Source organism: Astatotilapia calliptera, chromosome 2, assembly GCF_964374335.1.
Source record: "Astatotilapia calliptera chromosome 2, fAstCal68.1, whole genome shotgun sequence".
Classification (NCBI taxonomy): domain Eukaryota; kingdom Metazoa; phylum Chordata; class Actinopteri; order Cichliformes; family Cichlidae; genus Astatotilapia; species Astatotilapia calliptera.
Window position 1 is genome coordinate 26,238,358 of NC_137423.1, and position 107,564 is coordinate 26,345,921.

General features: G+C 40.4%; 8 protein-coding genes and 1 long non-coding RNA gene across 19 annotated transcripts; 4 read left to right on the plus strand and 5 right to left on the minus strand.

Annotated features, from left to right (window-relative positions):
- The first annotated feature begins 47,765 nt into the window (after positions 1-47,765).
- atoh1b (atonal bHLH transcription factor 1b) lies at positions 47,766-49,346 on the plus strand. The gene has a single exon (XM_026190208.2). The coding sequence runs from the start codon at positions 48,232-48,234 to the stop codon at positions 49,015-49,017; it is 786 nt and encodes a 261-aa protein (XP_026045993.1). The 5' UTR covers positions 47,766-48,231; the 3' UTR covers positions 49,018-49,346.
- Positions 48,979-55,947, minus strand: dok3 (docking protein 3). The gene is made up of 5 exons (XM_026190142.2): positions 55,759-55,947; positions 53,554-53,856; positions 53,169-53,259; positions 51,173-51,360; positions 48,979-50,780 (listed from the first exon to the last, which is right to left on the minus strand). Exons 1-5 carry the CDS (start codon positions 55,813-55,815, stop codon positions 49,908-49,910), a joined length of 1,512 nt encoding a protein of 503 aa, XP_026045927.1. The 5' UTR covers positions 55,816-55,947; the 3' UTR covers positions 48,979-49,907.
- A 228-nt stretch (positions 55,948-56,175) lies between these two features.
- ddx41 (DEAD (Asp-Glu-Ala-Asp) box polypeptide 41) lies at positions 56,176-64,666 on the minus strand. Of its 2 annotated transcripts, none has more exons than XM_026190130.2 (17): positions 64,475-64,666; positions 62,745-62,840; positions 62,375-62,525; positions 62,192-62,266; positions 62,008-62,068; positions 61,783-61,919; positions 61,615-61,687; positions 61,381-61,534; positions 59,815-59,951; positions 59,376-59,538; positions 58,759-58,890; positions 58,576-58,647; positions 58,390-58,486; positions 57,299-57,448; positions 57,130-57,201; positions 56,685-56,795; positions 56,176-56,540 (listed from the first exon to the last, which is right to left on the minus strand). In XM_026190130.2, the coding sequence occupies exons 1-17, from the start codon at positions 64,499-64,501 to the stop codon at positions 56,404-56,406; spliced, it is 1,845 nt and encodes a 614-aa protein (XP_026045915.1). In that variant the 5' UTR covers positions 64,502-64,666; the 3' UTR covers positions 56,176-56,403. The 2 variants fall into 2 exon arrangements, with proteins under 2 accessions (XP_026045915.1, XP_080163054.1); XM_080306928.1 differs by having other exon boundaries at positions 56,176-56,533; positions 56,678-56,795.
- Positions 64,667-64,743: 77 nt separating this feature from the next.
- fam193b (family with sequence similarity 193 member B) lies at positions 64,744-78,877 on the minus strand. Of its 2 annotated transcripts, none has more exons than XM_026190119.2 (10): positions 78,165-78,877; positions 75,966-76,244; positions 73,688-73,874; positions 70,944-71,162; positions 70,126-70,537; positions 69,845-70,028; positions 69,502-69,729; positions 66,713-67,772; positions 66,549-66,624; positions 64,744-66,418 (listed from the first exon to the last, which is right to left on the minus strand). In XM_026190119.2, exons 1-10 carry the CDS (start codon positions 78,321-78,323, stop codon positions 66,322-66,324), a joined length of 2,901 nt encoding a protein of 966 aa, XP_026045904.1. In that variant the 5' UTR covers positions 78,324-78,877; the 3' UTR covers positions 64,744-66,321. The 2 variants fall into 2 exon arrangements, with proteins under 2 accessions (XP_026045904.1, XP_080163070.1); XM_080306944.1 differs by having other exon boundaries at positions 65,974-66,418; positions 66,549-66,603.
- On the plus strand, positions 77,790-78,885 carry LOC145431337 (uncharacterized). The gene is made up of 2 exons (XR_013911629.1): positions 77,790-77,926; positions 78,433-78,885. It is a non-coding gene; the product is annotated as an uncharacterized LOC145431337 (long non-coding RNA).
- A 665-nt stretch (positions 78,886-79,550) lies between these two features.
- On the plus strand, positions 79,551-83,499 carry mxd3 (MAX dimerization protein 3). The gene is made up of 6 exons (XM_026190248.2): positions 79,551-79,739; positions 80,415-80,514; positions 80,686-80,715; positions 80,842-80,956; positions 81,467-81,632; positions 81,795-83,499. Exons 1-6 carry the CDS (start codon positions 79,670-79,672, stop codon positions 81,905-81,907), a joined length of 594 nt encoding a protein of 197 aa, XP_026046033.1. The 5' UTR covers positions 79,551-79,669; the 3' UTR covers positions 81,908-83,499.
- Positions 83,500-83,601: 102 nt separating this feature from the next.
- On the minus strand, positions 83,602-88,656 carry prelid1a (PRELI domain containing 1a). The gene is made up of 6 exons (XM_026190217.2): positions 88,508-88,656; positions 87,869-87,977; positions 86,150-86,375; positions 85,941-86,054; positions 85,577-85,655; positions 83,602-84,460 (listed from the first exon to the last, which is right to left on the minus strand). Exons 2-6 carry the CDS (start codon positions 87,958-87,960, stop codon positions 84,339-84,341), a joined length of 633 nt encoding a protein of 210 aa, XP_026046002.1. The 5' UTR covers positions 87,961-87,977; positions 88,508-88,656; the 3' UTR covers positions 83,602-84,338.
- A 696-nt stretch (positions 88,657-89,352) lies between these two features.
- npy7r (neuropeptide Y receptor Y7) lies at positions 89,353-94,221 on the minus strand. The gene is made up of 2 exons (XM_026190186.2): positions 94,095-94,221; positions 89,353-91,462 (listed from the first exon to the last, which is right to left on the minus strand). The coding sequence occupies exon 2, from the start codon at positions 91,426-91,428 to the stop codon at positions 90,313-90,315; it is 1,116 nt and encodes a 371-aa protein (XP_026045971.2). The 5' UTR covers positions 91,429-91,462; positions 94,095-94,221; the 3' UTR covers positions 89,353-90,312.
- Positions 94,222-97,707: 3,486 nt separating this feature from the next.
- On the plus strand, positions 97,708-103,888 carry trim105 (tripartite motif containing 105). 9 transcript variants are annotated; one of them, XM_080306960.1, is made up of 8 exons: positions 97,711-97,864; positions 97,952-98,195; positions 98,308-98,653; positions 101,320-101,415; positions 101,857-102,090; positions 102,228-102,241; positions 102,377-102,492; positions 102,717-103,888. In XM_080306960.1, exons 3-8 carry the CDS (start codon positions 98,363-98,365, stop codon positions 103,274-103,276), a joined length of 1,311 nt encoding a protein of 436 aa, XP_080163086.1. In that variant the 5' UTR covers positions 97,711-97,864; positions 97,952-98,195; positions 98,308-98,362; the 3' UTR covers positions 103,277-103,888. The 9 variants fall into 9 exon arrangements, with proteins under 9 accessions (XP_026045941.1, XP_080163086.1, XP_080163094.1 ...); XM_080306968.1 differs by having other exon boundaries at positions 98,334-98,653; XM_080306962.1 differs by having other exon boundaries at positions 97,952-98,102; positions 98,231-98,653.
- Positions 103,889-107,564: the final 3,676 nt, after the last annotated feature.

Genomic DNA, 107,564 nt, shown 5'->3' on the forward strand with positions numbered 1-107,564 from the left:
AGTCCAACTAAAAAGAGGCAAAAATGAAGGTTTTGAAGAGTCTTGGTCAAATTTCAGCCTAAAATCAGATTGAGATACTTTGGCTTAAATGATCTTAAGTAGATCATTGGTGATCAGAAATCTTCCATTGTGGCTGAATTAAAACAATTTTGCAAAAAAGAGTGGACCAAAATTTCTCCACAGCAATCTGGAGGACTCGTTACACTTGATTGCAGTTCTCGTTGCCAAGGGTGACACAACCAGTTATTAGGTTTAGGGCCAGATAGGTTTGTAGAGTTTTTCCTCCTTGAATAAATGAAATCATCCTTTCCTTTAAAAAATGAATTTTGTATTTACCCAGGTTATCTTTGTCAAATATTAAAATTTTCTTGATGATCTGAAACATGTAAGAATGACAAATATGCAAAAAAACTGAAAAATCAGGAAGGGGGCAATTTAATAAGAAAGCAAGATTTTTCTTTTTTTCTAATATTTAACTTAATGTGACACAGCATTTTATTAACAAGGCAAAGTTAGTGTTCTTAATCCTAACTATAAAGCAGCAGTAGTTGGTCTTTGGAATTCAAGTTGGAGTGAAACAATATGGTTGTTAGATCTATTGAAGTGAGTTCAAAGAGCCAAAATTCTGTTTGTTGTTAATAAAAAACACTTTTTGTACACCACAATTCTCCCTTAATAGCAATGTTGTTAATGCCGGTCGTTTTATCTCATATCTGCCTACAAATACAACAGGTTAACCCCTGACTTGATCCAGCTGCTGCATCTCTGCTGAATGTTACAAGCAGCTAAACTAATACAGCACAGCTCTGGTGCAGAAGCAGCTCCTGCTCTGTCACAGCAGGGTTGGCTGTGGCCTCTTCATAACCCTGCCGGGTGCAGAGAAGTCAAAGAAGAACCAGAGACCACGGCTTGTTCTCCAAGCAGCGTTTGAATTACATAATGTGGACAAAATCCAATTGTTTCCAATCATCTCAGGCTCCCATGTTATCCATCATTTTTATTAGTGCGGCAGTGAGATAAGACTTTGGTATGTTTCTCAGGGAATCCATCTTCACGTGATAGAGAATGCCGATTAACTATGTTTTACAGGGAGGCTGGCCAAATTGCAAAGCTGCTGGACCTCTGTCCAGGTTGGTGCTGCAGAAGAAGACGCCGAAATAAAACAGAAAAGAATATAATGCAGATTTTCTAAAGTTGGTGTATTAAAGTACCAAATCTCCTTGCAAAAGAGGAATTGTGATGACATAAAGTGAAAAGCAGTCCTGGCAAAGAGGCTGTTGTACTGCACAGGGATTTATGAAATTGAATTTCAATGGCACATTGAGCAGTTCATTGAGAGCGTGCCAAAAGTGAGAATCCTATGACGGATTGAGACAAATCACTGCCCAAATGAGCTGACAACAAGATGCCTGAGGCATTGCATTACTATTCAATTAGCATTTAAGAGGGCTTTGGGGAGAATTGTTTTGTTCTATTTTGCAGATAAAATATGAGCATCTCCCACAGATTTCTCATTAGGGCCACTTTGAGGGTAACTCTCACCCCATTTATCTTCTCCAATGTGGACCCCTGGGGAATTGAAAGCTTCAGATTAGGAAGAGAGGAGACACAGTATTGAGTTATGCTCATTGAACTGCAGTGTGATGAGTAGTTAACTACTCTCCTTTCAGTTCCTATCTGGATTTGTTGAAGTTGAAAGCGCTGCAGACGCCTGTAAACATGGAACTTCCTTCCATATTCAATTTGTTTAGGTTTTGATGAGTCTGTCTCTTATCTCTTAGTCTCCACTAAAACTCTGTCTCTGACATCCCCGGCTCCACTGTACCATCACTTTCAATTTAAAATGCTGCCTGTCATCTGTTATTGAATAACATCGTTTCCTCCTAGTACTGTGTGGCAATGAAAACAAGAAGTGCAAACTGCGAAAATATGCACTTTTACTTTATAAATCCTGGCTTACCTCAGCCATCAGCTCATGCCGTTTTAATTTTGTTTTTCATAAATCCATTATGAAGGCTAATATTCGTGAGAAACACTTTTCTTTTTTTCCTTTTTTTCAATCTTATGGCACATTAATCACAGGAGCTCCAATATGCTTTTGTTCTGGTTAAGGCAAAGGTTTGCCTAGAGCTGATAAACACCTACGAGGTCCAGTTAGTGGCCAAGAATCCAACCAACAAAAGAAAATCAACACAGAAAAGGCCAGGTAAAAACCCACAACAGAAACACGACTACAAGGACCACACAACCCTATTCAGACCGTACCTTTATGCACCTTTTTCCCCACAATCAATTTGATTTTCTCTTTTTAATTATGGCAGGATGATGATGTATGCTCCACTAATAAGACATGAATGGGAAATGAAAGGTCGGTGAGACCTAGATAAATGACTCCCATTATTTCACCAATCGGATTGAAGACCCTCTATATGTTCTAATTTGAATGATAATAAAATTCTGAATTGCTTTGTCCTAGCAGGCCACTTTTTCCACGATAAGCATCCTGGCAAGGTAACCTTGTCCTATAACCTGGTCTCACATAGCCTTCTCAGGCCTGTAAGTGCTTAAAATGTGGACAAAGAACACAAAGAACATAGCTGCGCATTGATTGTGTATCTCTGTAATGAACGGCAGCAAAATTATATTTTATGCAAAAATATGCATTTTCCCTCAAGCGATATAGAAAATAGAGCCACAGTTCTCAATCAGTGTTAATGAAGAGCAGGACCATATGTCAAAGCACGTAATGTCTAAGACGAAAATCTCAACGCTTCCATGATTTGTGCTTAGAAGTCCTAAATGAATTGTTTATTTTTAGTTTGCCTATTGGCAGAGAGGATAAGGTGGCTTTGGGACTATAAATAATAAATCACATTGCCCTTGTCTTGGAATACGTTTGAAAAGCAATGAAATATGATAAAGTGTCTCATCCGGGTTGTCTGATATTTGTAGCAGTCACTTGTGAGTTGACATGCAGCACTGTATAGGTTACTGATGGCACAGCACAGCAAGTCTCAGTGGGTCTATAGAACAGGAAAGGCAAAGGCAAAACAAGTCGATCTCTGTCTGTAACTGTGGAGCAGGGCTGTTGGAGCTGCAGCTGTCTGTGTTTAAAACACGGGGCACCAGGTTACACACTTCATTAGACAACAATGAATATAAGTGAGACCTGTATGCTGCCTTTTATTTAGGATAAAAAAGAAAGATCCCTTTCAGAATGAAACTTCTCAAAAGCAAGTATAGTCTTGAGTTAATTGTCTTATTAGTAGGTTGCTGTATATCTGAGCTATTATCCTTTGACAATAAATAAATTAACACTTTCTAATAACTTAAAGCATTCTATAGTGTTTTTATTAATTGCAGAAATGAATGCAAAGGTTTAAACCACGGTTTTTTTGTTTTCTTTTGAGATGTACATTCAATAAGGAGTAAGGAGTAAATGAACTTGAACGCCACTTAGTCAGCATGACTTTCCACTATGTGGCATAAAAAGTAAGGCAAAAGTGCAGCCAGACTTGCGTCATGCCTTTTTGACTTGCTGTAAGAGCAGCTAAGTATGGGACTAACGGGTCAGCCTGTGGATATTGGAATGCACAGTGCAAAACTGGAAGAAATGTGTTTTTGTAATAAATAGCAATGACATGGTTTTGTGGATTCATTTATTTAGATTAGGCCCAGTATTGTTCCACTTTATGAAACTAATTGAATTCCTTATGCGTTTGAGTAAACGGACAAACAAATTAATCAGGAATTGGCAAATGGGTCTCTATTCAGCTGTGTTTGTGTGTGTGTCTATGTGCATGCACTGCATAAAACATACTCTGTGTGTGTGTGTTTTGTGGGTGGCCGGAGCAGTTTATAATGATGTGCTTGGGTGCACGACCCTGTCTGCAAACTTGAAGAGCTGAAATGAGTTCCCTGACAGTAACATCAGAAAAATTATGGCACAGCAAAATGTCATTGTTTATTTCACACATACACTCTGTCCAAACGCTTCACACTCACCTTCAGGTGCTGACCACAGACAGTAAAAGTTACATAATTTCTGTCCAGCAGTAATATTCAGCAGTCGTTATTATCGACCAATATTCACTATTCCAAATCACGTTTATCGTGTTTTTGCTTTGGGGCTGGTATACAACGGAGGGATGGGGGTTCTGAAAGTGCAACCAAATGTATTTATTCAGCAATTTAACAGCACATGTAGGCAACGGAAAATACTAAAAAATAAAAATAAAAATCTCAATATTCGAGAGAAAGAAAGGAAACTAAGTTACAAAAAAGAAAAATGTTTCTGGAAGATGTTAAAATCTAATGAACACATCTGAGCATTGAGTTATTTGTGCTTCCTGGAATAATAAATACTCAGTGCTATGTTTAAGATTATATACTTGCTATTTTGAGTCCATAAGTGACTTCATATTGGGAAGTTTAGCAATCCAAAGTGCACTACAAGTACCCAGATAGTGTATTCGTAACAGTCGAATAAATGTGGAACAAGCTACGCCCCTCACACGCATGTTAGCTGTGGGTATTTTTAGACCTAACTCATTTGTACAGATGGTCTTGGTCTACCAGTGAACGTCTACCAGGTAACTACTAGTGAAGTTTGAAAGTTTGAGTTCAATGCCTTAAACACCTTGCAGGTTTGAATCTGAGACGTGGCCAAATATCACAAATGTGTAGAGTAAATGTGTAGCAACTAGCTTTAAATTTGATGGAAAGTTAGGGTAAATCCTCCATATTACCCACTGGTCCAGAAGCACTGTCATGATCCTGGGTCCTTTTGACCCAGCGTTTTGTTTTCTCTTCGTGATTGTGGTTCTGTTAATTCTCTGGTTAGTGTTTACTCTGTTCTGCCCGTGTGTTCCTGTATCTAGTCCGCGTTTCTTAGTTTGTGTCTTTTCTTGTGTAAGTTCCTGTTTTATTGTGAAGGTCTGTGTCTTATGTGAGTGTTTTCAGTTTGCCTCCCTAGTCTCGTCATGTTAATCACTCCCAGCTGTGTTCCCACCTGTATGTAATCTCCCTGTGTTCTCTGAGTGTATTTAAGTTGTGTCTTCTGTCATAGTAATTGCTGGTTCGTCTGTGTTATTTCCCTTCCACCCTTCTGTGTTGTTTCTCTGGTCATTCTCCCTGCAAATCACGTTCGTATTCCGGTTAGTGTTTTATTTAGTTTTCACCGTTCTGTTCCTCGCCACCCTGTCTGTTGTACCTTTTGGTTGCAAATAAACTCACCCTCCACTTCAGCAGCCTGCAGTTTGGATCCATTATTATTCACACGGCTTGCCCCGGCAAACCGTGACAGTACGAACCAGCCACAACATGGATCCAGCAGACTTGCCCGGGGAGAGGGATCTGATGCAAGTCCAACGCCTGGTCGACTGGATAACCCACACCTCGAATACGAGAGCAAGGATCGTTGGGATAAATGGTATTGAGGCGATCCTCAACAGAAATCCCTATCAGAGGATGTTTGGATTTATTGGCCAACTTGTATGAAGCCCGGGAGGCGGCGCAAGCTCGGGAACTGTCGGACTGGGTCCTGCAGCAACAAACTACAGCCACCCCGGAGCAGCCGCGTCTGCCTCACCTGTCGGATGCGGTTTTTCCAGGCCCATCGGAGCCGTCTGCGGGGAAGAAACGCCGATCGCGCCGCCTGCGCGCCACCCCACAGCCGGACGTTCGGACTTCTAATTCGCCGGCTGTGGTGAGTAAGGAACCTTCTTCCTGTATGTTGTTTTGTTGCGCCCGCCGCAGACACATCTGACCAATAAGCATACTGAACAGTCACGTGTGGCTTGGAGTGCCTAAATTTGGTTTGCTTGGAGTCCACTTTAAGTTTTCTCAATTTGCAAATAGGTGAATAGCTTAGAAACTGATTTGGACCAGATTAAACAAACTATGGGCATGAACTAGCCTGATGCAACAGTGGGGGAGGGACAAGCTAATATTCAACCGCTAGAAGAATTCAAATTGCTGCTGCCAGCGCCAGCTAGCAAGCTAATAGCGCAAGACTCCTGTCAGGCAACTATGATTTCTTGTGTATTCCTGTTAAATTCTCATCTTCCCTGTAGAAGATGACATGCTAATATTCAACCACTAGAAGCAATTCAAATTGCTGCTCCCAGTGCTAACTAGCTAGCTAACAGTGAAAGATTCCTGTTGGGCATTAAACTATAATTTCTTGTGTATTCCTGTTAAGTTGTCATCTTCACCGCAGAAGAACTTTGTATCATGTGTGGTCAGAGACCACCAAATGCAGGGGTTAGTGCAACAATGCTAGTTAGTTGTTGCAATAATTTCCACTAGAGGCCTTTAAAACACAACTGTAATTCATGCACTGAGCTATGTGTACACAGAGGAAGTTACATGGAAGTGTTTTAGCTACAGTATTTGAAAACAACCTGTATATTACTGTGTTAAAACTAAACATTCTGATTTTACTAATAGCAGATATGTGTAAAGAATGTGTATCCTTTAAAATATTTTATATATATATATATATATATATATATATATATATATATATATATATATATATATATATATATATATATATATATATATATATATATTTGTGTATCTGATTGGTGGTGCAACTGACATGTCATTCCTAGATTGCATCACAAATTTAGACGATGTGACACTCAAAGTATCTTAACTTACAATCTTTTTATACTATATTTGTTATTATTTTTAAATGTCAGATGTTATATGAATTTTATATTACTCTTTATTTATTTTGAGCATAGTGTATTGTGTAGTTATTGCAGACTGTCCTCTGTTTATTATTTGTTCTGCTACCGTTTGGCAATAAAGTGTGCTGTCATTACGTGTCACACTGTATGGTCATACTGTTTGCTGATCAGTTTGCTTGGTTTTCATTTTGAATTCTGCTTTCATCATTTGTAATGTCTCCAGCTTTAGCGATTTTGCTATGTCTTATCAAGGACCCAGGGCTTTCTTTAAAAAAGGAAAAAAAAAAAAAAGTAATAAAAACTGCAAAGGGACTTTGGGAGAAAATCAGACATTTGAACTGCCTGATTCGAAAGAAAAGAAGCAAAAATATCTGACAGACTCGTTTCATCTGAACTCTTAATATATTTATATGCATTTCTGTATTTGGTTGCACTGTCTGTGTTTGCCACCAACAAGACATTGTTAAGATGTTATCTGTGTTTCTTCATTTGCTTATGCTCTGTTTCTCTGTTACTGTGTCACAATGATTGTGAAACTATTTTTCAAGAGAAAATTCCTGAGAAACCAGACATAAACCTTTTTATTTCTTTCATGGTCAAAACCTCATAGAAATTATTAAATCTAATGCAGCCAATAACCTGTTGGGCTTTAAAGGTTTTTTTTTTTCTCTCCCCCAGCTTATTAATATCTGAGCGCAAATTCAATCTTTGAATTTGATGAAATTCACTGATACTAAACCAGACCTGATTTAGCATTCTCGGAGTATACTATCATTACAGAAGGAAGAAAAAAGGGAAAAGTGCTGTCAGAGACATCAATGGGTTTTTAGAACATATCAAAGCACAGTTGCTCTGAGGACATGATAGGGTGGTATACCTGTTTTTATCTCCGAATGCTGCCCTGATGTTTTCTGAAGCCTGCCTACCACTGACACAGCCTTCAAACTATTATCTCTCTGCTTCCTTCCACCTCGCCCCCACCGCCCTCCCCTCTCTCTCCCCGCCAAGAACATAAAAACACTCTCCGCGAGTCCCTGTCTCAGCAGAAAATATTGTGAGATATAATGATGATGCGTCACAGGGAGCAGAAAGTAGTAAAAAACAGCTTTGCTGTTCACATGCAATTTGGTTTTAGAAAAGACGATTTAAAGTAAGAGCGCTTTCAAAACACAAACATGTATATGAGACAGTGTTATGATCGCAGCTAAAGTGAAGAGGAAGAGAGGTGTGTTTTAATGGAGGTAAATTTAATCTGAGTAAAGAAGCGATTATGTAAATTCCTCCACACAACAATGGGATCATCAATAAGAGCGGGATGTTCATTAGGCTCAGAGAGCTTTAATATATGGATGTTTTGGCTAATACACAAAGCAGATTGGTAAGCAAGCTCACTCATGCATGATTTCTCTGTTAATCGCTTGACTCTGTATTCAAATGTGTCAGCCGCAATGGGATGCTACATCTTATGCTCTCCTTACAAATCATATTAGCGGTCCCAGCTTATACAACCAAATGCAGTCAATGCAAAATACATGGGACTTTTTTAAGTGTTATTTTTTTATGGATCAAATGAAGGACAGCTGCGCCTGTGGGGGAAACACGACACCTACTAAAGTGCAGTAGCACACAGTTTGTTAGACTAGACTAAAATGTTAGTCAGGTGAATACATAACGAGACAAAAGTGATTAAGGAATCAATGAAAATTCATATTGGGGGAGCTTTGATGAACGCTGTGTGTGGCTCAAGAAATTGCCTTAAGTGAAGTAACACATTTTTTGCAAGTAGGTAAAGTGATATAAATGAAGCTTCACTCAGATTCTCCTCACAATAAAAAAAAAAAGTATTTTGCTCAGCATAGCAAATAATATATCTTTATGAATTGCATTCATTTCAGTCATGAAAACATTCATCTTCACATGACTAGGAAAAATCTTTTCATAGGAATTAAAAGAGTAAGTAGCAGCCAGATGCTGATAATCAAAGGCATTTGATTAAATGACCATCAGCAAGTGAGTGCGAGCACCTCTATAAAAGCAGAGGTTTTGGCACCGTGCTGGTCTGAAGCATTCACGTGTGTCTTAAGAGAATGCCGAAGAGGAAAGACATCAGCAATCTTAGAGAAGCAATCTGGGCATTGTTATGAAGCCTTTTCTGCCTACTTGAAGTCCATCATTCTACTGTACAGTGAGAGGTTATTCACAAGTGCAAAACATTTAAGCCAGCAGTCCCCAACCCCCAGGCCACGGACCAGTACCGGTCCGTGAGTCGTTTGGTACCAGGCCGCGAGAGTTGAGGCTCAGGTGTGAAATTCATGGTTTTCAGGGTTTTTATTGGCTTTTAGCGTTATTTTTTAAAATTGTTTTTATTGTTAACTTGGTTTCCCTGGGTCTTTTCCCGTGTGTTATGAATAAATCTAATCTTTTTTTTGGTACCGGTGCTGGTTTTATTTTGTTTATTTATCCGCGACACCTTAAAGGCCGATCTGTGAAAATATTGTCAGACATAAACCAGTCGATGGCGCAAAAAAAGGTTGGGCACCGTTGATTTAAGCAATTAGCAATGTTCCAGAAAAACTACAAAAAACAAGAGCTACACACAAAACTCTACAGCCATAAGTTAGCCTGATAAATTTTAAAGTTCATGACAGCATGGTTCAAAACAGACTGAACAAGTATGGCTTATTTTAAGGGTTTTAGAGCAGGAAGTCTCTTCTATCTAAAACAAACATGCCATGCTGGCAACAAACCACAAGAAGTCATGAACAACATCTTTTGGAGAGGCAAGTCCAAAGAGGCACAGTGCCACATTTGGTGAAAAGCAAACATCGCCTCGTACCAGCTGTCATGCACGGCGGTGGAGGGGTGATGATTTACGCTTGTTTTGAAGCCACGTGCATCTGCGATCATTAAGCCAACCGTGAACTCCTCTGTATAACAAAGTACTATCGACCCAATGTGGACCTATCTGTGTGACAGCTAAACTGTTGCATGACCCAAAATTGGACTAGAGTCTGGCGAAAACGTTATTTTCCACGTTACTATGTCAGGAAACAGAACTGACTTCTAGTCAGTTGTAGTATCTCATCTATAGATAACATAATATCTTATATGTAATGTCTTATAGATAGATAACTTGTAATTCAAGACCTGAGGCAATCAAAGGCCCAACACATGCCCATTTTATTAAGGAAATCATAAATAAAAGTCAAATTAAATGAATAATTCACAAAATTCAACCTCTGCTTACAATCTCAATGAGTTCTAAGGTTGCAATCAATATCTAAGCTCAAATAAATGAAAGTATGAAAATGAAATATACAGGCAGGAATCCTCAGCTGTGATGATTTGACTCTGATTCTTGATGACAACAGTGATTCCCCTTCATAAATGAATAAAGTGGGGGAGGAAGCAGAGTGCTCCACCGCGTTAGCTATGGAGAAATTCTGTACTGTAGGGGCACTGATCATTTCAGTCAGAACAGATCACACAGACTAAGTTGTTTTCTTCACCACACCAGAGTTGACTGATGTTTAGAAAGCAGCAATGTCTGCTGGCCAATGGTCAGGCTCTCTCACACATTATTATTCTGAGGGAGGCGGAGTACAAATATTCACAAAAAACTTCACCTTCTGCTATTGACTTTGTGCTTGAATGTCTGCCCTTTTTAAAAAGAAAAAAAAAGACAGAATAACTCTATTTCATGTGGACTGCACTCCGTCAGTGTCGAGTGTGCCCTGTATAAATCGGGTTTTTCATGCCGTCTAAGTTGGTATTTCAAAACATTTTCACCCCTGAGTAGGTTACAGCATCTAAAAAGAAACAAGCAACTGACAAGATCTAAACGCATACAGGAAAAACTCAGATTCACCTGTGCTTTGTTGCAGCAGCAGATGTAGGAACACAAATCCAGCTGTGCACTAAAATCCTGGGGCCCTGCAGTTGCGCTGGCGCTTGACGCAACACGCAGGGATGTAGTGGCAAACTGCTGTTTTCTTCCCTAATTAACTGTTTTTTCTTGCTATTTCATTTGCGGACCTTTAAGATTAATCAGACAAGTGTTGCTTTAGCAGATTGTTAGATTAGGAATAAAAGAAACCCAGTGGGGAAAACGGCATTTTTAATTCTACTTAAACTATACTTCTGGCACTGTAGTGGGATTTAATGGCAGATGGTTGGAGATGCTTGTACAGCAAATAAACATGCATAGTAGCTCACCTATAATTCTTTACATCCTAGACAACAGTGTTTACCACTGAGAAAAACTCTCCACGGGATACAAGCAGTGTGTCGTGACGTGGAGATTCCTGTGATTCACCGTGATTATCACAGCCTCTGAGATACCCACTTATAACGCATGATAATGACTTGTACTTAATTCTACCTGCTTCCAAGTACACTGCAGGGCCACCAGGTGTGGCAGACCAGTGCATGCCCCCAGCCTACTGGCCCAAGTGTATTACCATGCCGCCAGGAACGCTGCAGGACTGCGTGGCCATTTTGGCGTAGCAGAAGAGCTCATTACTGCGACTTCCATATTCATCATTTGATGCACACTGTAACAAAAAGCAATTATCCCACACACATTCGCAGACAAAAGGAACACTGTGTGTCTCAGAGTGAAAGAATAGAAAATGTTTTTGGCATATTTGCCACTGGGCTGTGTGGAAGTTTTATTTATACATCCATGCACGTTATACTGGTTTACTGGTGTCACAAAACTACACCCAGCACGACTTCTAGGTATAATAATCCTACTGGATGACTCAAAAAACATAAAGATCGATGCTGCCAAAAGTATCCCCAAATTTAAAGAAAAAACAACTCTCAAATATAAAACATACCTTCCAAAATTATCACAAACTTTGTTGTGATTCATGTCCAGAAAGTTTGGATTTCCATTTATGTCAGGAGTGAAAAAAAGGTTTCAAAATGCAATTCTGAGATGTCTGAGACATTATGTGACCTTTTGTTCACTGTCCTTCAGGAACATTGGCTTCCCTGGACTTTATAGCGAGGAAAAGCTTGTTTACGGGAGTTTTATCATTATTATTTTTTATATTATCATCTTATCAATCGTAACAACAAAATCAAATACAGAGCTTGCACCATTGTCGTCACTGCAGCCGGATCAACGTAGGGTGTTTAAGACCGTTTCGTAACATTTGGTCAGTTAAAAATCTATTATTTAGCTAGATATTTTGCTTATTATGTATTGTTTTTAAAAAAGAATTAGTAGTCATAATATATCTTATGCTACTGTTGCAACAAGTCGTGGATTACTTATTTATGTTCTGCCCAAATCCTTTGTTGTTGTGCTTGCAGCGTTCCACATGCGCTACCTCTGATAGACAAACTATAAAACATCAACACTTAGAACATTCATGAAGGCATGTTTTTTTCTGTCACTGCTTTTTAAATTGTCATTCTGTTGTAGTTCTTCTGCTGTGCTTGGGATCATTGTCCTATGGCATGAGTGTTTACAGTCAAGCGTCAGCTGTGGGACAGATGGCCTCACATTTGATTCTGGAATCATTTGGTGTACAGAGGTCTTAATGATTGCAAGATGCCCAGGTCCTGTGGCAGCAAATCACCACCCCTCCACCAAAGTGCTTGAGAGCTGGTGTGCATTATGGCCATAACATGGCCAGACGTGGTCACCTTGGTCTCATCTGTCCAAAGGACATTGTTCCATGAGTCTTGAGGTATTTTACAGATGTAACTTTGCAAACCTAAGCCATGCTGGCAACAAGAACTTAACACTTGTTTGTTTTTTTCTAAATGTACTGATGAACTTTGACATACTGACTGAGGCCTGCAGAGTTGGGATGCAGCTTTTTTTTGGTTTTTTTGTAGTTTATCTGAGGATTGCAAATTCACCTTGTGCACCTCGAATTGCTCACACTTATGATCAACTAATCAGGTGCATTTGATTATTAGCACCTGGCCGCTACTTACCCTCCTAATTCCAATGTAAGCAGCTGGTGTATTTTAGTATATCGTAATAGGTAAAACCTCACCATGGCTGTATAACTAGTACAATATTTGCTAGTTTTTCAAAGAGGTTTGGGCGTGTTGTGTCCCCTCTTCAATGCTTAGCGCAAATGAAGAAGTGTGCACAACATATATAATCCAGATTTGAAAGTGCCATGACTTACGGTTTCGGTGTCTCCACTATTAGTCTTGTTGCTTCCTTTTCATTTCCTCGCAGCTGAAAATGCAGAAATCATTCTCACCATCAGAAGTCACCATAGAAGCAAAAGTAAATGAGGAAGACTCAAAGGAAGTGGTTGCACCGCAAAATGAAAGTATAGTACATGCAGCATTGAGAGTATTTCATGTGGCCTTGAACTCATATCAAGTCAAGAAATAATATTGAGTGATGATGACACGTCAACCAGCTTATTACATATATCATGTGTGCTCTTTCTGTCTTAACACTTTAGCAAGTCTACCTACAAAACTTGCCACCTGATGTGACCGATGACCCAGCTGGCTTGCCACAGTGTGACTCATCAGTGAACAGGCATTAATTCGGAGCTGAGACAGTAATTGGTTAACAGAGAAAAAAATCAATATAAACAATTTAGAGGGTCTTAAGAAACAAAAGTGTAAAAATACATGTTTTTGCCCTTTGAGTCCTGCTGAGTTTGATTGCAGTTTGCTGTGGGGGGCTGTTATATTTTTCTCTTGCAAAATGATCAGCAGTGTCACTGCACAATTACCCCACTGCACTGTCTCACACCCTAAGGCGTCTGACCTCTCTTTCTATTCTTAATGCTAGCTGGCAAGGGCATTGAGTCATTTATTTATTTATTGTCACAAGCAGCAGCAGACCCCACTCCAGCGGCATTTTAGATGCATCTCTGAAGGAAAAGGGGATAAAAGAGACAAGCGAATTCAACCAAAGGCCTGCAGCATCCGCCAGTGTTGCTGCTGCTGTCTCACTCCTGACCGGCATCTGACGGCTGTGTGTGCAAATAGGCAGCTAAGAAAATAGAAGTACAGCCAGGGGTTGTGAACTTTCTCCCTCTCTGTTTTTTGAGTGCCAGAATGTTCCCCCTCCCATGAATACCAAGGGCAACCTGCCTCCATTATTCATAACCCAGCTGTTCTAAGGTGCCCATATTTACACTTATATTGCAGAACCAGCAAGTGGCTTTTCCTTTTTAATATTGTGGCTGCCAGCCCTCTCTGACTTCTGCAGCTGAAGGATCAGCCGGAGTTGCTGTGGGGCAAAAAGTGCGCACTGATGGGTGGCAGGCTAGCGAATTTATAAACAAGATTTGGTAATATCATATTTGCCACGTGAATTATTGAACAGAGTTTTATGATGCTTTTGAGACTGCATGAGAATTTCATTATAATTTGATTATAAGGCAGCTATAGTTCCCGAGGATGTCGACTTGATTAGGTTATTCATATGGTTTAAATAGCGGCTCTGTGCCTGGCTTAGGGATGTCTGAGGAATAATGAACAGCAGATTTTACCAGGGCAAAAATCTCAATCCAGCATACAACTGCAGTGATCAACAGTCATTACATGGCCATCGGCCAGCAGCCAAGGCGAATGAATAACACATGAATCCCTGTTGATGAAACATTGGAGAGTAGTTACCAGTACCCAGCTGTCTCATTGAGATAGTATTCTTGGCCAAGTGGAGCAGAGCTGGTCGGAATACAAGCCAAGCAGGTGGTATGTAGGCCTCATGACACCACGGGGGCAACTGCTAACAGGTTTGAAAATGACCCGATCCAGCAAACACAGGCAGATTGTTCTAGTGCGGATGTTTGGAGAATAATCCCTCACAAGGACGGCAGCATTTTTCTGGTGTCTCTTACACAGACCGAGCTGGCCGATCACAGATATGAGTCTGATATGTTCTCACTAGACGGCTCTAGTAGATACTGTTGCAGAGCTGTCCCTGATGGCTGAAAAAATCTATGGCCTGGGACTGAAGTTTGAGCTGGTTGATCCTTCCGTACCAGTCAGCCTGTCCGTGACTCGGGCTATACTCCCCAATCCTGTTTAAACCCTTGTGGGATTCGAGATGAGAACACCATCAAGAGGGGGAGGCAGGATGAAGTTACGGAACGAGACACATATCTTATTTATTGTATGTGGTCAGACTGCACAGGAGGTTTGAGCTTAGCTGGAAATAGCCATGTGTTGCTGTTGTTTTTCATCATTTTCCAACCGAGACACCTTCGGCTGACATCATCTGAGACACTGCAAACACATTCTTAAATGAATTATACACCTATAAGACAGCGAAGGCTCTCTGAACCCCCTGTGCTCCTTGTTAAAGTGCGTCTATGTTATATAAAAGAAATCTTTTTGTAAGTTAAAGGTTTGCAATGCAGAGGTAATGTGCTAGCAGGCGAGGCGCTCTTTATAAATGGTTTCTAAGTTGCAACCAATAGCTTTATTTGCTTTTTAATTATTTCACCATACATTTTTTATAAGTACATTTCTATGGTTATATAACAGCTCTGCAGACCCTTCAGACTACCTATTTATTAATAAGCATTTGTATTACTTACTGTACTGCTGCACACTTGATGGGGTCATTAAAATTTTTACAATTCATTACATTTGTTATAATAACCAACATTATTTGTCACTGACCTGTGAAATCCACCGATCTCCAAAAGATGAGCTTTTTATGAGTTTTGCATTTTTCGTCTAATTCAGTCATTTCAGTCGTTATTTATTCACTTAGTTGGAGCGTAAGCCATAAATAAACGAATTTACCAGATATTTTTCCTGTTACTTTAACAATCTATCACCTAAAATTTTGATGCTGTTGCAGGTTTAAAAGCTTTATAAAATGACTTATTTAGCATTTAATTAATTGCTTAGTGTGTAATTAAAATCATATCCAACAATCCATTTCTTAAGCAGACGATGCCAAAAACCACCTTTTTTTAAAAGAGGGAATTGCTAATAGAGCTGCTGTGTGACGGCTGTGCATCAACATGTCAGCACAGGTAAAACCACGACATTGATAGATCAGAGGTAAATGGGTCACGGCTGCTCGCAGGGAGACGCAGAAGCAGACAAAAATTCCGAGGTGGGGAACAGAAGTGGCGCGTGGGGCGGGGATGTTCGAAAGGTGCGGGGCATCATTTGCATGGCTGTGCCTTAAGTTTTGTTGTTCTAAATGTTGTTGTCAGTGTTGTGAGTCACAGGAGAGCGGCAGAGGTGATGATGTCCCAGAGACTGTCTGGCATGTAGGGCAGCAGCTGCCTCATTTCTGACCCGTTCCACATTTTTGCGCATCGTTGTGAAGGAGATGTCATCTGAGCAGAAACCTATCTGACAGCTGAGAGTGAAATGAGGTGAGAAATCAAAGTCACATTCTATTTAGGAACGTCTCCGTGGTGCCTATCTGCAGGCTGAGATCACCAACAGGCTCCCTGTCTCCCTCCTCCCCTTCCCCTTGCCTCTGCTTCTCCTCCCATCCTCTCTCTGCCTTTTTCCCTGCGGTTCCACTCACGAACCACTCTCCATGCCATTCTTCAGTGCAAAAGAATCAATGCTCAACACAGATATTTACAGAAATTCATTTTTAAATTCTAAATATTGATGAAATACAACAACTCATGCATCTAAAAATATAATAAAAAAAGGCTTTGGGACACTGTACAGTAAATAGAGTTTCTTCTCCCTTAAGCTGCCGGTGATAGATGATAAATTCCATGTTTAACACAGGCTACAACCTTTTCCTATATTTAGGTGGCAAATATAGTTTAAAAAATCATTTTAGCCCAAGCTTGTTTACTTTTAACTTGACTTCCCCTTGAGAAGCTGGCATGTAAACACTTTATAGTTTTACCTCACAACCGAGAGGAAAGTATCCCGTTACTGGGCAGGGAAACAATGAGGATGGATGGCTCCTTTCACAGTCTGTCTATTAGTTTTCATTAGGCGGCCCAGGGAAACCTGGAGATTTATAGGGCACATTTGCTTTAAATTCAGCCCTGCAGGGTTTCACCTGATTGCTGCACGGGGCAGACAATGATCAGCTACCATCCGTCTCAACACTCTGCTTCCATTTCCATAAATTCTCCCTGTCTGCACAAGAACAGAAGCCTGTCATAGTCTACAATGTCACAGCGAAGACGTCCACCCCAGCTGGACTTCTAGTTGCTCCAATCCCGCTTATTCTGGCGGGAGGGCTTATTGTGGATCGCTGCTGACAGATCCGCACCTCGAGTTGTTCAGGTCTGAAGGCGTGCCAGTCATCGCTGTTCAGGGACGTTTTATAATGAAACAAATATGAGTATTTATTCTTTCTCCTTCCTTCAGTGGAGGCAGATTGTCTAGTGTGGATGTTGCAAGCCACTCATTTGCTAGATGACCCCGTGAAGCTGGCGGGTCAATCAAAGACGTTTGTCACAAAGAAAAAAGTGTGATTTTCACAGAATGAAAATAATCAAGCCGGTCAGCCCACTGATGTGGATTGCCCATCATTCACCAGACAAACAGTGAGGTCAAATACAGCCGAGAAACTTTTCGAATAGTTTGATTAGATTTTTCTTCTTTGAATTGACCGCTTAACTCATCTTCATTTATATTTGTTGCTCCTTTTTCTTTTCTGACTTTGAGTAATCATTCGCTGATTGCTATTCCAAACTCCTCTCACAGAGGGTGTGATCGTCGCCGTTATGCAAAAGCGTTGTCATACACTGGGTCCTATGATTAATCTGAACTGGCACAGTGGTATAGAATTTCCTCCCCACAGCGGGATCAATATCTTCTTCCTCAGCTGGGTAAAGTCTAGGATTTCATTAACCCATTTACAAAGACTTGACCATCCTCTGTGAGTTATTATGAAAAGGGAAGAAGGCCAAAAGCATTCTTTAGCCAGGATGACGTCCTCTGAGGCTGGCAGTTTTTCCTCATTCTGCTAGCCCACGGAATAGAAACGATGATGCCGATTATTCATATGCATTTCAGTCAGTGGTGGATAAATCCCCGTGTTTAGCCAATCAATAACGCCGCGATCCATCAATTGTATTTCAGCATTCCTGTCAGAGACGCTCTTCTCCTTTAAACAATATTTTGTATTCACCGCGCTGGTCGTGAATAAATGTTTAGCTTAGAAATTCCAAACCTCCCTCTTGGTGGGCAGCCATGTTACTTCAGACCTCGCCCATGTTTAATTCATTACTCTGCCCGTCCAGGCAGCCAAACTTAAAAGCAGCAGACCTGATGTATTTGATCCCTCTGTTGTTTTGATGAGATCACTCACACTCCGAAGCATGTTTTCCACCTCTCTGACTGCTGTTTCATTCAACCCTGATGACTGAGCTCCATCTGTTTCCACAACATTAGGCTACAATGCATTAGCATTACGATGGGGGGTGGGCGTGCGGGGAGGTATCTATCCATTCGAGCCCAGCAGCCTGGTGTGGTTGTGAAAGAGGCAGGTTGTGGCCATCATTGCTTGCATCTGAATGTGACTCTTTCCTTCCAGTGAGCTGCTTCTTGCTGCCTGTTCGCATGGCGGGCAGCTCTCCTTCTCTGCCTGATTGTTGCTCCCGCGGAGCTGAACCGCCTGCTGTTACGGGGCCTGAGGGACAGCCTGGCTCGTTCACAAAGAAAAAAGAAAAAGAATAGAAGAGGAGGAGTGAAAATCAATTCCTCATTAAACTAATTTGTAAAGGCTGCATCAAAAGGTGTTCAACATTTGCTCTGGCACAGCTGTCAGTTTGATGCGACCTTGAGTATGCGATGCATCGCCTGATAAATAGCGCGCGCGCCCGTTGACGAAGAAGGTGTTGCTTTTGTCTTACTCGTGATTGATAGTTGGGTCATGGCTCCCTTCACTTTCTAACGTGGAGAAACAACAGCCCGGCGACGCACGAATCAGAACCTAAATCGATACCAGGGTGTGTGTCCGCTCGTTGCTTTTGTGTGTGTGTGTGTGCGACGGCTTGTCCGACGCTAAAGTTTGGATATTTGTGACTGTGACAGAAAGTCAAAGAGCAAATAAGAAAGAAGAAGTTGGGGAAAAAGAAGCAGTCTGAACGAGAGTAGAAGAAACTCTGATGCCCTGTCACAGGCCAAAGGAGGGAATGTCATCTCCTCCACGTCCTCTCTTGGCAGAACAGCGGAATTACCCTTCTTTATGTGCTCATACATCTTTTTCTTTTACAGATGACCAGCTTTCCCCTTTGGAATTGACACCCACAATTTATACTCATTTCATTTCTCTCCACAGGCCGCACAAGGGCTCCTTGCTGAGGTGTACCTGCCACGGCTATCAATAGAGTGAGTCGTCATGGGCTAGCTAATGCAGCCCACTCCCACTGAGGTAATCCTTCAGAGGCATCCCACGGCCTGAGAGAAATGTCAGAGCGCTGCTGTGAGGATCAGTCTGAACTTGCATACAGAGATAGAGATATATCTTATTTAAGCCTGATTTAATTTGGGCTGCTTGGCAATGGCGAGAGAAAGTGTTGTGTGCAGAACAGAGGGTGGGAGCTGGGGATGCAAAAAGTCTGTCTTTATTTAGAGAAACTGGCTTTGGTACAACACAGGCCAGATGCACGGCAAAGTGAACTGACAGATGTAGTGGTCACAGATATTTCTCTGCTCAGATTACCACCTGCACTAGTTCGACCATATGAATATTTAGTGAATGCTGAAGTGCCTTCTTTAGTACGCCTTCCACAAACAACTGTATTCTGCCACACTGGATTTCTGGCACAATTTGAAAGCGTAACATTGATAATTCATTTCTCATACAGAGAGGGAGAAGCTCAAAACTTATTAATAAAACTTTGCGAAGCATGTGGTTTCACAGATGTGTTCGGCTCCCTGCTGGGACCACTCAGAGAGGTTCCACAGGATACCGTGGGTTTCTCTAAAGTCTTCAAACAAGTGCTACAATGGGCTAACAAAGGTGATAACACTAATCAGAACAAATTCTTCTCATGTATTTCTTATATTCTAATTGATTTGCAGTCAATCTGGAAATTAAATTGATGATTAAATTAAACTTACCGGTAAACTTGTGGTAGTTAATTTGTGAGCTCCTTGGTCATGGATTCAAGGAAGCACACAAATCGGTGACCATTTCCCAAAAGCTGACATGCTTCTGTATATTGTCAGCAAATCGAAACCACACAAACATTGGACATTGTAAATAGAAGCCCTAAAGATGCTGATGCTCAGCAGCTGGCTCTCTAATCTCAGATGATCTTAAATGCCCCAAGAGGAAAGCTAGCTCTGCTCACAATATGTATATAACTACTGTACATTGAATAGTGCATAAAACAAAACTTTGAACAGGGAAAAAGTCCTATAGATGAATATGAAACAGTTTTGTGTGTTAAAAAACAGCAACGATAACCAGTGAAACCAGTGCAAATCAGGCATACTTTGGTAAGATATTTTGGTAAACACTGTCTGTACTTGTTCACTGAATCATTTCTGTTTTGATCTCCAGTAGATTTGTTTCCTTTGTGGATGGACTTTGATCAGCTGACTTGCTGGTTGTGAAGGGTTTTTATTACTGTTTTTGAGTACCCCAACACTGATCACAACAAAGATGGTAAATGACTCCAGCATGTGCAACTTTTGACGATACAGCATGCAGTTAATTTGCACGAATGTAATGTCTTTGATATGTTGCTTAGAGACAGTGGTGACCCGATGAGAACTCAATAATAATCAATAAGGGAATCAAAAAGGAATCGAATTGATTAGTAATATCAATAATGTAAACGGAATCGCTAAATACTTATCGATTCCCATCCATAGATGTAATCAGCTTAAAGTTTAATTGACTTCTACCTGAAACCGCCTGGATGCAAGTCCTGTTACGTAGCAGCCACGGAGCGTGGAGTACCCCAACAAAGTCACCTTGGACCATTGTTTTATACTATCGTTAAAAATGGCATGCTACTCATCCTTAATAAGGCTACTATTTCTATGTATGCAGATGATTCAATAATATGTGTGGCAGCCAACACTGAAAAAAAAGTTAAATGTATTTCTAAATTCTGAGTTACAATCGGTGTAAAGAACAAAACATTAATTTCCTATGTGTCTTAGACAAATAGCATGACATTTGGTTCAAACCACGCTATTAGAAAAAATCGGATTTGCAAGGTTTCCATTAATGTGCCTGTCGATCAAGTCCATGAGACCAAGCTTCCAGGTGTAATTTTAGACCTGGACAGAACATACTAATGAAGTTGTTCTTAAAAGTTGCTAAAATGTGAAATGGTATCTCTGAAGGTAAAAGATATGCAAATGTTTTTGTCACCAAAATCAATCAAGCAATTAATCCAGGCATTGATCTTGTCTCAGCTTGATTATTGTCCAGTGGTACAATGGACCAGAACAAGTCTTGTAACAATGCATTCATGTCCTAAATGGTTAACAGCAAAACATTTCTGACTTTACCCTTTACTTGTATTTTTCAGAAATATTATTGTTATAAAAATTTGAATTATTTTTATAAAATTAGTATTTCAGTGTAGCTGGACATTTATATTCTACCAGACAGGGTATAATTTATATTATCCTCCTTAGCAAGAAGCAGTTTAGTTAAAAGAGCAGTTTTATACATTGGTTTGAAGGAATTTTATGTAAATTTTTTGTTATCAGTGAGCCTAAGCCTGATATGGGGCAAAATTTGTGTTGCAAGAAGCTGTTTTTGTTGCCTGCATGTGTGTTATTGTGTGATGATGTCGTGTGTGTTTTATAGTGCTCTGTCACGTTTTAAAGATTTGTGACCCCAGGAAGAATAGCTGTTGCATTACTGCATATTTGGGCTACATGTTCAATATCCAGTCAAATCTGAGAACTGAAATGTTTAAAAGTTTGCTGAGTTTGCCCACAAAAAAAGATTTGAAGCTTTTTCTCCTGGTTGTTTGTACTTCTACCACCATCTTTACTGTTGCAAAATGTTCCCAACTGTTTAAATATTTCCATCTGGACCGCACAACATCATAATGTCCGTTAAACACGCAACACGAAATATTGACTGATATCAAGCTTAACATAAACCAATATTCCTTCTGAATGGAATATTTAATTTGGAATATTTCTTGGCTTCTTTTTGATTAAATTTTGCCTCTCAGTTCCAGTACCATTGGGCACCGTGGCAATCATTAAATATGCATTACTAATATTGAAAATAGCCGCCTGTTGTATGTGATGCAAGCAGTTTTTGGAGCAGAATTGGGAGGTGTTGCTCTGTTTCTGAAGTTTTCCAGCTCACTTCTCTAATCCATACTGACAGAGGAAGCGCTACAGGAAGGCAGTACAACAGGGGCTCAGCTTCCACTTGTCTGTACTCTGCTGGGAGAGCAAGGTTCTTTCTTCATACGTGGGATGTATTTTAGCATGCCTAAATAAAGAACAGTTATTTCTTGCTGAATGAATAAATCAATGAAATTAATTCTGCTTTCAGTAGAAACACTTCCCTCAGTGATATCAAGGTCCTTGAGCCTTGCTTTGATTATTTCCATCCATTTTGGATGCTATATATTTTTTTTTTACGTCCTTGATAATGTAGTGTTAATGCTCCGAGGCCACAAATAGCTTGATCCGTCTAGGTTCCCTGTCCTCTTAATGAAAGTGCAAAGACACTCGCCCTCTATACTGATGCCTCTTCCTGGCAGATGGCTTGATAGGCTCGCGCACAAGTCTGCCAAGATGAAACGATGCCTCAATGCAAACAATACTCACAATAAGCCCTTTAATAGCATTTCCCCCCACTGCCATAGTAACAGTCCTGTGTAATAACTACTGATACAGTAGAGTGAGCAGGAGGAGATGAAGAAATTTTCAGCAAAACAAAGAGACCCTGTCGGCTGATGCAGTCATCTGCAGGAGAGAGGATGGGTCAATAACAGACGCAGGGATGAATTGTTGGCCCTGTTGAGTGGATCTGAGATAGGGATGTGCGTTCTCTGTGAAGGAAACATATTCCAGGGCATATCCAACAAAAAATACTATCTGCTTCACACAGAGAGTATTGTTTTGGCGATGAATCCAGCTGGCAAGCTCTGCCGCGTTTCTTTCCTTGGAAGGAATCGCAGTTAACAATTTGGAGCAAGCAGCGCCTTGACTAAACAGATAATCATATTATTGTATTGCATCTCCATACATTACACACCTGCCGTAGACTGCAAGCGTGTGTAATGTATGTACAGCTCAGTAAATAGATCAATCAGCGCACACGGCCGCGTAGCAGGAATAGAAAAAAACCACAACAACCTCTCCCCGTTTTTCTCACCTCACACACACTCTGGGATATTTGCAGTACTTTCAAACCTGTTGTCTGGGAGACCACTCCTTGTTTAGATGTGTTGTCAAGGAAACAAAGACGGAAAAAAATCTGCTCGGTGAAATTTTTAGAGAATCCATCTGCTAGGTTGGAACAAGGAATAAGTAACACTCAGCCTAGTTGAACGAATGCTTCCAATAAAACATATCTTCCAAAGGGAAAGAGGTTTTATTGATTCTGCTACACTGTTATTAATATAAAAATGGAGCCGGCTTGTTGTAAATAAGCCAGGTGGATTCCTTTTTATTGCAGTCCAGCGGAACCTTTTACCTATTGAATCGAAAATTGCGAGGGAGAAAATTCTACCATATAAGTCAGGTAGCCCTCTGCAGTGTAATTACTGCCGAGCCGGCCACCCGTCCCTGTAATGCTGAATAACAGGATGTCCAAATGCTCATAATCACCTATGATTACTGGTGAAAGGTTAAGCTGATTCAATCCCTCAGCCCAATTTGCTACAAAATCCAGGAAAATACTACAAAGACCATGGGATTTGCAAGCCTGCTGGTAAGGGATGCTGAATGATCAGATTGTTGCTTTGGGAGAATAATAGCATGTTCTGCATAAGGAGTCGCAGCATAATTTCATTGGAGTTGGGTTACCCGGGAGAAGAGCAGCAGCTGGACATCCAAAGTAGCAGACAAACTGCATATTGTGTAAGCAGTTTTAAAAAAAAAACAAAAAAAAAAACAGCATGGCCTAAATATCTCCTCACAGCCTGATTTCTACCCTTTTCACAAATCTCCTGATTCTGTCACATCTTTGCTGTTTTACTCAACCGCTTTCCCTCCTTTGCTCCATATCTTCCCTTTCTCACAAAGCATTCTCAGAAATGTGTGACGCAGTCGTTCGGTAATCATATCCTCACGCTGCTGTGAGGCTTGCGAGGCTTTATCAGCATGATAAACCTCACAAAACACATTTTTTTCCCTTCCTCAACCTCCTTTGACAATCACATGTTTTTAGAGGATGAATCATTCATTCAGCATGAGAATTGTTTTCAAACCGTACAGGCAGCAAGGTTCAATAGGCTGCATGTTTGGGATTTGGGCTCTGCCATGTCCCCCCGGTGTCACCTGGTGCTGATCTGTGGCGTTCAAGGCTGACAGCCTCAATCACAAGCAGCAGCAGCAGCAACTTCCACACTAAGGACCTCAGCCTTAATCCCAGCGCTGCAGCACAAACACAACATAACTCATCAGCTCTGCAACAACAATTGTTTGGCAACTCTTTGAGGAGCTTCCTCTTCTTTTCCTAATTTCCTCTTGCACATCAGGCTGCTCTGGTGATTTCTGTTAAGAGCAGAGGCTGAGGTGCCATCACATGCCGTGATGCTCCTGGGCGGCCTGGGACACATCAGCTTCCCTATGGCTGCATCCGAGTGAGAAAGCCCTGTCAACACGTCCAGCTCAAGGGGCTCGTCTTAAGAAGTAGAGGGAAGCAGAGCAGAGAGGTGGAGGATGACAGAGGCAAGGAGGAGGCGGGCGAGGGGAGGCAGGAAGCAGGAGAAGTCCAGGTCATTGTTGGATCTGACAGCGGAGGGCAATGCCAAGCCTCATTTAGAATTCACTCCCTGAGAAGCAGCTGTTACATCTTTTATTGGAGGAACAAAGGAATGGCGTGCTATTTTCATACGAGAGCAATTTTCTTAAGAGAAGCATCTAAAGGGACAAGAGGGAAACAGGAATGTGTGTGTGTGTGTGTGTGTGTGTGTGTGTGTGTGTGTGTGTGTGTGTGTGTGTGTGTGTGTGTGTGTGTGTGTGTGTGTGTGTGTGTGTGTGTGTGGGAAAAACAAAAACAAAATTCTTCTTCCAGGAACACAAACAGAGCGGCTCATTACTTGCTGCTCGGTGCTTGTTGTGTGCAGTGCTGGTTCGCACCCTGTCATAGTTTGGGTCAAAAGCCACCTCAGATAGATAGCCAGGAGAGTTGTCTCCAACACTTCTAGACAAATCAATACCTAAGATCCTTTTATATATATATATATATATATTTCTACAGCAGCCCTCGCCCCCTTTGAAAATACACTTTTGGCACATTTGTTCAGTTTGAGTTTCGTTTAATTAAAACAAGGAATCGCTCAAGCATAAAGTCTAATTACTGTAAAACAATATCTTAGATGCACACACACACACACACACACACACACACACACACACACACACACACACACTCACACAAATGACACAGTGCACATTGGCGTATAGCAAAGAAGGCATTTCTCTGAGTCTCTGAAAATGGAAATGGAAATTGCACTTGCAGCCTCCCACTTTTGGTTAGCGAGCACGATTCAAAAACTCATTATGATTTCCTTTGCTTGGCATTTTAATACACTGTGGGGGTAAATAACAAGATGGTCTGCGACTGTTTGGAAGGCTTGTGGGTAAATTCACGTTGTTCAAAGTCAGACAGATGCACGGAGAATGAAGTTTTCAAATGACAAAATGAGCTAAAGAAAGAAAATGAGGGGGCTGTCTGGGTTTTTAATCAAGGAAAAGCCTGTAATACATTTTTAAATTGACGTGAGTAATAATACTAGTCAGTCAGTACATTTGGTTGATTTAATTAAAACAAGTCAGTGTGTTGGCTGCATGAAGACCAGAAGCTGAAACAACTTGGTAGACGTTCTGTGAATGAGCCACTTAATGAAAGCTTTTTAATCTTGTTACTGAGTTTTTGCAATAGATGCTTTGCTTGGCCCACCTCTGCCAGTTAACTGTGGATGTTTTATGGTCTCACCAAAGAGCACTAGTGTGATTAGACACAGCAGTGCTTCACGCGTATGTTTTCATTATTAAAAAGTTTTTCAGGCCCATCTCCATTAATTTTACAAGCATCAGGTTGCATGAAAAGAAGGACAAGGTGTACGAGAGATGTGAAAAAGGGGTTGCACTCTCGCCCGGAAGTATTTTTACAGACTTCTCAAAGGAGAAGCATTAGAAAAATACTGAGAGCACAGAGTAAACAAATAAAATCAATGCAGCAGGACTAAATAAACCTCCTTTTTCCAAGTCCAGTGTGTTACAGATCACACAGCTCAGAGGCTGACTCTCAAATGGATGAGGTGTGATAGATTACATGTGGCTAATGAGGCCAACAAGGAGAGACGTAGTGCATGCTCTAGACTTCTTCCTAATTTCACCTCAAAGGGTTGTTTAATGTTTTTGTCCTTAGATCTCAGATCTGATGCTGAAACATGATGACTGACAATTTGTCAGGTTTTGTTGCAAAAGCCTGAAAATGTTCTCATGTACGATGTCAGGTTATTGGATTGTGCTCGGCTAATAGCAGAAGACTTAATTTGAAGAATTGTATAACACACTGAATTAAAACCATAATTCAAGCTGAGAATTTTACTTCATCCTGGGTGACCCAATGTTCACCCAAACTACCACATGGCTCATTTTGTAGGTTAACCCTAGTTGGTGCTGTAACCACTAAAGGCTACTTAGAAATTTAGCCACTGTAGCCTGTAATGTAACGATCCCTCAGAGGGGAGGCACACAGAACTGTTCCTTCTTTATATATAAAAAAGAATGAGTTATATAATTATCAGCATCTAAAGAAAGAAACTTGCATTTTTTAATTCTCTCCTTTCTTCTTCTTTTCTTCTGACATCTCATTTTGTTGGGTGACTTTTCTAAATGTTAATGATAAAGCAGGCAGACGTTGCTGTCTGCTGAGAGGCTGATGGGCGCGTGTGTGCATATACGCCTGTCTTTGGCGTGCTCTAAGACATGGGTCTCGAACCGGCGGCTCTGAAACTGCATGCAGCTCTTTTGCTCAACTCAAAGCATTATGGCTTTAATGAAATTTTATTATTTTAATTTCAATTCAAGATCAAGAGGCGACGCTTTGATTTTTGTCTGTTACCATCCCCTGTCGACCTCTGTGAATAAGGTAGCAGTTAAAATCTTAATAATGCTGTAAGTTAGTCTTTACGTTCTCAAATTGTAAAATTATGTATGGTAAATTTTAAAATGAATCATTTGACTCAGCTAACAGTATTTCATAATTAGAATTCTTTTAATTAAATCAGATAGCTACATACTTGTGTTAATCACATATTTCTGATAAATAAGCATGGGTATAATATGGCAAAAATGGTAAAACCGCCTCAGAAGCTGATTTTTTTTTTGTTCAAAATAAAGTTCTCACCGCTTTTAGCATTTTTTATTTGAGCTGTCACTAGCAGGAAACTTTGTTCGGCATCATCAATAACATGGGATACCTCTAATAACTATAACTATAAGAGAGTGAACTGTAAGCAGGGTGCTCTGAGTGAGGTAAAATTAAAAGCTGTGATACGCATATGCATCATATCCTGTGAATCCCACTGGGATAAGTAGGTTATTTAAATTATGCAGTAATACCCGCTACAGCAAAAAGCAACCTTGAGTTCAACCATCAATAAACTGTCCTCACTATTTTGTGGAATCCTGAAACTAAATCACCGGAAAGCCTCTTCGCTGCCAGTTTTGAAAGAGCAGCAACAGCGTCCTGCTGCACTCTCTGAGCAGTAGATTAAATCGAAACGAGGATTAAGTATTTCTTGTTTATTTGCTTTTTGACAGTAACAAGACTAACAGCACCTATCCCTGGCATGCTATGTAGCAAAACACATTTAATGAGGTGTTTTCTTGTCAGCGCTGTCTTTACTGAATGGCAAAGCCTGTGGTCCGCAGGTTCAAAGTCAAAGCTAGTTAGCCCTTTTCATCTGTCACTCGCAGTAGGATGGGCAAGATCAATCTGAAGTAATCTGAGAAATGCCAGCCGTCCTTTTCGCTTTACCCCAACAAAGGCCAACCAGAGGGGAGAGGAATCATCACTGTTAATTATAAAGCCCATTAAGTTTTGATCTGTGTGAAAGCTCTGTCAATAGAAAGGTGCTGTTATCACTCACCCATAGCCTGTTCCCTGGAATTAATTTCTCCAATCTGTTGTCAAATATCATAATACCTCGTGAATAACAACTCAAATTTTCATATTACAGGGTTGTCACAGAACATATGGCATAAAGATAAACAAATATTAAAGGAGACTGAGCGGACACTTTGGACCATTGTCACAGTTTGTGTTTTGCCTGATAATGGAATCAAAATAGCTGCTTGTCAAGCGGCGTGATTACAGCGGACTGTTGGTGAGAACATTTCCAAAGGGCACATTTCAGACATGTTTCCTGTTTAATTTCAACTATGAATCATAATTTAGTGGCAAAGCGGTGTCACAGGAAATATATAGTTTTCTTCATTTCAGATGAAGGATAAATTATGTTCCCCAAAACAGAACAGAAAAGAAATTATTCATGGAAAATGGAAATCAAGTGTTAATGTGATAATATTTCTCTGCCTCTCACAACTAAACGACACCGTGATGCATCATCTTCATCTGCTCGGCACCTTGAATCTTCTGCTAGGTCAGAAAAATAGAGACCAGAGTGATGATTGTCTTTGTTTGTGAGGCACGTTAGAAGGATTTACATTTGTCGCCTACCCGGCTAACAAGATTATGCTTTATGATTAGATTTTTCTCAAGTGGTGTCAACCGCTTCCATGATCGCGGTGAGGGATACGTGGATCAGATGATTCGGACTCTGGAGAGCTGGTGAGTTGGCAAAAAAAAGGTAAAGAGGCCAACTAATTACCAGTGTTGTCGCTATCTAGTTTGTGGAGGTTTGCTGGAGTGGCATGCCGTCGCTACAACACGTGGTGGCTGCAAGCTCCTTCGGCAAAACACCTTCGCTGAAGGAACTTCACAATGCCCTCTGAAGAAGTTAAAATGTTGCCTGGTAACTATGAATGCATATGAAAGATATAAATATAAGTGAACTGAAAGAATTCTGAGAACTATGCAGAGACTACCTTTGTGAACAGTTACTTAGCTACAAAATAAGTGTCAACACTGTCATTGTATGTTTCGACCCATTACACCAACCCTCGCTAAGAGGTCCTTGTAGATTTTCCTTTGTGTTTGAAAGGCCTTTACAAGTTTTCATCACAGATGTCAGTATAATTGGGTCAGCTGGAAGGAGAGTCTCTTGGTCTTTCTTTGTATTAGGTAGATGGATTACCATGGAGATATTCACATGCACATCTGGATGTACTGTCATCACTTGTTGGGATGCATTGCAATGATTTCCAAATCTTAGAAACCAACATTTTATTCATAACAGAAAATGGAAACATATCAAATGTTTAAACTGAGAATACTTATTTTTTTTTAAGAAAGAGGTCAAAAAGTTGGGACAGGCCCATGTTTACTGTATTTGTCATATTTTTCATTTTATTAAGGGCCAAATGTGTTCAGTTGGCAAAAGGTCTGAACTGTCACGATCAGATGTCTTCTTCTTTTCTTCTTTGATGGAGCTTTAACCTGCATTTGTGGATATCACAGTGAACTGTATACACAGATGAAGTATCTGGAAGTGTTCCTAAACCTGTGCAGTGATTTCCATGACAGCAACCGGCCTGTTTATTTAATGCAGTGCCACCTGAGAGTCTGATGATCACGGGCATCCAGTATTGATTTTTTGCCTTCTCTCTTGTACACAAGAGGATATTTCTCACAGATTTTCCAAATCTTTTGATGATATTGTGTGCTATGGATGATGAGTCTTCACAATTTTACACTGAGGAACATTATTTTGCAATTTCTCCACAACTTTGCTCCACAGTTTTGTTCTAAAAATCTATGCTGACCATGGCAGCACTGTGCTTAATTGGCCAGCCAGCTTCCCTGACCTGAACACCATAGAGAATCAGTGAAGTATTGTCAAGAGGAAGATGAGAAACACCTGACCCAAAATAAATTTGAAATGAAGGCTACAATAAAAGCAAAAAAAAAAAAAAAGGCTTCACCTCAGCTGTGCCACGAGCTGATCCCCTCCATACAACACCATACTGATGCAGTAGTTCATTGTGAAGAAGCCCCAGTTATGTGTTATAGTTTTTAAATGAACATGGTTGTCATTAGCTGGGAAACCCTGCATTTAAAGTCATTACTGATTATTTGTCTGTGTGGGTTCTCAGTCATCCAGGTCACGGTAATCTAAGGAGCTTGGAAAGCTAAGTAACTGGACTTTCTTAAGGTCCTTGATGTTGTTTTCAGCTCTCATCTGAGAAGCCTTTTCACATTGCTGATTATTATGACCAGACAGCAATGAATGGACTTAATTTCATCCTGAACCAATTTCTGCTGGAGGTTTCTTCCTGTTAAAGTGGAGTTTTTCCTTCCCACTGTTGCTAAAGTGCTTGCTCATAGGAGGTCATCTGATTGTTGATGATTGTTGGGTTTTTCTCTGTATGTATTATTGTAGGGTCTACCTTACAATATAAAGAATGCACAAATTAGGCACCCCATCGGTGCTCCCCAGGTATGCTTTATTTGTCAACCAATCACTTGCATTGCAGAGAGAGGTTATTATGATTACAAAATTGTGGTTTTACTTTTTGCCCTCTCATTGTGTTTTTATTTTCCATTGCTTTCCTATTACATTTATTTATAACATAAGCTGTATTCAAAACATGCAGCAGTCTATAATTCTCACTTAAGCCTCTGCAGCCTAGTAAGGTAGAAAATGAGCAGTGCACTGATTGTACGACACCTCCTAAATAGGTGTGAACACATATTTCATGTAGCAACACATGGCAGGGCTTTATTTGCGTTCAAACTCTGTTGTCGAGGATCTCTCTCACACCTGACTGCTCCGTCTTATCCCAAATGAGCAAACGACAACATCTGGAGGCTTACAGAAAGGAAAAGCTCTGAGGACAAAGAGAAAGACAGAACAAACCCTCCTCCACACACACACACACACGTGCATGTACAAATACATGGGTAAAACACGCCCGAGGCCATTAAATGATAAAGCCCTCCCAGTGTGAAATAACGCACACATCACAACACATCACCATCACAGTGCAAAAAGAAAGTTTTCAGTTGCTCCTATATTAAGCTCACGATCGTGCTCAGAGCAAAAGCGAAATCCTTTAGTAAGAATCACTTTCAGACAGACAAGATATTATACTGCATGACTACTCAGACAGCATTATGCAGAGACAGGGGGCCGCTATGACACCTCCTTTCATTCTGAGCAAACTGTTGAGAAACACAAACAATGTTTATGGTTCAAAGCCCAGGCAAATAGAAAGGCAGAGTGCTTTGTCTTTTAAGTGCACTGCAATTGGACTTCAAATCTGTTCAAATAAATAGGTCTTTAAAATATCATCTGCTCATGGTGCTGTATACAAAGAAGCAATATGTTATCTGTCTAGACTGTAGAGGTGGAAATTACAAATTACATTTCTGATTCAATTTATGCACCGCTTAAATCATGGTTCAAATGCACTTCCTTGCATACATCAGTCAGCGAACGCCTCGACGCTCACACAGCCTGACATTCAGAGCTGAGTCTGACTGGCTCCAGGTTAGTAGTACGATAGCCTGTTCAGTTCAGCTCACCTCAAAAACGAGTGCGTACCAGCTTGTTGTTTTTGACAGCATTTTCAGACTTTTGTTTATTTGGCTTTTGTGGTCTTTAAAACAGCTTTGAATGAGGCACCGACGTCACTGCTGAGCTGACAACAGCAATCACGCTCGTCAGCAAAGAGCTCCGCTGCTAAAAGCTACTAATTCAAGAGACAGTGGTGATTCAGTATACTCAGTTCACTTTTCAACTGAGATATTTTACATCTATGCATTTGAGAGCTCTGCTTTGTATCACCTATGAGTGATGAGATGGGATGGGATGTACCAGTGATGTGTCGACACATTGGGGCTACATTTCAGATAGTGGTCTTGTTAAAATTGATGAAATTATCAACACAGAAAAGTTCTATCAGATTTTGATCCACCATGCAATGCTATCTGTAAAGCATCTGATGGGCAAGGCTTCATTTTTCAGTATGACATTGATCTCAAACACATTGCCAGTGCAGTAAAAGTATAGCTGAATAGAAAAACACACAGTCGAACACTTTCATGCCATGGAACTCAATGATATTGAGTGTGGGATCATCTTGACAGAGAAAAAGAGGCAGTCAACATGCAAAGAAGTGCTTTGAATGTCCTTCAAGAAGCCTGCAGAACTATTTTTGACGACTACCTAAAGAAATTACAAAAAGGAGCTTGCCTAAGTGAGTGCAGGCTGTGTTGAAGAATAAAGGTAGTCATACTATAGAGTATTAATTTGTTTTTTCTGTTATATGCTGTATTGTATGTTTCAAGAAATCACTATATATGTCTTGATGCATGCTCAATCATCCAGGTAAGTAAATCTCCAAAAGTTGATTCTGTTCATCTGGATGTAGTGTTTTGTGGGTGAAACGTTTTGTCACTCATCCAAGTGACTTCTTCAGTCTCAGCTGACTGCAGGTTTCCCCAATCTTATAAACAGTACATTTGCATAATGACTGAAACCAGCCCACTGAAGGAACAATGGGCCGGGAGGTCAGTTCCTTAATCTTAATCTCTTTGGAGAAATCACTATATACATTTACCACTTTGCTAGCTAAATATAAAAAAATAAAAGGTGGCTAAAGATCTTTGCACATCTCTGGAAAATTTCAGTTTTTACCAAAATATAACAAATTGCAATGTGTTTAATTTAGGCTAAATAATGATGCAACTCTGGGTCTTTAGCAGCCAGGAGTAAACAGCTTGTGAAAATGCATGAATAGTTTTTTAGGTATAAGTGAAGTAAACTTTCCCACTAGTATTCATTCTGACAGGAGTCTGTAAGAAAGTAATGGTTTGGCAGGAAACACGAAAAAATGTTTGCTCAGTCCTTGGTGTCACGCACTCGGTGCCCCTGTAAGCATCATTGTGTTTGGTTGTCAGACAGACTTAACATTGTGAAAGGGTGGATTTTTAATCCAAAGCATGCACACTATTCTAAACCCAAACTGAAACTTTTGTTATATAAACTTTGCCAAACAGCAGCTAAAAATATAAAGTGAAAAGTAAAAAAAAAAGATAATGAAAGAAAAGAACTGAAAACTATCCCAAAGTCCTGTCCTCTGGGTGAAATTCACGTTGTGATTTTTATATATTTGTCAAGGGGAGCAGTAACCTGCAAACTGAAAAATGATGCTAACAAGCAGCCAGAGTATTAACTCCCAAGGTGTTTTGACCGAGTGTCAGTATGTAATGAGATGGAAATTTAACAGTTTCTTAGTGTGCTATGTCCAAAAGGACACTATGCAATTTTTTTTATATTTTATGTTGTATTTGAATAAAACAAACAAAATACTATGTGCCAATTGCTAGGCTAATGCTAATTCTGTTTTCCTGCTTCTTACTACTTCGTACTAAGCTAACAACTTTTCATAACCTGCTAACACCTTAATGGAAACGCACTGGGCTGCTGATGTTCTCATAAACTCTCAAGAAATTCACCAAAATATTGAAGTGTGGTTTTAAACTGTCACGTGACAGGCTAATTATTATTATGCTGTATGACTTGGATCGTAGGCCCCAAAGTTAGGGCCTGTCACTTACTGTAGCATAAATGTTTATGGTTGCCTTTCACCTAAATGCCATGTAGACTCAGTTTATTTATATCTTGATCATTCCATGCATGTTTGTGTGTGTGACAGAGAGAGAAAGAGAGAGTGAGAGCTAGCTAGCATGATGACAGCCAATTAATTCAGCTCTTGGGGACTCTGCGAGGAGAAACAGTGACTCGCGGGTTGCATTAGTCATGCAGCATGGCAGCGCTGGCATCAGGGAGCTCTCGTACACTTTAAAGGTGACTCTGTGTGTGCCCACATTTTTGTTTGCCTCTTGTGCTATCCTGTCATACCTCCCTCACCCATGGGGGCCCAGCATGAAACAGCTTCACGACTTAAGGATAGCGTCGGAGGCGCTGAGTGCATCCTGAGAAGCTGAGTGTCAAACCTCCAACAAAGCATTTAACAAGCACAACAGTGCACACTGCTAACAGCTCGTTCAAAGACTATGCCAGAGTTTACCCCCTACAAGCACACAAACAAACATCTTTATTATAGCTGATTTAAGCTTGAGTCCAAAGGGATGTAAGGGAAGTTTTTTTTTTGTTTTGTTTTTTTAAAAGAGGTGCAGTGCAGCTACAGTGAAGTGATGTACTGATCCATATGAAGTGAAGTGGCTCACAGAGTTCAATATGAGTGATTAAATACTCAAGTATATGCTCACTGTACACCGAACAGCAAGGACATTTATGAAAGAATTTACATTGAGAGTACATATTCTTAGATGTGAGAACATGAAGGACACACAAAGACACACACTTTACTATGCTCATTGAAGACATTTTTTACTCACTATTGATCAATGCTGACCATGAGCAGCCTGTGTAACAGCTTGAGATTTTGTATTTTAATGCCACAGCAGGTTATACTAGATTTATATCATTAACTTTGCAGATTTCAGTTTGCGTAGCACCTGAGCATCTGCTTTCTTTACTCAAAGGTTAAGAGAGACGTAGAATAGACAGCTTTGGTCTAAATGTAGGCGAGGAAACACTTCAGTATTAAGTTAGAGACTGTCAGGTTAGTTTACCTTAGTTTTTGTAATATTCAATTACACAAGATGTTATTGAAAATAAGATATCATTGAAATTTGATTGGAAGCCTGAGGGAATGAAGTTGGGTATGTTACTGTCTTGCCGTGATTATATTAATTAAAGTTTTAAGGCTGTTAAAAGAAATTGCACACTTATTAACTAGAACAACTTCAAACCACTCCCTATCAAGTATTGACAATATTTTTTTTTAAATGATTTCATAAATGTTTTATAAGTTTAAGCTAATTCCTTTATTAAAATTTCATGTGTGCAATAATCTGGGTACATATCCTGTATGTAAAAGATGGACGTAGCTTATACCTGCATTCTTTCCAATTGCCAGCAGGGGGTTACTTAAAAAAAGAGAGAGAGAGAAATCATACTTCTAAGCTGATTTGTAAGTTCAGTTCTGTTCCTGTGATTGAGTGTGTAGTCGAGATCAAGGTGTCAAACATAAGGCCCAGGGGCCAGAATTGGCCAGGCAAAGACTTTAATCCGGCCCAGTGAGTTTGGCATTCCTGTTCTAGATCCTAGGTAACCAATATTTTGACCGATCCAGACCCAGATGACATTTTTTATGGACCCGGAGCCATTACTAGATTTTGATGGACCCTTTCCATTATGCTCGGTGCAACTTGTCTCATAAGGTTAAGGCTACGGTGAGGTTATTTGAATTTCTTTGTCTTTCTGATAGCCAGTGTGCATACACAGACTAATGGCGTGCATGGTAACTCATGCTATGTGATTCAGAGCAAATTCAGTCTAACTGGTCCTCCATACATTTTAATTGAATACCCCTGGTCCAGAGTGTATGGTGTCAGTTTCTAGTTGTTAGCTGTGGTTAATAAATCATGATGCTCATTTAGTAAAGCATTAAGTAGGTTATGCTTTAGAGAGGACCTACTTTGCAACTTTGCTGTGACTGTCCAGGCATTAGACTTATTAACAACTTTTGCAATATTTACAACAGCATTACTGATACATGATTAGAACACGAGAATGCAATAGCTTTCTAACTGACTGACAGGCATACTAATATATAGGTGTTATACCTGTTAGAAACCCCATTCAGTGTTCTTGTATCACAGCCATTATCCATTCAGTTATAAATAGCGTTATCATTAATGCTATGTATATATACTCCTCTTTGTCAAATGACTGGTAAAATGGCAAGTTTGTAACCTCCTATAGTCCCAAACTATGTTAAACAACAGCAGGGCCACACAAAACAGCAACTCAAACAGTTGTCCTCTGCAATAACTGATCTTTAATGTTTAAAAACCCTTTGTTAATTTAGTTTCATCCCTCAGGTGATACCAAGCAGTTGTGAGTGCAAAGTAAAGTGTAATTTTGAGTATAGTGAAGCCTGCAGCTCGGTGATCACATTCTGGAGGTTGAAGACAGGATGTCTCCATGAGAAACAGATGATGACGAGAGCCGTAGGTGGTTGGTGTGCTGCCTCAGTCAGTGCTCTGCTTACAAAGGGCCATTAGCCAAGGTCTGTAGCTGACAGATGAAGGCCCCCCTACGGTGCAGGACCACGCTGTGATTTACAATCTTTATATTTAACCAGAGAGAGATTAATTATCACCAGCAAATTGACAGGACCAGGAAGACGAGGGAGGTTTTTGACTGACATTGCCATTCCTCACAGCACTTCATGCCAGAGGTCATTGCTCCTGACCTTGGGATGCCAGGCATATTGGGCACCCTGCCTCCTTTCAGCAGCACCTTCTTATGCATTTTTTTACTTTGACAACCATCATTTTTGCTTTGCAGGCACGCCGCTCACCCCCGGATGAGCTTATGGCCCCACAATGGTTGTCAAAATAAAGGGAAAATTAACTGTCGAGCAGAATTCTCTCATATTTTTCATCGTGGACACTTTTTTGTAGACTTGTAGTCAAGCATGTGTGGGGGAATGAGTGAGTGAGCGAGTGCGAGGGAAAACAAGCCTTGCCCAAAGCAAGAAAACAAAAGAGCCATGGTTCCACTCTGTGTTTCCACTCTCCTGGTTTACTGATGCCCTGCAGATGTCCTGAGCCACTTTTTATTTCCTTAAGTATTGAGTCCAGTGTGAGAGGGGGGTGGGAAAGTGGATTCTGGTGTGTTTTTGATGTGTTTGTGTTGCTATTTAGTGCATTATCCATTGTGGAAGGGATGGGCTTGGCTAGGTCATTTCTTTGTAGCATATACAACAGGGTGCTAAATCAATTTACCTCTCCAGGGACAATAAATATCATGTGTTTAAAAGTCTGTATCGATAAGATAAGATAAGATAAGATAAAATGAGATAAGATAAGATAAGATAAGATAACTCTTTATTGTCATTGTACAGTCATACATAGTACAGTAGTACAATGAAATTGGAAAACTGTGTTACGTCGGCACTACATATAACACAACACGACACGATATGACACATCACAACGCAACAAACAACACAACACAGTATATTAACTTAGTATAAAAAAGAAGAATAAGTGTATGTGTATTGCACACTATTGGGGGCTAAATGCATGCTAAGACCAAGCATCAAGCTCTAGGATGAATAAAATAGGTGTCTCAGGTGGCCAGTTGGCGTTGGCTTTAAAGTCCCCATATATTCCCTTGTTAAAACAGTACACTGTACAACTGTACAAAGGTGATTGTGATATTGGAGTCATGGAGCTGGATTTCTCAATCAGTGCGTCTTAAGCATACTAAATGCAATTATCTTTCTGATACAGACAATGCAAGCAGTTACTAGTTCTGATGAGCAAAATTTGAGTATTTTATTTAGTTACGTAGCAGTAATTACAATATATCTTTGTCTGTGTGATACAGCTACTAAGTCTACACTCTGCCAAACAGTTAGTTCATAACATTGTACTCCATCCTCCTGTCTAAATATGGTCGCTTCTCTTTCCAAGAAAACAGCGTGGCGGGAGCCAGTAACATTAACACTGAAGCTTTAAAACAGGGCAGCTGGTGGGGGCTATATCCACATTTTATATTCATGTTTCCCATGTGACATCATGTTCACATTGCTCAAGAGTATTCTGTGATGTAGGCTGTAACATAACGTATTGACACACCTTTTAATACTGTACTCACACATTGTATAGATAAAAGGCATTGCTGCTTTTCACAGTGCCTATATTGTGCTACGCTGATGGCTGCAGAAATCATCAAGGACAGAAAGAGAATCTTTCTTTTTATCACTTTTGTCCTGATTTGGATTGAAGATGTTGGTTTGCAGTAGATAATCAGTGAACATTTCATTGGAGGTAAGCATTTTGCAGAATATTAACCCGCTCCAGGATCCCTGGCTGCATCTATGACATCCTTGGTCATAGATTTTTGCTATTATATTCTTGTAATTGCTTTGGTCGCTAGCAGACTGCCAGTAGGTTGCATGTTGGATGTTAACTTGTCTGCAAACACTTGCTAACTGCTAACCCAGCTGTAACTTAAAAACTGAAAAACATTCACCTTCAAATTAAATTTTGTGTCCCAGCGCTGCAGCCAACATGTTTCAAAATGCACAGCAGAGGCAAATGGTCTCTGTTACCAGAAAGTTACTGACCTGTGTGACTGAGGCTTTAGCAATCGATTTCACAGCAACTGCAATCAATCTCTAGCCACTACTCACCAACCATGTTTTTCCCTTATGACCAATGGTTGCCGATTTAACCTGTATGTACACATGTACACGTGTATAATGCTGAACAGCTAGTGAGACATGAATGGTGCCAAATTCCTAAGAAGCAAAAAAAACCTCCTGTTTTTCCTTGCTTTTCCGATCTTCCTAGTGAAATTCCTACTGAACTTGGTAGTGATGTAACTCCCGTGTTATGGCTTCCAGGGTAACTGCAACATGGCATGCGTGCCTGGGGGCAGCATTACACATCCAAAACAGTGGATGGCCACATGACTAGAAAATGTGTGCGATCGTGGCTCAAGAGTTGGGAGTTCGACTTGTAATCGGAAGGTTGCCGGTTTGAGCCCTGGCTTGGACAGTCTCTGTCGTTGTGTCCTTGGGCAAGACACTTCACCCGTTGCCTACTGGTGGTGGTCAGACGGCCCGGTGGCACCAGTACGCCCCAGGGGGCTGTGGCTACAATGCAGCCACACCAGTGTGTGAATGGGTAAAGCGCTATACAAATACCATTTTGAAAAATTGAGACTTTTTCTTTTCATCTCACCCAGTAGACTGTTATAATTAATCACATTTTTTGTTTGATTTCATCACAGTATCAAGTGGGACAAATTTTGGGAAAATAAGTCAGAGTACTTGACACGTGGGGATTCACTCTTGTCTCGAGTTAGATGAGATGATTGATAGCCCTCTCAACTCTGTTCATAAGATACGAAGCAGATGGTTATCTTAGTCCAGCACTGCAATCGGGGAGAAGCAACACGCAAGGCTCTCTAAGAAAATTTACCTACCAGTACTTTAAAGACGCTCCATAATTTACAAGTTATATCCAAGAGGGTTTCCTAAATGCCAAACTGTTGCTTTAAAGGGCAACTCTAAAACAGGCAAAGCTCTGAAATGTGTTGAAGAAATATAATAGGCTTCAGAACAAGGCAAGAATTTGTGCATAAGGCACAGAGTGTGAGTTTACTGGTTTCTCGCTACATTTTCAGCATTTGGTTTGTTTTCAGCCACGCTGGCAGAGAGAAATATATTTAGAGAATCAAATTTCATTTCTGTTAGTGACTTCAGTCGACACAGAGGCATGTTAGTCAGCACTTAACACCAGTTTTCTCCCCCCGCCTATCAGTTTACCTTGTGCCTCCAGCTGAGTAAATCATACAAATGAAATCTGGCTTATTATCTATCACAAATGTGGATGCAGCAAGATTCTGACACATAAATCCCCCTTTGAAGGTTAATAAAAACACACACGCAACTTTGCAACCTCTCTGACGATAAATAAATAAATAAATAAAACTAAAAGCACAGTGCAGCACACCAGAAAACTGATTCACAGCTGATATCAGATGGTTATTCAGTCTTTGAGGGGTGGAGGGGGGAGAAAGTTGTTCATGCTTTCAAATGATTAAGCTATCAGAGGAATAACAGATGCTTTACACCTCTCATCCCCTATAACAGCTCTCACCTCCTCCCAGCTACAAACTCCAGCTCCTGCAAGTCTCCCTCTGTTTCTCTCTTGCTCACCCCTCACCTTTGCCTTGCCAGTCTCATCCATCTCTGCACTCACCTATGGCACTTCCTCATGTTGCATTCACTTGCACTTTTGCCGAATGAGAATCACAATGAAGGACAAGGTGCTAATGATTTCCACTCACTTTAAGCCTCTGGCATGCAGGAAATATATTCCCTGGGTAAATCCTGAGATTTATGACATCAACATTTTATCTTCTTTTAAGTGCGGGGATGACCAAGAAGAGGGCAGGGATGGACACTGAATGCCATGCAGGAACCATGACCACCTTTGCTAATCCTTTGGCACCCCCACCAGCTCGCATTACAGATGGAAGTCACAGGCGGATTATGACTGCAAATCAGCTCTACTCGCTTTAAGAAGCCGTACGCCCTCAGCCGTCTCATTTCTATCTCTCTCTCGCTCACTCTCTTTACCACCCTTAAATCACACCCACCCCCATCTGAAGTTAGTGCTCTAAAGGGAGAGATCTCACCAACCCCGAGTGTCAGCATGGGAACAATTAGCAGGCAGGTGCAGAAAATTGCTCTTTTCATAATGACGGATATTTATACATAACCCCTCGCAGAGGTGGACACGCTGCTTCTTTGTTACCCAGGCTGATTGTCCAAGGCTCCTTCTCTTTCCACCTCCTCTCACTTCCTTTCCTTTCCTTTTTTTCAGCCATTCATAAAATACAAGCACCCATAAGTCAAAGTGACAAACATCAACATAAAGGCAGCTGCTGCGAAATCTGACATCCGCTCAGATGTCAGTTAAGACTGAGACATCCGTGACTCTCGATCCAATTACGTTAATCAGCCGTGGAAAATCCATACTGAAAGTTGATGAACAATCTCGCGCGATTGTAAATGAAGTTGGTTGTGGCTGTCACTATCCGTCTAATGAAATAATCTCGTTGAACTGACCCCCTGACGGTGATCATGACAGACGTAATCATCAGTTTTGTGCCTTATTGTGCCTTACTCCTCACATCACGGGGACGGGGAAGATGCGATTTCCAAAACAGTGCATTGACGCCGAAGACACTAAAGGTCACCGTGCGCTCTTGAAGGATCACTCATTGAAAACAGCCTTGTTTGATTCTGCGATGATCAGATGACTTCATAACAGCTCCCACTTTGTGCCAGGAGTTTAATTCAGCCCGCAAGGTCAAAGGGGTCAGTGGACAAAGTGTTGCTCATCTTAACTGACTAGCAGCCTCGTGCTGCTGTGCTCTGCTCGGCTCTACACGCAGAGCGCTACTGCTCTCTACTGACAGCTGCACATCACTTGCCTGATGGAGTGATGCTTTCTTATTGAGATCTACCACGTCCCTGAAAAAAATAATAAAAAAGAAAAGAGTACTGGTAAACATGATTCTGTTTCTGTGTTTCACTCTGGAGAAAGGTTTGAAGGATCTTTTTTCCCCCCCAAGCTTTAGAGTAACATGTACTAAGGATATGATCGCATCCCTTCATAGCCTATATCATGATGGATGTAATCCCAAGTGAACTGAGTAGGGCTTTATTATTACACGATACACATCTCTATCCTCACAGTAAATAGCTTTCTGATTGCAAACCATCGCTGAAGCCTCCAGAGATATCCCCTTCTCAGACAACTGCCTATCTCTTACAGGATTTATGTCTGGCAGGCGGCTGGTAAATAACCCTATCAGCACTTAAAGGCTCATTTAGCTTGAGGAGTGTGTAATGGTGTTTATATAATCAGCATCTTTGTTTCTGAGACTGAACAATGAAAAGCCCTTATTTGATTTGAGTGCCATCGTGACTGCCTCTGGCATGTATATCGTGTTGTCTCCATCTGGTGGTAACTGGTGGAAACACACGAATGTGGGGTGTTTTTTCCACTCTCATAAATGTTTTATATTATTAACACATAGCGATTGCAACTATGTGTGTTGTTCACCTAAGATTTTTACATTAACTGTCAAATAACCCATCTGTTCATGTTTGCAATCCTAGAATTCAGTATAGCATGGCCAGAGGGTAGAAAAGAATCCCTCAAATCCCATAAAATAACCAAAACAAGCAGGGGAGACATTTTTGACACAGTACCATTAAATCTGACATATAATTCAAATGCTGCAAGAACTGCATGATGAAAAATTCAAGTTCATATGTGACCTGAAAAATAAAAATATCTGATGTAATGTAATGCAATACAATACACGAGCCACACAATAAATAATATTTTCCTTAAAACCTGTCACTTTTTTTAGACTGTGTGCATGTGTGTGTTTGTGTGTGTGTGTGTGTGAGTGTGTGTGCGTTTTCTGGTAGCTTTCAAATCTGAAGGTGGCATGAAAACCCTTTGCTAGGGTAAAAATTAAAAATTGTTATCATGAAAATGAAAACTAGGTTACTAATTCCTGGTTCCATTGGTTTTTTTAAATCCTAAATATGTTTTCAATGCACTAATTAAAATCAATAACTTTCATAAGGACCCAGTGCTACTTTTGGCAACCACCAAAGTCCTTAATGATAAAAAAATAAGTTGGGACAGTAGAGGTTTTAGTTCACTCGTGTGCTTGTCCGCCCATCAAAACATCATATAATGGTATTATTAAAAGCACAATAGCCTGAGCATCCATTACACACTATAAGTGTCTATCTACTGCTGACAGCTTTCAGAGTCCCTGATGCTCAAGTGTCTGGAAGCCTTTCTTCTTCTTTTGATGGACTGGGTCTTTACAGCCCACTCGGCGTTCGCCTATCTGCCATATGGCGTGCTGGTACATGAAAAGAGTGCACTCAAACACTGCATTTTCAACCCATCATACATGAAGCAAAACACTAACGAGAACCCATTAAAGCAACTCTCCCTTTTTTTTTAAAGATTTATTAAACAATGAAAGTTTTAAAGATGGATTCATCACTAATGAGAGCACACAGCATCACAAGGTGGCAAGAGTGGAAAAATAGGCCTGTGCAAACAGAAACCAAGGTTTTATTTAAATAATATATAGATTTACCAGTAAAATGTATTTATTTTAAATACTTTACTGCTTAAATGTCTCTCATTTTCTTTATTTTTGCTTCTTGGAAGCCAACGTTTCTTGTCATTTTTAATGTGGTCTGTGAGCAGTAGTTCGCCAAGCTTTCTGAAGGGCTTTTTTTAAAGCCACTTAACGCTGAATTGTATCATTCAAGTATATAAAAAAAAGCACATAAATCAGTGGATGACACATAACAGATAATTTAGCAAAGAACTCATTTTAAAATGTGTCTTTAGGCCTGTTGTGAAAACACATAATTTGTTCCTCCTTTAGCTGAATCTACAAAGAAATGCCAACAATAACTCAGTCTGACAGAAATAAAGTACTACTTTTGCACCAACAAGGTGATTTCCAGAGAAATCCTGATATAGCTCAGCACGGTGTGCAGTGTGTCCTTAACAAAGGTTGAGAAAACTAGACAAGCGGAGATCGAAGTGGTGGGCCTAAAAAACAAAACACCTACAGCAAATGAACAGGATCTAAAAGTCAAGTTTTTAAGAAATAGGAAGAAAAAAACAGCATTATCATTTTCAGTTATTGATTGGCTTCCCCAGAGGCTGGGCCTCAACTTCAGCATGACAGAAACCTAAAACACCAGTGTGCCAGTGAACTAAAACCTTTTCCTGAAGACAACCTAAAGAAAATACAAGAAAGCTTGATTAACATAATAATAATAAAGGAAGTCATACCAAATACTGACTTTAACGCTTGTTACAGTCACACACAGTCATATCTATCTATCTATATATATAGATAGAGAGATATAATCATAGGTTAGTAGGGTGGGTGTGATATAGAAATAGTCTTGTAATTTAGTCTTTTAGGTTTTTTTTGGTATTACTTTCAGTCACTGCTCTCATCTATTTCAGTGACAGTACCAAAGCAAATTAGAAACTAAAACTTTTAATGGTGTAAGAAGTAAATAAAACATTTTTTTACTGCTTCGGTGTGATCTACAGGATTACAGAATGAGAATAAGTGTGCAAATGAGTAATCAAAGTAGGCTAGAAAACACGTGACACGTGTCTTCAGGAAGGTATCCGGTAACACCTGTGATCAGTGGTGCAGGGCTGACTCCAAACCTCGTACTTAAACCGCACCCTGCAGTGACTTTGTCTCAGGTATCGCGACATTTTCTTCCAATTCAATAAGGAACAATTGAGGTCTTCTCGCGATGACAGGGGCGACCACTCAAGTATATTGTTCCTAAATTAGCAGGTATTAAACACAAAGCCCTAATAGTGCTACTGTACGGAGAAAAAGTCTTCTCTCATTATTACTGTCCTTCTCAGAGTTCATCAATTAGCCTTTTGCCACAGATAGCACTGACTTAATGAACCGTTACTTTAACTAGAATATTACTTCCATTTTCCCAAATTAATGAGGCCACTAATTGTCCTAATTTGCGCCTGAAACCCGGGCATTACGGTTTCTCTCTTTGCTCACTAGAACCACCTCCGTAGCTCGGGGTGTGAGAGGATAATTACAGACCAGACTCCGCCGAACATCAAGAGGTTCACTGTTCCTGGTGCACGAGAAAAAAAAAATGAAACAGTCTTTTGTTCAGAAATTAACAGGTCTTTAATTAAAACACAAGGCGAAACGACGGCACACTTTATAGAGCATTCATCCCCACTGAATGCTGGCGACGAGGAAGGAAATCCAACAGCTGAGCTACAGTTTACTAGTGTGGCTGTTTGCATGTTGCTAGGCAACCGTAAAGCACGCTCAACACAGGGTTAGATGCGATTCAGTGGGTGGAGCAAAACAAAGGGGACGCCTGGATAGTAAACAGGAATTCAAAGGCATGCATCAAAAGCACATTTATATGTGTTGATTGTTATTTATTTGTTTATTAAGAACATATTACAATCAGAACTGTGGTTATTATTTTATTATCTTTGTTGGGTCATAATTTCCGGATAATTGCTGGTATTCTGTAATACTAATTCTACTGTAATTTGGTGTGTTAGGCAAATAGTTGGGAGGTGAAGTGCACTTTGTCATTTTAGTAAATGGTTTGTTTATTTTTGCACAGAGAGAGAGAGAGACAGATCTAATTTCCTTTATTGTCACCTACCCAGGTATTATTGTATTTGTTTCCAGGAAACAAGAAAATGCATCGTTAAAGTAGAGAGTCATATTTATATGTGAACTTAGTTCACATATAAATATGGTTCACACCTCATTTAAAAAGCCTTAAAAATAGTTTTAAAGATCGGTCGGGGTCACAGTCACCCAACAGTAACAACTGAGAAGATGAGGGCATCCCCAGTGATATCACCATTAGTGTAAATAATTTTAACTATGGCATTTGACTTATTTGTCAGCATTATAAGAATAACCCACACATAAAAAAAAATCCCCAGTCTTTACAAAGTTCAGTTACCAGCAAACACGAACCGGTCAAAGGGCACTTGTACCTTCCACTTGCAATCACCTACAAGTGTAACAACTTAGGTGGTTAGTGCTAATTAAACAGCAGCTATGGGAAAGATGTGCTGACTCAAGTGGAATCTGCTGTTGGTTGGCTGGTTGAGTTTAGGTTGTGGATGATTCAAGGATAAGGAGTAATCGCTGGGATATGTACCAGGGCTACATCACCACCTAACTTTGTTTGTTATTCACTGTTTGCAAAGCAATAAGTGTGCGCAGATAGATCCAAATATCGATAGCGTCGATACCTGTTCCGCTATTGATGTTGGATAGCAACATGATCAATGTTTATTTCTGTCCTCTAAGTTCAATATGATGTCTTAAATGTGTTAAATATTTTTCTCGGAAATGATGACAACACCTGAAGCATGCCCTATAAAAAATGTGTGAAATTTTTCTTTATTGTCTTTCATGTCTATTTTAGTTGTAGTTTATAGCACATTTTAAATAGAAAAAGCTGACCAAAGGTGCTTTAAAGACAAACACATTTATGCCTCTTTTTCCCTAGTACCTACTTGGCTTGACTCAACTCAGTTTGTAGAGTTTTCCATTATGTGGTAGCACCTGGTACCAAGTACTTGTTTAGTACCTGCTCAGCCTGGGTTCCGAGAAAAGTGAGTCAATCTAAAAATGTGCCATCAACATATTGCATGCCACCTATTGAGCAGTCAACAGCATCACTTGACAAGTTAAGAGCAACCGCCTCAGAAAAAACAAAACCACCGTTTTTGAAACCCGGCAACGAGGGAAATGGCTACACAAAAAATGAACACCGTGATCCCCTTATTCTGACAAAAACCATAGACCAAGCAGCACCATCGCCTCCTCATTCTCCATTGTTGTTTTGTGTTTGTGTCACATAAAAATGACATTGTGGAACTTTCGGTCACATTGCACACTCAGTTGTAATGGAAAACAACCAAACCGAGTCAAGTGGATACTAGTAGAATAGAGATAGGTCTCCAAAAACCCCAGTATTAAAATCCACGAAAAGCTGAAAGGTGTGTTTTATCAAGTATTGTGGAAAGTAAAAATCACGATGAATTAGTGGTCATTAGAATGTGGTCAGATGTGTTTTAAAAATCACGATGGTCATCTCATAACACATGACACTGCTCTCCCCTACATACACTGGCTTTACAGGTTAAAAGTAATGGTGTTGGTATCGGTATGGGTAATACTGGCCCTGTGTTTACTTGATATGGGAACATAGCACTACAAAGCAGCAACAGCCACAATGGCCATGAACTGCATTGTGAAATTGCTGAGGAATTTTTTGCAAAACACTTTTGTGCAATTTGAGGTTCATGTTTTTTGCATTGTGCATTTTCAGCAGGAAACAGTTACAGAGTTGATTTGTTTAGTTTAGTCAGGGTCATTGCATCATTTAGTCACAGTGATGTACAGTGGCCTAACACCACTCAAGAAGAACGCATTCAAGTAAAGATAAAGTAAGCCCCCCCTCCCTTCATTCTCGCCTGTCTCCTACAGAAGGTCGCTGCAAGTTGACCTTAGAAATGTTCCTCACACCTCCTCGGCCTCCACTGCCACTCCCCCCCTCACGCCCCGCACCAGATGGGAAGTGTAGCTGCATTTTTTTTAAAGCCTGCACGCAGGGTTGCGGGCTGTTGCGCTGGCACTGGGGCTAAAGGAATGAAATATTCATGTAGCCCCCCCAGCCCTCTTTAAATAGAAGAAGAAAAAAGAATGGACATCCCGGGACGAAGAACGTGCCGATTTATTCAAGTAAGACCAGGCCTCATTAAACTGCTGGCGGCGGGGCAGGTCACGGTGATTTTCTTCACTACTACTCGACCCCGAAAGAGAGAGAGAGAGAGAGAGATCGCTGAATGCAAAATTTGTCCCAGTCACTCCTCACTACAACATCTCAGATCTCTCAGCGGACAGGTCCGTCACCGGTGCTGAAGTTGTTTCTCCGCCGTAATTGATGCCCTAATGAATGATTAGCTCTCATGTCAGAGTCAGAGCTCAGTGAGCGCCGTGGGCAGCATATGGGAGACGTGGGTGACACCGTCTCGGAGGTGCGTGGCTTGTGAGCGGTGCCAAGGGACACCAGCTGATAGGCACAGGCCAGGGGCCACGTGACCCTGAGCAAAAATTTGTAGCCTAATTTATCTTCTTCCTTCGAGGCTGGGTCTGAAAGGGGAAAAATCTTAATCTTGTAACGACAACAACGACAAAAAAATAACAGCAATAAATAATAAATGACGGAGTGTTTTTCTTTTCTTTCCAACTTTTCTTAATGGTTCATAAATCGCCTTCAGACAACTTATCAGTTATTGCGCCTCAGCTAGGTGTGTCTCGATCCTTGTCTCACACCTGTTAGTTTTATTATTCTTCTGCAAATAATGAATGATTGGGCGCCTTTTACTGTTTGTTTGAGAACAAACTTGGACGTTTGTTTTCCACAACCACAGCTCTCAGCGGGTCAGAACCAATCACGAGTCGGTTACTGCGCTCGTGAGAAAGAGGCCGAAATGCATTTTCCATGGAAAGGATGATGATGACTTTATAGAAAAACACATACTTACTATAGAAATATGACTAACACACTTGTGTAATTAAAAAGAAGACAAACTTTTTCCCATACAAGCTCGCGTTTATTAATATAGACACATAATATAGACTATAACTTAATTTATTACATAATCATTCATTCTCTATACATTTTCATTCATGAGTAGGGTGAGCTTCGTTAGGTAGAGCATAGGTCGGCTATTGCACGCTCTTAAATGATTAATACTCGTCTCCTTTTAGGGATAACAAGGTCGTGATTGAGTTACAATGCACAATAGGAGAAAAAGTCGAGCTTTGTCTAATTGTTCTTTGACAGACAGGGTCAGAGGGGATTGTGCGATTGGCTGCTGCCTCCTGAGGCTACAGTGCTGTCAGGGCTGTTTGCGGGCTGGGAGTGACACCAAGGTGACTACAGGGGAGGCTGTATAAATTGTAGGCGCAGCGCAAACCACTCCAGAGACTCTGGCACCGGCTGAAGCGAAAGTGCGACCTTTATATCCTGCCGTGCACGACCACATCAGGACACTGCAGTGATGGCTGCAAAAGCAGAACTTTCGAGCTGGTCGGAGTACCCAGAGGACTTCACTCTGCTGCAGCAGCATCACCAGCAGCAGCACAACCTGGCCCACATCAGCTCCAAAGCCTGGATTTCCTCCACTTCAATCCGTGCGCTCTCAATTAGGGACGCGCACGCGGCTGCAGAGGCAGCGGGCATCTCGCGGGAGAAACTTGTGCCAGTGACCGAATTCACTGACCGCGTTACCACCAAAGGCATGACAGAGACAGACCCTGCTAAGGCGCCAGATGGATGCAAGACGAGCCACTTCGGCCCTCAGAGACACAGGCGCGTGGCGGCCAACGCCAGGGAGAGGAGGAGGATGCACGGGTTGAACAAAGCGTTTGACGAGCTCAGGAGTGTCATCCCCTCCCTGGAAAACGAGAAAAAGTTATCCAAATACGACACCCTCCAGATGGCGCAGATTTACATCACAGAGCTGTCTGAGCTCCTGGCCGGCGTGGTTCACCCAGAGTGCAGGAGTCCTCGTCCAGGCTCTGGAGACAAGACCTCCAGGAGGAGCCTGATTCACTCTCTGCTGCCAGCAGCCGCTGCACAGTCCCCGAAACCTCTGACCGGAGAGCAGCGAGACCCCTCCGCATCTATCGGTCATCTGATTTTACTTGGACCTACATCTGACATGGAATCAAATAAATCAGGCACTTGTTCCAGCAGCAGCGATGGGGAATATTCACATCTCAGTGACGCAGAGGAGGGTCAAAGCGGGAAACAGTGGCAGAAAGTCAGTGCCACTGACTTTTAACTTGTTTGGAGCTCTTTACAAGGCAGAAGATATCAGCTGACCAGCAGAGACGCTCTCAAAGTCCTGTTTTTAATAATAGTTGAGATTCTGCACTACCTGTACAGGTAAAAGTACAGGTAAAACTCAGAAAAACCTGCTTGGATGTGATGGACTCTTGCAGGCCCTTTTTATGCACTTTATACTCTGAACCATTACTAGACACATTTCCAGTTTCATTAGTGACATTTGTCAAATAAAACAAACAAAAACAATAAACAAGTATTTTTCTATTTATGTATAGCGTATTTTATGATGGCTCTTTTGGTACAATAAAGATATACTTAACATAAGAGTGTGCTTTTTAAGTGGTTTTTATATGGATATTGTCAGCAAACACATGCAGTAATTACAGCAAAACACAATGTGGGTTATTGGTTTTTCCACTCTGTTTTACAGATACTGACAGTTGATGTGACAAATCCCTCCTCACTCTGCTTAAGAAACCAAACTGATTCCAGAGAGGATGATAATGAAGATGATGTGTAGCGCATCAAACATAACAAGGCGAGGTCGTTTGTTTTCTCTCCCAGCTTTCCCATTATGAAACGGTGCGGGCAAATGCTCGCCCACCTTCTCAGTTAATGTCACATTAAAGGTATTCGCCTAGCATTCCCGCAGAAGAAAACAAAATAAATCTCTCTTTTTGGCAACAGCATTTGCAGATTAAAAAGTATTCCAGATGCATCTTTCATATAACAAGCTGCAAAAACAATCAAACACTTGTGAGCCAGAATGCCTAACTGCATGTTCCCAGTGGAGGGGATTTTATAGAAGTAAAGAAACTAATTGTGTTTTATGACAATTTATCACAGATAAAATTGTCCTGTCTAGTCTGTCTGTTAACTGATAGTCTACTGAGAAAATGTGAGGCTGCTTGCTCCGTAGGGAAGAGGAGGCTGGAACTTTGCCAAGTCCTTAGAAATGATTTCTGCCAGCCTGTGTTTAAAACTGCCAGGCACCTCTGAGGGGGTAACTTGAGCAGAGGAGCTATTGGCCTCCTCAGTCTCATTCAAATCGTCTTCATCGTAGTCTGCTTGTGTATTGTATTCTGGCTGGAAGGAGTTATTCACAGGGAGCGCATGCTGGTTTTGGGGTTTGGCTAAGGAGTAAGCGGATGATAAGGGAGGAGGTGGGGGTACAGGCAATGGTAAGGGGGGATAGGAAGGCTCCTGCTGAAGATTTGTCAGAGAATTGACTTTTTTTATCCCTGAATAAATGCAATCTGAATTATCTGCCTCGGCTTTTCTCATCAAAGGAGGCGTGCCTCTCGGTAAGTTGCAGTAAATGCTGTCCTCAATATTGTTATCCAGATTTAGAGCCTCCAGGGAATAGCACCATTCCTGCTCATCCTCATCCTCAGATTCCTCTGCCACAGCCTCGTTGCTGCCCAAGAGAGGAGGCTTGAGTGATAGCTGTTTTATCTGCTGCACAGGGTCGTCATAAATGGGGTAATCGCCGGTAAACTTGTCCTCTGTGTCGGCTGAAACATCTGGAAAACTGTAGATGGAAGGGTCGACGAAAGAGTGAGCTGTGGCAGGCGGGGGAGCAGGAAACGGGTCAATTAGTGATCTTCTGTTGGCACTGGGAGGCTGCACTGCTGTATTCCTCTCCACTGTGCACTGCTTAGATATAGTCTGAAAGATCTGGGGACCATGCTGGGTCAGAAACATGAACACGCCTTGTCCCGACTTGCAGCGACGGCCTGCTTCGATGCTGAATCCCCCCTGCAATCACAGCCAAAGATCCTCATGTTAGGAAATACATTTGCCATTTTATAAAATATGCAATACTTCAGCTTTGAATTTAATTTTTTTTTTTTTGCAGCAGAATAAACAAACGAGTAGCAGCATGTTAATTAGTGAGCTTTAGAGATTTTGCTGCCTTTGAACAAAGCCAGAGTAGCTGTTTTCCTCCGTTTCTGGGCTAACAAGCTGCTGGCTGTCGCTTCATATTTAGAGTACAAACAGAGTGGTAGTAATTTTTTTCTTCCAACTCTTGGCACAAAAGTCAATGAGTGTGTTTTACAAAGCTTTTCCCTTTGAGAAATTCTAAATAAACCCACTGGAATACCTGGTTTATCATCAGCATAGGGACTGCACAACATCTAGTGCTTTACCTCAATCTGACCAAATTTGCGTAGGAGCTTGTATGGCCAGTCGAAGATGATGTAACGAGTTCTCATGTCCAGCAGCTCTATTGCCTCCCCTTCTATGGAGACCAGGTACTTCCCAGACAGCTTGCACCTCTTGGACGCCTCTGTGCTCTGGATGGTTACTTGGTACTGGTTTGGAGGAAGCGTCAGCTCTAAAGACAGGAACACATGACATCACACAAGGGTTAGTGTTTCGCAACTACACACAAAGGGTTGGGTTTTTTTTTTTTTCCCCACAAGAGGTCTGAGCAGCACAGGAAATAAATGCACACCAAATACTTTTTAATTTTGAAAAATCTGATTTAAAATTGCTTGCCTTCTACTAATCTCTCTGTGAGGCTGGCTTTTCTGGATTGTTGAGAAGTGTAATCCATTAGGAAATGAAGAGAAATGCATTTGTATAAGTCAGAGCTTGCTGACGCTGATACATTCTGGCTTTCATGTTTGAATAAATTAGCGGCTGTAGCGCCCGCTCCCATATATATAGGGGATTTCTGCTGATGTCTTGAATTTATGATGCTGTGAAATATTTCCATCCATTTTCTTCTCTGCTTATCCTACTGAAATATCTCTTTTTTATTATAATATACTCACAGGTTTAGGCTTATTAATGGGGAATTTACAAGTAATAATAATAAATCAAATTATCGCCCATTATATCCTTTGGTTGTGGAAGCACTTCAGTCACCAAGTTACCTGCTGACGTCAGCTGAGTAATTTTGCTACAGTGTTGGAAACCGGAAGAAACGTCACTGATCAGAGAGTCAGACAGACTGTTAAAGGATTTGTTTGAAGGTGATCTATCGTTAGTGCTTGTAAAATCTGTGGGAAGGCAAAAACACTGGGTAAAGCGGGCTGCCTTTGAAACAGGAAGTTGGTCTTAAGCTGTGGTTTTGCTTACGATGAACCCTTGTGGTGCATTTCTTAACCTGTCTGACGTATATTTGAGGGCTGTACAGTGATGCTGAGCTTGGTGGGGGGGACGCAAACGTATTCATCATTTTTAGAACATAACTGCCCTCGCAGGGGTTGTTTATCTTTTCATTTATATCACTTCCTGCTTAAAAATAAAACAAACAAAAAAAAAAACCCCAACCCTGCAAGTACCTTCCTCAAAACATGCGATAAAGTGGCACAGGTCGTTAAGTTTTGTAAGCTCATTAAAGCCTTTGATAGTTTAATGTGAGCTAGTACACCGCAATAAAACCCTGATAAAGAAACGGCTGGCCATATTTATAACTGGGGAGTAAGTCGAAGTATTTTTGTAATGTAACTTTTCAAATCTATTAGCAGTGTAGCAAAAATGGGCTAAAATGAAACACCAGTAAAATGCAAGCTGATTGCTGGAGGAGGTTGGCGTTGACGAAGGAGTCAAACACCATACTTTTAGCTCTATAGTTATGCTTATTATTGGGGAATTTGGAAGTAATAGCAACAAATGTAATTTTTAGCTATTATATCCTGACTTTGAAACTAGGTTTCTCAAAACATGTGATAAAGTGGCATAGGTGTGTTATTTTAATTAAAATAGACCCTTTCACAACAATAACCTTGAGTTAATATTACTTGTATCAGAAATTCTGGCAACGTGTTCCTGTGTGCAAATAACATTACTATGGACACCTGATTGCTTCTCTGTGCCATGCTCCTGGATGTAAATAGCCACACTGGCTCTTCCAACCTGGGTGTGAATAGTAAATTAGTAAAATAAAGAAAAGTCTAAAATAGTTCCTTGTATATTCGGGGGGGGGGGGGGGAAATTACACCAACCTTCCCCTTTTTCTTACCTCATCTTCTAAGACTAGTAGTTTTCACGCACTCTCTTATTAACCAGTACACAGAGTTCAACAGGTGTGTGTAGGACGAATAGACAAGCTACAGAAATAAGACCTGCACATTTTTATTTGTTTTCGATTTCTTGTGCCTGATCCCTAATCATGTGTAGACGTGCTTGCATTACCGCTTTTCCAAGATGCGTAAAGATCATTGTCCGCCATGGTCAAGCCATTATCTTGCTCAAAATCCCCTTTGTCTGATTCTCCAGGATCCTTCTGTAAACAGTGGCATGGTAAACATTACATGGCGTGTACAAGTACCTCTTATCACTGTTTTATGGCTTTAAAGTGGTAAGATGCAAGAAGGTACATAGCTTGTGCAAGCACAAGAATTAGAGAAGTAAAAGGGACAGAAGTTACAGATACTGCATTAACTTCCTTATTATGCTACTTGTCTCTGGATGTGGGCAGAGTCTGTCCTTACTGACCTTTCCCAAAAATTAAAACCTAACCAGTGACATAAAAGGAAAGGTCATATTTGTACTGTTCAGGATTGGAGATGTGTGATACCTGGAAGGCTAGATGACAGAGGGCATTCACCCAGTCCTGGCTTGATGTGGAGGCTAAGATGTAGGTTGACTGTGTGGTGTTTAGGTAGAAGGCTGTGCAGCCAGCCGGGCAAGACTCCTTTGGTGCAAACGTGACACTGAGACAGTCAATTAGACGCACGACTTTTCTTTCTGGTGTTTTCTGCCGGCACATCCTTTTCTGCTCGGTAACACAGCTGCTGTCAGCTAGAGCATAGAACTCCAATCGGCCAACCCCCTGAGAGCTGGGTTTATAAAGCACCATCCACATTTTCCGCCATGTTTTCTGATGAAATGATAAAAAGTGACTATTAATAAGTGGGAGGTAATAAGATATTAAGCAAGAATGGCATCTTTCCTTTGTGGCTACCAAGTGGCTACACACACACACACACACACACACATATATATACATATATATATATATATATATATACATATACATATATATATATATATATATACATATATATATATATATATATATACATATACATATATATATATATATACATATACATATATATATATATATATATACATATATATATATATATGTATATATATATATATACGTATATATATATATATATATATATATATATATATATATATATATATATATATATATATACTATATATATATATATATATATATATATACATATATATATATATATATATATATATATGTATACATATATATATATATATATATACATATATATATATATATATATATATGTATACATATATATATATATATATATACATATATATATATATATATATATATATATATATATATATATATATATATATATATATATATATATGTATATATATATATATACATATATATATATATATATATATATATATATATATATATATATGTATACATATATACATATATGTATACATATATACATATATATATACATATATACATATATATATACATATATACATATATATATATATATATATATATATATATATATATGTATACATATATACATATATATATATATATATATATGTATATATGTATGTATACATATATACGTATACATATATACATACATATATACATATATATATACATATATATATATATATATATATATACATATATGTATACATATATACATACATATATACATATATATATATATATATATATATATATATATATATATATACATATATATATATATATATATATATAGTATACATATATACATACATATATACATACATATATACATACATATATACATATATATATATATATATATATATATATATATATATGTATACATATATACATACATATATACATATACACATATATACATATGTATATATACATATACACATATATACATATGTATATATACATATACATATATACATATGTATATATACATATACATATATACATATGTATATATACATATACATATATACATATGTATACATACATATACATATATACATATGTATATATACATATACATATATACATATATATATATATATGTATGTGTGTATCATTATTTACTATCTGTAGGAGATCTTAAGTAGAAATGGTCCTCTGTCCATCACAGGTTACTTTCACAGAACAAATGAGCCGCTGTTCAGTGATGCCAGGATGTTCACAAACCACAGCCTGACATATACAAAACAGCTGTAAGACTTAAATACTATGATACACAGGTATAGTAAGTCTTGGTTATTGATATTTAACACTGTTTAGTATATAAAAGAACAAATATAAGATCTTTACTACTTTATCCACATATCCACGCATGACTTTTTAAACATTCAACAGATTTAGCTTCACACTTGCCTTTCTCTTACTTAATGTAGCGGAAGGATTATTCATTTTCATGTAGGTTAATGTTCCTGTGACTCTACTGCTGCCAAACTGGGTTAAAGGATGAAATACTCACACTGATCTGAGTGCATGAGCGTTCGGTTATACACTAAAGTTTTAGACTTTCATGAAATACTAAAAATTATTTTGAGATACAGCTATTGGTTATGTCAGCGTTTAACAAATTAAATGGGACTAAACATTTCCATTAGATTTACTACTAGAGTCACTAACGCCTTTTGATCAACTAGCAGGTAAGAAACAAGTCGATATATTCCACATGTGATGAATGCCTATAAAACTTACTTTTCCAAATTTGACAGCTTGAAGGTACAGCATTCCCTCTTTGAAGATGACCTCCATGCTTGTGAGCGCTGACTGTGAAAACCTGTAGTCTCTTACACCAGTCGCTGCTCTGTGGCCAAGATGAAACTGCCAACAAAGTTAAAATTAGGTTCCTTTGGCCACAAGAATAAATGTTTCCTTTACGTCACTAACAGCCTTTATTTTCTTGCATACTTTGGTGTGTGATAAAGTATCTCTCTGATCTGCGTTTTAGCTGTTGCAAAAGAAAGGACATGAGTTGTGTGCTGCTGTTGTCTTGTGTCAACTTCCCTTTGCATTTGTCTATATCTTGTAGCAACTTCCTCACCATACCACACTTAAGCCACACCTGTCACTTTTTCCAGAAGACACAGACAAAAGAAATGTACACAAAAGAAAAACAAGAACAAATATAGTGGTTTTATTTACAGAGCTGCAGAAATCTATGCTACAAAGTGAGAAAACTGACGGAAAGGCGAAGCAATCGGTCATCTCATCTACAATGTTGGGAGGGTTATAATATCCACTTCCTTTCTTCGGTGATGTGACACATTGCTGTACAGTTTCCTCAGAAATGCTTTCAAGTTTTGTTCAGCACTGGAGAATCTTGCCCCTAATGAAAGACTCTTAGAAGTCCATTGAGCTATGAGCCAGGTAGTCTTTCCTTCCAATGTTGGTGACCTGCTTGGTCTGCATGGCCTCCAGCTTGGGACAGTCTGTAATACGATGACCAAGACCACCACAGAATGTACATCCTCTCTCGCCTGAAGAAAGAAAGAAGAATCTGATGTAAGGAAAGGATTGTAAAGAATGCAACTGGCTTCAGTCATATCACACGAGGCAGTCAATATTCAAAAAGAAACCAAAAAACATGATTAAGGAGTAGCTATTGAGGTGGGACAACTCGCCTCCGATGTCCAGCATGGTCTCGTCTCCGGTCTGGAGTACCTGGAGGACTGGAGGAACTTTCTGCTTGGCTTCAACAAGCAGAGCTTTCAGATCCATCAGAACGGATTCATCTATAAACAAACACATAGACTGGTTAAATTTTAACTGTACTTAAACACTGATCCACCTAACTAAATTTATTACAATAAGTTATTTCCCATTAAAAAGCTGGCACCACTTCAGCTATGCCATGCCTGTATGAGTAAATTACCATGTTTAAAACCATACAGTGGTGTTTCAAAGACATCCAGTATCTGTAATTACTGGACAAACCTTAACGACGTTACTTTTTTACTTTGGTCAGCGACATAAATAGAGCATGGCTTACACTGGCTAGCATTCTCAGAGAGGTTACTCTCCCTCCTTAGTAATCAATCTAATTTTATCTTTAGGTTGTGTCCTTACCGCAGCCTTTATTGATGAAAGTTGTGGCAATTCCAGTTTTGCCCGATCGTCCAGTTCTTCCTATTCTATGGACTGAAACGGGAAAATTTTGTCAAATCAGCCTGAGAAATTTTAGAAGAACTAACAAATACGTGATGAAGGTAAAGCCATATGCATATTATTCTCTTACCATAGTTTTCTATCTCTTCTGGCATGTCATAGTTCACTACATGCTGAATAGCTGGGAAATCCAGACCCTTGGAGGCAACATCAGTGGCCACTAACACATCTTTTTTTCCTTCTTTGAATGCTTCAATGGCTTTTGTTCTTTCCTCTTGATCTGGAAAAATACAGAAATTTATCTCAATAAAAACAACATTTTCTAAGAAGCAGAAACAATTCTGCATCACCGGAACCCATGAAGCAGAAACCATGAAGGTGACATTTGCAAGAAAGATGGCATCTAGTGGTGATGATGAGCAACTACAAAACAACAAAGATATGGCTTTGCACATACTAAATACATTTACCAGCCACTTGATTAGGTACACCTGGCAGAATTTCAATGCAGTCAGGCATGCAGACATGGCCAAAATTACTTGCTGAATTTCAAACTGAGCATTATGTAAATGACTTTCCGCATGAGATACTTACTGGTACCGAAAGTGCTGACTTACTGGGATTTTCTCACACAACCATCTTTAGGGTTTACAGAGAATGCTGCCATCCTGCCTTATATCAACGATTCAGGCTAATGGTGGTTGCACATAGAGACACAATTTGGGCCCCTTAGTGCCAAGTGAACACTATTTAAACACCACAGCCTACCTAAATATTCCTGCTGACCAAGTCTTTCCCTTTAAGACCACAATATATCCACCTTCTACTTGCTGCTTCAAGCAGGATAAACCTCCAGGTTGCAAAGCTCAGATTATCTCAAGCTGGTTTCTTGAACATAACAGTGAGTTCACTGAACTCAAATGGCCCCCACAGTCACCAGATCGCAATCCAACAGAGCACCTTTGAGGTGTGGTAGTACAGGGGAGTCACATCATGGATGTGCAGCCGACATATCCGCAGTAATTGTGTGATGCTATTGCAATCACGTCAATATGGACCAGAGTCTTTGAGGGATGTTTCCAGTAGCTTGTTGAAGTTGCCATAAAGAATTAAGGCAGCTCTGAAGGAAAAAGGTTCCAAGGTTTCATGGTACTAGCAAGGTGCACATAATGAACTGGCACTCTGACAATGATTTAAATGAAATATTTAGACTCTGCATACCTTTTCCACCATGTATGGCCACTGCCTCTACTCCTTTAAGCAGCAGATACTCATGGATGGCATCTACATCCGCCTTTTTCTCAGCAAATATCAGCACCTGTCAGAATGAAAAAGGACTTGTGACGTGTTGCTTTAATTCTTTATAAGAACTCTTTATAAAAGTGTCAAACACGTGAAAGTACGAACTGGAGGAGACGTTTTCTGGAGACACTCTAAGAGGTACACCATCTTAGCCTCTTCTTTGACGTACTCCACTTCCTGCACACACATAAAAATATTTATTTCATTAATATTTTTACATATGCATTTGGAAGGCAAACCATATCTGTGACTGAGACAAACGACTATTTTAGTGAAAGATAAAGTCACCTGGATGACATCCAAGCTGGCAGCTCCTGCTCTGCCCACGTTAATAGTAATGGGTTTGACCAGTGCACTCTTGGCAAAGTTCTGGATTTTCTTGGGCATAGTGGCACTGAAAAGCAGGGTTTGTCTTTGACCCTAGATTAGGAAACAAACAGAAAGCAAATGTTTTCATGAAAAAATTGGCATGAAAATAAAAAATCCAGCATCAACTGGAAGAAATATTTCTTTGCAACTGCTAGTAGAGCTTATATTATGAAGAAATGTATTACCTCTGAAAGTACTATGACTACCTGGAAACTGATGTCTCAAAAGCAGTTAAAGTCAGACTGAATAGAGAACTTTAGTGAGTGCAGTAACAACAAAAAGCCTATTGTACTCTGCCAAGGTGTGGATTTGTGAAACAAGAAAAAAGGAATTTATTGTTATGTTTGAGAGAAGCAGAGGAATCTCAGTTCTCTAGTGTAATAAACATTATGCTGTCTGGCCTTGGTAGGCTGGCTTTGTAAAGCTACTTATCTGGTGAAGGATAGAGCAAGCACAACACAGAAAAATGGATGAGGAAAAACTACTGCAATAGTGCTGTAACATTTAAAAGCTAGAGCCATGAAGGACTGCCTCACCTTGAAGTAAGAGAAGATGGTTCGGATGTCTTCTTCAAAACCCATATCTATCATCCTGTCAGCTTCATCCAAAGCCAAGTAGCGACAGATGTCCAGACCCACCATCTTCTTCTGCAGCAAGTCCATCAATCTTCCAGGTGTAGCAACCATCATATGGACGCCGCTTTAACCAAGACAGAGTTGGAGAGAAAATTAGTCCACAACATCACATGACATTTTGGCTTTTTAAAGTGTAGTAGTGTAGTACTATCAGTGTTTAGGTAGTAATGCTTTTGAGCTTTATGCATGCTGTACGTTAAAGCACTGATTCAGGAACACGTCACTTTTTTTGTTCCTCGCTGAACGTTAGGGCTGAATCGTGCAATTTTCTGCTTGACACTGAAATGGGAATTCTGGTTGAAATCCAGATTTTTTTCACAACACCTTCAGCTGTACTTACTGTTTTACTACCTCCATCTGCTCCTTGACAGACATTCCTCCGATGCAGAGGGCTGTGCGCAGCTGAGGAGCTCCCTCCTCCTCCAGCAGCTTGCAGTAATACTCTATGATGCCATGTGTCTGCCTCGCCAGCTCTCGCTGCAATAACACACCGGGTTATAAAACACACATACAGGATTCAGGAGTCAGAGGGATGAGAAAAACAGAGGTTCTCAAAGCTAATGTCATCTTTTCCAAAGGGCACGAAAAATTCACAGTGCATGAATATTTGAAAAGGCTTTGTTTCCTCTATTTAGATCATAGTATGCTACAACTGCCCATAATTAACAGTATTGGTAATTACCTATATTATTTTTTTATGTTACATTTTATGTTACAGTGGAACCCCGACTTACGAATACCTCATTTAACGAAAAATTCAAGTTACAAAGGCACTTAACGGCAATATTTCTGCCCGTGTTACGGCAAAATGCCTGTGTAACAAAATCCGTTGGCTCTAATTGGCTGAGCCCAGAATACCCACAATGCCTTCCGAATCATGTGACAACCCCCTTGGCTTTCGTACTTGCGCTTCGCTGTTCCACTTGAACGATGTATTGTTGTTGCAGTTAGCAATTAGCCTATAGCCCATCGTTCACTCAAGAGGCGCGATGGGTGCTTCGACTTACGAAAATTTTTGACTTACGAAAGACCCTCGGGAACGAATTAATTTCGCAAGTCGGGGTTCCACTGTATCATTTATTAATTTGGCAGTATGCACAAGTTCATTAATCAAAATGATATTTATACAGCTAATATATAATTATTGTTAATGATCAATTTCCAAATTTTAAGTTTTACAAAAAAGCAGAAACATTAGTAAACTACTTGTTTTGTTTTTTTAAATTGAGATGCCAATTGTAGTGTTTTCTTACATTCCTGCACAGAAAAATTAATTTTGTGGTTCAATGTTTTTCTTCGTCCAGTTTCTCAAATTTTTCAAGGATGTATTTTACATCATGCCGAGATATGTCAGGTTTTTCGCTAATAGCTCTTTCGGAATCACCTCATTGGTGCAAAAATATAATTTTTATGAATGTCAAACTGTCATCTTTGGGAGTTATTTGCAGGCACTGTTTTATTTGTATTGAATTACACCTGCCTACGACAGTAAGCACTATCTTCAGCTATAGTTTAGCCAAGGTTTCTTTTTAGTAGCAAGGCCTCTGGAAAGAGACTTTAGTGCTGAAATATACACTTTGAGTATTTGATTTTGAGGAGATAGCACTCCTAGAGTACAAACATGAAAGTGGCCCCACATGAGGCCATTTTCTCTGAGATTTCACCCTGAAGCCCAGAACAGCACAATGAAGGTGAACATTTTTTAATGTCCATTAATCAACATCTTGAACTCTATTTTTAAAAATATATATTATTAGTAGGTAATTTTAGTAAAAGTAATAGTTTTGGTCTAAAAACCATGAATGTGCATCAGTGGTACATTTTAAGAAACGAAGGAATACATTTATCAGATATTTAAATTTATGTGAAATGACCGATATAAATGTGCTGATTATGTTTTTCTTACTGAAGGACAGATGATAAGTCCATACGGTCCCTCTCTCTTAAAGAAAGGCAGTCTTTTCTCTTGCTCCAGCGCGAACATGATGATCGGCAGAGTGAAGACCAAAGTCTTTCCTGATCCAGTGAAGGCGATTCCAATCATGTCTCTACCTGAAAGACTACAGACAAACAGGGTTCCTTTAAATGTACTTAAAAAATAGAATTTACATTACAGCCTTTGTATTCTATTTATACATACACTGTTGGGATTCCTTGTATTTGAATTGGTGTTGGGTGGATGATTCCCTTCTTTTTCAAACCTTTCAGAATTGCTGCAGGAAAAACAAACACAGATTTGTTGTCAGTTGATGATCACTGTGAACCATGAGTCAGTGTTTTTGATGTACTGGGCAGAGTCCGCTGTCACCTGGTGGAAGCTTCATCTCTCTGAAGCTTTTGATAGGAGCTGGAATGCCGTCGCCATCAACCAGGATGTGAAATTTCTTCCTGACGCGCTCATGTCTGGTGTCTGGCATATTCAGGATGTAGCGTGGTGCTTTCCAGCTATACAATATATTTGGGACGAAAGAATATTAAAAAAGAAACTACAAAGAGAAACTGACTACATGGAATTCTGTGATAAGGAGCTTACCTTGTTTTTATAGGATCATCATATATGATACCTTTGGCCATTTCCTTCACAGACATCAGAGCTGACAGAAGAAGAGAGATGAACGTTGCCAAAAGAACTTGTGCAAATTCAGATAGTTTACCACACTTTTCTCATGCCTACCAACATCTAATTCAAGAAGGCTAAACAGAAACCATTAGTTTACCTCTGCCCTCTGCAACACTCTCCAGGATCTTCTCCTCCTCTTTCAGCTGCTTCTCTTTGGCTGACTCCTTCCGAGCTGTAGGTATAAAAATAAAAACAAGTTAAGGTCATAAAAAACTTAAAAACTGAATAGTTAAACACAGAAGTATCAGACCACAGAATGGGTCTACTTTGAACTAGATACCTTCTGCCTTTTCCTTGAGGTGTTGATGCTGGTCGAGGAGACTAATATGGGAGCGTGGACCAAGAGCCTCATCTTCATCCCTCTGTTCCTCCCCACTGTCCTTCTGTTCTTCATCCACCGCTTTCCCTCGCAAGCGCAACATCTTTTGTAGCTATAAGTCAGAAAAGTTATAAATGTATTTAATTTTGATACATGTCACATTTTTAGAAGTTTCATTTATTAGAAAAAAAACTGCAGTCAATGTGGATCAACCAGATCTAGTCAATTTCTCCAATCTACTCAATAAGGTCAATGTTTTCCCACTATGAAAACAAGAGTTGGCAGTTACTACCTGCATAAAACTCAATCAGAACAATGTTCAGTAACTCACCATTTGCTGTTTTCTGATTTTGACTGGAACATATGGAACGTAGTCGTCATCCTCCGATCCTTCTGAGCCAGTCCTTTCATCCTCGTCATGGGATCTCTGTGAAAATATATATACATATGCTAATTTACATGTTATCAGCTACACAGCTGCCTTAGTGTGTCTCTGTTATTCTCTAAGAGATATTGGCTCTCCACAGATACAACCAGGACCTTTGAATAAAACTTCTGCCACACAGAACATTATGGAGCACAAACCTGATGATATAAAAGCAGTCTGATGATGGTAGACTATTGATAGCATCCAAATAACAACCACGCTCTTATTTCATAAAATTATATTTACTGAACATCAATAGACACTCAAATCATATGCTTGCGACTAGTACATGTATGTCAGCGGTGTTGGGTACAAGGCATTATTGTAAGCATATTGTATCACACTACTATACTAACCTACTAACAACTTTTTAAACAACAACAACACATTAATGTGCTTGTGTTTGCGTGTCTCTGTAAGCAGATGAGCGGCAGCATTCTGAGCCACTTGTAAACGTGACGGTGAAACCTGGTCGATAAAAACATAAAGTGCATTACTATAATCAAAGCAAGTGGTCACTAATCCATATTACACTCTCGTTAAGCCACAGAGATAAAAGTCAGGATGTGGGAACAATTTAACATCTTTTTCTTCCCTACAATAGACCGATTTCACTTCCCGTAGGGAGAAGGAAAAAGGTGTAGAAGTCTACAACTTTACAGAAGTGGAAATGTGAACATTGTTTTTATTTTATTTCACAAAAGGACAGGAGCACGATGGTAATCTTGCATCAACTGCATTATACTGCTATCACAACACTTGCAAACATCTGCACAGCTAGCATGCTAACATGAAGCTAGAAGAGAACCCAGAGTGATGTCTTGATGCATGCTAAGTCATCCAGGAATCCCAGAAAGATGATTCAGATGAACAGAATAAACTTTCTGGCAACTCAGAGTTATGTTAAAGTGGAGTGTCAGCTGATCCCAGCTCAGCAGCCAGAACCTGATCGTCAACAGGTAACAAAGGCAGTGATGAGCAGTCATGCTTTGTAGCATCCATTTCTACATGCATCTACAGTAGAAGTCTCTTTCTTATTGTTGAATCATGAAGACTGAACTTAACTGAAGCGAGGCCTACAGTTCAGCCACACCTAGGAAGGTTCTCCACCAAGCTTTCTCCGTTTCACTATAATGCCTCTCACTGCGGCTGGCTCTAGTAACCCTTTTCAGACTGTTGGACGTCAGTGACTTTCTCTACATCATAGCATGATGCATTTCTTGTTTTCTTGCCCCAAAAGCTCGTTACTAATCATAATTATTAAAGAATGAAATCTAATTTTTAAAAATATTTTCAAGTTTTATCCTAATTTTACATCCACAGGGCCACATTTATGCTGTCTCTTACTATAACCGCTTGATATCGCATACGTCAACTTTACGTCTTTATAGTAAATGTTTTAGCACTGCATCATGGCTAATGCTAATAGTAGCGATTTAATAAAAACGATTGTACAGAATTAATATGAACCGTCTGTTATTCAACCACTTTAATTTGCTTCTATTAAGGTTGCCAAGTGAGCTCGACTCCAACAGATAGCAAAACGACTCGAAGATTAGGTTAAAGCTAGCTAATGTTACCGTTAGCTAACCCTGGTTAGCGTAACATCTTTAAAGTATGGCTGTTTAACTTACCTTTTGAGGTCGGTTTTCGGTCTCCATTTTATTTAAGAATAACCTAACGTCCCTTTAAATGCCTTTGCTTCGAAGTTTTTCGGGAAAATACGAAAGCATACAATTTAACAAAAGTATCTAATCCGCATGTTTACACAGTACGCAGAGGAGAGGAAGCCTTGATACCGGACGGAGGGCTGGAAGGGTCAAAACTTAACGAGCAATTTCCCAATCACGAAGCGCTTCAAGTAAATGCAGTAAAAGAGAAATGTAAAAAGCAAACACCACACTTTTTGTCAAAACTGTATTGTTTTTAATCTTTCCGAACGAAAGATTTTTCACAGTATCAAAAGTGATTTTTTTTCTTAAAAAAAAGAAGAAACAAGCCAACATACACTTGGCTATTACTGGTATAGTATAAATCTACATTCGAAACATTAAGATAATCTTCTCTAATTGAATATAACCTGGAAAGCATCAGAGATATTATATTAAAACAAAATCTCAGCACAGATTCAGGAAAAAAACAAAACATCATTCATTTCAATGAAAGCCATCAGCTAAAACATTGATACTGATGTGAAACTCAAGGCCGGTGTCAAAACCAAAGGTCTCCTTTGTGATATTTGCCATTGTAACATAGATCAAGATTGGGGTCTCACTGGGTTAGCTGAGGTGGAGGGTGCCATCGAGGTCACAGTAAAGGGAAAGTGAGTAATATGGTTGGAAAATGCATCCCAGACAGAGCCCATGACTAGGGCTCAAGTGGGCAAAAATTATTCATTCAGTATGTACAACAAACAAGGTTTTTTGTTCCAGTGGCAGAATGAACATTTCACACTGGTGTACTGTTACTGCTGGGATTCAGAAGGGTAAAAAAGTGTTTGAGAAACCGTGTTCAAGGGTGTCCTTTTAAAGATATACACATACAGAATGTATACTGGATATCACTTATAAGAGATAATTGTTCAAGACTAACATCACAGGAGGACTGACACTGAAGCGACAGACACTGAATTTTGGGACAGTGTTTAGATTTTTCTTTCATGCACGTCATGCATGGGGATGTATCTGCAGGGATACTTAACTGGATTTGTTTTTTGGATGCATTCTGTTGGCCAAATAATACATTTAACAGAAATGTATTTTAAAACATTTTAGTGTTGCTGGTGTACCAACTGCCAAACATTCATTTCATAATAAAACAGGTTGGCAGAAAAATCATGCATTGTCACTTTTCGGTAATTGATTTTCTTTAAAATGAACATTAAACATTATTCCAATTCAAAACTGTGAGCAACCAGCAGAGGTACTGCGGCTTCTCTGCAAGTAATATAATGTAACTGTCTCCTCTGCTCCAAGAAGAGAAGACTGGTACGAGTGTTTATAAGACACATGGCCTCTAGTGTCTATTTCGACTGGTGGAGTGGATTGGAAAATAGAAATGTAGGACGTAATGGATGAGCACCAAATTCAATCAAGTGGAATTCAGACGTTTAACGACGTTAAAATGTCTCAGATTTGTGATAAAAAAACATTTATTTAATGTACGGTTGCTGATTACATACTACATACTTAAGCACATGGATGCAGTTGATTCAACAGACTTTTTTTTTTTCCACTTTTGCATCTCTTACTTAGTGAACATTGCAAATAGTAGCAGAGGGTAGAGTTGGCTTTGAGTATGATCCCTGGCTTTGTTAGCCACACGTTTCAGTCTTCTGAATGGAGAGTATGATTTTGAACCAGGGTCCCTTGGCTTAGTATGGAAGAGAAGAAAACTGGGAATGAGAGATGGCCTTGGGCCAAATAGGGCTCTACCGAAAGAGTTTGTGGTGGGAAGTTTTTTTTTCTGGCACTCGTTCAAGTTATTGAGCTGCATTGGAAGAAACCTTTTTGAGGCTAAAGTTGGACCAATTCACTGCGACCTTCTGGCGAGTTTGCTTTGCAGAATCCAGGCAAAACCTACAGGGAACAAAAGACAAACAAGAGAGGGGAAAAGGTCATGTAAATATAACAGCTGAGCTAAAATATATAAACCCCCCCCTCCCCCAAAAAACTCCACGTATCTGGACATTTATTGTGATGAGCTTACCGTTTGAAATATTCCACTTCCCGATCGATCTCATCCATTTCTGTTGGATCCACATCTTTAGGGAGAAATACATCATCTACAGTATAAACATAAAGAATTGAACATCAAGATAATTTAAAAAAACAGTAGTGATTAAGCATGCAATTACAGTTACTTTTCCATACCAATTGCACTGTTGGATTTTTCACCCTTGTTCTTGCTCTTCTTATTTTTCCCCTTGGACTGTTGCTGTTGTCCATTCGCTGGAATAGCGGGTTGTGTTTTGCTCTCTGAATCCTGCTCACACCGGCCTCCTCGTGTCTCTGGGTCGCTTTTCCCCCTTTGTGCACTCAAGGGGCCACCGTTTGCTCCATTTGTTGCATATTTGGATGGTCTGCCCTCTTCAGATTTCTTAGGCCCATTTTTCTGGTGGTCTGCGATAAGCTGGGGCTGTTTGTTTCCAGACTTTGAGCCACTAGATGCCGTTTCTTTAGACTCATTGGTTTTCTGTGCCTCGTTACCAGAGCCGGCTTTGGTTGGTTTGTTGGAATTTTGCTCTGACGCAGACTGTTCCTGTCTCTGCTTTTTATTCTTTTTTGACTTTGCACCATTGCTCCCAACAGTTGTGTTCTTAAGATCAGAGGCGTCCTCTTTTGATTTAGCTGTCGCTTGAGCTGGCACCTGTGGTAAATTGTCAGATCCAGTGGAAGTGCATCTTTCTGGTGAGCGAACTCTTATGAGCTTAGAGAGACTAGGGGTACTGTGCAACCGCTGGATGTCCTTTGTAGTTGCACTAACCCCTGATGCAGTGGTGGTGCTGGTGGTGCTATTAGAAGATGAGACAATGTTTGTGTCCTCCCATCCGTTAACCAGGTCCAGGTGGCTTTTAAAGGTTCCCAGCGAAAGAGGAGAGAGGTCAAGGTCTATCTGCTGCAAGTCAGAGGAACCATTCAGATGGGACAGTAAATGGTTTCCCTCCAACGTGGCTGCTTTCTTTGGGAAGTCATTGACATCCAGATTGAGGTCGTACATACTAAACGATGCCCGGATTGAGTCTTTGATGGTGTTTTTAATCTCTTCTAGCCGACTTGTGAGAAAACTATTAACGCGTTCAAGTTCCAGCTGAGGCCAGTCTAGCAACCGACTGGCTTCAGAACCATCAGGGATGGGCTCGTCGATAGGCTCAGATGGATTGGAGTGGGGGTCACTGCCTGCAGCGCCCGTGTTGCCCTGCTGAGCTTTTTCCTACAACAGACATGGTACAGGTAAGAAAGTGAAAACGGTACCCACATAGACACTAGGACTCTGTACTGAACACTTGCATAAAGTTAAAATATATACCCTAAAGGACTTTGTTGATACTGACCAAAATGTATCTAAAGGACTGAGTATTAGAAAATACCCAAGCCTGAAATCAAATATCTGTAATCTGTTATTATATTGTCACTTACAGTTGCAAGAATACTTAATTACTCAGAGGCGGTCTTATCTCACCCAAGTCACAACAACAGAAAAACATATTCTGACAAAACTAACCACACAAAAAGCAGTATGTCTTCATAGAAGACGCTGAGTAATTCTCAGTTCAGTCTGAAAAAAAGTCAATGGACCTTTGTGCTAATGAGTTCTTGAAAAGATAAGACTCAACGGTTCTAATTAAGGAGGGGAGATTGTAAGCATGGGTTGTACAAGTGCCACTAATGGTAAATAAAGGCATACAAAGTCTGGTTATCAACCACAGTGACCTTTTAACAAGACCTTAACCTCCTAGGACCTGGCGTCCACATATGTGGACATCACATTTTGGGTTATGTAGACCCAAATACTCAATTTTGCTCTACAAGGGCCTGATATCCACTTACGAGAACATTATACTGCCACTGTTCTATCGAAATTTTAAACAAATATCCTCATATGTGGCTCTCATTTTTCTTAGAAACAAAAATCAGGTTAAAAAAATCTGGTAATTCTTTGTTTTTACATTCATCAGGTCCCAATCAGCCCAAATATCAAAGAGAAATTAAAAATGCATGCTGTGGAAGAGTTCGGGCCTTAGGAGGGAAAAGGAAGAATTACAGTAATGTACAATGCTAGAAAAGGCTAAAAACTATATCTAGAGTTTTGCTGGAGTTACTCAATCAACAGTAAGGGCAACAAACAGAGGAAAAGCAGACCATTCTCTGACATTTAGGAGAGGTTAAGCAATACAACAAGACAATGAAACATTGTGCATATTTATATAAACCAACGAATGGTTGAAAAAGAAGACAGTTTTTTGGAAGAAATCAGAGTCCTCAAATGAACCCTGCTGAGATGGTGCATGTTCAATTAATATGTCCCAGAAATAATGAAAGTTTGGTAGCAAGGGACAGTCCAAAATCTACCTCATCATTCCCTGCTCCACAAAACAAGTACATTGTGTGGATTTAGTTTAATCAAACTGATTTTGTCTATTGACTGAGAGAAGGATCAGACCACATTTTATGAATATGCAAAGATCCTGGTCATTTCAAAATTTTTAGCTGCAGTGTCTCATCTAAATTTAAAATATTTTCAATAAATCAAACTGTCTTTGATGCTATCTAAGAGGAAATTTTCCATCATTTGCTTCTCCATCAATTTGCACTTACTTCTTTGCAATGCGCTTTTCATCACTTCTTCCTCCCACATATAATTAATGAGGCCCACCTACCCATGAGATTACACAGGATTAGCATGTAACTAATCCAGAGTAAGTGTTTGCAGATTTCTCCTGCTGTTTGCACTGAAATCTCATCTGAAGTCTATTATTGAACTGCTAGTGTCTAGTTAACCTTTCCTATTCAATAAGAGGAAATGTTATTGACATGGGTCTAATAGATTCCATGTTAAATATTAAAGTTCGCCAAATAATCTCAGCTTTAGACGTAAATAAACATGACTGAACTATAACTGAAAAACAGAAAACAACACACATTCAATAAAATTACCACACCTTTTTCTTTTGTTTGTGTCGAGCCCTTTTGGCAGCCTTGGCACTGTTGACAGGTTTGGGCTCAGAACTGTTTATAAAGTCTAGCAGCTCGTCTACGTCCCGGTTGTCGATGGCACCAGCCACTGTCAGTTCTGAATCTTGGCGCTGCTCCTCTTTACGCCGTGTCAGTCGTGAGCGAAGCTTCTCTCGGATCTCGGCGTAGTTTCGGCTGGTCGGTGCAGCTGGAGGCTGTGAGCAAATAATATTTCACAATACTGAGCTCTTCTCACAGAGTCACATTTGATGAATGAAAAAGCATACCTCTTTGTTAGTAAAACTTTTAAAGTGGTCGATCAAACCGTACCGCATTGTGTCCAAAGAACTCGCAGTAGCAGCAGTCGCAGTACTTCCCGTCTTTCTGATTTGTGGAAGAAGAGGCGCAGGAGCTCCTCTCAGAGCTGCTGTCTTCATCCTCACCCTCCTCCAGCTCAGACGAAGGGTGGCATAACGTCCCATTAGTCACCTTGTGCCCCTTACATGCTTGATCCCTACAAAAAAGAATGATAAACCCTTAGGATATAATTGTTCTCTGAATAAACACAGCTAAATAAGTGACAAAAAACAAGGCTGATTATTAAAACTCACCTGCATGCCCCAGGTGTTACATGACCTACATTGGAGGTGGCTACTGTTCCCGGATTGTGCCCATTACAGGAGTGGTTACAACCCACGACAGACGTGCCCAGTTTGCTGTGTTGTGCGTTCACAGCGGGAATGTGGGAGTTTTTGCACGGGCTGGGTTTATGGACAGATGTTGGGCTATCTGGGCTCAGAGAATTGATTTTGGCTGCGGGGCCGTGGAGGTTTGGTACCAGAGGGGAGAATGGCGCGTGCGCTGCGACGCCAGTGCCACAGGAGGAGGTCACGTGGCCGTGCTGCCCAGAGTTCGGCTTTGCGGGTAGGAGAGAGGAATGCTGGGAAGACAGGCCGGTGGGACTGTTGGGGGGTACCGATAAGTCTGTATGTTGATGGTGGTCACTGGGGTGGAAGGCTTCACCTGGACAATAACAAACCATGAATATGAATGAGTCACAGGTCACACATACAGAATCATCTCTTTCTAAAGTACATCAGTTAATTTTCAGGTCCACTAATCTTTTGACTGTAAGCTAAAGTATCCTATTAAAGTTCACTTCAAAGATGAGCTCAGAGCAAAATACAACTACAGGCTTGCAAAGTCTGAAAGAACAGTTACTGTGTTTTCTACAGTAATATATAATTAGGTGTTTCTATTAAAGGACAAAAATAAAGAAACAATTAAAATAAAAATATCTTGTTAAACCTAAATCATTCGCCTATTATACACTCTTAACTTTAATGCTGCACATTTTGATTTGAAACTTGAGTTTTCTTCTTTGCTGGCTTTAATAAAAGCTCCTGAACTCATTGAAGAATAAAATTACCTGGTGGCGTTGGTCGACGGCACATGGTCTTGAAGTGCTTGGGAGTGGTCTTACAAAGGTCTGCTGAGGTAGAGAGTGCGTTCCCAGCAGAGGATCCACTGGAATTCTGGGCTGATGGGTGACTGTAGGGACATACTTTGTTCCCTGACGTTTTAGCCGATTTCCCTGGCGCTTCATTAAGTCCTCTTTTCTCATGACAGGTTGAAACTCCTGTTATACCTGCAGACATTTAAAAAAGACCGTTACAAATAAAGGGGAACAGTGCTTTTAACTTTCACCATGGGTAAATATGAATTTACCGCCTATGAGCAGTTTGTGTTTTAAAAAAATAACTCTCTTTTCTTTGGAGACATGTTTTGACATTAAAAAGGAAAACAGCTATGTAAAACATTTTCAGTCCCGAAGCATAAATCCCTTTCTGCTAGCTAAAATAACATCAAGACAGCACTAAATTTTAATAATTTATTTAACATGCTTATTTCTGCTGTGCAAAACTGACTGCACCTATTACTGGTAATCACACACACTTGCCAGGAGAAGTTACAAATCCGCGTAACATAATGCCTGCCTAAACATTTTTTGCTATATACAGCGAAATATAATTGGGATGCCAATTAGGATGCGGGTAGTGTATTTCACAGCTAAACACCTACAGCTTCATTCTTTCTTAATTAATTTAAGAAAAACATACCAGTCTATTTTAGAAGGAAACAGCCGCCTTCACAAAGGGCATGGATCATTTAACTAGTCTTTCACTTACTCCTCTTTAAATGCCATTTGGTGCCATGAACCATCCAAATATTTAACTAGAAATTCAATCACATTTACGCAGCAGGGAAAGGGTTTTGAAGGGAGCAAAGAAAAGTGAGAAATCAGACAAAAACAAAGTCATCTTAGTTGTTTGTCAGGTCTAAGTAATAAATCACAGCCTAATGATCCATTCCCACTGAATGCATCATTCATCATGTGAAATGGGAACTTTAAAAACAGTTAATGAGACTTCCTGTGAATTGTGCATAACTCGCAGCGTTAGAACTTTAAAATTGAGGATTAATCCAGTTCGGAAGCGAGGCTGACTCTCAAAGTTTGTTAATGTCAATATAACTGAATAAACATTAAAGTCTGTGGCTTGTGTCACGTGCACAAGTCTCTGCACGTGCCTCCTTGGATTTTTATACATGGTTATACATGAGAAACTTGCTGTTCAGCGCTGTTCACTGTTGCATTACTGTGACGTTACACTTCACCAAGCTCTTGCGCAATGGGGAATTGTGGAGTTTCTGTCTGTTATTCTGAAGTCTTGCCCTTACTAAGGAATTAAAAATAAATAAATAAATAAACTGAAATGAATGAAATATTTGTTCCTGCTAATCATCATAAACCCAGTTCACAGTATGAAACTCTTTTATTTATCCTGCTGTTTAAACAATTTAGTTAACACACTTGTACTGTGTTTGAAAATTAGTATCATTAAACAGTTTCTTACAATTAAGTAAGATTTATCCAATCAAAAATCGCCATGCACCTTCCTCTCTTGATTTCTTATATTCAGATTTGGGGATTTTTTTGTGTAAAAATATAAATGCAATATTTCCTAACTAAATATTTTGCATTCTTCTCGGGAACAGAAATGTAAAAACTGTATAAAGCCTGATTAATAACTTGTGTTTCATTCTGTTTATACACTTGAGTTAAAATGCTATACAATGCATATTTCTACTTTGAAATAAAACAGGCAAGGTGCTTGCAAGTGTGTAAGTGCTAATGAAATGAAGTAAAAATGAGCTATGATGGATGTTTGCTTTCCATTAAAAGCAAAATAAAAAATGTTATGGGAGCCAAGCAGCGTGGTCTACCTGTCATGTTTCGCTGATGCGCGATGATGCATTAACCCATGACGACATGTTCCAGGATTAACACTTGAGTTTTGGACTGTGAGGTCTAATAATAAATGCTTCTTTCTGACTAATCAATATGATTAAACTGAACTCGAGTTTTGCCAGCATAACTCTTTCACTTTGGATTTGTGACTGATGCTGATATAACATTACTATAATATTACAACCAAAAGATGTAAGTAATTCCTTAAAAAGAAAACTATATACTTTGCACATAATAGATGAAATCCCTAAGAATGAGCCATTCCTCTGACATGTGGCCTGAATACCTGCACATGTATCGATGAAGTGTGTCTTCCAACTGCTTTTTTTACAAACGTATTTATAACTTTCTATTCATTTACTTTGCTTTAGCTGTTGTTAATCCCACCATCAGTCTTTCCTACTGCTGAGCCATCGAGCTGTATAACCCTGTTTTCATTCCGTACATCTTTCCTCTCTCTTGTTGTTACACAAACTAAATAGTACCCATGATTTCCTTCTCAACATTGTATAAATGATGACCTTCACAGGCAACTGTATTTTAAAAACAATTTCACAGTCTTTACATTTTTTAACATTAAAACATTACTGCACGTCCTATAATGCTGACTTTTAATGAGTGTAATCTTTTACATCGTGCATTTAAGTTCTTCTATGATCATTTCGATTAACAGCTGAACAAAGTGACCTAAAATGAACCTCACACACAGTACTGCTAAAACAGCCAAGGAACTAAATCTAACCAAAATTCTGTCCATTTGCCAAAACTGAAGCTTGCAACACAGCCTGAAATTCAGGATGGTGATGTTTTCAGCGTTTATTGTCAGTCGCTGCATGCTTTTCTTTTACTCTGTGACGACAGACCTTGTTGTGAGTGTGAAGAAGTGCTGTGGTTGCAGTGTTCCCCTCCGTTGGTGTGGGCAGAGTTCCAGAGACCCGACAGTTTGTGAGCCGACAGGAAAGAACTCGGGTCCCAGTCCACAGTACTTTGCTCTGGGTAACCGTTCCCACAGCTCTGGGACTTACAGGAGGAAGAGTGTGACAACGGTACCTAAATAAATAAACAAACAAAAAGAAAACACCCCAGTATAAATCATGTGGCTGCAAACAGTGTCTTGCAGTTTGGTAGCAGCTGCAACTAACTTGCAGATAAGCAATGAAAATCATTTTACTTGCGTGGTTTGCTTTAATACTTAAGAAAAAAAAAACACATATTAAAGAATGCTTTAAGTCACCATAAGTCACTTTTTTGCAACTCTGCCTGCTGTTCTCATTTTGAAACTTTTAACATTTAACCCACATGTCAGCAAAACGTCATGACCACGACACTCATCAGCAGTCCAGCTGAAGTATTGTGATATATTAAGTTTAAAAAAATGCTTTCCATGTAAATTATTTACAAAAATAACTAACAAAGAAAGCTTATTGGCTGCTTCTGTCTTACATATGCAGCAGAGATTACAGAAAAACCAAAGCAGACAATTACTTTCCTTCATTGCAGGCTTGTTTCTGTCACATTAGGAAAAAAACACCAGAAGAATCATTGACCTTGGTAGACCTTGTGCTCTCAAAGTGCCTTTCTGATCACAGTTATGGTTAGAGGTTCATATAAACTCATCCTAGACATGAATTACATGGTAATTCTGGGGTTTTTAATGACTTATTTGAACTGTTCTTTTGCCAGGATGTAATTGGGTGCATAAACAATAACTTCGTGCACAGCTTTAATTTATTTTGAAATTTTCTCTAATCCACACATGGTCAAATTATACATACAGTCACTTAAATCTTTTAAGGAGTGAATGCTGAAGCTTCTACAATGTGTTTTAGCTTGACAAGGCCATGGCTTATTAATTTCTCGTTAGTAATCACTAATCACAGTTGACTACAACTTTACCTTTGTCAGAATAAGAAGGATTTGTTCAACAAAACTCAGAACAATGGGAAAGTCCAAAGAACTCAATGAAAATCTAAAACAGACAATTTTAGATTTACACCTCATGCCCATGATGAGTGTACGTAAAATTCTAATCACAATTTATATATCTAGCAGATATGAACAAAAATTTTTTAAATATGAATGGGGGGGGGGGGGGGAGCACCCTTAGTATCTGTCTCCTGAACTGCAGAGTGCAAAGCTGGGTTTCCAGCAAAGAAGTTGTTAGACCAACTGCTGCTGCAGGGTTAACGGAGCATAATCCACCTGCAAAACTGCATATTGGTTGACAAAGCTGGAACAGCTGTGTGGTGTAGATGCGTGCTTCACACTGCTGCAGGTGCAAGAAAGGATAAAAGTGACTGGTTTAGCCTACATAATGAGGGAATATAAGTGGGTGGATATCAGCTAAATGGTCTCAAGCCATAAAAATTTCTTGTTTTTTTTTTTTTTTTTACTTGTTAAAGGTTGTTTAGTTCTACCTGGAGTTTCAGACTGTTTTATATGTGTACAAAACTGTTAACAGTAACAGCAGGCAAGTTAGGTTAGGTCTGTTTTGTTTTGGAACAGATCAACAGTAAGGATGCCATAAAGGTGACAACCAAACGCAAGTCAGAAAGATCGATTTAACACTTGGTGTCCCATTTGGGAATACTTGGGATTTTGGTCTGTAGAAGACCAAGACTGTGGAACCTTAACTGTCCTGACTGATTAACAAATAATCCAGAGATAAAAGCTTCACGTCATAGTTTCCTAATGGTTTTATTATCTTCACAACTCATTCTGAGGAAAAGATCCTTGTTGTTCCATGTTACTGAAAGCAGAGCTCTCTCAGAACCTCAAAGGTTCATTCAGTAAAACTTAATCTAATAATTATACTTGCTTATTTTGTCAGTTGTAGGTATTTAGATCTTTAGTAACAGGTTTATTTGTGGTATTGGTTTGCCCTCTTGTGGTCATGATGTAATATTTAAATAGTTCCAACCTGTGTGGCTCTTTTGAACAAATAAGTGACCTCTGGCACCTTTTGACAGCCCTAACAGCAAAGGTGAGATTTAGAGAGATTTATTTTGCAGAAACAGTGTTGATGACTAATAATGAGGTAACCTCAGTAGGATAAAGAAACATAGTTTAACTAAACATTAGTAAACAGAGGCTTTGAAAAGTACTCAGACATGTGACCCAGATCAGTCCTGTTTTATTTACCGGTGTTGGCTGCTCCTGTGTGCTCCGCTTCTCCTCCTCTTCTACACTCCTGCAGCAGCTCTGACAGATCCACAGAGGCACCTCTCCCAGCAGGGACTGAGATAGTGAGGGCACAGCATCAGCGAGCTTACGCCCTGGCGCCTCCCGCAATAAAGCTTGGGAGAGCGCAGGCACAGCGTTGGCCAGCTTCGTTCCATGGCCCCCGGGAAGCCCGTTCACAGAACTCGCTCCCCAGTCCTTAAATTCACGATGGCACAGGAGACAGCAGGTGTGCATAGGCTAGGCAGAAAAAGAGAGAAGAAAGCGTTCCATATATAAGATGTGTTGACTGATTGATGCATATAATCGCAACAGATATCACAGACTAAAACATATATTAATTAAGCTCATAATACTGTGCACGCAATACATACCAAAGTGCTAAAAAGCAATGACAAAGATCAAATTATTTCCTCGCTGGACCTTTTGCAAGCATTGTGTGACAGAACCATCATAAGAAAAAACAAAACAAACAAAAAGCAAAAAGTAACACCACAAAAACAAATAAAAATAACAATAACAAATAAATGTAATTTAACCATCATGTTAACTTTAACACATAGTAAAATTATGTAGTAGATTCACTCTCTGCAATGCTCCACGCTTAATCAATCAAGGTTTGTGCCCTAGATCAAAGCCTGAAAAGCAAACTGATTATGCTTGTAATTCATGGTTTAGGGGGAAACGATTCAAAACACATTCACAGTCAGCTCAAAATTAAACTGCATCCTTAACGATCAATGTCAAGAAACTTTGGTGTTTTGGTGATTTTTCTAGATAAATGTTTAAATGTTCAATGAGGGTGGATTACCTATCTTTAACCCTTGTGTATAACATTCACAACCATTCTCTCACCGTCACAGTAGGGGGATATTTCATTCAATACTCTTGCACCCACAGTCCCTAGACTTTGATTTAGATGAGGGAAAAGTTCTCCTTAACAGGAAAAAGCAGGTGAGAAAAAACTAAAGATCAATTGGAATAATATGTCTTTTGCAAAAGGGACAAACATCTAGAATACCAGATTACAAACATATTAGAAATATAAGCCAGAGCTAAGCAACTTTCAAGAGACATCAAAACATGTGCTTATATGACTGTAGAAGTGCTGTGTTGCCAGTTTGAAGGTACAGTTGGCTATATCCTATATAGTGTGGTACCTTAAGAAATCATGAATAGAGCTTCTCCATAACAGTTTACATAAAAATGAACATTCACTGTTATGCTAGGACTTAGTTCGATTATTTTTGGTACAGTACTAAAAAGCTCTATGGAAAAAAGCTGATCGATCCGTTTAGGGGCTTAAGTTTGCGTTATAAAAATGTAATTAACAGGTCCCAGCTGCAGCGGACAGGTTGCAGGTTATAAAGCTCAGGCCAGGTGTAATATCAGCTGGTTGTTAATAAGACAGTTTTCCAGCCTGCAGATGGATAAATTTTATTTATTTATTTTAAGCGGTTACCCTCAACATCAAAGACACTTCTGATTCAGCTAAGCATCATTAGCTCACAAGTTAACTGCTTATACTGAAACTTTTTTACATTAGCTCCTGTTACAGATTGATACTTGATTCTGGTACGACAAAAAACTAATAGGAACTAGTCTGACAGCTCCCCTAATTGATAACCCGTTATGTTTCAAGTTTTTAAGCTAATTAACTGGTTGATTAGCTAGTAGCTGGTTAGCCTCTGCTGGCTGAGTAGGTCCTGTGGAGGGGATCAAGTGCAGGCAGCAAGCACGTTTGCAGCACGCTAGCTGAAGATGATAGCTTGGCTAACGTTAGCTGGGCGGATGAAGTCTTGTAAGCGATGGAAATGGGACGACCCTGCCCGAGGTACAATGTCACCTGTCCGGTATAAGGGACTGGCTGCAATGGTGATCACAGTGCCTAAAAATGCGTCTGGTGGGAACTATTCTACTCGGTAAGTTGAGCTTAATATTTATTTAATTACAATTCACACGACATAAAGGTATACATACATCGCTGCTAAATTACAACTAAAATAGCTTCCCACCAAGAAGCGGGTGCATATAATTGCACCTCTCCATGATTGAGCTGATAGAATAGAAGCACAATGGAGGATGCTTGGATTAGCTGAGTAGTGCTAGCTAGGCTAGCTAGCCTATTTTAAAGGCAGCGTTTGGCTCGCAGCTAGCTACCTGGTTCGCCTTGGTAGTGGGAAGCCTATCCAGCCCAGCATCTCCGCCGCCACCGCCAGCTGCATCGCCGGGAGAGACGGGGCTCTTCGGAGCGGTCTGCTGTCCAGGCACAAGCTCCTTCTGGGCGACCCCTTGCTGCTTGCTTTTCTTCCTTGCCATTACGACCTTGTTTATAGTACGCTTTGACCAAGTTTGCACCAGTTTCGGTGATTTTAAGAGCACACTTTCGTTTCTTCTCGGACCTCAAAATGTTCTCTATCTCCTCCAGTCAAGACAACAGTCAATATGGCGGAGGACTCGCACACTCAGGAGTTCAAAGGTTAAACATACTGCTGGCAAAGAGGCTTCACTCCCGCATGGAGTATGCGGCTGCAAGCATATTCTCGCGGTGAAGCCAGGGGCCGCCATATTTAGTTAGGCAAACGTCTCCTCCCACTTTCCATTGGTATATATAATGTTTATTGAATTTTTTATTATTTATTGTCTTTATTGAGCAAACTGTAACACGTTTGAGTGTTTTCTATCCTTAAACATTTTGTTATCGAAATAAAATGTTTAGACTTGAGCTGTTTTTAGACGTTGAGGGAGACAGTGAAACTGAAATATATGAACTGAAATAAATGTGTAAGAGTTGGTTTGGTAACGGGAGCTACCTCACAAACAATCATCTTGTTGTGAAATGTTATCATTGACAATGTCGATAAACACAATTAGAAAAATAGTGCCGTGTGAAAGACTTTTTTTTCAATAAACTTTATGGAAGGACAGGGACCAATCAGTGTTAGGTGCTTTCAGTGCTTTCGGAAATATTTTGATGGAGGTATAACACAGATATTGTTTGTTATATATAAAGAGTACAATTATAGCATTATTTCTTGGTTTATCATTTGCATAGCATAGGATTTTACATAAATGCTAACATAACATTAGACATATGGCGCATTCTAGGTTGCAAACAACGATTGTACAGATTCCACCAAAACCCAGAATTCCCTGGATTAAATGAGCAAATTTGCCATAAACGACTTTTAGAAAAACAAACAGACAAAAACACCACTACTTAGCAATGCAAGTTGAACATGAAGGGAAATATGAAAAATAATTTGAACAGAACAAAAAGCGCTGACGCTATCCTGCTGACCATTATTTTTCTGAAGTTCAACTTTGACCCTAATAAAAAGACTTTTCAGAAGAAAAGCATATTGATTTGGATGAATCGATAGATAGTGTGGGGCATGTGGCGTGATAAGTTTAATGATAATATCCGAGTGGTTAGAGCATTTAGTCAAAATATTACGTAGAACGGTATAACCTGGAATGTTTATACACAATTTATTGAAAATTTCCGAGTTTGCGTGGGGCTCCTGAACGCACCACCGGTTTAGCGTTGTGTGGATTGAGGACGTAGCTCAGACACTGCTTCATCCACTTCGGGCTCTTGACGCTTGTACCACAGTAGCTTGTTTACCTGCTGCCGTTTCATTTGAGCAAAAAAAACCAAAACAATGGAAGGACAAGTGTGCAACATCCAGGTGCTTCTTCGGGCTGCCGAGTTTCTGGAGAGAAGAGAGCGGGGTAAGTGCTTTATGTCAACTGTCAGCCTAGAGAGGGGAGTTGATTGGTTATTGTTAAAACAACGATGAATCCACAATAAACCGGCGGCAAGTATGCACCTACACATAACGTAGAAACATCATACCGTGCAGCTGTTTAAGATTTAACCTGGATTCTAGGTGCAAGGTTATTTTTGGGCGGTGTTTTGCCATTTGACTCTGACCTACATATCGGTCGCATCTTTGTACTCAAAGGCGCCAATCTGGACCAGTTTGAAAATGAATCCGGGCGCCGCTGAGCGTTCGCTCCGGTGAATGAAAGGGGGGGGATGAGGAAAGCCTATAAAGTATAACTTTTATTCATTGCTTACTAGCTGTAGACGCTATCCCGACTCCTTTTTTACGCGTGAGGTTGTAAGGCTGGTTGGATAAAAGCGAACAGATAGTGGATGATGGCGCCAAAAGCAAAACGTCCAGCTGATGACAACGGTAGACTGCGTTCAGCCTCCTTTTCTCCCACCTCCCCTACAGCACGGATAGTATATCACACTTTAATTACGCCGTAATAAAAGTTGATTTGTCCCACCGGCATTCGCACATGTTAATATGAGGGCACCTTTAACGTCGCAGCCAGTGTGCACTGTGATTTTGCCGGCGATTGTTGTGTAACACAGCTGTGATGCGTCTCCCTGCGCAGAGGCAGAACATGGGTATGCTTCCGTCTTGCCTCTCAGTCCAGCTCAGTTCGACAGGAGAAGCAAGCAGAAGAGCAAGAAGATATCTGCTGGTGGCAATAGGTGAATGCATTACATAACAAATAACTGACGACAGGGTGTGGCTCGGTCTGACTTTCAGTTTTGATAAGGCACCCTTTCAACCTTGAATACCTCTCACGCAGTAGCTGCTGAGTAGGAGTGCACTGTTGTGAATGTTTGACCAAACTGTCTGTTTGTTTACTTTGTTTGCAGGTCTGTTCATAATGAGCTGGAGAAAAACAGGTAATGGGCTTTTCTTCGTAATGCTACAGTAAAAGTTCATGTGTGTCAGATCAAGAGATTAAAAAAACCCCAAAAAGAGGGAAGTGTGGATTTGCAGCTTCACTTCTTTCTCATTGTGCTTTGCAGACGGGCACAGCTGAGGCACTGCCTGGAGCAGCTGAAGAAGCAGGTCCCACTGTCATCGGACTCGATGAGGAACACCACTCTGAACCTGCTGAGACGAGCCCAGCTTCACATAAAGGTGCGAGATGTCTGAATTTGCATTGAATCTGACTCGAGTTTGGTTTACTTGTCATCCCAGCCATGTTTAAAATGTGGTGCTTTTCTCAGGGACACAATACGTGTTAAAGGGAGACCGCACAAGACAAAACAGAGAACAATGCTGAATCATGAAGTGGGGTAACACTGTGGTGTGGTGGTTAGCACTGCTGCCTCACAGCAAGAATATCCTGTGTTTAAATCCAGCCTCTCTGTGTGCAGTTTGCATGTTCTCCCTCTGTCTATGTGCTCTCTGCGGGTAGTTCGATTTACTCCCAAAGTCCAAAGACATGCATGTAATTGGTGTTTCTAAAGTTAAGCATTTAAATTAGTCAAGAACATTAAATATTCTGAATATATATGAATACTGTGTGTATAGAAAGTGGCTTGTTTTGTGCATTTTACAGAGCTTTTAGCAATCTCAATTTTTGCTTTTGCCTGTACTGTTTATCCTTTCTTCATTGCTCTGCTCCTGCACCTTTTTCCCGTTCAGAAGCTGCAGGAGCAGGATGAGCGTGCAGAGCAGCTGAAGGATCGTCTGCGCTGGGAGCAGCAAGAGCTGCGGGTTCGGCTGGAGCAGCTGCAGAGGGGCACGGAGAGGATGAGGAACGACAGCCAGGGGTCAACCATGTCCTCCGAGAGGTCGGACTCAGACAGAGGTAAGCCCCTCGGGTTTTTTTTATTTCACGTTCAAATTATTTCAGTCCTATTAGGAGCTGGCTGTCTCCTCAAAGGCAAATTGCAAGTTCAAGCTTAATGTGACGAGCGAAGTTTGCCATATTTCTGCTGACGGATCGGATCTGTGCTCGGGTTTGTTGCAGAGGACGTTGAGGTTGATGTGGAGAGCATTGTGTTTGTGGACTCTGATGGACTGAGCATTACGCACACCGGCGCGGACCACTGTTACTCCAGCCTGGAAAAGGCCTGGCTATGACGGCAGTACACGAGTGGTAACTGGTTTATTGTCACCGGACGGACAGGAAGAGGAGGAAAAACATTCCAAAAACAAAGGATGGGGGAGAATGGAAGAAGATGTTACTGTACAACTGAACATTTTTTTGGCATTCTCTTGTCAGCACACGTCGGACAAAAAGCTAAAAGCCAACCTTTGGTTATGAAAGAGAAGTGTCCATTTGCACTGAATAGCAGTAAAATTCACTGGGCCGTGTCGTCACCAAACACATACTCGTGTGTGTTCTAGCATCAGTCATTAATGCTATTTTCCCCCAAAGCCATGAGGTGTCAAACTTCGTATCATTCATGCAGCTCTAATAATTCATTTTTTTAAGGGCTTTTAAAATTCAGATAAGGGCTTTTATTCTAAACTTTTAACTTATTCTTTACTACAGAATGTCTGTACTGAATTCTGCCTTAAATCAGATCTGGTTTAGTATGCTATTCAGCTTTTACCTAGCACTAAGCTTATATCTCAGTATGCCACGTTTAGCATGCACTTAAACATTAATCTTGCTATGTCGGGGTTTTTTGTGTTTGTGTCCTATTGTATATCTAAGTGCAGTCATATACTTTGCTCCTTTTTATTCTATTGCACATAATTTCCAAATGTTGCACTTGTTTTGTCTCAAAAAGATTTGAAAGCAGCAAACAGAAGCAGGTCATATTTGCACATCGACATCAGGAAAATTCAGTAACATTGCCAAATATGAATTAGTTCACAATTTAAGAACTTAAAACTGTGAGAGGAGCACTTGGGAGCTGCTCACCGAGGCCTAATGGCAGTTTTATTCACTGCTAATGTTTCCTAGAAGTCTTTCCTACCTTCACTTGTGCATTTATCAATTAAATTGTTAATTATACACATAACAAATTCACCAGTCAGGTAGGCAGTTTGTACTTTTAATGATTATGTAGTTAATGCTGTATTACATATTCATTTCTGTGTATTCAATAGGGGTCGACCTATATTTTTTTAGTTTCAAAGACACCGATAACAGATATTTGAAACTTTTAGATAAACCTAACACTTTGCTGAAATGCCTCTGGGCAAGCTATGGCTACATAAACTGTTAATTTGTTTTAGTAAATTGCATCAATGTAAAAAAACAAAAAAAAAGGTGCATTGTTCGATTTTTCAGTGTAATTGGGAAAAATCGCCGTGCTTGTAGTCATAGAAACACATAACATCGCAGTGTTTATTGCAACTTCTGCCGCTTCAGCATGGAAACACAGCTTTGCAGCAGGTGCCGGGAGCTGCTCCAAGCTTGCAGCTGCACTACTGTATAACATTGGTGTTGATGGGCTGTTATTTATGAGCCGTGTTCAAACAGAAGACTGCATCAGAGCCGGCGCGGCTCATTTACAGTTTATCTTCAAAGGCCTTGAAACTCTGAACACTGGTCGACCCCTAGTATTTAATAACTTAAGGTGCTTTCTACCCCCTCAATTCACTTTTGTATATGCAAGAGGCCTTATTACTTTCTGTCTCTCCACCCAGTAATATTATGTAGCATTTTTTTACTGATGTAAGCTTCCTTTTTTTAAATGAATAAATATTTTCTGTATTTATTTGCTGTTGTGTTTGTTATTAGTCATTTTAGAGGTAAAAATCCATTCACCCCTAACTCGAGCAGGGCTGGCGCACAGACATACACTTGACAGACAGCAAAGTGATTAGAAAGACAAAGTCAATTTATTGACAAGCTGATAAAGGACACATTTTTGCATGGGTTGCATCACCAGAGCTTAGATGAATGTACAGTTCAAGGTAGCTTTTGTGCCTTTTTTTTTTTTTTTAAATGCACAATCACAATTCAAGTTTTCAGAGGTTTCTTCTTGAGCAATGACACCAACTGTACCAAACTCTTCAGTCCAACTTGAGGCAAGGAGATGATCAGCTGCAGTAATGCGATTTAAGTGTTGTAGAGCGAACTAAACCAGCAACTGTATGCAAGATTAAATAAAACCAATCATAAACGAGAATGCCTTAATCACAAATTCGGTGTGACCTTATCTACTGGAGCTTTAAAGACAACGTGACTTGCTTTAGACGAGGCATACTCAAAGGAACGGAGTTTAAAAAAAACAAACAAAAAACAAGACAATGGGCACGACTGGAGCAAAGGTCGAACAACAGCTTCAATCATTTTATGGCAGCGCCAGTAATAACCAACCATTCCTGTCTAAGACCTGCATCTCTGGTAAATACTGAGGTGATGTGGCGTAGATACGCTCGGCAATATATTTATAGTGCGGCATGTAGAGGGAGGCAGGAACAGGCTGTTTAACCCAGCTCAGGTCTTTTATGGTCCACCCACCATTTCAGTTGGATGCGCCCTCACAGAGGTGTCTAACCATGACTGGGATCGGTGAGTTCTGCTGCAGAATCACTTTATTTGTGTAGCTTGTCACACGTATTGCTTCTTCTGGGCATGCGAGGCGAGGTCTTTGGCTTTCTCTTTAGCAGCCAGCGCCGTCTCTCTCGCCCTCTCTGTAGCCGTCTCCGCTAAAGTTCTCGATGGAGTTTCACCTACACGGGGACAAAACACAGCTCTTCATTGGATTCATCCAGGTTTTCGTGCCTAAGCAGCTAACACTTCCAATTATTACTATAATCAGTTTTCCACATTCATGAAAAAAGCAACAGTCACCTTATTTTAGAAGAATATGCAGTTCCATGCACGAATTACTGATGTTATTATATTATGCTGCTCAGAAAAAAATGAATAAATAAAAAGGGAGACACTTGATCACCACAGTTTAACACAGAGTCAGTTAAACTTAAGAGATATCCATCTGTCCTATTAGGAAGCATCAACCACTGACTCCATTTAACCTGCTTTGGGATAAATAAAAGCGACAACAGGTAAAGTGGGAGGCAAAGAGAAGGCAACCATCAAAAAGAGAATACTTCTGCAAGACGATGACCACAGACCATTGTTCTCACCTTTCCCCCAACTGATTTTTCTCTAACTTTACGTTTTCTTTGTGTCACTAGTCACTACTGATACAATAGCTGCAATCCATTCAGCATATACAGGTAGTTCAGTTCCTCCAGTATTCCAGCCATACATGCCATTGCAAGAAGGGTTGCTGTGTCTCCCAGGGCCATCCACCCCAGTAGCAGCCCCACTATGTGACTCTGTGTGAGGGGGAACATGTGGAGGGCTGCCAGAGCCCTAAAGAATGAGCTCCAGAGGGCTACACGTGTTAACCTCGATGCTTCCATCAGAAACAGACTCCATGAAAATGGCATAAAGTCCCAGTGTCTTTAAGTGGGACCTGTGCCAGCAGAACAATGCTATACAGCCTCCGATAGTGCCAATTCTCTTCAAAGGACGCAAACTGACACGGAGTCCATGTGACAAGCATAAAGGTGTCTGGAGATGCTGGGAAGCACTATGTCGCCTGCCGCTCACAATTCTAGTGTTCTCCAGGAAATGCCACTCCAGCAGCACAGTGTTGGTGTGTGAGCACAAATCCTGCTAAAGGACGTTGGGCTCCAATCCTCATGTGTTACACTGAGGCGATCAAGTGTTCCCTTAATTTTTTTGAGCAGTTTGAACCGATTTGGAAAACCCATATTAGCATCAGCCACAAACTTACAATAGGAATAAAATGGGAATAAGAACCAAGAATAATTTACCTTGCATTTTGGCAAGCACATACTCGAAGCCTTTCATGGTTTTTGTCACACCGGTCTTGAATCTTGCGAGCCCAAATTCCTGGAAGGTGAAAAACAAAGTTATAAAAGATGCATGAGGCATAACAACACATGACTCACATCCTCATATATGGGCTGTCAACAACTACTGTAATTCTCTGTCATAAGTCATTTACTACTTCAGGTCCTGGCCGACAGCTTCAGCTGCTCAGCTGTTGCATCTTAACACTGTATTATGTTTCTAAATACAGAACAAATGCAAGGTGGGCGAGTGTTACTCTCGGTCACCCCCGGCTACTTTCCCTCAGCTGTTATGTAGCGCAGCACTCTGCTTTACTCCACTGACCTGAATAGCTCTAGAGAGCCCGTAGACATTGGAGGAGACCCAAGCTTCTCTCTTAATCTCGGTCCAGCTGCCATTCTCAGGGTTAATTCTGTAGTGACACCGCTCTTCTACAGACTGTCAGCGAGAAAAAACAAAAGCAAAATGAGCCAAAGGTGCCACTTTGTGCACTGCTGATGAATGCTGCTTAAGGCACACAAACGCCAATGTACCATTAGGCGAGCGTGGCTGATGTTCCACGTGAGCGTGGTCATGGTCCTTTTCTGAGGGTCCACGATGGAGTCCTCGATGATGTACGCCGAGCTGGCCATGTGCTTTGGAAGGTAGCGCTCCATCCAGCGAGGGGCACGGCTAGTTTTGGTCAAAAGACGCCTGGAAATGAGGCAGTTGGTTGGGGTAACCTCTCGGAAAATTATATCTTCAGTCAAGACATGGTTACTGTGAAAGAAGAAGAAGAAGAAGAAGGACGGATGGATTATGATGACGTGAAACCTGGATTATTTAGGTTTATGATCCTGAAAAATCTCTATTTTTGCTTCAGTTCAATAAGAATTTACCGTTTTTAATCCACACAACAGTTCAAAATCGAAATATATTACATTTAAACATTCTATGAAACAGTGACAAACACAGAAATACTAAAGTAGACACTGTATTTTTAGCTTGACAAGAACTATTAAGCTTCAATTAAATGGACAAACTGATGATTCAATTAAAAGCACAACTAACATTTGCTTTCACACTCATTGTGACTTGATTACGGTGATTTTTTTCCCCCTTTATTACCCGAATGGTAGTTCGGCTGGTAAAAATGGCAGAATGATGAAGAAACTGAGCTATTTAGAAACTGCTTGGTCCCCTAAAGTATTATTATTATTATTTTTATCTCCATTAAATTTTTTATGCGAACAATCTTCAGCAGAAAATTGGCAAAATAAAGTCAAAACTATGCGTTTCCTGAAAATGATTTTCCAGGATCTTCCACTTAACCATCTCAGTAGGTGAATGCTAAAATGTAATCTAATCATGTTGTTCTTGTAATGTAAAACTAAAAAGAGATGTAAAAAGAATCTTGTTCACTGAAGTAACAACAACAAAAATGTTCTTAATAATAAAAATAAATAGACTTTAGATAAAAACAAAAATGAACCAAGTGGAAAAAATGCCGTGGGAATACACAAACCGTCCTATGAATCAGCAGAACAAGCACGAGGAAGTGTTGGTGAATACTCTTACCGAGTCTGGGAGATATACCTGACTGTAAGTCACATGACTTCTCTGAGCGTTGCGTTTGTAAAACATAATGTCTCAAAAGTTGTCTCATAAGAAACTAAAGTGAAACAAAATTCATTGATCATCACACCATGACACAGTCTCATATTTATGCTAAAAAAAATGTTTAAACTGGAGTGTTTACTGAACATTTGGATACATAAAATGTGTTTTTAATTTTATCTTTTTTTTTTCTATATCGCTATATCGGTTTGTTTATCTTAAACAAAAACATATGAAGGGGAAGTTTAAAAAAAAAAAAAAAAAAAAAAATCACACTGATGATGTCGCATTCTCAAAACACTTGGCATTTAAGCGTAAAGATTAGGAAAACTATGATAATGCAGACTATATTCCATCCCTGTGTCTTTGTCTCCTTTTTTCTCCCTTCCCCCAACTAGCATGGCAGAGGAGTCTGGACCTGTTAGTCTCTTCCTGTTAAAATGGAGTTCTTCCACCCCACAGTCATCTAGTGCTTACAGAAAGAGGCGATCAGCTGGGTTTGGGACGTTGACTCTAAAATTGTAGGCTCTTCACATTGCAAGGTGACTTTTTGTTGCCTTATTGGGTGCAGTTTACAGTCCATTAAAAAAATATTACAGGCTATAAGAAAGATGTTTGATACGAATGCGTATCCACACATAAACCCCTCACCTCACCTGTAAGGGTTGGGATATCGTTGCCAGAAAGCAACACAGACTTGGTCCCAGGTGTTTTTTAGCAGACCTGCACAGCAGAAATATTTCACCATTGTTCCCTTGGTTTACCCTGCAAACACACAGAACAAACAGAGTGATAGTTAGCCAGATGTGTTCAGATAATTTTCAGATGCCACATCAGGACGAAGCCGTAAATAGCGGTGTCAATGTGATAAAACAACTCAGCGATGACAACCCTTATGTTCCAAAATAAATCCAAGCCATTGGTATTTTCAGCTACAACAACAGGTGTCAAGTTCAATAAACACCTGAAGGTAAACACTATAGCGTTACCTTTAACACCTTTTTACCTCACAACTCCAGCTGTGTCCAACTGTGTCTCGTCGCGTGACTGACAACAAACAATGTAAGCCTCATTAAGACCGCAGACTGTGACATATTTCAACAACGAGAGGCCTAACGTGAGATAAAACACTGCTATCCTGTTTTATCACGTCCGCACTCTTTAGCTTCCCCTTTAGCATAGCCTAGCATGAGGCAAGCCACATGAATGAATGGCACAGCGTACCCCAGAAAATTCTACTACTGACATTCAATAAACACATTTTTTAGGGTCAGCTCAGATGAAAAGGCGATTACCTGCACGGCGATACCATTTACAAAATGAGAATTTGCATTTTACGCTCCCATCGGGAAGAATTTCACCGCGGATAAAGTCCGAAAATCATGTCAAACGTAACTGGAGCAAAAAAGGAAGGTCAAACGAGACGCTATATCCGGTTAGGTGGGGCGTGTGCAACGCCTGCTTGGGACACTAGAGGGCAGCAGGTGACCGCGCAAGACACTACAGAAGAGTCTCAAAACTTTCTGTCTGAACTTTATAATGACGTGTGAGGGGGAATTTTAATGTAACCCTGTCAGCTCTCAACAACTGGAACTGGCATCTTTAGGACTCCCTGAACAAATATGCATCCCAGAATCCCAAATAATGTGTTCCTGTTTAAAACAGAAGTGTCCACACGTCCACCGTAATGGTGTGTGATGCAATGGATACAAGCTGAGTGCTGTTCTGCTGGTTGCACTGATAGCACTCACAGCTCTCATAATAATTTAGAGGACTAAAAAGGGATATAGGTCAAACAAGGGAATAAAACAGCAATGTGGGTGTCAGGAGCCAGTAATGCCAGAGCAATAGGCATTTTCTCTGCTGTATAATGAATCACAATGTGTAGGCCATATACAAATGCTTCACTGGAATCACTTGACCCACTTATTTTTTTTTCTTTTTTAAAATAAACAAAAAAATATGTGAAAGACGCATAAACGTGTGACTTGTACTAAAAAAGATCTCCTATTCACCTCTTTTAATTTTCACATGGATATTTCATCAGTCGGGCTTACCATACATGTGTGGAGTCCCTGCATGCTGCCAATGTTCAGTACATTTTCAAACTATGTCACAGAAGAATATAACAGCCATTTACTTGACTTACTTATATTTATCCAAACCTGGATCTCTTTATTTGACAAGGACATGCAAAACATAGTTTCTCCCCATAGTCAGATCAGGTCCAGGATTTGCATGTGTAATAGGGGCTCATTATGTCTACCAAGAGGTGCTGCGGTTGATTAATATTCCTGTTCATTAAACAGTCAACAAAGGGCACTTTATCAGCACTGCAATAAATGTAGAATCACACATTCTGACTTCTTCCAAAAGCGTTTCTTATTTCTAAGAAATCTGCGAAGCAGCTGGCTGCATTTTGTGCTAAAGACATCAATAATACGCTGCTCTCGCTCTCGCTCTACAGAGTCCCATTCCTCTGGAAACAGGGTCCTGCTGCTTCATCCAATCAGGAACAGCTGGTTGCCAGGTGAGGACAATTAACTTCCTGTTTGGACAGTAATATATCGATCGCCTCCTCTGGATTCCTTGAACTAGGGTTGAATGTTACGCTGCCAGAACACTTATAATTAATCCAGAATGTAGCAGTTGGATTAATTAGCTGAAAACCATCCAGATATTTTTTGAGCAGACATCAAGTAGAAAAAACAAAACAGGTGTGAAAAATGAAACTCTCACTGTCACAGTAATAACAGTCTTCCCTTAAGACTGTCATAAATTTGGACATGACAAACGAAAGAGAGCTCCTCATTTTACACGAGAACACATTATACACTGTACCTAGTTAAATAACACCTAAGTAAACACCTTAAACACATTTCTTAATAGTTGTTTTTACTAGTGCTGTTAGCAAAGGAAAAAGAACTTCACATGAAGCAATTTGCATGCAAAGCTTTGGGTCTTCTCCAGTGACACAGATACTCAAGATCAAACCATTAAAGTAAAAAAAAAGGCTACTTTTTGAAAGACAAACTCCAACGGAGCAGAGGGGCGCGCATACGTTCATATACTACAGATGCCTTGAAACGTGCAAATCAAGTCACACAGCAGTGGGAGGGTGTCCGCCGTTACGGCCGTTCAGAGTCATCCTCCTCAAGGAGCGAGTCCTGAATGAGCCTTCCAGGTGGAAAGTATCCGGCTTGTCTTCGCACCGGAACACCATGAGGAAGCCATTCCTGTAGTTTTTATTCATCCATCCGTACAGGAGAGGGTTGGTAAAAGTTGAACACATAGCCACAATGTGGAACACGGTGTATATTAGTTTATACTCCTCGAGCCTGAGCACCAGGTCCAGGTCGATGGCCAGCTGAAAGGCATGGAAGGGCAGCCAGCAGATGGCAAACACCACCACCACAAGCGCCAGCATCTTTGTGGTCTTTTTGCGGCGGTTGATGCTGTCATTGCGGCTTGATGGGCTGATGTGATTTCTCAGTTTGACCCAGATGCAGATGTAGGCGTAACTGATGATGGCTAGAGGAATGATATACTGCAGGAGGAGCATTGAGAGGCTGAAGATGAGCCCATCCCTGCTGGTCACTTGGGGCCACTTTTCAGTGCAGACGGGAAAGCGCTGGTTGATCGACGGGATCTCTTCGTAGCGGAACTCTCTGAAGATGGCGAGGGGTGCTGCCAGGACAGCAGACACAGTCCAGGTGAATGCCATGATGAGGAAGCTCGAGTGCCACGTGAGCCGCATTCCGAGGTGGAACACGATGCAGCGATAGCGCTCCAGAGCTATGACAGTCATGGTGAGGATGGATACGTGCACACTCAGAGCCTGGGCAAAGGGCACCATGTGGCACAACACAGCCCCAAATGTCCACTCTTCTAGAAGAGTGTAAACCAGCGTGAAGGGCAAACAGAAGGTGTTCACGAGAAGGTCTGCCAGGGCCAGGTTAGCTATGAAGAAGTTGGTGACTGTTCGCATGTTTCTGTAGCGAACTATCATGTAGATGACGAGAGCATTGCCCAGCAGCCCCAGCAGGATGATAAGCGAGTAAGCTGTGATCAGGCTGATCTGGACTCCAAGGTGCTTGATGATGTCAGTGTGGTATCCAGGCTGGTGCAAGCCCATGCTGTCGTTAAGCAGAAACAAGGGATCGGTTTCTCCAGCCTCGTCTTCTCCCGTGCTGTTGGATATGTCCGGTGGGCTCATTTTGGAAGATGCTAGATCAAGGCTGACTTTACACCTGAGCAGAGAAAATAGAAAATAACTGTTTAAGAGAATATCCCATCAGAGGTTTCTCATCACGCCTGATCAACATTTCTTGAACTCTTACCTCCAGGATGTACATCAATTAAGCCCTCACAGACTTCTCATGCACACTGGCGTTTACACACCACTCTGTATTTAAATATTAGTTATTATTCATCTCTGTCTCTCTTCCAAGGCATGTTTTTTGCCCTGTCTTTCTCCCCTCACCACAAAGCGGTAACGGCTCCCTGAGTCTGGTTCTGCTGAGATATTGTCCTCTTATAAGGGAGTTTTTCCTTCCCACTGTCAAAAAGTGCTTTCTCAGAAGGGGTTGTCTGGCTGCTGGGGTTTTTCTGTATTATTGTAGACTCTTTACCTTACAATGCTAAGAATTTTCTAAATAAAATAAGTCAAATTGAATTGGATACTGGCAGTACAACTATGGGAATCTGAACATTAGAGCTCTTTGATCAAGTGTCGAGGTGTGTTACTCTTCTATCCATTTGTTTCGTGTCTTTTATACGCTGTAATACCTTCTGTCACTCACAGAAGTGAACTGCAGACATTCCTGTCAGTGTATTAGGACAGACAAGTGGCATTATTAGTGATGCATTGTACTTCAAACCATGTTTTTTATTTTCAGGGTGTTTTCCATGCTCTGCACTGCAAGAGAGCTAAAATCCAACTTTCTTAAAAAACATGGCTCCACAGTTATTTCTTTGTTCCCTTTACATCACCTGCAAATACCACTCTGATATTAAAGAGATGTAGTGTTTAACCAAAAGATAATGAAACAATTTAGTAGATATGAGACGCCTCTAATTCGTACGGCCTCATTATTAGAACACTTGTCCACGACTGTGTTGAGGAGGTAGATGTTCTGAAAAAGTAAGAAAATTAAACATGAATTTTAATGAATAGATCGACAGTTAGAATCAACTGAAGAACAGCTTGCTTTGTAGCAGCTTCTTGAAAGCCCTATGCAAAAATAGAACCAGATATCACGAGCTATTTACTGTGGAATATTGTCTGGGCTGTGCAAAAGAAAACACAAAAAACCCCTCTAAGAGACATGAAAACCTGTACTATTAGAAAGAATAAAGAAAACATGATGGAGGAAGCAGTGAGATCAAGAGTGAGCCAGTTCAAAGCTGCATCATTAGAGTTGCAGGCAGGTTGCATGCATAGTCTGAATCTTATAAAGGGAACATTGTGTTTTTGTGCTTAACATTAAACAACCTTTCATAAGTAAAAATATTCTGTAGTTCATCATCTAGTCATTTATGGCAGTTTACCTGTGTACAGCCAAGAGCCGCTGCTGAGTGCAGACAGTGCATGTTGTAATGACATGTATAACTACAGCTGCAGCTTGGCTCTTAAAGGATAAAAGCCAAGTCTCATCCTTATTAGGCAAATGCATGTAAATTGCATTATGTTATGTTAACCACAGTAAGATGCTTTGAGGAAATCCATTTCCTAGGGATTCTCAATCATAAAACCTGGACCTGCCCTTATGGGCCTGATTAAGCTTTGCAATTTTTATTGATTTTTATTTTTATTTTTTTTTTTGTGGCCATCACTTAATGCTTAAAGTTTTCTGAGACAAACCAGGTCACCCTTTAGTGAGAGGTCATGTCTTTGGTGACAGACACTCCTTGATTTCTCGGGGGATCCAGCCTATTTCCTGAGAACCACTAGAAAGACTATCTTTCACTGACATCATCGCTTTTTCCACGATTTTACTAAAACAGTAAAACAGTGAAGCCAATGGCATTTGGAAGTATTGTGTTCTCGCCCATAATGTTACGGTTAAACTAAAGGTATTGCATTGCAGATGTGTCGTGTCTCCAAGCTCCTGCACAATTCCCTGATATTTGAAACCATTCATACGTGTCGGTTCCTTGAAATATTAGCGGTGAAGAGAAAACAGAGACTCTTAGGACATCGGACAAAATAATCTATAGTTGACTGATTTGTAAGATGCCTCGAAATCCATATGTAGGGATCACCGAAGATGTGATCATGGTGCTACAACAGGTGTTGCAGTGCCAGTAACCCGAGGAACATGAAAACCCTGCCTTAACCTGCCTGGTACACACCGCTGCACCAGGCAGGTTAAGCCATGCACTTTATAAACCATTATTTACCCTTTTTTGTTCAATGATAGGAACCTTGTGCCACTACACCTGCTCGATCAAACATCCTCAGCACAACCTGATTCAATTCAAGCTAACTCTACATATTACTACCAAATAATAACGAGGCGATTTATTTCTAATTGAGTGTGCATCGGTGCGTAATTTGTGCCAATTTGTTCAACTTACTCAGCAGTGCGCATTCAAACATCTCCAACTGAGCTCTGAGAGATTAGTTAACCGACTTGACAGGTGCAAAACGTCTCTCTCCAACGCAAAGAGTCTCAGGTACGCAGTCTGGACTCTTTTCATCCAGCACGTTTTCTTTTATCCAAATTACGCACATTTCATAGTTCTATCAGCTACAGGTTACGCTGTCACAAAAGAGCAGAGAAATCATGTCTTGCACCTCAAAGGGGGAGTCCATGTATGTCCCACAACTATAGCTTCGCAATATCCATTTTAAGTCTATCCACACATTAATCGACTCACCTGTCCCCCTATATCTCCTTTGTGCAAACGTGTCTTCACCGGAGAGTGTCATGAAACAAGTGGGAAAAAATCTCGAAGCTCCTCCCAGCGTGCAGCGCCTGGTGCGCATCTTGTGGCTCGACTGTTTTGTGTGTTCCTGTCAGGTTTACAGGGTGCAGTGTAAGCCTCCACATCTGTGCCAGCCTGCCAGAGACAGAGACTGGAGATCTGCGCAGGGTTTGCGCTTTGCAAATCACATCACACTTTTTTTTGTAATGTTTTCATTTATTTTATTTACTTTCACCAGGCAAAGAAATCAAATAAAACACCATAAAGCATCCTTTAAAGTGCCAAAGCACACTCAGTCTACGTCACTGGGTTTTCCAAATTCATCTCCATTTGTTATTTCATTTATTTCCTGCCAAGTATTCCGTTTTTCCCCTCCTCGAAGCTTTGCCCTTGTTCATGTGTACAATATTTGATGAACTTTGGAACAAAACATGGCTTTAAAGCAGATAATTTAAATGGCTGTATATTTGATTCTCGGGATCACTGTCTCAACTGATCTAATTTCTTTAATGAAAAACATTTAAAGTGCAGCTTAACGCAATTTTCGTGTTGCTTTGCAGAGAGCCATTGTTAAGCTAACTGTCATATTGAGTTGATTAGCCCGGAAAACAATACAAGACAACAAGGAGCCTCTCGTGGGCTTTTTTCCCCTGTGAGCTCCCACGATACCTAAAATAGATAAAAGTTCATGCTGATGGCACAGAAAGTCACTAAACTGTAGTCCCTTTGACCCTGCAGTGTCGTGGGAGATGTCAGTCAATATTTTAGTATTCAGAGTGTGTCATTTACCTGGATTATTTTCTATTGGGAGGGGCGCGGGGGGGGGGGGGGGGGGGGGGGGGGGATGGTGACTTTATTGTGCCTGGAGCAATTCCCTCTGTAACAAGATGACAGTAAATAGTCATCTGGGACAAAAATTACTTTTTGTTTTGATTTGGCCAGTTTTTGAGGAACTTCAAAAGCAAAGTGAAACGCAAAAAGCAACAAAGATCACAAGGTCCCTAGAAATAAATGGGATTAAAAGACTTTAAAAATGCCCTGAATTTATTTTTTTTACTGTACTTTCAACCTACATGATTGTTTGAAAGGAATTCACCTGATCAGAATCTTAATAGGATCCTTGAACCTCTTTGGTTTTAGTTTGTGGCAGAATAATTTGATGCACCAATTATCTCAGCACCGGAGATTATACTTGATTGGCTCTTTCTCTTTCTCTCTTCCACTTCTTTTGCTTCCAATTAAAAGAGCCATCCACCAGCCTCCCCATGCCTGGGTCACTCAGCCAGTGTTGAGAGTTTTCTCAGGCTGCTGTGTCATTGATTCACCTGGAAGGGCTCAAATTAATCTTCATAAAAGTGGTTAGTGAGCTATTTGGGACTGAGAATGGTTGAGATTCACTTCTTGTCTCTAGCTCACAAACTGTGGGTGTCCTCGCAACTTGTTTGTCTGTCTTTCTGTGTAATTAACCCAAGCTAAGAAATCCCTTTTGTGCTTTTTTCCCCCTTTTCCTTTTGTTATTTCCTACCGGGGATACACACTTGACAGATGGTAACCGTACAATGCGGATTAGACCATTTAGTCATTTGATTTTAGATATTGATTTTAAAGGATACTTTCCTTTTGAAGCTTGCAGATTGGATTCCTCAGAGAAATATTTGTGTGGGATGTTCCAGTCGTTCCTGCTGGTGAACTTTTCTTTTATAAAGGACTTGGTCAACATGTCCAAGAAGGCAGAAGTGGTCCTGTATCTCCCCTATTAAACTGAAATTTAATAGCCACATTCCTTGCAAGCACGCCTGGAGCTAACATTAATGACACCGAGGTCGTATCCTTGGTAATGTTTCAGAGAGTTTGGAGGTTTTTAGCAACTTGTGACAGACTGTAGATTTTTGCAATAGTGGATATCAAGCAAATTTCATTATAATTCCACAAACCATCCACTCATTTTACACACTGAGTTCAGTTCACTTATCGCAGCGAGTAATGTAAAATCTTTTGTATAACGTCTTTTGTGGCTCCGGAGGAACCTTTCAGAAATCTAAACAAATAGCTATCTACGGAATCTAAGGAGCTTGGAAAGAAAAGCGACCGGACTTCTATAACTTTCTTGAAGACGTTTCACCTCTCATGCAAGAAGCTTTTTCAGTTCTAACACCAACTGATGGAGAGTCCCAGGTGTTTAAGCCCTAGTGGAAGTTGTCTCTTAAGAGGACCCTCTTAAGGCACAACTCCCACTAGGGTGAAACGTGGGCAAAACTGTTATGGGGGCCTGACCTTTACATGAGACTAGAGTCCAATCCTATTTTATTAGATGTTTGCTTTACTACTATTCATGGAGATTTAATAGTCATTTATAAGGGATTTGTTCCATCAGAATTATATCTGATGGAGGATGAATGGACAGATATATCTGTGCAAATGACCTAGAAATAACACACTTTAATCTATTTTTTACAGTAAAAGTAAAAAGATGCAACTTGACTGTCTTTTCGGAATCAATATTAGATCCAGTATTCTTAGTCTTAGTCTTAGTCCTTCCCTGCGTTTGCAACAGACATTGGAGGAAGTGAAAAAGGTAGATTGAAAATAAATATTGGTCGACTGGCAAAGGTGCTGGAGACATTCCTCTGAGATTTTGGTCAATATTGACATGATAGCATCCCAATTGCTGCAGATTTGTCTGGTACACATCCATGACGTAAATCTCTCTTTCCACCCCAACCCAAAGGTGAGCTGTCGGACTGAGATGTGCTGAATGTGGAAGCCATTTGAATACAGAGACCCCATTCAAGAAACCACTTTGAGCTAATTTGAGAGTTTCACTGGAAACGGCTTTCAGAAGATGGGTACACTGTGATCATAAAATGATGGATATGGTTATCAACAACAATCAAGCAGGTGTGGTGTATAAATCATGATCTGGTACTTAAAGGGCCCAATGTTTGCCGAGAAAATATCACCAACAGTACCCTGAACATTTGATACAAGCAAGGATGGAGCCATGCTTTTATGTGGTTTTCCATATTCTAACCATGCTTGCCTAATGTACCAGCAAAATCAAGACTCATCAGAATCTTTCTGATCTTTTATTGCCCATTTCTGGGGCGTCTGTGTGAATTCTAGCCTGAATTTCCTGTTAAGTGGTCATTTGAGTTAATATTACTTTCCTATCAGCTTTATGCAGTGTGGTTATTCTTCTCCGACCTTTAGTATCGACAAAACCCAGAAAACTGCAACTCACTGCATATTTTCAGTTTTTCAGACCATTTTCTGTAAACCCTAGACATGGTTTTGTAGGAAATTCCCAGTCAATCAGCAGATCTGTCTGGCACCAATACCCATTTCTCAATGAAATCCCCTTTCTTCCCCATTCTGATGCTTACTTTGAACTTCAGCAGGTCGCCTTGACCTTGTCTGTATGCCTATAAATGCACTGAATTGCTGCCACGTGATTGGCTGATTAGATATTTGTATTAATGAGCAGTTGAACGTGTGTACCTAATAAAATGACCAGTTAGTGTATATCGAAAATTGCTGACAAAACTCGTTGCCATCTGCTGTTCACCGTCAAACACACTGACCAATCAAACGCAGGCTTGTGGCGCGCGCATGCGCAGAATATAAGACTATTTGTTCCCAAACAGCAGCAGCAGCAGGGAGTAGAGAGCAGAGGGGCGAACTTTGACGTATTCGGTTTTGAATTTCTCCGAACAACAGACCACGTAAGTTCATCAAAGTATTCATTATGTGACGATTATAGTCACTTTATTGAAGTTCCGAAATGTCTTTTGTTTCTTATTGTTTTGTAGAGGCTGCTACACGTAGCTAAACGCTAACTGGCTCCAGGCAGTTAAGAGCAAACACGCTACCTGAGTAAACACTGCCTTCACAATACAAATCACAAGCTAGCTCGCAAGCCCCGTGATATAGCACCTGATTTCTACTGCTGAGCACCATCAAGTAGGTGCTTAGTGCTAGTATTAAGATGTTTGCACTGCTTTGTTATCAGTGATGGACTTCAGACTGTAGCTGCACACTCTGCTGTGTTTGAAGGTGAACTATTTGTTTTTCCTTTCATTTGTTGGCAGCTGACAGAAAAATCGAAGCTATCTCCTTGTAAAGTATTTGCAGAAGTGGATTGGTAATCTTTTCTGTTTGCCTTCAGACGTTTTGCTTTCACTTCCTGTGAAGGGATCTCAAAGAGGACAGCACCCTTCATCATGGCTGCTGCTGCTGCTGCTGCTGTTCAGTCCACCAGAGGCAGTCTGAGAGAGGACCTGACATGTGCCATATGCTGTGATCTGTTCCGAGAGCCTGTCATGTTGGCCTGCATGCACCATTTCTGCAAATCTTGCATATCCAGGTACTGGAGAGGAACGCAGGGGCCTGTCACCTGCCCACAATGCCGCAAGGAGTTCAGCTCCAAGCAGTTTCAAACTAACTACCTTGTGGCAGCCATGGTGGAGAAGGTCCGTGCCACTACCTCGGATGCTTACACCAAGAACCTAGAGGTTTGTATTTCAGTCTCACTTCATGTTTAACTGTCGTGCTGGCGGTTTTCCAGACAGTTTCTTTGGGTCAGCAAGAAATAAAGTCTTCTGCGATGTTATACAAATAACCTTGTGCTCTTAAGTAGACCGATCAATAGTAATTGACCAGCAAGTAACATCTGGGTTCAATACAGTTATAATTCATGCTTCAGTCCGCGTCCACGTTTGTTTTATTGTTGTTCTGCCCTCAGCCTACCTTATTTGAATTTCTCAGACCAAAGTTCACTCTTCACTCACCCTTATGATACTTTGTATAACAGGTTATGCAACTTAAGCACAGCAGAGGCATTAATATACACTGACAGAATAATAAAAACACTTGTAAGGTTTTTTGTTTGTTTGTTTTGCTGGTTTTAGCACAGACAAAAAAATCCTTTTCCACTTTTCCTAAGAGAACAGATAAGAAATTGATCTGTCGAGCAAATATAAGGCTCGAGGCCTCAGCTGGTTTCTTTCACTTAACATAAAAAGTACAGGTACTTCTAAGGATTCCCGATTGACAAATTAACTTGTCAACTTGTCCCCTTTTTTTTTTTTTTTTTTTTTTTTTTTTTGTTGCTTTTGTTTTTTGGAAACCATACAAAACATAAAAAGCTAAAGTAACAAACCACAGACCACGGCAGCATCAGCCACTGGTTTGTAAAGTCACCTGAATTTTAGAATGTATTTATTTAATTATTTTTTTAGGCCAAAAGACACCACATGTGAACAAACTACTTGATTACTAAATTATCGGCTGTGTGCCTGTGTCGGCTGCGTAGGTCCATTGCGTGCGCATAGATGCGTGCAAATGGAGCGCAGGCCTCCCTTGAGCTGTTACACCAGCTAACAGCATAATAACCCATAATATTGGTAAGATAACATAACACAAACATGGTTGAGAACTCCAGCTCAGTGATTCCAATTAGGTAATGCGGCTCACACCCTTTATAATTCTGACTTTACATACCTTAACATGTGTTTCAGGCTATAAACATTTAAGCCAGTTTTTTTCCATAATAATGATCCCATTTCATATTAGTTTGAACTTCAGCTTAATCTAAGCTTTATCACTATTATTAGCCAATGTCAGCTATTTGCTGATTGATGACTATCAGCATTAATAACAGCTGATTTATCTGATTTTTAAATCACAAAATATCAGTATTGGTCTTAAAAACCTATATTGGGTTGGCTCTAATTAAGATGGCACAGTCATGTTTGCAGTAAAAATACCTGTATTTGTCAGTTCAGTCTGAAGCAGAGCAGTCAAAAAATTTATAATGTAGCTTATATTTAACAAAAAAGGACATTTTGGCTTCAGTGTATGTTGCTACTGTCTTCATCCTTGGCTGTACATTCTTTAGCTTTCCTGGAAGTCTAGTAGTCGGTACCAGTACCAGCATAATTACCTGATTCTTAAAACTCAATTCAATTCAAATTAAAAAAGAAAAACACAGACGTTACCCTAATCCTTTGACTCAGTGTCATTTCAGAATGACACGAAAATGTTACCAATATATTTGGTTACCAGAAGTGTTAGCATGGTTGCTAAGTATCCTGCTAACGTCACAAGCTCAAGCATTTAACTTTAGACACAGTTGATTTCACAACAGCAATGCTGTTGTGAAATATGAATGTAAGCATATGTAGATGTCTATCTTTTAGCCTCTTCTCTGAAGCATTTCCACACTTGGTGTGAAAGTCAAGATAGCATCGTTTGCATATCCATCCATCCATTCGCTTCCGCTTGTCCTTTTCAGGGTCGCGGGGGGCGCTGGAGCCTATCCCAGCTGTCATAGGGCGAAAGGCGGGGTACACCCTGGACAGGTCGCCAGTCTGTCGCAGGGCCAACACATAGGGACAGACAACCATTCACACTCACATTCACTCGCACATTCACACCTAGTGACAATTTAGATTAATCAATCAATTAACCTATCCCCACAAGCTGTGGGGGACGTTTGCATATCATCTTTTAAAAATGTAGTTCCAACCCTTGGTCATCTACCTCAAGTGCTTCCGTACTCGACTCTTACTACTTTTCTTCGCAAGTCGGGCTGGCACTATTACTGCAACTGCACTAGCCGCCATCTTTGGTGTTGTAGTTTGTAGTTATGCATCCCCATGTTGGTACATACTCTGCAAAAAATGAGTAGTATTCCAGATTTTGCTATTGGGGTTTTTTGTGTAAAGTTTTTTTTTCTTCTTCTGATGACATCACTAGTCCAAACTTTAGACAGGTGTATTTTCGCAGCTTTTATGTTACATATGCAAGTGGATTAAGAACATAATAAAACACAATCAAAATGCTTTTCCATAATGTGGGACCTTTTAAAATGTTGTGTTCTTCCTAGGCTGTGTTTTGTGCTGTAGTTGTACTAGATTCCGTTAGATTGTAATGTATTATGATGTTTCCTCCTCAATACATGCAGAATATAAGAAAAACCTCTGAATGTGATGCAGATCAACTCAACAACAGCACAAAAGCAAAGTTCTCAGATGGGCCTGTGTCTTGAATAGCGTTTACTTCTTGTCGTTAATTATTCCCCCCTTTACCGTTATCGAGTTCCTTCATTCTCTGCATAGTCTCTTTTCTTTAGTGTTCCTATCCCCCACGCTGATTAGATTTGCATACCACTTTGCAGAAACAACTGAAGGAGGCTTTGGAGAGCCACCGCCTGAGGAAGCAGGACTTCATCAACAGCATTCACAGAGACAAAGAAAAGATGAATATTATAAAGGTACGCTCATGTGGGAATCCAAAGGAATGGCAACACTTAAGAAATAAGAACAAGCACGGCCGTCTCTAATGGCTGTTTACAGCATGTTAATGTGCATATTTAGTGGTGCAGAACATGACAAACTGTGCAAAAGCAGGAGCGACGGAAACAAAATGACAAAGTAAGGCAGACAGATGTGGGATAAGAGCTTAAATTTTAGCCGCACACGCTGGGCTGAGATGATGAAAAGGAAATCGTTTCCTTCTTTATGCAGTACTTGTCAGACACATGGAGCTTTTATGCTAATTGTGACTTCATTCCCATCTGTTTGTATCTCTGGAGATGTGTGTTGTTCCGCAAGCTTTTTAGAGCTTTAAGCAAGCAAGCCACGTGTTCGGTAAACGCGTGGCACGACACGGAGAGTCCCGCTCTTATAACGTTAATCATCCCTCTCCCTCGTAGAGTGTCGCGGCAGATCTCCAGGCGCGTGTCAAAAGTGAGTTCCAAGCTCTCCATCAGATCCTGCACGATGAGGAAGCCTGTACGCTGGAGCAGCTGAGGAGGGAGCAGGAGGAGGAGCTGGTGAAAGTCCAGCACCACCTGGAGGTCACGGAGCAGGCAGCGAAGGAGCTGGAGGACAATATAAAAGCGCTGCAGGAGGCCAGCACTGCCACCCAGGACATCGTACTGACTGAGGTGGGAATTGAAAATGATGTGACCCTATTTATATTATTGTCTGATATTATAAAATCATCTAATTGGGAATTAATTATTTTTCACGAACCCGTTTCAAACAAGCTGTTAACGTGACTTTTTTTTTTCCTTCTCATTAGCTCCCAGCACTGAGGTGAGCGTGCATTTCCGTGTTGTGACCAATTAATTGCTCGTGACAGTTTTTGCGCACATTGTGCTCATGTGACATTTACAGTAATTTACGCTGAGAGCAAATGATCCGAACTCTGTGTTCTTTTTGTTTGCACAGACCATGTGCGCAGGTGGATATCGCCCCGGAGTTTGATATAAATGCTTTCAGTAACAAATACCTGGCTCCCTTACAATACATCACATGGAGGAGGATGTTCAAATCTTTGAAACCAGGTAATTTCCCCCCGATGCTTCATTACACACAAAATGACTGGAGCTGAAAACTGGTTCTGAGTCAATAATGGGAGTAATTAAGGGAAAATGAGTGTAGTGTTATGATAAGCTATTGAGGTGGAAACAGGAGTGGCACCATTATCATGCTGTAAAAGGGTTGTTTTGGAGTTTTGTGCGTTAAAAATCTGTCATTTTATCTCCCAATGAATTGTTTCACCCCATAGGTCCCTCCCTGTTAACGTTTGACGTCGATACAGCACACCCGAGCATTCAAGTCTCGAGAGACAAAACCGTAGCGGTCGAATCTAACGTCATGACCCACCACGTGAACCACAACAAGCGCTTCCTTCAGTGCGTCAACATTCTGGCTGCCCAGGGCTTCCAATCGGGTCGACACTACTGGGAGGTAGAAGTGGGCACCAGCCCTAAGTGGGACCTGGGAGTGGCCTTGGAGAATGTCAACAGGCACGCTCGGATCAAGCTGAGCCCGGAAAGCGGCTACTGGACCTTGCGGCTGCGCAACGGGAACGAGTACTCGGTGGGGAAGCAGCCGTGGGAGAGGCTGCGGGTCAGATCTTCCCCGCAGAGGCTCGGGGTTTTCTTGGACTGCGACGAGAGGAGGGTCTCCTTCTACAACGCCGACGACATGAGTCTGCTCTACTCGTTCGCCAACGGGCCGAGGGGCAAGGTGTTCCCCTTCTTTAGCCCGTGCATTACAGACAGCCGCCACAAACCTCAGCCCATAAAGCTCCTCCACTACCCTCCTGCCGCTCTGTCCGGCTGATATCGCTGCAATCAATCAATGCTTTCTCACACAACACGGTTATCAGCCATTATTTGAATGAGCGTGACGTAAACATTCTTTTCACAAATTCTGACTTGATTTTGCCAGATGCTGTTTTCTATCTTAAAAGCTTTAAAATGTTCAGAAAATTGTCTTACTCATCAAAGTAAAAAAAAAATCCACTTTGTAGTAATCATCGTGCCAAGGCTTATGCACCAATTAGCTTAAATGCAGTATTAAAACGCTGTGCTCTAGCTTAGATGCATCAAATTACATTAATGGCATACTCAGTCTTCAACACATAATGTTTAATAGATGTAGATAAATGACTTTTGCTATGATAATTGGAATAATTGCCAGGTTAGACTCTTTAGACTGACTTGTAAAATCACCAAATTCAGTCAGGGTGAGGTTATTATGCACTTTATTACAAGATTTTGTATGTGATTGTGTAGGAAATAGAAAGGACTCAATCTGTTTATTCGTTTCTATTCATTATGTATGTGTCTAATTTTGAAGCCATGTATCATGAGTTTAATTTTCTTAGTAATTTCCTTTCGTCGTGTATAAAGTGCTTACGCAAATAAACCGAATCACTTTTTCTTCCTCAAACACTGCCTTTGATTCTTTTCTACAACGCCACACGCTGTGGAAGTGCAAACCCAACACAACTTGAAACGATCAAGGATGCTATTAAACATCATCAAAGCAAAGTTCGCAACTGCACACTGCAACTGATGTGAATCCAAAGCTATCCTAACAGGAGACACGGTGGAGGGTTGCTGACTCGCCTGCACCGGAATTTTTTATTTTAATTTTTTTTCTTTAAACGCGTGAGCCATCGCTGACACTTCCACAGCGAAAACAGGCGGGCTTTTGGTTATCTTTGCAAACACACGACAGCACCGACGTCCTGTTTCCTCCCGCCAGGTGAAAGGTCAGATAAACAGAGTGACAGTGGGGTTGCCTGTGGGTCTCCTGGACAGGCCTCAGGGGGCTGCTGAAGCAGGATGCTGCTGCCTGCGCCTCCTGATTGGGAAAGTGGCACAATAAACTAGACCGGTGGGGGAACTGTTTTTCTGCACAGCAGCTACACGGAATATGCATTCATCATGCTTTTATCACACACTTTCTTTTATGTATGTGTTCAGATTTAGCAAAATTGCCGTAAATTATGAAGTAAACCTTTTACATTCTTGTTTTTCTCTTCTTTACAGGTCATTCTGTTTGACTCTGTGGAACACATTTGTGCCTTTTGGGTGTGATATACATCTATATACTACAAGATGTTTCTTATTGTAATTAAAACATGTTAAGCAATGTAATGGTAATAGAGCTAAACAGTGGCCAGTCTGTTTAATGGGACGCTCAGCTCTACAGAGCCTTTGGGTATCCTATGTAGCTCAAAGCGACACTATTTAATATTTTATTATTAAAACTTGAGAAATGCAATTATGCAAAAAGTCATTACTTCTAGCTTTCCTCGCCATTTCCTCTTAAATCTGCTTCAGTTTTAGTTTTGTGAAAAAGGAAGTACACCCTCTGGAAATTATTGACCTTTTTAACATATTCAGTTGCAACTGAATAACAGTGGTGGAAAAAGTCAAAACATATTAATATTAATAAGTCCTTTTCATAACAACTTGAACTATCTAACCTCTGCTGTTCTCTTAGCTGTTCAAATCTGTTCATATCGACATGCCAACATCTAAAGAGCTCTCCAAGATCTTCAGGGAAAAAATTCGATTGTGAATGCCCTCGAGCAGCGAGGGATTCAAAAATAATTTGAAATAAATCATTCCACTGTAAGAAAAATCTTCCACAAGTGGCGTAGCTTTCAAATAGCTGCCAGTTTCTGCGTCAATGACCACTCCAAAAAAGGAAAAAGGACAGGAGAAAAAAAAAGGGAACACCGACATTGATGGGAAGTAAAGCAGAATCTGAAAGTTCTGTAACTCTTTCTAGTTGTTTGGTGTCAAAGGGCATTCACGAGAAAGACTACAGAAATTTGACCTTGGATTTACTGTCTAAAAGGAAGATTAAACCAAAGCGACAATTTGATAAAGGGAGACAAAGGGAAAGAAAGATGTGACCTGGACACTCAAATCAAAGATAAGAAGTGCTCAGTCACAGTAACAACAGGGATGTTTGGCGCAGACCAAAGAAGAACTTTATCCCCATCATGGTGGAAACGTTTACGCCTACTTCTTATATTTACTTAAATAGAAGCACTAAAACCACATGATGAAATCAATCTGTTACAAATAAAAGTCTGAATTTAAAATCTCACTTAAGTATTGTTAGTTAATGAGAGCAGACCCCTAAATATAAATAATCTCCCTCAAGCAGGATTATACTGCTGTATTAAAAACTATTTTCTTATAGTTTTCAATGATTAATCTGCTGGTTGTATGTGATATATGGTTGTGATACATGTAGTCAAGTAAAGAGTGGAGAAGTAGAAAGTGGTATAAATAGTACTAAACACTAAAGTCAAATTTCTATTAGAGCACATCTATCAGCTGTTTTCCTTTATTTACCGGATTTAGGTTGGGTGTCACAGGGCAAGAAGCAAAGTATACGCTGGAGAAGGCTACAGAGGTGACACAGAGACTCAGACCACCACACCTACGGCCAATTTTGGACTGTGGGAGGAAGACACATAATAGACACAGGTGGGAGAACATGCAAACTCCACACAGCCATTGCACCACAGTGCCATCTTAAATAAATATACCCAACATTAGCTGCATACCTTCCATGTCTCCTCATAAAGAACGGGAATGATTATGGAGTGGCTAAGTCAAGAGAAAGTGTAGATAGGCCGTGGCAGATTGCTGCCCCTCCCTGAGCCTGGTTCTGCTGGACCGTTCTTCCTGTTGAAAGGCAGTTTTTCCTTCTCACTGTCGCCAAGTTCTTTGTCATAAGGGCTTGTCTGATCGTTGCTTAATATAAGCGCCAAATCACAAGTATTGATAAGATGAAACTAAATTGAATGATTTGGGGAGGTCTATGCATGAGCCTGTGTGATTTGTATCAAGTTGTCTACAAGAAGTTTCAGCAAAGAAGGATAAAAGCTGCAAATAAACAAATCTGAGATTGAGATTCAAACTTAAGTTTGGATCTGCCTTGAGCTGTGAGAGTTGTCTTGTCCCACTGCTATCCTGATTACATAGCAAATAACTTACATGCAAACCGCGCTGCTCCTACAGTCAGGAGGGCACCGTAACTCGGCATGATCTACAAATGCTAAGAATGGTGGCTACCACAATCAAAAGAAACCCAAAGGAACTCTGCTGAACTGTAACAGCTTCTTCAAAGTAGCTTGGCAAAAGTGCAGTGTAGCGTGGAGGCCCATGGGCATGAACTTCGGCGAAAGAGCGAGAGGGTTGCACGCTTGCTCCACATCCTTCCTATGATAGTAGTTGTAGAGCTGTAATCTGTTTCCTGACCTGAGGATGGGCCGGATGGAGTGCTGGCACTTCAAGGACGAGTCCTTGAGCCCTCGGTTGTCTCTCAGGGGTCGGACGAATTATAAACTGAAACCTTTTCATCTGACACAGCAGAGGCGATTGTGCCATCCTGCGTAAAGCCTATTGTTTGCTATCGCTGTTGCCTGAATGGCTTATGTGTGCGGATTTCTTATTGAATTGGCTGTTCAAGTGTTTTTCGTTTGTTTATGACATTATCTGTTTTATATTCGTAATGAGATTTAGTAACTCCCTGGACAGCGCTTTGTTAAGCTATCATCACAATTTAGTGTGTTTATTTTTCTGTGAAGCCGAAGGCTCTGCCGGCCTGAAACCGAGGGAACATTTTAATTACAACCATTCAATCACAACATTGTGTTTTAAGGTCAGAGAGGTGGATTGCCGTAAGGGCTCCGGAGTGGAAACGCATGCCCACAATAACAAACAATAATCCTTTGACTCCCTGTTATTCAGCTCTCTCCCTGAGGTCAGGCTCTTCATAGCTGAGGAATCACACCATGTTCATATCAAGGAAAAATATTATTTCTCATATGTCTCATCAACAGCTGCTGCTTAATGTGTGGACTGTTCTAAAGGCACAGCAAGGGAGGAGTCCGGAGACACTTTAATGCTGTAATGGATTTCCAAGTGGCGAAGCAGCACATTATTATATATATCTCACTGGACTTGCGCTGATTATTCTGCACTTTCCATACGATGTTTGTCTGACCACCGCAAAGGTGACCCTGACAGTTCACAGATAAAGCACACACCTGCACCCGAAGGCCCATCTCTGTGCGTGCGCATGATTACACAAG

What these genes read in the sequence shown, in the direction of transcription:
- atoh1b (XM_026190208.2), top strand. Translation starts at nt 48,232, where the DNA reads ATGGCTGCAAAAGCAGAACTTTCGAGCTGGTCGGAGTACCCAGAGGAC.
- dok3 (XM_026190142.2), bottom strand. Translation starts at nt 55,815, where the DNA reads ATGGAGGTCATCTTCAAAGAGGGAATGCTGTACCTTCAAGCTGTCAAA. An exon ending in AAGCTGTCAAATTTGGAAAA is followed by an intron (nt 53,857 to 55,758) that starts GTAAGTTTTATA and finishes TCATTTCATCAG; the next exon opens with AAAACATGGCGGAAAATGTG. An exon ending in GCAAATTTGGTCAGATTGAG is followed by an intron (nt 50,781 to 51,172) that starts GTAAAGCACTAG and finishes CTGTGATTGCAG; the next exon opens with GGGGGATTCAGCATCGAAGC.
- ddx41 (XM_026190130.2), bottom strand. Translation starts at nt 64,501, where the DNA reads ATGGAGACCGAAAACCGACCTCAAAAG. An exon ending in CCATCTTCTCTTACTTCAAG is followed by an intron (nt 58,891 to 59,375) that starts GTGAGGCAGTCC and finishes TTCCTAATCTAG; the next exon opens with GGTCAAAGACAAACCCTGCT. An exon ending in GACCATGCTGGACATCGGAG is followed by an intron (nt 56,541 to 56,684) that starts GCGAGTTGTCCC and finishes TTCTTTCTTCAG; the next exon opens with GCGAGAGAGGATGTACATTC.
- fam193b (XM_026190119.2), bottom strand. Translation starts at nt 78,323, where the DNA reads ATGGCAAGGAAGAAAAGCAAGCAGCAAGGGGTCGCCCAGAAGGAGCTT. An exon ending in CACAGGAGCAGCCAACACCG is followed by an intron (nt 73,875 to 75,965) that starts GTAAATAAAACA and finishes TTATTTATTTAG; the next exon opens with GTACCGTTGTCACACTCTTC. An exon ending in TTCTTCACACTCACAACAAG is followed by an intron (nt 71,163 to 73,687) that starts GTCTGTCGTCAC and finishes AAATGTCTGCAG; the next exon opens with GTATAACAGGAGTTTCAACC.
- mxd3 (XM_026190248.2), top strand. Translation starts at nt 79,670, where the DNA reads ATGGAAGGACAAGTGTGCAACATCCAGGTGCTTCTTCGGGCTGCCGAG. An exon ending in ATATCTGCTGGTGGCAATAG is followed by an intron (nt 80,515 to 80,685) that starts GTGAATGCATTA and finishes CTTTGTTTGCAG; the next exon opens with GTCTGTTCATAATGAGCTGG. An exon ending in GAGGTCGGACTCAGACAGAG is followed by an intron (nt 81,633 to 81,794) that starts GTAAGCCCCTCG and finishes GGTTTGTTGCAG; the next exon opens with AGGACGTTGAGGTTGATGTG.
- prelid1a (XM_026190217.2), bottom strand. Translation starts at nt 87,960, where the DNA reads ATGGTGAAATATTTCTGCTGTGCAGGTCTGCTAAAAAACACCTGGGAC. An exon ending in TCAGCCACGCTCGCCTAATG is followed by an intron (nt 86,055 to 86,149) that starts GTACATTGGCGT and finishes TCTCGCTGACAG; the next exon opens with TCTGTAGAAGAGCGGTGTCA. An exon ending in TGTGCTTGCCAAAATGCAAG is followed by an intron (nt 84,461 to 85,576) that starts GTAAATTATTCT and finishes GTCCCCGTGTAG; the next exon opens with GTGAAACTCCATCGAGAACT.
- npy7r (XM_026190186.2), bottom strand. Translation starts at nt 91,428, where the DNA reads ATGAGCCCACCGGACATATCCAACAGCACGGGAGAAGACGAGGCTGGA.
- trim105 (XM_026190156.2), top strand. Translation starts at nt 98,363, where the DNA reads ATGGCTGCTGCTGCTGCTGCTGCTGTTCAGTCCACCAGAGGCAGTCTG. An exon ending in AAAAGATGAATATTATAAAG is followed by an intron (nt 101,416 to 101,856) that starts GTACGCTCATGT and finishes TCTCCCTCGTAG; the next exon opens with AGTGTCGCGGCAGATCTCCA. An exon ending in GTTCAAATCTTTGAAACCAG is followed by an intron (nt 102,493 to 102,716) that starts GTAATTTCCCCC and finishes TTCACCCCATAG; the next exon opens with GTCCCTCCCTGTTAACGTTT.